Raw genomic sequence first — 121,896 nt, 5'->3', positions numbered from 1 at the left:
CTGAATGTTCGCATTACAGCACTAAATGAGTGCGCGCCACTTTTTTTTTTTTTCCTTCTCTTCTAATGCAAATGTGTGTGTGAGAGTGTGTGTGTCCCCGCTACGACTTATATACACAGATTACACACAGGGAGACATTCAACTACAGACTGCTGCGGGCATTTGCATACAGGCCCGTTGAAAGCCCGGCATTATTCCCCGGGTGAGAAACGGTGTGGAGAATCACAAATACAGCGGCCATGAATGCGATAACAATGATTTTGAGTGCGTTCCTGGCTGACATGATGAGGGTGCCTTTGACCTGTTAAATCTGCCCCGCAGACCCACGGTATAGCCCGTTTAATTAATGGCGTCTGATGAAAGTGAAGACGAGGCCTTGAGAGCCCCAAATGGCAGGCCGTATGATCCATTTGCTGTCTAGTGCAAACAGAAACAAATGTTATTGTATGGACGTCTTCGCCTCCACGGATGTCTTGGGCGTGCATCAACAGGCATAATTGATGCGCTATTCTATGTTATTGTGCTTGTAACGCGTTCACTTCTCCCCCCCCCCTAACCACACATCCATAATTACTGGCATGTTATGGGTTGCCAATGGGGAAAGCAACGCCCCAAAATTGTGGCCACCCGAAATGAAATTGAATAGTGCAATCTTGAGGAGAACAGTGAGACTGTTATCTCAAGTGTTTGCATTTCTTTCCTTTTGGGGGAGAGCAAAGGTGGCAAAGTAATAATCCGACTATATGGTAATCATCAGTTGCTTCCGAGTGAGTTGAAGTGTAAACTGGGTCTCGCACTACATTAAAAAAGATTACAATATGTTTTAGGGTAACAATGCACCCAATCTATGAGCGTCTATTATAATTAGCGTGAAAATGAGTGAGGAGGAGGGGTTTGGGGGGGGGGGGGTTGCCTTGAAACTGGCCCCCACCTCTAAAGAAAAAGAGGTGGGGGGGGAAGCCCACTGCTTGTTTTGATCACTCAGTCTTGAAGGGAGAGGGGACCTTGAAACGGCTCAACCTCCTTGCTCCATAATTGGTTTTATACTGCTGGCGAGTGGCCAGCGTGTGTTTTTTTTTGTACACTGGGTTTTGATCGACATTTGCACAGCCAATCAGGCAAGACGCTTTGCAGAACGTACTGGGCTGGTCCGGGGTTGGGTGGTAGCGAGGGAGATGGGCGGGGCGTGCAAAAACAATGCTGTGTTTCATTGCTGAGGAGTTTACGGACGCGTCAGGGGCTCGCGCTCCCCCCCAAGTTATCCCCCAGTTTACCTTCGGACGAGCCTGTAATGGACTACTCCAGTTCTCCCAGCAACCTGGACTGATTTTGAGAACGGTTTTATTTTTCATTTTTTAGCTCCTCTCCCCGGATTTTCCACATTCAAGTAAGCGTTCGGCGGTCTCCTTTTTCTCTAGTTTGGTTTTGTTCCTCCCTCCAGCTGAAGTGTCCCGAGTTCTCGGCGTTTTAAAACACAGTTTGGACCGTAAATGTGAGCGAAAAGGGCGCGGAGGTTGTTGTTTTTTTTGCATACGACATTTTTTCTATTTGTTCCCCCTTCGGGGCGGTCGTCAGTGTGAAAGCTTTCGAGACGTTTCCGCAGAGAAAGTTTTGCGTGTCGTTCAAGGGAACCGTGGAAAGTTTGAAACGTGGCTGTAAATGCCGTGCGGCTCCGCCAACGTGCCGCATGGATGACAACGGCGGAGGACGACTCTTCCCCCCCCCCCCCAGTGTGTGTTTCAGGGGGCTTAGAGGCAACGTTTGTGTCCGTCTGCTCACGATAAAAAGAAGAAGCTTTATTGTGACCTGTGAACGAGCCGTTCTTCAGATCCCGCCCGCCTGGATAGCACGAGTCGCTGCTGTGATGTGTTTGCTTGTCTTTAAAGGTTAACCCGACCTCCGCATTTAAAAAAAAAATTACTTAAAATGCATACAAGTTGCATAGTTTGACTGGTCTTTTTAACATTTTTTTTTAATTTTTTTTAACATTTCTTTAAAAAAAGGGTTCCTCGAGAGCCCTCGTTTTCCTCCCCTCGTTGCCTTCGGATGAAGTAGCAAAGGCTGCTTGTTGGTCTCCTTAACTCCGTAACTTTTATTCTTTTTGTGCAGAATTTTTTTTAAACAAATAATTATCACCCATATAGACGTCTTCGGAGATTGTCCTTCATAAGTCTGTTTTTCCCAAAAATTATTAAAATCGCCCCGTGTTTAAAAAAACGCATATTGCTCGAGTCGGTGCTGATTAAAAGGAATAACCGCGGATTTATCACGTGAATAGCATTATTGCACCCTAAGACCAGCAGCTCAAACTGAGCTCCAGAAGGTAGACCGTCGACGAGGTTGACATGCAACGAGGATTTTTTTTTTAACGGCGGACCGAAAGTGTTTACGGGTTTGGTTTTGATTTTCTTTCCCGTGTCCAAACGCGAAGCAGCCCGTGACTCAACATCGCATACGCGGGGGGCAACAAAACACCACTCACCCCGCTGATTAACGATGCAGGCGTTTTGAGACCTTATTTATTTTTAACCCGTTTGAAATTTATATTTGATGCGCCTCCAGTATTTATGGTGTTTTGGTTTACAGACTCTGCGACCACAGCTATTGCTGGTTTATGGTTCTAGAGAACAGCTGGGTAATCGGGTGGAAAAAGGTAAAATAGGGTCTGTTAAAAAATAAAAACCGTGTGTGTGTGCGCGGTTTCCATCGCGTGGTCGCTGGGTGTTTGCAGAGCAGCTGGCAGCCTCCTCTCCCGGTAGAAGCGGAGCCCCGGAGCGGCTGTGCCTGCTCCGTGTGCAGCAGGGAGGTGGTGGGAAGGGAGCACTGCTCGTCCTTTACATTAGATCATAATGTTGTGGATTTAAGTTAAAGATGCGTTCAGAGACCCGCAGTTAGGATTACATCCGTATTTCTGTGTCGAGCAGCGCATTCGGCGTTTAGTTTTTTAAGTGGTTTTCCAAACTGCGTCATTGCACGTATTGACCAGCCTGCTCGCTGGAAAGAGGAGACATCCTCAAACTACCAGTTCTCAACAGTTTGATTCGTGTGCATTTTTCTTAGATTGTGTGTCAACGCGAGTGTTTTTTTGTTGTGTTTTATAGGTCAGCAGGATGGCTGAAAGGGAGCCCGAATCGCCTGGAAAACTAAAGACATTATTATAGCCAGCAGTGGCTTTTTTTCCTTCTTCAGATCCGAACGGATTATTTCTTTTAACAACTTTTCCCACTGTGGATAATGGATGGCAGAGATTTTGGACCTCCCCGATCCGTCCACGTACCACCCCCGATGTTGGCGGGGCTCGCAATGGAGTCTCACCGACTCGGAGCAGCGGCGGCAGCCGGGAGGATCCCTCCCTCGCCCGGTCACTTGGGCGCGAGTCATCCGCCGCCTCTCCACTCCGGAAAATTTCTGCCATCGGCCATTAACCTACACCAACACCACAGTAAGTGTACGACGTTAGACTGCTCGAAGTCTGCAACGTGACTGCTCTCCCCATACCCCCTAAACCCAACCAAAAAAAGAAGCACGACCCCTCAAATGATCAAATATTAACTTGAAATAACGCTGCGCAAAAAATTGCGCACCGTTTGCTGCCCGTGGCATCATTTGCGGTCATCTCTTGGATGCCGCTACGGTCTTCTGTAGGGGGGAATGTACCAAGACGTGGGTTTCATAAGGAGGTGTGGCTGTTATAGAGATGTGACAAGTTTCAGATGTGAAAGTGTTCTCTGCCTCTGCGATGGACAAGGCATCAGCGGGGAGACGACTTGTGTGCGTCAACACAGCGGTGGATTTCAAGGCGCACACAGGGGCCCGACTGCGGTGGGTGTTGTTGCAGTAGTATGCAGGTCAGGGTGCAATGGTCTTGGAGTGTGTGTGTGTGTGTGTGTGTGTGTGTGTGTGTGTGTGTGTGTGTGTGTGTGTGTGTGTGTGTGTGTGTGTGTGTGTGTGTGTGTGTGTGTGTGTGTGTGTGTCAAAGTTGCGACCTCAGAGGGATGACAGACCACCTCTATCTACCCTGTTGGAGGGACATCTCTGTAGTGTTAGTGAGAGGTAAACAATTAATTAATGACCGGTTCAGTCTTCCGTATTTGGAGTAAAAGCCACTCTTGGAACATTTGGCAAATGGCTGTTGCTGCTTTTACCTGCATGCATACCATTTGTGTTGGAGATCCTTTGCTGCTGCTTTAAGTACACCGAGAAGTCTGTGAGGGGAGAGGGATTGTGTGTGTGTGTGCTCTTAGATAAGCAGATGTTGGTTCAAACTGGACGGTTTTGACAAAAATCCATGTGTTTGTTTACATTACGTATATGTGTGTGTGTGTCTTTAGTCGGTAGTTCATGTTATTCCCTCCTGAGCTGGTGATTTCCTCTATACTTTCACTGCCCGCACAGCGACGTCTGCTCTGCTATGAGTAATGGAGGCTTGAAATAACATTGTGCAAAGGAGAAGAAAAAAAGATAACGCTGCATGTTTGCATACGTTTTTTGTGGTCCGTTAAAGGGAAAGTGGGTGTGAGAAAGATGGGTCTGCTGTGTCTTTTTTGGAAAATGGAAAGTCTGACAAATGCGCTCATCGAGTTACTTCCATCCCCCTGAACTCATCATGAAGCTGCCGATGGATACAATTACAGTTTCTCTGGTTTCTTTTCAGAGGCAAACCCCAGAGATAATAATATTCCAGTCCTACTTGTGCGCGTGTCCCATTCCTCGTTGTTTGTGAGCGTGGGTTCAATGGATGCATTCCTTGTCACTCGGAGTGTGTGAGGTACCGGAGGTCTAGTAAAGTGAGGCGGTGCTCCCAGGGCAGGGCTCTGATGAAACCTTAATTTGACACACCGTCAGAGCCACCACACACTAACACACACACACACACACACACACACACACACACACTCACCTCACACACACACACACGCATGAAAAAGGCTGTCGGAGATGAAATCAACTCGCAGCGGGGAGCGTCGGGATGATGGATGGGTGCACCGTGGCAGAGCGACGGGCCGGGGCGCACCTCATTGCAGCTAGTAGAACTGATGCCGCTTCAGAATAACACAGAAATATTTGCAGGTTAAAATGATCATGAAGTGTGTGTGTGTGTGTGTGTGTTTGTTTGCTGCAAATCATGCAACTACATTACTGGGTAAAGTGTGTCTTTGTAGTGACATAGTGTGTTTCAGTTAGGATGATGTTCTTAGGATGATGAGTTGAAAATTGCTTGTGTGTTTGTGTGTGTGTGTGGGGGGGGGGGGGGGGGTTGTGAAGTGGAATTGACCCGACTGCCTTCCATCCCAGATTGGCAGTTTAAACACTCCCGGATACATTTTATTCTACCCACACACTGACCTTCTCACCCTCTCTCTCTCTCTCCTGACTCTCATATCACGTACAGACACTCACAGCCTCCGCCCACTGAAACACGCCGCTGTAGGACGCAGGTCATTTAGCTTTATGGTGCTCCTCAATATCAAAAGTCCCCACACAATCCATTAACCAAACCCAATTGAGATCTCGGTCCCATGCTTTTCATAACACCGCACGGCCCCCACGGTTACGCGATAATTACCCAGTCGTCTCGAATGTTCATAATGTCCTTGTTTAATTGCAATAAACAGCTTGACTCTGGGGCTCAAGGAACTGGCTGCGCAACCCTGAGGAGCCAAGGTCACCTGCTACTGTCTTTGTTTACATGCGTTTCGTGGGATTCAGTGCGTTTGTTTTGCGCCGATGTCTTTGGCTGACCTCTCGATAGCAGGGTTGACTGTTTATTGCTGCTAACGTGCCCTTATTTCCCAGGAGCCTCCCCTTATTGTCTGTTTCAGTTCAGTTTTAAGAGGATTTCCACCTGACTTACCGGAGTAGAGTGTCTCCTCTTTTCCACAACTCAAGGTTGAGGGGAGGGGGGGGGTTGAGGCAGCTCAACAGCTCAACATTTGTTTTTAAATGCATTTTGAAGACTTTGATGACACATTTGGGCTTGTAGCCTCTCTGTAAGCGCTCTTTTCCTTCAGCAAATACCTGCAGCGGTGTTCCTCTTCATTCACACAGGTTTTTATCTAAACACGATGGGGTCTGAGTCACTGTTTATAGATGTGAAATGGCTGTAAATGGTCCTCTGTCTAGAGTAGGTCTGCCAGAGCCCCCCCCACCCCCTCCACCAGATTGAGGCCATCTGGCCCCTTCCCTCTCTCTGGCAGCAGAGGTAGGACCTGCTGAAATGTGACTGCACCCAGACGCCGCTGGGGAGCCGCTACTATCACTGTGAAAGGTTGCAGATTATTTTATTCTGAATCCAGATTACGCACCTGGTTGTGTCTACGTCTAATCACATCGCAAACAAATCCTCATGTAAATTGATCAAGCCCTCCCAGAAGCATTGCGCCTAAGAAATTGGACACGTTTTGAAGTTGCAGGTGATAATAATTCAGTACATATTTATTTGTTACATTTTGTTTAGAAAAGCTAATGTTTAAGTTCAGTTTGATGTCGCCAAAGCCCAGGTATCGGGACTGGAAAAGTAGCGCGTTGAGCAGGCATGCACGGTGTAGGTTTAATCTCGGTGTTATATAAACTGCCCGCTGATGTGGACGATTACTTAAACTGTACGGAATGACCTTACACGTTCGGGAGTGCGGCAGAACAAATGTGTGTTTAATGAGGCAAAAATGTCATTCAGGGTGCCGTCAGTCATCGGCCAAACTTAGGCAATAACTTGCCTGAACCAGCAACTTTTCGCCTCATCTCTCTCTCTCACACACACAAACACACACACACACACACACACACACACACACACACACACACACACACACACACACACACACACACACACACACACACAGTGTTCACCAGGGAGAAGTAGAAGATAGGAGGGTGACGCAGAAGCAAATAAAGGTGTTGTAGCGAGTGCAGAGAAGGGAAGTCAATAGATGAAGATGAAAACAGCTGAAGACAAATGGGAGAAGGAGAACTAAGTGGGCACTGTCCCTAAGGTGGAAAGCAGAGTTTTGCTTTCAAGGGATAAGAGCTAAGGTTGTTGCGTGTGTGAGAGTGAGTGAGAGGGGGGCGTAACGGTGTAGATGAGAGGATTGAGGTCTTGATGGGAATGGGAGCATGTGATTGTGCTTAGTGCAGTTAGAGCTGGGGTTTCCCCCTGGGACTCTCTGCAGAGAGAAAGGAAGAGATTTATCGTGACCACAACACATTCGTACACGATTAGATGAATGTGGTAGCCCTTCAGATGTTCTCTCTTTCAGTCTCACGCACACACACGTGTGCCGGTGTAAGCATAATTCATGCAGCTTGCGGGCCAGAGCCAATACCAATTTGTCTTCCACGCCACTTGCTTAGTGTGTCGGTTTACGTTCAAATTAATGCGGTGAGTGTGCGTTTATATGTATTCAAGACGCAGACCTGTGTGCATGTGCGTGAGATGTGGCTCAGACACGTCCCCTGTCGGATCAATTGAATCCTTCAGGAGAGAAAACAGGCCCCTTAAGAGAAAGCACAAGGCTCTGTTGCCCTGTCACAATAAACCTGTCGGAGGCAGACAAACGAGACACACACACACACTCGCGCGCACACATATGACGCACACACGCAGCTGTCAAACATAAGAATGATAGGTGTGTGTGTGTAAACGAGCGTGCCGCGGCATGTCGACATACCCGAAGCATTAGCGAAGTCATTCACTCTGCCAGAACCCTCCCGTTAACTCAAACAACAGCCTTCGAACGCACACACAAAGGTCACACTCTGTCCGTCTGCGCGTTGAGTCTCCACTCGTTCCATTACATACGGCTTATTATATTCCTCCCGGCAGACGTGGTTAAGATTCAAACTGTGCAGCGACACGTTAAGAGGCGCGCGGAGCAGGTTTGGCATTCGAGTGTATTAACCGACGTGGTATGTGCTCGAGCAGGTTCCGCCTCAAAGACGACCTGCTCATTCAACCGTTTTAACGCCTGCTCCTTTTTCTGATTTTAAATTTCGCTGAGATTCGTTGACAGTTGGTTAAGACTGTAAAAAAATTCATGAATGGCACCCCCGCTTTTTTTACTTGCTGCATCGACATCACAGGAACACAGTCTGGATTGATCCTAATCTCATCCATCGGAGAGAAATGTCCCGATAACATTCATGGTGTATTTCTTAGAAAAGAATCAGATGATTTCCTGTCAGTCAGCCCCTCTGCGGGATTGTCCCTGTGGCACTTTAGTTCACTATGAATGTGAAGCCAAAAGTCGACCAAACCCTGCGCTACAAGAGAGGAGTGTGGATGGAGCCAGCATTTGCTCTTGCCTGTGCATTTTATTGCAACTGTGCATGCCATTCTGCCTGTGTGTGTGTGTGTGTGTGTGTGTGTGCACACGTTTCCATTTGCTGTGTGTCAAAATAACACCTGCTGTCTTCACAGGAAATTTCTGAGTGCAACAGCACGGCACAGCAAGACTCGAACACACACACACACACACAGTGTTTTTCCATTCAACTGTCAGAACAACTTTTGCAAGAAAAAGACAAACAACAACTCCAAAGTGTGTCTGTTCTGTCGTTTGGTTGCGGTGAACACGGTCGCCTCTGCGCTGCTCTCGTTTTTGCAGGGTTTGAATCGGGAGTGCTTCATTTGGGTTCCCGTGTTGTGCATGTCGGCTCACGTTGTGTCTCACTGGGACGTAGAATGGAGCCTTTGTTGTTGTTGGTGACACCTGTGCTGTAACCACCATGAAAGGCGTATCATAATTTGCGGTTCAGACGTTTTCTTTAAGGGATTATTAGTGTAGCGGCCGTTTTTTAACCACGGACCGGTTTCCAAGGCGGTTGGATTTAGGCTTTTCTTCACCGTGACTCGTGTTGCAGTTGACGATAGACAGGTTTCCTTTTGAGTTTACCAAATACAGCTGTCTGGTCGACTGTCTTTCACCAAGTAGAAACGGGGAATGGTAGTTTTGGTTATTAACCAGATACGTTTCAGCAGGTAAACGCACACGTTTGTACCAAGGCTTTTTCTTTTCTTTTGCAAATGTGTCTCCTTTGCAAATGCCTCTTGTCATTCCTTCGTCAACAAACAAGAACACAAAGTAAAACCACATTGCCTACTGACACTAAGTGGTTTGTCGAGCTCAAGGGTCGTAACTCGAATGGAGACATTTTTAAGTGAGGCGGAGAAACTGTTTGTGTTCAGCTTGACCTCACAAACAAAAATATCCACACACCCCCAATCCCGCCAGAAAGCAGAAAAACCAGCTGTGGACATTTTGAAAGCATTAACCAACACACACATACACTCATGAAACCACATGCTTGCGGCCTGCGTGGAAAACACGCACACACGCACACACACCCACACACCCACACACCCACACACCCACACACCCACACATGAAGACTGATATGTGATACTAGACATGTGTGCAACTCCTGCAAACTCTGCTTCCCTGTCAAGGTTCATGTTACCAGTGTCAGTTTGCCAGTTAGCTGTGGCAGAGACGGACAGCACACTTTTACAGTTTGAATGTTGTTCTTGCAGGGAATAAAAAACAGAGGTACATAATAGAGATCTCTCTCCCTCAGCTAACCCTGCGGACCACTGATGGATAACAGATGGGTTCACAAAATGTGTGTCTACGTGTGTGTTTCTCATCTTTTTAGGGCTTTTGTACACGATCCAGTATAGTCGTTTTTTGGGGTGATTCTGTTGTGTTTCAGTGCATCGATTTGCGATCAAGGATTTTGATTCCTCTTGATTTATTTCCACCGCGTGGGCGGCTGTGTGTTTTGAGCGCGTCCAGATCTGCCGCTCCGTCAGAACTGATCACCTGCAGGCCTCCTCCTCTCCGATAAGGAGATGCGCTCCGTACGATCTGAAAAATGGAGGGTGGATTTCTTGGCAACCTGCGTGTGCGTGTGTGTGGGGAAAGGAGAGGGAGAGAGAAAGGAAGGAAAGGGCTGAGGTAATGAAAGAGTAATTCCCAAACATTTAAAGACGCATTTCCCCCCTCAGCTACTCTTTGGATGTTGTTTCTGGAATGAGGGAAGCAAACATTTTCCCTCGTTCTACCCCCCACTCTTCTTCTTCCCTTGAACTGTTCAGAAAGGGGAAAAAGGGAATTTGGGATTGTGTGTTTTCTTTTCTTCTTTTTCCCTGATCACTGGCACAAAGCGTAACTCTGGACTGTCTGTGTATCGTTCACTGTACTAACACATGGACAAAGGGCCTGTAGGCGGCTGTGAAGCTGAGATTGATCTGTGTGTGTGTGTGAGTGTGGTGTGAGAGAGATAGTATTAATAGCTGACACAGGCTGATCGTAAGGTGTATCCTTTTGGAGGTAAAACCTCATTCAGTGTGTGTGTGTTTCCAGAAGTGTTAATGTACTGAGACCAAAGGCTCTTTACTTTGTGTCTGAGTGGGGTCAAGTCTTGCGTGTCTCTATATTCCAAGTTATTGTGTGGATTGTTATGTGCACGCCTGTGGTGTTTTTGCCCATTTTCACACGTGCGCGTCTGAAGCTCCTGCAGGGTCTCTGACTCAAAGGGCAGTCACTGTGAAAGTGTTTGCACATGTCACCTCACATGAAACTGCTCCCAACAGGGTCTGTGGGTTGTCTTGATGAACCGGGTCGTGGATTCTGGGAAGAGGCATCGCTGTTGAGTCTTTCGAATGTTTTTTGCTTTTAGTGCCACACGCCGAGTGCCACATAGTCCCATTATATTCTAGAGAAGGCCGACACCTCTACGGCCGATATCACCACGACTAGACAACTGATACCACGATAATCTAGGTTTATGAACCAAGCTACAGGTAAAAGAAAGAATGTCTATTTTTGATTTTTGGGGCAAACTATCCCTTTTTTAAGCTTCGCACACAGACGTAAACATGGTGTCTTATAAAGCTGTGTGTGGAAGGATCCACCTTCACTGCATTTTTCAGAGGCACAGTGCGTGCGTGTGTGTGTGTGTGCCTCCTTTTGTGATTAATTGGAAAGCTGCTTTTGCTATTGATTTTAAAAAAACTGTGTGCAGGCGCTGACGGACTGCGGTTTTAATGTACTGATTTAGATGCAGGGGAAACTCAGTGAGCACAGTATGTCTCTACCAGATTCCCATGGGACTAATACAGAAACACACACAGAGTCCCTTCCCCCTCGCCCATATACAGACAGCATCCTTTCCCCTACACACGGTTAGTTTTATCAGGGTAATGGCAGTGTGTGTGTGTGGGGGGGGGGGGGGTTGTGGTGGTCGTGGTGGTCGTTCTGAGACCTTTACTAAACATGAAACCCTCTCCAGCTCTAAGGAGGTTGTGATTGGAGGAGGCAGCGATGGTTCAAAGGTTCAAAGTTCCCCATTGGTCACACACGCTGGGGGTGGAGTCTAACAAAAACAATCGATAACCGTATCGTGCAGATACGAGAGGGTTTGGAACTGGTTTTGATGGTGAAGTGTGACGTCACCGTGTCAACATGCGTGACAACATATCTGTACACCCATCACTGTGTGCAGAAGGAGTAAATCTAAAATTAATTTAATAAAGAAAAGATGATATCCATGATAAAGTTAAGTCCTCACTGGCTGTAGCAGTTTGTGGAAATATTTTTAATTAAATGTTTTTTTGGTCAATCTGTGGTTCACCAGAAAAACAACCACATTTAAACAGACTTGCTGCTAAACAGTAAAAAGTTTTCCTTTCTCCCTGAAGGTTGACAAAGGGAACACTATGTGACTAAATCAGGCAGCAACAATTAGAGCTGGAACAACAACTCAGTCAGTCGACCAAAACATAATCTGAAGCCACCTGTAAAATCGATTTAATAGTTTTAAATTTTTCAAGCAGAAACAGTTTTGTTGGAGAAATGCTCAACATTTTGCTGGTCTGAATTCTCTCTAGTGGGAGGGTTTGCTGCTTCTCTTTGTCATACATCATCGCAAAATGAATATCTTCAGACAACTCCAGAAAATTGAGGGCGTCCACTCGGGCTCTGGGATGTCGTGATTGGCGTTTTGCGCTAGTTCTTTTGACACGTCGTGGACCGACCCATTAATCAAGGAAATCATGAGCAGAGTGCCGCGCTCTCAAAATGTGTCTCTACTCTAGTTCTGAGAATTCAGAATCGAAGAGATGAGTTTTTATTGTCTCACTTCTGCTGTGACCGCTGTGGTGTTCAGCTGTTGGTTACATTGACTGTCCTGTGGAAGCAGAGTGCATGTTGGCTCAGTAGTAATGTGATTACAATGGACTGCTTCGGCACAGAAGCATCGACCGTGCATCGACCGTGCATCGACCGTGCGCGGTATGAATCGGTGTGACCCGGTGTGACCCGGTTGCGATTTTATTAGTTTGGTTGTTGTGGTTTCCAGGGTGACTGACGGTCTTCATTCTTCTTTCCAGGCGACGCCTTCCCGGCAAGCTCCAGTCCCTTCCTGTCGGGTTACCCCGGCCACTCCCCCATGACCTCTGACCCTGCGTACAGATCGGCCAATCCCAGTGGTCTGCAGATGGCCCAGCTCTGGGCGTCGCACGCTCATGAAGGTAAATCGCCCCAGCAAACGTTTTCCACGTTCTCTTTTCTGTACGTCTGTCGGCTTCAAAAAGAGGCACACTGGTATTTTCACGACATTTCTCGCAGTGTGCTCCTGTCCAAAGCCCAGGGGGCTCCTTCTTCTGTTTCTCATTGCTCACACCAACTCCTGCTCCATTTCTGTCTCTGTGCTGCTGGCGGTGCTCCCGGCTCTGTCCTATATGCGTCCCGCTTTCCTCCCGTCCTCCACCTGTCTCTTACTTTTGGCCGTCGTATGTTCCTGTAATCTATCTTCCTCTCGTTTTTTTTTTTTTTGCTTTATTTATTTTTGTATTCCTGTCGCTCTCCTGTCCCACTTTCCTCCAGCATGTCCCTCCTGACCTAGCTTCTGAACACAGCTTTAGACACACAAGGGTATTTATACGTCTGTGTGCCTTGTCCTCCCCGTGGACCCCTCTTGTCTCTGTGCTCTTCTTAAGGCCTGTTTCAGTAGGTGATTGAATCTCGGTTCCCTCCTGTCCTTCTGTGTCTCCTTATCAAATCTCGCTGGAGATGAAGGTCAGATGGGAGGGAACGTATCCCGCAGTGCATTTTTGTCAAAGGGCGATGACCGAATTAATTCTATTTCGGGTTAATTTTAAAACCGATCGCCACCCGTGTGACACGGATCGTGTCCAGTGCTTCCCAAACACAGCACATCAGATTGTGTGTGTGATTAGTTATTTAAGCCGAGGTCTCTATCTTACTGTCTTTGATTCAGGGCCAGTTTAAAGGGTTGCCTTGTGATTACAGGCATTGCCTTCTTGAACTCTTAACCGGCTCTTTGGCAACTGCTCAGAGTCCAGAGTAGTCCGCCACATAACTCGCCCTTTTTTAAATGGGAAATTTGTGTTGATTCAGCTTCTGTGCTGATTAAACAATCAGGATATAATGTGTGAAGCAGTGAGCTCAAGAGGTGCTGATAGGTGCATTCTGTTTCCTTCACACAGATCCAGGCTAGCTGTAGTCTCGTCTTTATGCTAAGCTAAGCTAAACGGCTACTGGCTTAACTATTCCTTTGAGGCTCGATAACATGCATACCACGTTTGCTATGACTTCAAACTGAATCAAGCGGGAGAATGGCGGACCCCGCCACCAACAATGTCAATACCTCAACTGAGAGGTATTTAAAGAATGTACAGTACATGCATTGAATGATTTGTTCTGGAAAAAAATGCAGACTATATAACATAAAAAATTTAAATTACTACACCTTTTTGAAATGATGCTTTTGAACACAAAAAATGTCAGCCCCCTGCCAAGACACGCCCTGGTAGACTTTATATTCAGCCAAAAGACGGAGGGATAAAGAATGGTTGGACCTTTGATGCTCGCCATAAAGTTTAGCCTGAATTGAGGCTGAAGTTTCAGACACTAAATAAGCTATAAACCTTCTGCTGGCTGAAGAAGCCTTAGAACCGACTTGCACTGATAAGAGCGAAGTCTTTCACGGCCTACGCGAGAGTCTTAATACCTCGTGGCTGGCTTTCACAGCAGCTAAAGTTACTAAAAGCCGGAGACAATTCCTGGCAGCAGCTCAGAGGCAGACTTTGGATGCACTGGAGCTGCACAGGAACCCTCAACCCTGAATCAAAGCTGTTAAGAGATCAAGGTTAGCTGTTGGGGGAAAGGAAGCTTTGCAAGAAACTTGTCCCGCACGCCTTTAGTCTCGTCACATCATCCTTCTTATATTTCCGCCTCCCAGTGCCTTCCCTTTAACCACTGACACCCTCGCCACACACCTCCTCCAGCGTCTCCATTTCTGCCTCTCAGAACGGAGAGCAGGCCGTTTATACTTCTGCTGCCCCGCCGCTTCATGCTGGAAACGGCAGCGGCGTCATTGATATTTCTTGGAGTGGCCGGAGTGTGGGAACAGAGAATGTCTCGCCCTCTCTGGTTGGCAGTCTTCTTCTTTTTTTTCTTTCTTTCACATGGTGACACCAGCCAGTATCGGAGTGGCAGCCAGCTCCGTCCTCACACAGAAATCCAGAGCATTGCAGCAGGCGACTGGCTTTGTCTATATTAAGACCTGGTCTCTGAGAGCAGCAGCTGGCTGTCGAGCTGAACTCGCCAGCAAAACAAATTGTTGCAGGTGACTGTGACCCTCTCATTAAAAACAGGAGTCCAGGCACACGGTGGAACATGATTTAAAAGTCCTCATCTCTGGTGAATTCGAGCTGTGGAACGGCCAGCTTTCAAAATGACAAAACACCTCTCTAAAACAGTTCCAACAAAAACTGCAATGTTTTTAAATCAGTGTCAACCAGTGTGAATACTCATGTTAAAGTCATTTCAGGTGGCTAGTATGGCTGCAATAAAAGATCATTATTAATGAACCTTTCCAATTAATTTCCAATCATTTGGTTTAACAAATATGTAGGACAAAAAAAGCCATCTTGTTGACATCTTTAGGGTTTGTTTTTGTCCGACCAACAGTTTACAAGCAAAAGATATTGAATTCACATTCATATCAAAAAGACAAAAACAGCATTTGTTTTGGTATTTCTGCATCTCTCAACTTAGCTTCCGGTAAACTTTGTGCACGTCGCTAATGTTCGGTTTGTTGCGTAACAGCAGGAGAGGCTTTTAAAACCCGGTGCATCACTTCTCCAGGGGCTTTCCAGTAGCTCCTAATGGTCCTCGTAAGAATTTCAAGGCATAAGTTGTTGTATTGTCTTGAGTTTTTCTTTAAACCACATTGTAATGATGTGCTCTGTGTGTTTGTGTCTTCAGGCTACCCTCCGCTGCCAAGCAGCCTGTACTCCAGCCCCTACCTGTCCCTGGGGCACCTGGACCCTCCCTCGCTCTCCCAGCACCCTCTCTACGACTCGCATAAAGGTCAGTCGCTGTCAACGGAGAATTTAGTGCACAGATTCTCTCACGTCCTGACGACGCACGAGTAATGTCAAGCTTTTCCATTTGGTGAGAAGACTTGGATGTGGATCTGATCTGAAAAGGGCAACATTTGAGCTGCTTTGATTTCTATTTTATTTTTAAACTAACATGTAGAGCAGTGGTCACCAACCTTTTTAAGCCCAAGATCCCTGACCTCTGCCTTGGTGACAGGCAATATCTACCTATTGAGAGAAAAACACTGTCCAGACTGGACTTACAATTTGAGGCTTTTTATTTAGCCTAATTGTAATTGAATGAAATCACACTTTGGTCCAGCTTTCAAATTGATGTGACCAAGAACACACTAAATGACTTAATTTCAGTGCAACATAAAAAGTTAATTGTTTGTTAACCGCACACAATATGAAGAAGAAAAAACACATTTGCCATGAGCAGGCTGGATGAACTCCAAATATTAACTGTTGTATTTATCAACTGAAGTTACAACACTGACAACATGCTCAGTCAGTGCAACTAATGTAAGTTCAGTTCATATCTGTGTCCATCACAATGCCATCAGAAGTCATGTGACTCACATTAGTGTGATGTCTGTGACTGAACATTGTCTGTGAGTGACTTGTAGTTGGGCTCATAAGCACAGACAGTCTGAACCCTTATAACAGTGGTTCTCAAACTTTTTCTGTCACGCCCCACTTCGGAGTAAGAAAAATGTTCATGCCCCACCGCCCGAACAAAAATAATTTTATTTAAATCACTATTTGTGACTCCTGCATCTGTGATTTTTCAAATAATAGAATAAATAAAATTGCAATCACTTTCAAGTAAACCAGTTTGCTCCATCAGACAAACTAACATTTTTGTTAGAACAATGCAAACTATCTGTGCAAAAAATAACTAATGTTGGGCAAAAAATAGCATATTGTGGCTGCAATTAACCTGTTTTGCACTGAATATCCTTTCAAGAGAATAACAAAGTGCAACCTGTGAAAAACTAAACTAAACAAGTTCAAATATTTGACAATAAAGAGTTTTACTGAGTTTTACACTGAATCTAAAAACAACAATATCGTGCAACCTGTGCAAAACTAAATTAGTACAGATATCTTTGAGCCATCATGTTTCATCAGCATTTTTCCACTACAAATCTTTTTAAAACGGGGTTTGAGGCTTGATACGGCCACTCAATTCATGCTCAATGTTGAGCTTTTGTTTTGAAGGGAGGTAGGACCTGGCGAGTCGCCAAGAATCTTGGCCGTCGCACATGCGCAGGCATAACCGGTTGACGGCATAACGTAAACATTTACGTGAAGGTACAGGCATTTCAACATGTATTTATTAATGTTTGTACTTTTGCAATATGTGAAGTTCTCAATAAAGGAATTTCTGCATGTCCCCCTGCGCCCCGCCTGTAGCACCACGGCGGACTACGTTCCCCTCATTGGGGAGCGCAGCTGAGAACACTTCGTCTGTGTAAGAACCCATTTTCAGGCGATCAGAGATATTTTCTGACGTAAGAAAACATTTCAGAAGACACTTCAGAAAATGTTCGAGTGAGAAACAATGTGTTTCTGACTTTATTTTATTTTGGAGAGCGACAGGGAACGTCTCCTGCTGACCTTTCGCTCTCAATCGTCATCTGTTTTTACCCGTTTGTGGTCATGTAGTTAGTGTGTGTGTGTCTGTGTGTGTTTTCTAGACTCACGTTTCTTACGTTTTGTGTGTTTTTTAGAGGGCTTTTACCTGCCAGCCTCCTTGAGCCAGTTGCCCCTCCACCCTCCGCCTGCCCCTCCGGCCGCCCCGTCCAGCTCCACGCCACCCCAGAGAATGTCCCGGGACTTAGGGGTTAGGGACCGCCCTTATCGGGGGGAGCGGGAGCGGTCAAGAGAGGAGCAGAGGCCGCACAGCGTGGTGGACCTGACGCAGGACGGGAGGAGAGAGGAGGACCGCCGGGCGAGGAGCGGCGACCGGGACCGAGAGAAAGAAAGGGACCGGGACACGGAGAGAGACCGGGAGAGCTGGCCGTTCCATCCCCACGAGCAGAAGCCACACCCCAGCCTTCCGCTGTGCTGCCCCGATCCAGGCCGTCACCTCCACGGCATCCTTTCCCTTCAGGCGGGGGTGGGAGGTTTCACGGACCAGAAACAGACAGAGGGGGTCGGGAGGAAGAAGGGGGCTTGCGACCCCACCACAACCATAACTCTAACGCAAACTCAAATAACTCAAACTCTCACTCAGAGAGGCAACGGAGGAATGACTCCGTGGCCACGTCGGCTGGGACCCTCCACATCTCCTACGCCCTTCCTCCAGCTCTTCAGCCCTCCGCCGCTGGCCTGCCTCACCCCTCCACGCCTAGGGAGTCTATGAGAGAGCAGCGAGTCAGTGCGCCGACATATGTGCCTTCTGTGGAGGTTTACGACGAGCGGGTTGGGCCCATCCAGATCGCCTCGCAGGCCCGCGACAACAAACACAGGGAGAGGGAGATGGAACGAGAACGAGAACGAGAGGGCGACAGGGAGCGTGAACGGGAGAGAAACAGGGAGAGGGAGAGGAGCCTGATGGAGCATCCTCGACTCTCCCAGTCCAGCGATTCAAGCAATCAAAGAGAGGAAGGTTCTGTCATTTGTTCCAATGGTTCCATTGGTAAACGAGGCCAGGATGCGTCCTACCCCTCGAGTCAATCGAGGTTCAGTCCGGAAACTAGGGACAGCTCTAAACACTCGATCCGATTGGGCATAGAGCGGGCAGGGGCGGAGCCTAAGTGGAACACCATCAGCCCGTTAGCCAACTATGCCACAAGTCACATGGCTGCCCTGGCAGCCCAACATGCATACACGCACTCCTCCCCTCACGGCCAGCCCAAACGCACACAAATGTCTCATTCCCCTCACACAACCCACCGGCCCGCGAACAACACACACTCCTCCGCCCACAGCCATTCCCCCCAGACACACCCCTCCCAACACGGACATGGGCGTGCCGGTGAGGAGGTGAGTCAGAGACGCTACCTGGACCCATCGGCGCTCTACCGACCCGGGGGGTCGCTGGCAGGAGAGCGAGGTGGGGGAGCAGGGTCGGACCCCACAGAGGTTTCAGCTATGCAGAGTCTTATTAAATACAGCGGAAACTTTGCTGCGGAAGGTCCTGGGTCCGCGAGGCACGCCGCGGACGGCCGAGGGCCCTTCGGTGGTCTTGCCAACGTCGGGATGGAAGCCGAACGGGAGAGGGATAAAGAAAGAGAGCGGGAGAGGGAGAGGGAAAAGGAGAGAGAGCGGGAGCGGGAAAGAGAGCGAGACAGGGGGGAAAGAGAGCGAGAGAGAGACAGGGAAAGGGTGTCGGGTGGTTTGGGGTCGTTAAGGATGCCCCCCCCAACTGAAGCGAGAGCAGGAGGCGGCCGGGACAGCGCCCGCTCATTTGGGCCGGGAGGGGGAGGGGAGGTGCGCCACCCTCCGGTTGGCATCGCTGTGGCTGTGGCCCGGCAGAGAGACAGTGGGAGCGCCAGCAAACAGACCAGTGGACCCTCGGACACGCAAAGAAGCCTGCTGCAAACCGCTATTAAAGGTAAGAATGACTCATGTAATTATATATGAAATGCCAACAAAGTCACCTCTTCATTTGTCTACTGCTAAAAACTTTCTTGCATGTAAAGATAGCGGTACAAAAGGAAGTGAAACATAAATGACTTCAGCATTTTCACTGGCTCGAAGTTTGAAATGCTTGCAGGAGTCCTGTGGTAACGTTCACTCAGTCACACGAGGCATTTAGTGTTTGATAGTTTCTGGCAAGTTGAATCAAGTATTCTTAATTATTTATTTTTTTAAAATATATATTCTAATGTATTTCCTTCTGCTTTCAACTCTCTCCCAGAATTAGCACTACAGGGGACATATATCCCCCTTAGTTAAATGAACCAGGAGCAAATGATTCCTCATTTTGGTTCCCATGAATAATGGAGGATTCATTTTCTTTTGGATCAGAGTCATGTTTCCTCAGCCCCCTTGTTTGACTTTGAGGTCTTCATGCACGATTGGAATCGTAGAAAAACGACCCCCCCTCGCTCAACCCAAATGACTAATTATGTCATGGGTTGTATTTAGTTTGAAAGGCTCCCTGTTTGGCGAGTCTGTGGTTTTTTTTCTGCATAGAAATTCCTGCCATACAGCTCTGTACGCCAAGGTCATTCAGCTACAGTGCTCCCTCTCCATCTCACTGTCTTTCTCCTGGTTTCTGTTTCTCTCTCGGCTCCATGTTCTTTCCGTGCTCTCCGTCTCCTGCTCTTTTCATTGAGTTTGAATGCCTCTCTCCTCCCCGCCCTTCCTTCCTCTCTGAGAAGGCCTTTTGTGCGTCACCCTCTCCTTTGTCCCACCTCAGGCCCCCTGCTCTTTCTGCACTCTTTTCTTCAGCGCTCCCCTCTCCCACCACCCCCTCTGCATTAAACATGTCATTACAGAGTGCTGCTAAAAGCTACAAACAAGCCTTGAATTACAATAAGACCATGGGTGCGTTGCTAAGCAATGGATCACTCTTGAGAGTGTGTGTGTGTGTGTGTGTGTCTGTCTGTCAGAGTATATGAGGAACTGCGTATGCCTGTTGTGTTGTGGGCGTTTATTCATTTTCTTGCTTGAGCAGAGCGATTGGTCTAATAGCATCACTCCCTCACTCTGAGAAGAGCTCTAAATAAACAGTGGAGGATTTACGCAGAAACCACAATTAGATGGATGAGTGAATGTATGTAAGAATGCAGGAAGGAGAAGGGGGGGGGGGGGAATAATGATAAGAAATGAAGAGATGGATGTAAATCAATAGGTTGATACACGGGAAGAGAGAGAGAGAGAGAGAGAGAGGCGCATGTCAGGTAGTAAAGAAGTGAAAAGAGTGAGATATGGAGGGAGGACCAGAGAGAGGCGGGGAGGTGCAGCGCTAATCGCTGGCTTACTGATGCAGAGAGGATAGCATGTGGGACAGGCTCCGCGTAACCTTGGTAACAGTCTTGAAACCTTTCCCGCGCAGCATGTCAGGGATGTTAAAGTCCCTTGTCCCTTTACAGGCTACACACACACACGTATAAAACCCTTTCTGCTGCTCGGGGACCGTCAGTCAGTGTCGACGAGATGGAAGAGGGTTAACGGCAAAGAGGGCGAGGAGCAGAACCTCATGTTTATTCTGGACTGCTTGGTTAAGCGCGGCTGCTCTCCTTAATTTTTTATTTTTATTCTCCAGCTCTGTGTGTATGTTGACACGTCTCCTGTGGCACTAGGTTATGAACTGATAAGGGCTGACACTCAGAGTGAGAGCTGTCACTCGGAGTGTGTGTGCTCTTTGTACAGTCTGTATGCACACACTGGCCCAACATTGTATTTTTAGCTTCCACTCTTGTTTTGACACGCTGTGTCATGTCACCATTATATAGCCAGCGTCTCTCCTCTCCTCTCCTCTCCTCTCTCTCTCTCTCTCTCCCCCCCCCCCCCCCCCCCCCACCCCCCCCCCCCCCCCCCCCCCCCCCCCCCCCCCCCCCCCCCCCCCCCCCCACCCCCCCACACCCCCACACACACACACACACACACACACACACACACACACACCACACACACACACACACACACACACACACATCCTCTGCTGTCACCCTCTCTCTCTTTGCGTTCTCGCCACCTTATTGCCTCTGCTTACCTCGGCCCTCCTGTCTATCTTCTTTCACAGTCTGTATTTTCTTTGATGCATATTGCATGTGGGATCAGGGTTTAAAAGCTCAAGGAGCCTCAGCGATGCAGCCACTAAACATCTTTATCTGTCCCCGAACCCATTATAGATGAGGAGCGAGGGGAGGAGCGCGGCCGTCACCACGATGACAGACTGCTGGCCAGCCGGCTGGAACGCGAGCAGGAGAAAGTGCTCAGGTAATAAGACGTCGACCATGGCCCAACAAAACAAACGTGCACTCAGTTTTCAATGACATGTCTTTTTGTTCATTGATATCTAAATGTTTACACAAAGTATCCAATACACGGTGTCTTGTTTTCCCTCCAGAGAGTCCAAGGAGCTGTCTGAGTTTACTCAGATGCACCCTGCCCCTATGTCCAGCGGCCCTGACACCCAGTATGATGACACCCAGCCTCATGACCTCCAACCTCATGGTCACAGGAGGGGCTGCCCTGGCAGGGGCAGGACGATGGCCTCCCGACCCCTCAACTCTGACCTCTCACCCCTGGATGCCCCGACCTGGAGCCCCCCCAGTCTGGCTCTCCAGCTCACCATACAGTATGTGGACGTACATGTTCAACACCAGAGCGTGGCATGCTTTTAAAATTCTACATGCGCCCTGTGTAGCCTTTTGTGATTGGTGTAGCAGGAGAGGGAAGCTCCGTCTCTCTGTCTGTCCATCCAGCAGCTCGTCCAGCAGCGACCTACAGGGGTCAAGGCCCACAGATATTCTTGAACTTTGCAGGACATTCCTGCTCGTCCAACACTCCAGAAATAACAGCATTGAGACACACACACACACACACACACACACACACACACACACACACACACACACTTGCATACTTGTGTGCGTTTAAATGCAACCGTACGCACTTCATCTGAAAATAAGGAAACACAAACAGAAATGCGGAGCTCTCCAAGGGGGCTCTGTCTAGACATGCAAAAAAACAGCAAATCACTCAAAAAGCCGCTAAATGCGTTATGCACTCTCTGATTTACATCTACTAAGGCTTCAACGTGGGGAAATACTGGGCGAGGAATGATGCTGAGTTGATGTTAGTCTTGGCTTAGCCCCCATTCTCAGACTCTTAACTTCTTTCACTCTTGTTCTTCTCATTCAGGCCTAGGTCCTTCCTCGATCCACCAGAGCCTCCCCCCAGGCTACCCACCCTCTCTGCAAGGCTCCATACCCCCTCACTACCAGTTTGCCAGGGACCCACAGTCTGGACAGCTAATAGTCATCCCCACTGAACACCTGTCACACTATGGTAAGAAAGTGCTCTCTCTCTCATTGCTATTAATTTCATTTTTTAGCAAAAAGACGTGATTGCCATGTTCATTTTGAAACAGATGTTAGTGCTGGTAATTCCTGAAAACAAATGAGACCATATCCAACGAGATTGACAGCCTCCATATGTTATTGTGGACAGTGTGCCAGTAGTTTCTGCTTTCTGCTGCTTTTACAGTACAAACGAGAGACCAATTTGACGTACTTGAAACATGATTATCCTCTTCTGCAAAGAGAAAATAAACTAATAGGAAGCCTAAACCGAGACCAGGGACTGTTGTACAATCAGTCTCGATATGTGGATGTATTTGTTCATCCAATATCTTAGTTAAAGATATTGTATACATTGTTGAAATAGTTAGCGAAGGCTAATGGACAAGCCGGTCCAACACTGGCTCATTTCTTTTAATGTGACTAATGTGATGCCAAAGAAAATTCCACTCTAACAGCCTACTTCCCCATGCCCTGCTCCATTGCCCCACAGGAGGTGATGTCCTGGAGCGTGGAGCCCCAGTGTGGTCGGGGGTGTACGGTACAGGCAGCTCGCTGCAGCATGCAGCCCAGCTCCAGCTCCTCTCCCAGCAGCAGATGCTCCGGCAACAGGAGCTGCTCATGATCCAGCAGCACACGGCGCAGGTCCTGGAGCTGCAGAGGAATGCACAGCTCGTCGTAAGTGGACTTCCTGTTGTTGTTGTTGTTTTTAAATGCACACGTATTAAAAACTACACATTATTCAAACTCCATATTCCAATATATTTACATACCTGTGCACGTATATGGTATATATCCACCTACGTACCCAGACACGGACATAAAACACTGCGTTCCTGCAGCTGCAGGAGACTTTTATGAGCATAACATTACAAACACACATCACATCAACAATATACACATATATATCCTGGCTATGGAGAGCTATAAGTGAGACAAATGATATTGCTCATGCACACAAACCCATCCTACGACCTGGTGAAGAGTTGCAGCAATACTATAATAAATAAAGTATAAGGCGGATATTCTGTATTCTACTTATTGTCAAATAATCCCACAATACTCTCTGACTTCCATACATTTACTGTCAGTTGTCCTCGAACCCACTGCTCCATACTGAAGATTTCAATCTTTAAAAAACAGGTCACAAATATGTTTTGTTATTGTGGAAAAAAAGAAAGAAGATGATATACACCCGTCACACATTTTATAGTCATCGTAAAGTTGTATAACACATTCAATAAACAGCCACTCACACAGCATCTCCTGCAGCTGCAGGAGAAGTCGGGCCAGGAAGTCTAAACAATGCAACCACTCGCTCATATTTATACCCTGAAGCAAAGGTGTGTCGCATCATGCAGGCATGCGATTGAAAGCCGCCTCCTCCCCTGTGTTTCAGGAGCGCTTAAAGGCCAGCGAGCAGCGGCCGGAAATGGAAGACAAGGCGGATAAGCGGAACGCCGACCCCAAACCTCGGCCCTCCTCGATATCGTCCCCGTCTCCCTCGCCCATCCCGCACCACCGCAAGCCCCCTCTTCTCTCACGCTCGCCGACTCCGTCTGCCTCCTCCCTCGCCCCTCTGCCTCCGCTGCCTTCGCCAGTGACCGCCCTCAAGTCGGAGGAAGGCGGGCAGAGGGCGTTGTCCCACCCGCCGACGCCCGTGACTCACCCGCCTTCCCCCCGCTCAGCTTCGCCACCCCCGTCCTCGCCGCGGCGGCTGAAACTGGAGGTGGGGCGGCGGGAGCAGAGAGACGGACAGAAGGCGGCCTCTGCTCCATTTCAAGGCATCTACTCTGGTGAGTGGAGGAATCGAACGACTGAACATTGAATCACGAGTGAGATAGACTTGTTATCTTTCCAGGTTGTTTTTCGGCTCAATTGTTGCCCTGTGCACTGAAAGGCTCATTGGGCTTCAGACCACCTGTTTGATAGTTTAAACTATTGAGGAATGTTTGAGTAATGGATCCATCAGGCCGTTGCATGATATTGGATTCATCTATTCGTGACTTCTAACTTCCTTTTTATTTCTGCTTTACTCTTGTGACAGATCTCCCTCACGGTTACCCGTACCAGTCCATCACTGCCCCATACGGCTCCCCTTTCTCCCCCTATCACATCCCGGCTCCCACGGCGGCAAATACAGAAGTAGTCCCACCCCACCGCTCCCGCTCTCCGGCCTCAGCTTCCCCTTTGCCCTCAGCCCACCTCCATTCAAGGCTGCTCGACGCAGACATCAAGCCGCAGAAACTAGACTCGTCAAAAACGGGATCTGTCCTCAAGCAGGAACCCGATATGGAGCGGCCTCCACTCAACATGATGCCAGACCACCGGGGTCCTCTTCGCCGGAGCTGCAGCCCTGTGCTAGCCAGCCTGGACCCAGAGGATGACGTGGAGGCCCTGAAGCCCCAATCTCAACCGCTACCTCTGCTTGTCCACAGCCCTCCGCGGCTTCTAGGCGAGAGACCGGAGGAAGTCAGGCAGGAGGAAAAGGAAGGAGGGCAAATCAAAATGGAGGAGTCGTCTTACTCCTGTCAGGCAGCTTATCCCCCGCCTCCTCCACTCACGAAGGCTGAGCCTAAACCAGATGTCATCCGAGATCCAGAACAATATTCGCCGCGCGTCGCAGCAAATTCAGACAGCTGGGGGTCGTCTCAGATTTGTCCGCCGCTGGAACAAATCACCAGCGCAGTGTGTGAGCAAGAGCAGCCAGACACTCAAATCCGCTCGCACACTCCCAGCCCAAAAGAACATGTCAAAGAAACTCCTGCTTATCCTCCTCCAACCTCCAACTCGCCGCTCCCTCTGGTCATCGGACCCGAGGATCCCATGGCTGGGATGTTTGCTCTGCTGGCGGCCAGTGAAATGGCCCAGGCCCACCCCCAACACCCTACCCACCCTGACACTCATACCGCGGATAGGAAACTCTTCAATCGGTGCAGACTGCAGCAGCACTGGTGCTCTGGAGATGGTGGCACTGGAGGGGATGGCCCTGCTGAGCCAAATGGCCCAACGAGAGATGGAGCACATTCGCCTGGAGCAAGGTGCGTAGAGAGTTGGGAAAGAGTGAAAAAGGGATGGAAATAAAGAAGAGGAGTTGATATTATATTTCTCTAATTTTGTTCATATCCCATTCAGATATGACATTAGAGGGTCTGGACTGTCTCCTGAAAGCAAGCAGGCAGATTTTGTTGGAGGCCATTGAGAAACAGTCCCACATTGATCTGCCCAGAACGCTGGACCCCAACAAGAAGTACAGCTGGAGGCAGAGGAAGGAAGAGCCGGTAACGTGAAGATGAATCCCACGGGTCACCCAGAGATGGTAAACAGTCGGTCTGTGATATGTCGTGACACCTTTTGTTTCCTCCCCTTTTCCTTTGCAGCTGTACGGTAAAATGTCTGTGGACGTGCTGGACGCGGTGGAAGTGGAATACCGCATCCGCCTGGCCGAGCTGCAGAAGACGTACAAGGAGAAGCAGAGAGATCTGAGCAAGCTGCAGCGCCGCAGAGACAAGCGGTGAGCTCCCATACTTACTGCAATTAGCGCATTGCTCACACTATTCGCTGTTATTGCACGCACAAAAACATGTTCCCACGACGCCACGCACATCCATAACTCTTTTATGCATGTGTCAGTGAGCGGCAGCAGCAGCAGCAGGAGGATGAGAGGCGGAGTCTGACGAGGCGGGGCAGAGGACGACCCAGGAAGAGGAAACACTTGGCTACACCTCCCAAACTGGACAGCAGGCCTGTAAAGTGAGTGAGATCCTCACCTTAATCCAGCCATCTTTCTGTCTTCTTTTTTTAATTTTATTTTCCAGTGGTACATGTTTTCGTTGGTTTGCTTGTTTAGTTTTTGGTTGTGCAAAAACAGTGCAAATATCCCAATTTGTCAGGGTGGGTAGGACACTGCAATATTCTGAGGACTCTGAAGCTGGGGACGGACAGAAAAAGAAGTTCCGGGTGTCTCGAGAAGAGGAGGAGATGGAGGCAGGAAGTGGAGGAGTGAAGACGAAAAAGAAGAAGAAGAAGAGCTGGAATGATCCGGAGCCATCCACCAGTCACGGTCTGGAGGTAGGCCTCTTGCAAGTGCATGTTTTTGATTTTGAGGCTTGCGGTGTGACGCCGGTGTTCTGGGTGCTTAACAAAGTGGTCCTTGTGGTGTTGTCAGGTGTTGAAGGTGAAGCGCGGACTCGTGTGTGAGCAGGAGCAGCTGGCGTCGGACCTCGACAGAGCGCTCTCGCTCTCGCAGCTCAGCTCGCTCGGCGCACCTCGCAAACTCGCCTTCAGCTCCAAGTCTGACAAGCCGAAGGGCAAGTCTGCGGAGGGTCGTATGACGGAGCGCAGCATCCACCCGTCCGCCAAAGCAGGGAAACACAAGATGGACGCCAAGGCCTCCGCTTTGGAAACGCCCGGAAAGTGAAAGGTCAGAAGAACACCGCTTTGTTCTCGCCAATGAGATCAGAGCTCAGCAGCTGCTCCAATAGTGAGTACCTGAACATAAGTGCTTCATACGACTCGTGCTGCTAGAGAGGAACTGATTTGTCCCAAGAAATGTTTCAACGTTTTATGTCTGTTCAATAACGCCACACTCGTCCGTTCAAATCAGATTCATAGGTTAGTTCAATGGTTAAAGTATTCTACCTGATGCATCTTGTTGTATGGAGAATATTCCTGACATTAAGAAGTAGACTCATCCTCTTGGGAGATTGTGGCATTATACAACTATTTCATAAGTTTTTTTTTAAATGGTAGAACATTAGGTCATCTAGTTAGTTTGACCGTAGCCGAGTCCAGGATTTTAAATATTGTAATACAGATCCAGGTTTAGATTGAAGATGGCCGAGTCCCGGTGATGCTGGGAAGTGGCCTTGGTGTCCGACTCTTTCACGTCATGAATCATTAACCGTACTCTCTCTGCACCAGACTCAGATTCAGAGGAGCACAATTCTGCTCGAGGGGGCTGGCCCCCCCTCTCAGGGACGCGCTCTCACGGCAACCTGGCCAGGAAGAGGCGATCGGCGGCGTCGCCGACCTCCCTGCTGTCCGGCCAGAAGGCTCAAAAGAAGAAACACAAGCACTTATCGCTGCTGCTGGAGGAAGCGGGCCTCAGCTCCTCTGACGACTCCTTCGACCAAGGTTACTGACCAAATCTTACAGCTCCTCACGCCTCGCTGTAGAGTCCGACAGAAATGTGTCTTTGAGCCTCGTCACAGCTTGTGTCTTTGTTTGCGTTTCGCTACGGCAGCTGTTGTCAGTCTGCTTTAGCTCGACGATCCCTACCTCTCTTGCTGCTGGCTTCTCTACGAAGTGGCCTTTTTAACAAAAGAAATTCTATTTCTATGGTGTTTTTTATTATTTTTTATTATTGCCTGGATTGCAAACCGTTTTTTGTAGCATTTGTACATTGAAAAATTGTGTTGAATTGTGAGATTTTTTCATAAAGTTGTATTGCAGTTTGGTACCTATAAGCTTTATTAAAGGTGTTGATTTGATTGGCACAGAAAGCGAAGCGCTGTGGTCCTTGTGTCTGCTTCATCTGTCTGTCCGTCTGTCTGTCTGTCCAGCTGCACCTCACACATCCTTTAGACTGCTCTGTTCCTCAAATATCCCTTTTGGTCCTTCTGTCAAAGGTTAGAAAAACACATTTGGGGAAACTTCTAACGTGTGTGTGTGTGTGTGTATGTATGTATGTATGTATGTATACACGCACACACACACACACACACACGTAGGAGATTAGTTCAGAGCATACAGAGCCGGTTCTGGTAGGACGGATAAGACGTTTGTTTCCTGGTCAGTTTAAATGGTCATAAAACCATAAAAAGGGAAATAGTTGGATCTTTGGAAATGTACTGATGATGTGGTCTAGTGTTGTGGTGATGTGGGGGAAATAAATGCATCACGTCATCTTGACGGCACCAATCATTAAAATGCTGGGGATATTTGGACAATAGAGCCCGTCCTCTCTGTCTACTAAACCTTCAAATAACCCTTTTCCCTTTTTACGTTACTCTCTCAGACATCTTGCTTTGTCCTCTCACCTTTTCCCCCCCCCTCGCCCTTTGCACCTCCCCCCCTCCTTGTCCTCCCTACCCATGATGCATTGAGTGTCTCTCAGCTTGTTCCATGTGCTTGTGCTGCTGCTGCTGCTGCATTACAGAAGCTTGGCAAGGACTAGCGCAGCCTTGCTTAAGCTTGACTGTGCTCAAGCCACGCTACGGCTAGGCTGGCTCTCGCTGCTGCGCTGCCCCGCCCTGCCCCGCCCCGCCCCGCCCTCCCTGAGGCCACACCCCTGTCACCTGCTCTGTAAGTAGGAAGTGCCCCTTCCTCTATTCTTTATTAACCGCTAACATGGACTGTGTTTAAATTGAACCACATACACAGAATATAAACTTTTTTTCTTCTTTACTTTAAATTTACTTAAACTTTTTTTTTATTGTTCTCAAAAAATAAAACTCTTTAATGAGAGCCGTGGTTGCCTCCACTTCCCCAACTTCACGTTTCCTGATGGCTTGTAAAAGTTCACAGGAAGACTTTTGGGGCTCTGCTGGGAAAGAGGATGTAGCCACAGTTACTCGAAGCTCATACCAACATTATATCGAAGGGGCCTCACAGGGCTGTCCTCTCAGTGCCTGCTTGTTGTATCGTCTGCCTGCTTCAGTTAACACAGTGGATTCACAGAACAACGTGTACTCACGATTTGGCTCCTAAAACAAGTTCTTGTTTAGTAAATATGTATTTCAGTTTTCTGGAGCCACAGTGAAAGTAAATGGATTCATAAAAATAAAAAGCCTTATAAATCAAATCAAGCTTTATTGTTTTGGCTAAAGAGTGACTTTACCTTCAACTAAAGATTGTTTAGTTTACGCTCGCCTCCATTGGTTTAACTTGTCGACTTGCTTCAGTGATGTACAGGTCGACTCTGGTCCCCATTACCGTCACTGCTCTGTATGGTCTCTGGTGGAATGATTGCTAATTTTATGGTCTCCGCTTTACACTTTGATGTCATTAAGACAACACAAAAAAGACCGTATGTTGTGCTGTGAATCCACCCACAATGTTAACGCTCTAACCCGTGAGGAGATGCTTCTCTGTTGCCGCGGACCTAACTGCTAACAACTTGCCAAACGCAGCTAACCAGCAGTGTGCTACAGTGTGCGCGCCTTTGTGTGTGCTGTGCTGGCCTGTCAGACTTGGAGGTAGAAGGAAGCTGTTTTTCCACTTCTCCCTGCGTCACATTCCCCTGAGGTTTTCGTTTTTATAAATAATAAATGATAATGGAGTCAGAGTTTCGGCTCACATGGTCTCAGCAGCTGTGTGTGTGTGTGTGTGTGTGTGTGTGTGTTGAGCCTGGCTTACATGCATGTATGTGGTAAATCCCATATTTCCCTGCTGTATCTAGCTTACACAGCATTACAGTGTGAGAGCACGCTGTAATGGTTTGGACAGTCGACAGTATCTCGATCATATTTCTTTTCTTTTAATTCATCTTCTCAGAAGTGCAGTCTTTGTGTCCACAGTGAGTAGGAAGTGATTTGACCTTTGGCCCGGAAAGATGCTGCAGCCACAGTCATCTCTGAGCTGATAGTCTTTTCTCTGAAACAGAAACGTCCGAGGATGAAGACGACTACGACAACGAGAATGAGTCCGACTCGGACGATGAAGGCGGCTGCGAGGAGAGCGGGCTCGGTCTGCTGGCAAGGTTCGCAGCGAGCGCGCTCCCCGTCAGTTCCACTCCATTGAGTATGTTCCATGACGGCAAACAACGCAGCAGGCAAAGCACTCTGGGTAAAAAAAAAAAACGGTTACAACTGAGTTGCATGTGACGCAGCGTTGTGTCTGTGCCAATAACCACAATGAATATGGATTACATGTAATGAGAAAGGTCTGTGATGTGGCTTTCCTGGTATTAAAACCAGATGCAGAGCAGCTTGTTCTTTGAACAAACACTCCTGCTTTTACTAATTTCACAGATTCCCCGACACCTTTTCAGTCTATAATTGGGATATTTATTTTTTTTGTGGTTGAGCAGTTTCACCACTTGAGTGATTGAGGATTATTTTATTGATTGTTGCTTGAATATTCATTTATTTCTAATTGTCACATCAGGCTGCATGTAATGATTCAGTCTTCAATTATGTATTAGTTTTAAATTGATCAATAGTCCTATTCACAGAGTTATTGATTTCAGAAAATCTTAACACCTGAGTTTATTACTGTCTGCATGATTTATTTCCTGTACTGTGTTTGTGTGAGTTTCTACACCATGTGACCCTGCCTGCTCCTCCGTCAGGGTCATCAGAGTGTGAGTGGTCCGACTCGGGGTCGGACCTGCGCCTGAGGAAGTTCCCCTCTCTGCTGCACGGCAAACGCTCAGCCCCAGAGCTCCCCCTGTTGCCCCCGGCAACCCGCCGCATCGACCAGACCAGCCCCTCCAAGCGGGATGACGTGCTGCCAGCCAAACGCAAGCCTCTGCCCAAACCGACGCTGCGCTCGCCGCGGCAATTTAGCTTCGACCTCCTCTCCGGCCCCGGTTTCGGAGGCTTCAGCGAGGACGAGGGCTGGACCCGGCGACGCAGCGAGAGGATCTTCCTCCACGAGGCCACCACCTCAGCCAATCAGATGCCTGCGTCGGTGTCCGCTTCCACCAGTCAGAGCTCCTCCTCCAGCTTAGCCTCGCCTCTCACCCCGAAGCCGGCCTCCAGGCCCAAACCCTCTCCGCCCAGCAGGGAGGGGAAAGATGTGGTGAAAGTACGTCAATAATTCATCGGGTTGTTAATCACCAACCGAGAAGAGCCTGAAAAACAAAGATACTCTTGTCCTTTCTTCCCACCTCTCATTGCTCCCCTTCCTTTTCTTGTGTGTTACTGTCTCACTCCTCTCCTCCCTCAAACTCTGGTTCCCTCACATCCTTTTGTCTCCCTCGACTGTGTGTGTGTGTGTGTGTGTGTGTGTGTCAGTGTCAGAGTGCCAGCAGGGCTTCCTAGTACTTCAGAGTCACTGCAGCACTCCCCTGCTGTCTGTGTTGTGTTGCTGACAAGAAAGGACAACTGCAGGCAGCCTGGCAGCACACACACCCTCTGAGTGTGTGTGTGTGTGTGTGTGCGTGTGTCTGTAAAGATGTAAATCTGTCCACTACATCCTCAGTGCAGTCAGTAGTATGCATGTTTTTAACTCTGTGTGTTGTGACTTTTGAACACCAGAAAAAGAGGCCGTCCACTGTGTGCAGTCCAATCACAGACGTCCCTGCGCCTCTGAGCCTGAGCCCGGCACGCAAGAGCCAACCGAAAGCTAAGACAAAGGCCAGAGAGGTCAGTCGGATGATGGATCGGCTGTCTTTATGGATGTGAACTTAATTATCCTGGCAAGGACAAAACAATAACGTTTAAATTGACAGACCTAAGTGTGGCCACTTTCATTTCCTTTAACACGTGCACACACGGTAATGTGGACTGATAGCTTGTGTTGGTGAGAAGTAGAAGGGAAACCAAAGTAAACCTCTTGCAATGTGTGATTTCTTCCAAAGTGTTGCATTACTCTCCATCTGCCACCAGCCACAACTAGAGTTTGTTTTGGAAACAACAAAAGGCCGCTGAAGCTCTTTGTGGTGGTGGAACAGCAGAGAAAAGAGTGTGTATTCAACAGCATAAGTGTTGTAATATGTTACTGCTTCACTTTGATGCGTCAGCCTGCTGGTTCAGGGGGGGCACAAATTAATCTGCAGGAGCACCTTACACAGTCAGATGTTTAATTCAATTTTATTTCCTAGAGCCCAAAATCACAAATTTGCCTTTACGATCTGAAAACGGACGACATCCTCTGACCCTCGCATCGGCACAGGATAAACTCCCCAAAACGGATCTTCCTTATTGACTTGGCGTGTGTTTTTGCAGCCTCCCAGAGGAGCAGTCAGCCGGCTGATGGAGAGCATGGCGGCGGACGAAGACTTCGAGCCCAACCAGGACAGCAGCTTCAGTGAGGACGAACTAGTCCTACCGAGCAGCAGCAGTGTATCGGAGAAGTCCTCTGCGCCTGGTGGGTACACACAAAAACACCACCCACCACTGCAATCCAGTCACAACAGCACAACAGTTAACAGAGGTGTGCCGCTGTTGTGTTCAGCTCCAGTGCAGTGTGTGTTGGATAAGGATTCCCTGGTGGACGGACTCCGAGTTTTGATCCCGATGGACGACCAACTCCTGTACGCAGGACATGTGAACACTGTCCACTCCCCTGACATGTGAGTACGCCTTTAAAAAGACTGCAGCCCAGTGATGGATCTGCAGCCTTTTAATAGTGGAAACGCACACATCTGTTTGCACTATTACGAGCGGCAAATCAATCAGGGTGCTCCAATTTTTGTCCCCGCGGACGTTCGCTGTCCTTGATTTCGAGAAGTACCTGATTCAGCAGCACATTGCTGGAGGAGGACGTGTGGAGAACCCCCAGACATTTAAACTAAAGGAGAGAATATTGTTAGGAAGCGTCTGCAGGTGCAAACCACGCCGACTAAGCTTATTCACAAGTCCTTAGAAAGCTAAAGCCTGCTGCCCGTCGCTCAGTTTAGCATAAACACTGGAAGTAGAGCCCAACTCAAATGTGGTTTTCACGTTTAGGTTTTAGTACTGATTAAACAAACTAGTCCTCTAAATATATCGAAGTTGCACGCACATAAACATAAAAACATTAGGTCTCATTTTGGTCTTTTAGCTGGTGCAGAGTGGCTTAATTAAAAGAAAACAAACAGACTAAATCCCTGTTCAGACGGGATTAATTATTCCAGGGGACTGTGGGTATTAGTCCCACTCGGCTCCAAACAGTGTTTGGCGGAGCCACAGCACTATACTGGCAGTTGGTAAAAGACAACACATTCCCCCCGGCCTACAGTCCGAATCCAGTTCAAAGTTGAGACCAGAGACAGCTGATCTTCCTCTTGAGACTGTTCCTAAAAGCTCCAGCTCCTTTCCTCACTGACCCCAAACTGACCCGATTCCCCCCCCCCCGTTTCCTCCCTGCAGTTACAGTGTGGTGGTGGAGGGGGAGAGAGGAAACCGACCGCACATCTACTGCTTGGAACAACTGCTGCAGGAGGCAGTGAGTAAACAACCCTCTCTATTTGTGGTCGAGCTCAAAACTCCACCGATTTGAGACACTTTGAGGAGTTGGAGAAAGTGGACGCGTCACGTGCACGTGCAAAGTCCCTGATGGTTCTCTGTGTGCAGATCATCGACGTGAAGCCCCCGTCCGTGCGCTACGTCCCAGAGGGCACCCGCATCGCCGCCTACTGGAGCCAGCAGTACCGCTGCCTTTATCCTGGCAGCGTTGTGAACGGTACTGCACCAGCGCAGACGCACGCCCGTCACTCACACAGTGAGATCATAATCTATTCACATTGGCAATTTAATTGCAGCTGTCAGCACAAACAAATAAAAAAAGATCTTTACAGAGTATGACTCGGCACAGTTTATTACTTTAAATAGCTGGATGGTAATGGGAACATAATTAGTCCGGGTACTTTCTATTCAGTGCGCTTTACTATACGACTCAAAATACATGCGTTAAAACAGGTTTTTCTGTCTCCCGAAATCAAACGGCCTCAGCTTACTCTTGACTGTTTTTTCGTCCCGTAAACAGGAAGTTCCGATATTGACGAGAATGATGATCTTATCACGGTGGAGTTTGACGACGGCGACACAGGCCGCATCCCCCTCTCCCACATTAGACTGCTGCCACCGGACTACAAGATCCACTGTGAGGACACACACACACACACACACACACACACACTCAGTGATGACACAAAACGTCAAATTCTAGTTGCTCTTCTGTTGTTTTGTGTATATCAGAAGCTGCCGTAAATATTTCCCTTTTTGCAAGCAAGGTGCTTCTAATATGTTGATGTTTTATGAGGGAGTGAACACAGTGCACGCACACTCAAAACGTAAAAATTGAGAGGTGACCGACAACAGCGTGCCTCTATTCAGACTTATGTTTAGCTACTTTTATAGCATCAATGTACAGCAGTCATGATGAAAAGCATGAAGAGCACGCAGTTTAAAATATTTCCGACACAACATAAAGCCCGGTGTCTCTCTGCTTCTGTGCAGGCGCCGAGCCGTCCCCTGCGCTGCTCGTGGCGAGCTGCTCCAGGAGGCGCGTTCGCAAATGCAGCAAAGAGGGCAAAGAAGCAGGAACAAAGCTGGAGGAGAGCGCTCCGAAGATCAAAGGGAAACCTGGCCGCAAACCCAAAGCCAAACCAGGTGAGCTCATCAAAGTGCTTCCTCTGGAACTGATGGATGGATTGAGTAAGAAACGTTATATTTTCTTTCGTCGGCTTATGAGTCTTTATGCTTGACTTTTAGTGTCTTTATACCACTATTTGTTCATACCAATCCACCGACCCGCTGCTTATCCTATATGGATAATATCCTGTGAGTCTAATTGTACTTGACTCTAATGCATCAACGACTGTGCAGGTAGAAACAATGAGTTTCACAGAAATTATGGGCCAAACGTGTCAAATCTGTAATAACTATTGATGAAATAAGAGGTTGTGTTTCCTATGGGAGGTACAAATAATGGAGGTGGCGCTTAAGATAAAACTAGTGAGTTGTACATTAAGTACATTTGCTTTCTTCTTCGAGTAATTCCAAGGGACCATTAAAAGACATCTCCTCACGTAGGAGCCAAACGTGTCGGCATAACGTAATAAAAATAAGAGATGACTTTCACATTATTTGCCTCAGTGCTTATCGTGGAAGAGTTTCTCTTCTGGGTTTAAAAAACGCCCTAAAGTATGACAAACTTTTTGTCACATTTGCTCAAACTGTCACTTGACGGAATCCAGATTATGTACCTGTATTGCCTATTTCTCGCCTCAAATGTTTTCAGACATAAATGTTAGTGTTATTGTTTAGCTGTAATTTGCTTTTGGCGGTGCTCGGTTTGACAGCCTTGAATCTTGCACTAAAAGGACGCAGAGGAAACCGGTTTGTTCTCACTCATCTACTGTGACAGTTTGAGCGAATATGAGAAAAAGTTACGTGGATAATTAGGAATAATAATAGAAGTGAGTTACATGCAGTTTGTCGCTGTCCTTATTTTGCACATATTTATCATAGAGACCATTAAAAGGGACCAAACAGGTCCAACAAAAATATCACAGAGATATTTGATCAAACATCTCATATATGACCACGGCTGACATCTCAGTTTTTAATGAATTTGCTCAAACAGCTTGGTTGTTGTTCTGTAAAGCTCGGGGTCGATTACACTTGCATGTTGCATGTCTGATGTGCTGACGCTGGCCTCCTTTCTACTGGGTAAGCAGTTCTTAAATGCAGTGTTTTCAAGTCAGAGTTGTTGCTCATTTGTCATCTAGTCTCAGCATGTGAGGCCGCAAAGTCCACAAACATCTTGAAGCCACACAACGAATATGTCAGCATATCCGATGTAAACCCGTTTACATTTGGCCCAAACAAACCTTGAAAATGTTTTTGTGGTGTTTCTTTTCTTATTTTTCAGAGACCTCTTTGAACTCAGATGGCCGAGAAAAAGCGGATCCTCCATCTTCCTCCACCCAGCCCGCAGAGAGACCCCAGGCTCCAGCTAAGCCTTCCCAGGACAGGACCTCCTCCGCCCAGAAGGCAGCTCAGGAGAAGCCCCGACCTGCCTCCCGGCCATCAATGGGAACCCAGGCAAAACCAGACCGTAAAAGCTCCACCACATCTCCAGCAAGTAGCCCCTCCCTTCCCAACCCGGTGCCCAGGAAGGCCGGCTCAGCCCAGCCTTCTGCTCCTAAACTAGCCCGTGATCTCCCTCCCTCCCTCTACCCCTCCACCTATGGAAAAGTCCTGACTGTGGATCTGTACAGCGAACCCAACCTCAGCTCATACAACAGCCAGCGCAGAGAAAGAGAGAGCAGTAGCAGTGTCAGTCCCACCGCCAACAGGCCAATGTCCAGACCCACTATGGCACCGTCATCTACTGCCCCCAAGCCAAGCGCTTTGACCACATCCAGACCCACTTCTGCTTCACCCAAAACCAAACCCTCCTCGGACCATCACAGCGGCTCCAGACCCAGCCACAGCTCTGGACTTATACCTGGTCCCATCTCCAGGCTGTCAACAGGCAAACCTGGCTCATCACTGACTCCCAGACCTTCATCTTCATTATCTTCATTGTCATCATCATCTGCCCCAAGACCCAAAATAAAGATGCCGTCCGACCAGCTGTCCTCCAGACCCAGCTCCGTCTCCAGGCCCAAGCCCAACTCGGGGCAAAGTGACGTGGGCTCAGTGGTGAGACGCAAGTCCCTGTCTGCAGAGCCCCTCGTGAAGCTCGACCATGAAGGTGTCACCTCTCCCAAGACCAAGAAGACCAAGGCTCTGATGTTGCTAGAGGGTCGAGGCGTCAGAGGAGACCACCTCCCCAACGCCACAGCCAATCAGAAACTGTTAAAGGCTAGGCCAAAAGCCCCAGAAAGAGAGTCTTGCCTGCAAGAGAAAGACTCCACCTACAAAGCGCCGATGCTGGCCAAGGAGAAGGCAGAGAGTCGGGGAAGTGCTGGCAGAGAAAAGGAGATGGACACAAGGGAGGAGAAAGGTAAAAAAGAGGAGAAGAAGGAGTTGGAGAAAAGAGAGAAGAGAAAGATTAAAGATGAATCTCAGAGTAGCAGCAGCTCAGAGTCGGAGGAAGAAGGCGAGAAGAGCAAGTTAAAGAAGAAGAAGAAGAAATGCACCTCAAGTTGCTCATCATCCTCGTCATCCTGCTCTGGTTCCTCCTCATCTTCTTCATCATCATCCTCTTCGTCGTCCTCTTCTTCCACCGATGACTCTTCCTGCAGCTCAGATGAAGAGAGGACCCCTACGCCTCCACCAGGCCCTATCACCCCACCTCCAGTACAGGACAAACCGAAAGAAGAGACTAAGGAAGAAGAAGAGGAGGAGGAAGAGGAGGAAGAAGAAGATGAAGAGCTGAAGAAGGAAGTGGAGGTAAAGGTGCAGGGAGAAGAGCTGTCTCCTCCATCACAATCTTCCTCCCCTCCAACCTCTCCAACTCCTGCTCCTGCGCCCGCCAAACCTGCTAAACCGGCTACAGGGAAGGGCTCGGGGCAAAGGGGTCGCCCTCCCAAGCCGAAGCCCAGTGGTGAAGAGGGGAAGGTGGGGAGACCCAAGCGGAGAGAGGGCGTCCACCTCCCCACCACCAAGGAGCTGGCTAAACGCCAGAGGCTTCCCAGTGTGGAGAACAGGCCCAAAATTTCTGCTTTTCTTCCAGCCAGACAGCTCTGGAAGTGGTTTGGAAAACCCACTCAGGTGAGAAGAAAAATCCGTAGAATATAGAAAAGTCTGAAGAGAAACACCAACTGTGTGCGTCCAAATATCCCCCTTTGTGACCAATCTGTCCTCTTCTGACCCCCCCAGAGACGCGGTATGAAGGGCAAGGCGAAGAAGCTCTTCTACAAGGCCATCGTGCGCGGGCGGGAGATGATCCGCATCGGTGACTGCGCTGTGTTCCTGTCCGCCGGCCGGCCCAACTTGCCCTTCATCGGCCGCATCCAGAGCATGTGGGAGTCTTGGGGCAGCAACATGGTGGTCAGGGTCAACTGGTTCTATCATCCAGAGGAAACAAACCCCGGCAAGAAACTCATCGACAAGAAGGTAGGGGCCCGCAGAGAACTTTTAACTTTCTACTGATGAGGGAAACTCACTTGTGTCTCTCTACCAGGATTTGAAAATGTCATAATTATAAGAATATAGAATGTCATCACTCGGAGCGACTCTTTGATCTAGGAAGCTTTGTGAATAAGGCCCCTGGTGTTTTGAAACCAGTTCTAGAAATTACTGACTGATTCAACTGGATCCGCCCCCTGGAGCATCAACATCGTCGTCATTGTCACACAACTCGATTATCCCTATCTGAGAATTGTGATTCGTCATTCGCTAAAAGATCATTTAGTTTCGTATGTGTATTTGTTCTTAATAACAGAAGAGCTTTTTTGACAATTACATTTCAGGACATGCAAGTCATGAAAATCAATCTCATGACTAATGGTACCCTCCTCCTTGATTTTTCGCTCGTATTTCCTCATTGCAGTGTATCATGCTACAATATCATTAATAAACCGCGAGATCATCACAATGAGGTCGATCATGACTTTTTGAGTATGTAATCTATGACTCAGTCATTGCCGTTGAGAAAAAGAAACGAATGTCAGCCTGAAGTTAGTTTGAAGCGTTTTGCTGAAACGTGTCTGTCCTCTCCAGAACTGGGATCAGATGTGTGGTCAGTCTTTACCGGCGGCTCTGCACTCGTCCATCCAGAGGAAAGACTTCATGGAGGTGAGAGAGAACGAGGTGTCACTGAACTATTGTAGCGAGGGATTGTGGGTCAAGTGAAAGAGATAGAAAAGTAAAAACGTAAAGCTTTAACGCTTTGTACTCTATCGTGGGGTTTGACGGGCTGTAGGCGGCTGCGGTTAGCGGTCTGGTTAGAGAGGGTTGAGAATAAACAGCTGTGTCTCCGTCGCAGCGCGCCCTCTACCAGTCCTCTCACAGCGACGAGAACGACGTGCAGACGGTCAGCCACAAGTGCCTGGTGGTGAGCGTGGAGGAGTACGAGCAGATGACCCACACGCGGCGCTACGCCGACAGCGAGGACCTCTACTATCTGGCCGGCACCTACGAACCCACCACCGGTATGATCTTCAACACCGACGGAGTCCCGGTCATCTGCTGAGCAGACGCAGAACGAGGTTGACACTGGACCTCACGAGGAGTGACACCTGACCCCTGGTCGTCCCCTCCCCCCCAAGTCTAATCACTGATCTTCACTCATGATGAATCTTCTCCGAACACTCCGCCGCCATGGTACACTTCAAACAGACTGTCGTGAACAGCTCCAACCACAGAGGCTGGAGACACTATAGACAGTATTACAAGGAAGGAGTCTCCAGAAACCTTTGCACACACGGACTCCATCAGCGCTGTTCTGCTTGATGTGTTCATCGGAACGCTTGAGGATATACACAAGCACTTCAGTCTCCTTTCACATGTAAATATACTCATAAACACACACACACACACACACACACAATCGCACACGCACAGAAGCATGTAAATACTAACCTTCACGTAATACACACAGTTATATAGAGGAAAATATGAGTGTTTTATTTTCATGTAATAGATTTATGTCAGAGTACTTTTTTCTAAAGAGGTTAACAGTCGAGAAGCTTTAATGAACTGTGAATGATGGTGATGATGATGAGGAAGAGGAGGTCCGTGTCCGGACCGACGAACGAACGCAGACGGCGGTGAGGTGACGTTGTGCTTATGATGTTGCCGTGGTGATGTTGCAGTCATGTTACCGTCATATTAATGTATCTACAGAACAGCAGGAGCGACGGACAGCGAGACGCACAGAGAGATAGAAGTAGAGACTCCTTCCATTGCTGTCCAACAGAAAGCACTTAACGTCTATCCTCCTTTTAATTTAACCCCTTCAATTCCCCTTGACAATCCTAACTCGGGCAGGCAAACTGTCCGTGTGCTACGAACACCTCCCACTCCCTCAGAGACTCAGGCCTAAAGAGAGAGGACGGAATCTTGTACTATTAAAAGCACTTCCCATTTTCATCTTTATTTTTCCTATGCTTAAAGGAAGAATCCTCCTTGAGAACATTTAAACACTACGAAACCAGCTGCTGTTGATGTTTCTTGTATTTTGCCCATTTGTTTTGGCACCGAGGCTGAACAACAATACAGGGAGACCTCGACCCGAGAGTAGCTAGAGACACCACCTGACAGAAGCCTCAAAGAGACGCAGCGTAGCTCCACGATTCTGTGTTTGGAAAGTAAACTATAACCCTTGATCACAAAGGGACTCTGAACCAGACAAGCTGGTGTATTGACAGTGTAGCAGTAGTCCCACAGGGTGGATTTGTCCTTTTCTTTTTTTAAAGGTGTTTTCAGGGTTGTAAACATTGCAGTCGGTCCAAGATGCAGCAAGGTCATGGCGCTGATGGCCCGTATGAAGCTGCCAGCACTGATTACATCATGAGCATAATTCAATTTTAACACTCATCTGCCACAGTTTGGCTTCATCCATTCGTTTTGGCTGCAGTGTTTTCAACCTCTAAATGTCCTGTGTTGCATTGTATTTTTTTTCCGTTTGCTTCTGCTGTTTTATGGACGTCGAGCTTTCCATTTCCCCGTTGCATCACGTTGCTTCCCTCCGAGCCGATCACCTTTGACATGAGTGCACTTTGAATGAGCTCCACTGCAGAGGGGACTTTGTGACTGGGAGTGTTGTGTGTCTCCCTAGAGTATTTACCTTGTCCTCTTCTCCCGTACACAGACGCAGGTAAACAAACACGCACTTTTCTTTTTGGCTCTCCGAGCTGCTTCTCTGATTGTTTCTACGTGCCTAGTTTAACCGTCTTTAGGGTGAGACTGTTGAACGTCGTGCTCGCGATTGTGAGCGTTTGGGCGGCCTTACGATGATGATTCGCCAAATCTCGCTTAGGTCCCACCCCCTACTCCCATCATCAAAGTAATCGGATTGGTGTTGCCCCCCAAAATTGCCTTTCGTCTGTGGGATTTATAATTGAAATCCGTTCCTGAGCTTTATCCTACTTTGTTACACTATTGTGTATAGAGTTTGTATCAGATCTATATGCAGTATATAGAATACTGTGCGTATATATGTATGTGTGTGTGTGTATGTATGTATGTGTATATATATATATATATATATATATATATATATGTGTGTGTGTGTATATGTATATGTGTATGTATATATATATATGTATATATATATATATATATATATACATACACATATATATATATATATATATATATGTGTATATATATACACATATATATATATATATATATACATACACATATATATATATATATATATGCGTATATATATATGTGTGTGTATATATATGTGTATATATACACATATATATATATATATACACATATATATATATACACACATATATATATACACACATATATATATATATACACACATATATATATATATACACATATATATATGTGTATATATATATATGTATATATACACATATATATATATATACACACACATATATATATACACATACATACATATCTGTGATTATCATGTTGATTTTCTTGTGTTTCTTACCACGTTGCCCTCTCTCTGCTTCGCTGCAGAGATTGAAGATTGTCTTGTTGATATTCAATAGGTTTAATATTTTCTACTCTTTTGAGATCTTGTGTCTGATTTTATTATAGTCTAAATCATATATTAACTCGCTCTGAGAAGGCTGCGTAATGTCTGGAGGACAGCCCAAGATGCTGATGTTGTTGTTTATGTGACGTGTTTCCGATAAATAACAAAAGACGTCTGCCAGTAATAGTATAATCTCAGTAGGAGGTAAAGGAAACGATGGAGTGCTGCTAGTATTGAAAGTGGTTTAATAAGGTACCGCGCGACTAAGTGTTGTTTTTCTGAAATTACCTGATTGACTGATTGCCAGAACATTGTATCTGCTAAAGCCCCACCTGCTCCTCAAGCATGCCCTTCAGGCTGAGACTCACATTTCTACAGACAAGAGTTCAAAAGTTTTGAGTGACAGTCGACCAAAATTGATCTCCGGCTGGTATCTCAGCTGTAGGAGCGTAATTGGTAAACGGGTCGCACCGATGTTTGCAGAGCGAAGGTTCACGTGCCTGTTATGAATGTTTGTTTACCCCTGGAGCTGCTGAAGCACTTTTTTTCCTGTGTGTGTGTGTCTGTGTGTGTGAGGGAACGAGCGTGATAACACATCACACTCTTATCCTCTGGTATTACCACACACATACACACCTTTGTAACCCTTTTAGGTGTGTGTTATTGCCCTCCAATCTCTATTTGCCCCCCCTATGTCTATCCAAAGCCCAGCCTTAGGCCTTCAAACAGGGTCCAACTCTCTCACACACACACACACTTATTGCCCACTTTGCCTTCATTTTTATTTGCTGTCATACATTTTAGAGCCCGATTTAGCACCAAAAAAAAAGTATCAACGCCTGTTTTGCTTTGGCTTGACTTTGAAATGTTTGTTTTTGCTGTGATATATTTTGTCAACTTTTTTTTTTTTTTTTTGCATGTTTCCGTCATTTGTTTTCCCCTTCTCTGAACAATCGTCCACGCCTCTCAAGCAATACTGCTGACAGGCACTGGGAGCTAGCTGCTAGAGAGAGAGAGAGAGAGAGATAAGAATGGGAGAGAGAGCAAAAGAGAGAATGAGAGAGAGAGAGAGAGAGAGGGGTGGACTGGAGGCTGGTTCTTCATCTGCTGTTCCTTCAGTATAGTTATTGTCCTGTTACAGAAAGAAAAAAAAAAGATTATTTTGAAAATAAATAGATTAATGATCTAAGTTTTGTAAATGATCCTTCACAGTCGAGTGGAGAAAAAGCTACCAGAATATACTTTGTACACATGTCTAATCTTGTAAAAATGCAAAAATAACATTTTAGAGAAAAAACTGAAACCAGATATATTGTGTCACTCTATACTGTATGTGTATGTTCTTTTTTTTCCTTTTTTTTTTTTTTTTTACAGAGAGCAACCACGTTTATCAGTGTTTCTTTTGAATTGTTTTAGTAACTCGATATTTTATAGTTAATCAATAAACAGATGGAACTGTACCTTTTGGTGTTCTGTGAGTCTCTGTTATGAAAACAAAGCTCTTTCATTACTTCAGGCTTTTCTCTTCGATGTCTCTTTTGATATCACATTTGTGTTCCTTTTAAACTTCTAAAATACTGCACGTTTGTCTTTCGTCCCTCTTTGACTGGTTTTGTGACTTGACTCGCACACCTGCAGGAACACAATTTTAGTTCTATTCTCACAAAGATACATTGAAGGGAAGGTTTGCCATTTTGGGAAACATCTTTGACTGCTTATAGCTGAAGGTAAAATGAGAAGTTTGATACCATCTATATTATTAAATACAACTAACTGGTTAGCGTAGCATGACGACTGGACTACAAACTGAAACCTCCTCCCCTTCTACAGGAGAAAACAGCTCACTCACCTTTATGAGCTGCTCTTATTTTCATTCTTCTTTTTCATTGCTTTTGTGCCTGGGATCAGTTTGTGTGGACTGCCCCTTTAATCAACAGTGTACTCCACCAGGCTCCATTTTGGCAGTAATGAAGCTGCTGGTTGTGATAAAATGGAGGAAAGTTCAGCTTCCTCTGCAGAGCTGACCACGGGACACTGATTTTCCACCGCTGACCGTTCATGAGTCTGCCCTCAAAGAGCTGGCAAGGGTGCGTGTGTGTCTCTCTTTTGAATTCCTGTGTGTCCATGTGTAACCAAATCTTTGCTGACATGAACTGAGTGTGTGTTCCTGTTTCACTGGGAGAGCAGCAGTCAGGGGTTCAGTCGCTTCTCTGTTTCCCTCAAAGGACCAACATCAGCATAACATCAGAACCTGCAGGGAGCTTCTTCTGACACACACACACACACAGTACACCAGAAAAGAGGGGTAGCCGCCCGCACATTCTAACACACACTGGCTCACGTACACTTTACACTCTACCTCAGCAGTGCCCTACACACCCACTTGTGGGTGTGTCAGCTAGCTGGGTTCTGATTGGCTGCCATCACATGAACAGAGGCTTTTTATTGGCTCGGGTTTCAATGCAGCTTAAACACAGGGAGCTGAGATGCAAGTGTGTGTACATGTATGCTTGCTCCTGTGTGAGTGGTAGTGTTGAATCTGCCCCCCCCCTCTCCTCCTGTCTTTACTCCACAACTCTTCCATGCAGACTGTGTGTGTGTGTGTGTGTGTGTGTGGGGGGGGGGGGGGGGGGGGGTTTGCTCGTACACACCGGTTTCCCAGGAGACAGGTATCTAAGTGAGGGGGCGTTTCAAACGCACAAACAGTTTTGAAAGGCTCGTTATTCAGACTTTCAGAACATGCCTTGTTTGGTCAAGAAGAGGGCAAGAAGAAAATTCTGTTTTTGCTTCCATACCAACTCTCCTTTTGTCTGAGTCTGTTGTCCCTCAATGGCGTATGCAGGCTAATATATAGTGTCTAAATAATAGGAATCTTTTGTTATTTTTCCCTCTTTGTTTGTACGCGATCTATACGCTTGTCTGTTCATTGCGGAGAGTTAGCCGATAAGATTGATACCTGCAATATGTTCATTACAAACAATGGATCAAACTAAAGGAGGCAATTTCTGTAGAAGATTGCGGTGTGAATTCAACATTATAAATGTAAAATGTTTATAAATGGACTCTAATTTAGCAGATCACCAGGAGTCGCCCCCCTGCTGGCCATATGAAAGAATTGCAAGTTTAAAGGCACTTCCTCATTGACTTTCACATTTTAGACCCAGAGGCTGCCCCCTGGCTTAACTGCAGAGTGCTACAGGGGCACGCATTCGCGTAGGCGGGATGACGTTTAGTCGGCTCATTTAGCTTCTTGTTTTGTTGTGTTGGTTTTTTAGAACTCACATTCTTAGCAAACACAGGCCCATGCTCAGCCAGGCTAGCCGTTCCCCTGCTTATAGTAATCATGCTACAGCTTATCACTTCCTGGTTCCACATTTGGCACACATACTTAACAGCGGTATCAATCTTCTCATCTAACCTCCATAATCGTGAAGCTGTGTCTGTTGCCGCTACAGTTAGATGTTTGACTGCCTTGATGTATGTATCGTCTGTGAAAGACGAGGATCAAACTGTACATATGTGTATTCTACGTCTTAAGTAGTCTTAAGAAGGGTACACATGTGTTACTGTATCAGTTTGTCGGTACTTTCCTGTTGCATCCCATGAGGTCCAGGGCCCCAGGTTAGGAACCACTGAAATAGGACATCTTCTCATATTATCTCTCTCTCTCTCTCTCTCTAAAATGACAAGGAGCCTTACAAATATTAGTTCAGAGTGCTATCCCACATGGAAGTGTGTGTATGTGCGCAATGTACCGCATATCAATTAGCTATCTATTATTCATACTGACAACGTAATGAATGAAACATCACAGTCTTTGTATTTCAGGCATGATTTCTCTCTCTCTCTCTCTTACATACACACACACGCTCACACACATGCTCAAATGCGGTTGTGGGTATTCAGACAGCAGGTACAGTGTGAATGAAATCCAGTTAGTGGTGATGCCCACTGGCCTCCCTCTGGTGACTGGTGACGGTGATTGGTGACTGGTGACTGGTGGAGGCTGCTTGGACCATAACAAGGCTGTTGACTGAAGGCTGGGACACAGTCTTGAGCTCTGGATGACACATGCACAGTGTAACTGGAGGTTGGAGGGTTGCAGCAGACAGCACTAGAAATAAAGGGATGGTTCCCCTCAGCTACTCTTTGGGTAAATACATATTGCAACCCTGTCTTCCACAAAAAGATGTTCCTATTTAACTTAACTGCATTCTCAATTATGTTTTGAGTGAAACATATTTCCTTCTGGATAGAAGTCACAGTTTTAAACACGTGGTTGACAAAGAAAATAGAAAGTAAATAAAATATAATTCAAAATGACTTTGGGTTTAGGCAACAAAACTACTTGGTTAGGTTAAATTTTAAAAACATCATGGTTTGGCTTAAAATCACAACGAAATTAAAACAAAGCAACAGTACTTATGTTAGGTTGAAGCAATAAAACGACTACTTGTGTTCTGGCAACGTACCCAGATCCAGACCTACAAGGACTTCCTCGGACTCATTTGAAACTCATCTGTGATATGTCAAAAGTAAAAGTTATCCTATGCTGTTTGATTTGCACGCGTGGGACCTCGACACGCGCACTTTGATCTCATTTGTGCTCGCGGATTATTACATTGATTTGCTTTCATGTTATGCACTGAAGAATATATTTCCCCAAAACTTAATTCCCAATGCAGTTTTGTTGTATGGAAATCTAGCTTTACGGAGACAGGGCAGACTTTTAAATAAAGCGACATCTCAGTGTTTGTACAATATAAAGGAGAGAATAGCTAATTCCAGTCATGGAGAACCAAATCCTACTCAACTAACTAGTTTAGCAGAGTAGCAGTAGCTGCCAGCTCAGCTTTTGACTTGTAGAATTTTAAAGTTTGGTGTAGTTATTTTGAATAAATTACTTATTTAAATCTAGTATATTGTATTCTTAATTAAAAATAGAATAGTTTATTACATTCTCCTAATTTCTTGACGTTTTTGCCAAGGTTTTAAATCTTTTACTTTTTTGTGGTGCATTAAAATGCATAAAAAACAAAGCTTCACATGCTCTATCTATTACAGATTATCCAGTCAGACTGAACTATAAACCCCTTTGTCTCAACTCCAGCATTGTTTGTATACTTGTTACTGCTTCCTGCAGTTGTAGGGCAGTATAATATGTCTACGTTGCAGAGTGTAGTAATTCACTAAATGTTTGTTATATTAGTTTTTTTTAATGTATTTTATTTTACAGTATTACACTTAACATAGCTATTTAGGCCTGCATTATAAAACTCAAATAACCTGTTTTTAGGAGTGCTCAACCTAGGAAATATTTTGAGCAGACCTCAGGGGGCAGAAGAGTCTTCTCCAGCTCTAGGATGCCACCTGTAGGGGAGGGCCGGCGCTCACCACGCAGGAAGTTTCTGTCATATTCGATTTTTTTTATCTTGTTACATGGGACAGATTGGTTTTTATTGTCCTCTATCCATCCTACTTATGAGATTGTGTCACTGGATACATACATCTGTTCTTCTGGCCTATCAACTGTTCTTTTATTTCTTCTTTCCTCCATTCTCATTCATTACCTCTTCCCTTTTCTCTTGAGATCCCTCCACACTGCCAGTGGTTTAGCCTTTTGTATTTTGATATAAAGAGTCCTCTCTCATGCTCTCTTCTGCCTCTTTCACCGTGGTTATGAATCTTGCTTTTTTTGTTTCCTAAATCTTCTTCTCTTCTGATGCCCTCTGTCTCACCTGTATTTGTTATTCAATCCATCTCAATTCTATATTTATGTTGAATAAAGTCATAGTATAGCATGTCAAACTAATTAATAATATAGTATCTTAAAAACTGTCATGTAAAAAAACAAACATAAATCAGTAATTTATTATGACAGAAAAGTCTGTAAAAAGTCACAGTAAATTATGTCAAAGCAACTGCCATGCAGACAAAGAGAAGGGCGCAGCAAATTAATGCAAGGATTTGCTTATGATCTTGAGTCCAACAGAACCCTCTTTTTCTAACCCCAGAACACTCTTCTCTGTCTTTTCCAACCCCCTTGGCCCCCCTAGGACCCCTCCTCCTTCCACCCTTCTACCAAGCTACTTTGTCGACTACTTGACAAACAAGATATGACATACGCTCCTCATTTACTAATCCATCTTCTATAATGACACCTCCATTAACTTCATCATCTTCCCCTTTGCTTTCCTCTTTTACCCCCCTGTCTCCTAATCAAGTTCTTACCTTGGTAACCTCCGCCCACCCAACCACCTGCCCCCTTGACCCATCTCACATTCTCCAAGCTGTTGCTCCTGACCTTCTTACATTTCTCACCCATCTTATTAACACCTCCCTCTCAACTGGCTGTTTCCCTAACTCTCTGAAGGAGGCGAGAGTTAACCCTCTCTTGAAGAAACCCACTCTCAACCTGTCTGAAGTCAACAACTACTGTCTCTCTTCTTCCTTTTCTTTCCAAAACTCTCGAGCGAGCTTTCTTTAACCAAGTCTCCTCCATAACAACCTTCTTGACCCTCAGCTGTCTCGATTCAAGGCAGGTTACTCAACAGAGACCGCCCTCCTTGTCTCTGAACAACCCATTATTAGAGCAGCCTCTCTGTCCTTGTCCTTCTAGACCTTTCTGCTGCATTTGAAACCACCAGATCCTTATTTCCTCCCTCCAGGACCTGGGTATCTCAAGCTTTGCTCTCCCTCTTCTCATCCTTCCTCAACGACCGTACTTACCAGGTAACTTGGAGAGGATCTGTGTCTGAACCTTGCCCTCTCACTACTGGGGTCTCTCAAGGCTCCGTCCTGGGTCCACTCCTCTTCTCTCTGTACACTAATTATCTTGGCTCTGTCATTCGCTCACATGGATTTTCCTACCATAGCTATGCTAATGACACCCAACTGATCCTCTTGTTACTCCGTTACTACGACCTAAACACTCAACAGAATCAAGACTGTTTGCTGTCCTGGCTCCTCAGTGGTGGAATGAGCTCCCCATTGACATCAGGACAGCAGAAAGTCTCTACATCTTCCGCCGCAAACTAAAAACACATCCTTTCCGACTATACCTTGAATAAAAACAGATTAGCACTTCAGTGGCACTTGAATGGCATTTACTTATATCATGTTGTAGTTTGGCTTTCTTGAAGAAATGTTACTTTCTTGATTTTTATTGTTCTGAGTTTGTACTCATGGTTGAAGTCGCTTTGGATAAAAGCGTCAGCCAAATGATATGTGATGTAAAGTAATGTAGGTAACAGCAGGCAAGAACACAGGAAAAGAAGTACAGATATCCAAAAATAAATGAAGACAAACTGAAAACCAACTGACTAAAGATAGGTCTATAAATACACAAGAAACTAAACAGGCAACTAGACAAAGGTTTGCAGATGTCAGGGCGAGTCTGATGAGACTAATACATCACAGATAAAATGAGGGAACACCACAACGACAGGAAGCACAAACAGGGCACAAGAAGCAGGGAACTTCATAATAAAGTAGGAAACCGACTAAGCAAAAGTCCAAGATTATGACAGTGATAGGTCGGCGAAGGAGGCCGAGACTTTTGCTGGAACCAAAAGACTCGTCTCCAGCAGACTGCTACACCAGGTTGCAGGAGCTCTGTACCGGACTCTGGCAACTGGAATTCAGCCAGGGCATCAACAAGAGCGGCTGACTTGCAAAACCACATGGGGACCCCACTGGATCACTGCCAAGGGGACTTGGGACCAGGTGGGGCAACTGTTGACCACGCTGTAGTAAGGACCAGTCGAGGGCTGAGCAGGAGCCGGAGCAAGCTGCAGCCGGATGGGAACAGGAGCATACTATGAAAATGCATAGTACAATACAGCAAAAGAAGTATGTCATAAAAAGTCATAACAGAGCCATAGAATAGTTGGTCAAAAACTAATAATACAGTATGACGAAAAAGACAAGTATATCATGTAAAATAGTACATCCTAAAAAGTCCTAGAAAAGCTATAGTAAAGTTCATCATACAAAGGCATGAACAAGTCATCATATAGAACAGCAAAATAAATTCATAGAAAAGTAATAGTTTAGTAAGTCAGAAAAAAGCCACAAAATAGTATCTCATTAAAAGTCGTAAAAGAAATGATAGTGTAAGTTGAATTTAAAATGTGTATGCTTTCAATATTCAACACAGCTGGCAATGAGAAGAACACAATATCATATGTTGTCTCAGTTAGTTTGTATAACATTTCTTTTCTCCAGCATATCTAAAGAAGGCAGAATAAAACCACTAGAAGTGTGAGGCGGCCCGTATTTCCCTTTTTCTTTTTGGACAAAGCTGAAGCATCATCAGTGTATAGTACCAGTGCCCTGCAACCGTCTATACAATGAAAACCAACCTTGGGATATGGAAGGAAATAAAATTGTTGCAGTTTGCACTTATGAATATGTTTTTTAAATTTCATTTCATTTTGTTATTACTTAATAAAGTCATCATTTTAATAAAATTAAGTTTGTATGACAATGTGTTTTTAAGAAACACTAAGTTACCTATTTCTGTGACAATGGGATTGGGCATCTGCTCTGCATGAATTTGATTGAAGAAATTTAATTTGCTGTTAATTGCACAAATTGTCCATTTATCCCAAGTTTCTTGCAAAAATTACATGTCACAGGCAGACAGAGAAGTCTGGTATTCTTAGTGAAAGGAAGCTGTGAGTGCATGAGCCATAAAAAAGAGCACCAACAATAGTGCAGGTGTTAGTTTTATCATCATTTGTTTCTCATACTGAGATGTTACAAATAGCATATATTGACCTTTAAAACATAGCACCATTAAATCTAATACGCAGTCAGAGCGGAGAGCAGACTACCAGACCTCCGTTACCCTTCAACTCCCTTCCTCTAACTCCTCCATCTTTCTCCTCGTCTTCCTCTCTTACTCTCTACAGTATGTGGAGCAGAATGAGTAATGATCAGTTGCTCTGTCACACACAAGAGACTTTCTTTCCCTGCAGCTACATCCAAAATTAGCACACACTCACACTCACAAATCCACGCGCACAGGCGCAAATGCACACAGACCAACACCCAGATAGGTTGATGCATGCACACACTGAGACACACTTTGAACTCTATAACACCAAGAACAAAATATAGAATATGTCGTCCTTCTATGGCTGTGTGTCCGAGAGACACTGTGCTGCAACAGGAAGGTCAAAGGTACAAAACAAAGAGAGAATTTCCTTCTACGAGAACTTCTTTCTTTTATTTCATTGGGCTCTGAGACACAGATACAAACACACAAACCTCTGATCTGTGTTACAAATGTTCTAGAGTGTTCATTTATACCCAAAGTCCTCGACTTGCACTCCTTGATGATGTTCTCTGAGTTGCAGCTCTCTCTGCTGGAAAGAAGCAGTTAGTACAACTTTAATTTCCCTCACTGACCCCCGCAGGATGAACTCTTATTTATCTTGCCCCCTTCACAGCACAAAGCCATTCAAGCACTGAACAAGTGATCAAACCTACCGCTCGTTTCATGCTTAACACAAAGCCAGATCACTCTTAAGTCATACGACTATCAAACGTTTATGATATTGTCTGTATTTGCAAAAGAGAAAGAGAGAGAAAAAGAGGTGCAGATCTGTTCTGCTCACAGCTGTTTAAACAGGAACAATCTGACTGACTAAATGTGGCGTCTTCCTGTTTTGAGAGACCTCTGATCTCCTTCCATGTAAACAAAACATAACAGCATAAATCGTAAACAACTTTATTAAGCTCTGACAATGGCACCAAGCTGCATGGGCACACACCGACTGTTGTGAAACATATGACATTAAAAAGAAAAGGTACTGGATGATAATAGTCACATTTTGATTAAGCAATGAATATAACTTGTTTAGGATAAATAGTGTCAGGAATCAAACATCAAGAGCTGAAAGGCCACAATTTGCTCCAATCTCGGTTAACCTTTAGAACTTCAACTGATATATATCGAGCCAAAGATAATTGTCCTACTCCTGAAACAAGGCAGCAGTTTGTGAATCATTGTTACGTAAACATATTTAGCAAAAATCTAAATTAGTACCCAAAAAAGATAGAATTGTAATAGTCATCTGCAAAATATCTTATGTTACAGTATATATATATATATATTCAGTGTGCAGTCACTTGGGTGTTAAGTCTAAAACAAGCATGACTGGTTTCTGAATATAGTATTTGCTATCAGATGGGAGGAATTCATATGGCAGTTGACATATATTAGACCTTGAGGATGAGGTCAAATGCAGGATTAAAAGTTTTTTCATCAGTTTTAAAGAAAGTGGTTATTGTGTTTGTCTGCAGAGATTGAACAGTGAAGTGACCTTCATCCCATTATGAGTATCTTTACTCATCTTATCTTTCTGCTATAGTTTAATATAATTGCTATCCAATTATTCCTTCCTGCCACTTCTTTTATGTCATAGCGCTACCTGTGGTTGGCTAAACTTTACTCTACTGTTAAACTCATCTCAAGTCACTCTGGACAAGAGTGTCAGCTAATGTCAAAAATATGTTAGAACCTAATTACAATCATCACATACATACATCTACATACCTGACATTTGACCTCTGCATTTACCCCCTCCTAAGTATTTGACTCGGGATTCAGTGTCTCGCTCAAGAAGAAAACTGAGTGAGTGAGCATACTGTCTTTCTTACATAGGTAATTAATAAGATTCTGAAGTGTCAGATCAAAAAGGGACTCATGTCATGTTCTGATTTAGTTTCCAGTGCAGCTTAACCTGTTAATTTATCTGGCAGATACTATGTTGCTGATTAAAAAAAGTTAACTTGTTTCATGATAAGGTCATTTATTTAGAATATCTTACTTGTTTACTAATTTTACATTTACAAATAATGTCACTAAGGAAACGGCCAATAGAATAATCGGCCAAAAAATTACAGTTTGTCCTTTTGGGACACATAAACTTATTCCATTTCTCCCAGAGAGTGATAACGCTCGCATATTGGTACAGTAAATAAAGCTGGAGCCAGTAGTTGGTTAGCTTAGCTTAGCATATAGACTAAACAGCCAGCCTGGCTCTGTCCAAAGGAAACAGCCTACCTACTTAATTATCTAACTAGTAGGCACTAATCACTAATCAGAGTAAAAACAACAATTTGGCGTTTTACTTTTTCAATGTCCTGTTTTGTGTGCTGAATCCAACAAGAGTAAAATGTAGAATTGTCATTGTTTAAATTTTTTTTTTTCACAGATTAAAAAGATTAGATCCGTTATGTTAAAATAAGAGCAGCTGGAAGGTATATTTTGTTACCTTTGGACGGTGCCAGTAATTTTTTTCTGCTGCACAAGCTGCTGGTTGTAATACAATAGAGAGTGGTATCAATTTAACTCTCCTCAAGAAAGTGTATTTCCCAAAATGTCGAACCTTTCCTTTAAATTTGCTCAAAGGGTTGAAAGAAATACAGGTTTAAGGTGCAACCCTTTGAAAGATGGGCTCTTCCTTCTCTTAAATGTCCCTAAGGTTTCTACCAGAGAGACAGAGAAGGAAAGAGACTTTTCATGTCCTTTAACGACACATCTGACCAAGAATAACTAAAAAAACACCTCGAAACCCAACAGCTCTGGGAGGAGAAATGCCTCCGGCAATGTGACACCGTCAGCACAGTGGGACATACATACAGTAATGAGGTGAGCTCCCAAATGGCTGCCGACCATTCCTCAAAACAGCTGTGACATAGGCTCCCTTCAAGCTGTCTCCTACATAATGTAGTGTGCTACACTGAGGCCTGTTTTCTTCAGAATGTATAAAGTCTGAACTCTGCAGAGATCCACTCATCATGGAAAAATGTATCAAATCCAACAGGAAATGTTGGGGAAGAAGCTGGGGGGCTGAAAAACAAAGGAAACAGGTGTTCTCCAGATTGGCTCTACTAAATAAAGCTACAAAAAATATGAATGTGATCTTTTCTAGTGGCTTTTGAATGAATAAAATAAGAGCTCTTAAACGCCTTGAGTGCTTTTCATTCTATATATTTACAACTTTCATCCTGATCAATTGTTCACAGAGTTACACTCTCTCTTTTCTCAGGTACTAACACTGATCAGAAACAGGCAGACATTTTGGCACGTATATGTTTTTCCCAGAATATCCCACATCATTACATGAATGTTACACACAGACACCGTTCAGAGGGACACAGAGTGGACACAAACCATTTTTCAAAACCACAACTGCAAGACACAGCTATCTTCATGCTACCTCATCTGGTACATTTATACCAACATATGTTCTCTTTCCATCCATCATATGCTACAAGAAGAGATGTGGAACCCAAATGAAACAGACAGAAAGTCATTCATTTTCTTCTTCTCTTGGCATTATTGTAAGTAAAACGAACAGAGAAGCTGCTAATGCACATAATCATAATGACTCTATATAGGTTTAACATTATTCTTTTTTATTGTATTTATTTATTTATATATACTTATACGGCTGATGAGAATAATGTTCTTCATTATTGAAAGTAAATACAACTGACGCTTTTCCAGTTGATGCATCAAAAAGGATGGATTTAATTTAAATATCTTAACAACTCAGAGAAAATCAAGTTGTGACAGTATCTTGTCTGTCATTAATTAGAAAACTGTAATTCCTTATAAGGAGAAGTAAAATAAAAATAAAAACAGATTTTCCTAGTTCTATTTCTGTGTTACAATGTCAACAGTTCTCACTCCTGTGAAAAAAATTATTTGGGAGAATTTTATATCTAATCGTTGCTCTTCCTGTAAATGATTAGAATATCTCTGATGACTCTTGAACTTGTACTTAAACATATCCAATCAGATGGGATTTGGGGCGACTGGATTTCCGTCTCATAATTCCACATATTCCATTATACTCGCAAATAGGTCACACGGCAGGAGCTTCTGTTTCACTGTGAATTAAATTGAGCCTTTGAGTGGCTCTTATTGTGGTGTTTAAATAGTGCGGTCAGAGGTTGTCAGAGATTATAATTAGGAAACAGCTGAAACAACGGGTCCGGGAATATCACTCTGAATATCAACAATGTGAAATGTATCCAATGTGACCTGTGACACACAGTCTCCTCCAAAACTGTGAACTTTTTCGTTCCCTGCAGCGAAGAACCACTTGACTTTACACTGAACAAATGTCAGCCAGTCGGTTCGCACACACATGCAGACAATAATTTCATGTGAGACACTTTAAGGGATTCTGTTGACAAATGTCCAGCTCCTGTTCTTCACCTCCAGGGAAAAGTTCATCACAGCAGAGCTGTAGCATTTGAAGGTCAGTGAGCCACCAGGCTGGAGAACGACAAAGTGGAGAAATGTGCTACGTTTTTACTGTTTAACATAATTTCCTCCATTCTTTTTGTATCTTATTCCACTTTCTTTATCCAGTGAGCCACATGGAAGCATGGACTGGACAAAGGAGAATACATCTCTCCGAGTATGAACATGAACCTTTAAAGAGTTCTTTGCCGATGTCTTTTCGTCCTCCGCAGCTGGATTTGAGTCCACCAGTCTACGCTGCTTCCCCTGGCCAGGATATTGTGTTTGTAAATGGCATGTACGTGTATGTGTGTTTACATCCGTGATTGTGTTTCATTGTGTTTAGATATTCAGTACCCAGTAGCGTTGACGTGTGTGTGCATGTTGAGTGTGGTGTTGTGTGTTCCTGGTCCTGGAGCCGCGAAGCTGTAAGCTGCGTACGCCACGGCGGAGCCCACCATCAGGCCGGTCATGTAGGAGACCGTCATGGTGTTCCCTGGAGGGACACAAAGAGCAGAGAGTTTATAGTCGCGCCGTAGCACGGGCCTCTGCAGATGGTGCACGAGCTATGAGCATGCACAAGGGTGTTCATGCTGAACTTAGTGTTCCCGGCGAAATGCCATAAACCAAACTCCACAACACTGAGGAGGAATTGTACACTTATGTCTCATATTCATGGCCTAATGTATTTTTTTATACAAGCCCTGTAAAGAAAGAGGACAAGTAATAATCACATTATAAAGAGCTGATTCATAGCTGATACCCCTGGCACAGTGATTGGCATTTAAGATAATAAGAATCAAGACTAAAAAGACTACAGCTACATTAGCAGTGCTGCTTTTTTTAGCTAAATGCTAATGTCAGCTTGCTAATGTGCTTATAACAACAACAACAACAACAACAACAACAGCAACATGCTGATGTTTAGCAGGTATAATGTTCACTTTCTTAGATTAGCGCGCTAGCATGCTACTTCAGTACTAACTGCAGCACATTTTGCAATTCGTTAAAATACGGTAAAGTAGTTTAAGCTAGCCTATAACGTGATCTGGGTTCATGGTAGTTATTTTTAAACTTGACATTTAGCAAAATATGTAAATGTACTTTCTATTTGAGGGTTATATGAGAAGATTGATATCATTCACATGTGTGTATGCTAAATATGAAGCTACACCTAGCAGCCAATTAGCTTAGCTTAGCATAAAGACTGGAAACAGGAATAAACAGGTGGCTCCGGAAAAACGGTAACAATGTACCTTCTAGCACAGTTCACTAATTAATACAGAGGTTCTGGTAGGCTTTCCTTGTGTCTGTATTTGAGCTATTCTTATTTATTTATTTATTATTTTTTAGCTTTTAGGATGTTTTAATTATGTGAAGTGTCTTTGAGTATTATGAAAAGCGCTATATAAATTAAATGCATTATTATTATTATTATTATTACTGACAGTTGTCAGACACATCACACATAGCTTTGTTTGTCCACCCAAAACACAAAGATACTCAGCCTGCAACTCAGTTTGCAGAAGGAAGCAGCAAAGCATCTGAAAAGCTGGAACCTCTTTTGCTTGATAAATAACTTGAATGATTACTTAAATAATTTCCTGTCAATCAACTAATCCATTTAGAGTTTGATGTTTTATTGTTGTAGCCGTTTCGCTCTGAAATTAGCCTGAAAGAAGAATGAAAATCAACATAACTATGCCAACCTTTACAAACTATGTATCTTGACATACAGTTATTGACCCATTCCGGAGTTTTACTCACCGGCCAACTCCCGTTGTTCGGGCGGCACTTTGCCCGCAGCCTGGATCATCGGCACAGACCCGAAGTAGCCGTTGGTGACTCCCATGAGGAGGGAGAAGAGACAGGGCCAGGCGGGATGGGACAGGGTGGGCGCGCTGGCCGGGTACACGCACATGACAAACAGAGGGATGAAGACCACCCTCAGGCAGGAGAAGAAGAGCAGGCGGCCTCCGGACCAGTCGTACGGCAGCGCTGCAAGGATCTGAGGAGAGAGCAGGGAAGTGTTTCAATGATGCTGCGGGTTAGGGTCTGCTTTCTCACCAGACTAATGTCCTTGAAATTACAGTTTAAAATGATAGATAATTAGTCCCTGTTCTGAAGTAGCTCTCTTATATATGTATTAACTAGCTGCTTATGCCACTTTCAAGAGAGCACAATAGGTAACTCAATTTGTTCCACTTTCTTTTTCTTATCAGGATTTTCTTTTCTTTTTACCTTTTTAAATTTTCCTCTCCCACTTTCGATATAAGTTATCTTCTCCCGCCTTATCTTTTTCTCCCCACTTTCAACAAAATGCTAAGACAAAGTCAAAGTGTGCAATCAGAACAACTTTCACTTTTCTGAATTTTAGTATAAAGCCTTTGAGCTAAGTGCAATTATCCCAAAATAAACCAGTTTTTTTTCCATTCCTACTTTTAGGTTTAATAAATGGAGCGACTCCTTTAACAATTTCACAAGGTCAGTTCCAGTGTTACAGTGTGCCTTTGTCTCTTTCCTGCTACTGTTGTGCAGCCGGATGGAGGCCTACAATTCAATCCCAGAATCTCAAGAGGTGTGACATCATAGGGATTGCCAAGAGCTATGTGAATTTTAGAACATAAATTATGAATGCTGGTATCCTAGTCGATCAAATGTATTTTAGGGCAAGGGCATATTTTCCATGGGGATTTTTCATATTTGATATTTTACAGTGTCAGTTTAATTCCTTAACTACAAAGACCACTGTGTCGTCTTACTGGATTTACTGAAGTCTCCTCTTTGCTAATTAAACTGTGAAGCTGCTGCGATTGGAATTATCGAAGGCTCATTGAACTATTGTCATCAATATTTCATCATTATAAATCTATTAAATCTAGTATGGTTTCTTTATATTGATTATTTTGATTTGACTGTTTCTTTGTGATACATTGTTATTGTGAAAATATTGATTGTAGTTGCTTTAACATCGTCTTTAAAAAATAAATGAAGTTCATAATAAAACTGAGCTCTGTTAAGCCCAGCACAGGATGTTCTACAGGTATTAGCTGTCAAATACAAATCTCTCTCTTTGCCTTTCTTTTACAGAGGACTTGTCAGACACTTTAGCCCAGAAAACACAGATCTATAAAAATATGTTCTAAACTGTCATTAAAAATAGCTTTTTTCCATATTGAAATAAATGATGGAGCTAATTAAAAAGAGATTGGAATGAAACAGTAACACACTATGTCTTAACATAGTGTGACATACTGTGAAAGAATTCTTGACATAGTGTGTGGTACGTGTGACATAATATTGACATGTTACTGAATACAATTTAAAAAAGTGTACCCCACCTTGCCAACAAAGTCCGACATGTTGAAGGTGGCCATGATGAGGATAGGGAACCACTCTCCTAAGGTGTGGTTTCGTATTTCTGACTCCAGCCCGGGAAACAGACACAAGGTGATGCTGTAAGTCACTGCTATAGACAGCATGTAGGTCCATATCACACGGGACACCACGTAACGATGCAAGATCATGTCTGGTTAGAGGAGACACACACACACACACACACACACACACACACACACACACACACACACACACACACACACATATTTAAAATATCTCACTTGAACAGCTTAATCTCTAAGAATATTCCCCTCTTCCCATGAATCACCAGGCGATGCACTAAAATGTAAAGTCCATCTATTGGAGTCAGAGGGTAATTGAGCAGTGAGTACACAGGATTTAAAGAGAGAAGTACCGCGGACACCAGGCCAGCTCCTCCTTATCTTGGCTTTCGGGGCATCAAATCGCACGTACGTCCCACCCTCAAAGTCCTCAACGACTTCCTCTGTCAGGGTCGGTGCTGTCCCACCATTTCCCTGAAGAGACACACACACAGACTGTTTCCTCAGTGCTTTAATAAAACAAACACATGACGGGCAGAAAAACATTTGAGGCCAGTCATCGGCATTACATCAACAATTTAATTACAAACTGAAATAGAAAACATATGACCCCTTTCATGATCAATTATCGAATTATTGGGTTCACATCGTCACTTTGTTTCTCATTTCCCCAAAGAAATGTCAAGGCGTTTTGAAGGACATCAACAGTTCATTAAGAAAAACACAAGAGGTAGCCATGACACTGTAAATAAACATATTATCTTGCAGTGGTTTAGTTGACTTAATATTTTCAGGGCTTCTTTCATTCAGACTGGTCTCCTGGCTGCATGACATCAGCTTTTTATGGCAGCGAGTATTAGAGATGATCACTGTGAGTGGTTGCAGGTTGACGTAATGATAATGGAGAGACTACAGATTGGACTGCAAATAAGCCATAGACACAAACACACACACGCACACACACACACACACAGTCTACATACACACAACAAAGACACACACAGTCTACAAACACACATTTCCTCTTCATCCAGTACATCCTTCTTATCATGCTTCACACATCTACTTATATGCACATCACACAGACAGACACGCACACACACACACACACACACACACACACACACACACACGCACACACAGACACACACATTAGTTGATTGGAGGTACTTGCTGGCCAGAAGGCACCACTCTTCTTGATTATCCCTTAGCATAGAGCGCTTAGTATCCCCCGGCAACCAGAACAAAGAGCTGCCTGATGATCAGCCCCCATATGCAGAAAACAACACACACAGCACACACACACAGCACACACACACACACACACACACAGGGGGGCGTCCTTCACACACTTGTATTACGCGGACGTAACAAGCACACATGAAAAGATGACAGCCTGAGGTGATGTGTCTTCCTTTGAAGGCTCTGAACACACACGCATACACACATGGGTATATCAGCTCCACGTCTTCAGGCGCCAAAGTGCTGCTTCAAGCATGATACAAAGTGGATTTACCACTTCTTCCATTTTTCACTAATTTCTTTCTTTTCCTCAGTTGTGTTTTCCCGCTGTGTCTCATCTCTTTGCCTCAACAGTTTTATTCTACAACCTTTTTCCTCACAGTGTCGTGACTCTCATTTTCTTTCTGTTCGCAAGAGGCCTCCACCTTTCCCTTTCTCTCTAAAATGGCATCTTTCCTCCACATCACCACTTTCATTCCTCCATCCATCCATCCATTTTCAATACCGCTTATCCTCATTAGGGTCGCGGGGGCGCTGGAGCCTATCCCAGCTGACATAGGGCGAAGGCAGGGGACACCCTGGACAGGCCGCCAGTCCATCGAGGGCACATGTAGGGACATACAACCATTCACTCTCACATTCACACCTATGGGCAATTTAGAGATCAATTAACCTGCAGCATGTCTTTGGACTGTGGGAGGAAGCCGGAGAGCCCGGAGAGAACCCACGCTGCCACGGGGAGAACATGCAAACTCCACACAGAAGGACCGCTCCGACCGGGAATTGAACCCGCGGCCCTCTTGCTGTGAGGCGACAGTGCTAGCCACTACACCACCGTGCAGCCTTTCATTCCTAATAAACCCAAATCCCTTTCTCTTTCTCTCTCAATATTTCTCTTTCTGAGTGGCAGCCAAAAAGCAGCTTAAATAAATGATACTGCATTTTTTCAAACCACACAGCCCTCCATCCCTGCATGCTCCCACTGAAGAAGCGGACACACACACACACACACACACACACACACACACACACACACACACACACACACACACAACCTCGCAGAAATCAACAAGGAAATGGGAGTTGCATGACACCACAGTTTAGAGGCCTAATATTTCCTCCCTGTCTTGCTGTTGCAACATTTATGAAAGATTAAATGAATGAAACATGTTGATTAAACTTTAATGAGAAAATCTCATCTAATGTGAAGAGGTTTCAGTAAAAAACACAAATGTGAGCCTCATGGTGGTGCTAGAGGAAAAGTCAGGGAAAAGTCACCAAAGTCAGGAGGAGTGGCGAATGTCTCAATCCATCTATTAGATGAGATATTATCTGACAGACCAAATAAATTCACAGTACACATACACACAGTAGAGCAGATAAACTGTCCACAAACTTACAAATCGCACTTCCTCCGCAGTGACATCATGGTGAACTCGGTATCCAGTCCCGTTGTCGTGCAGGTCGTGACCTTTGACCGGCCCTTTGCCTTGGGCGCTGTTGGTGTAGTAGCGGACAAATTGAGAGCGGCGGACGAGCAGGTGAAGTAGGAAGCAGAGCATCTCCATGCTGATGGAGACCAGAAAGAAGATGAGCGTGTTCTTCTTCTCGTCGGGAATCAGCAGCTTGGTGAAGATGCGCGACAGGGAGATGATCACACCTGCTGTGCCTGGGAGGAGCAGCAGGAGAAGAGACAAAAAAGGGGGGGGGGGGTGATTACAGGGACAGGGATGTGCAAGCGCAGAGCTTTGTCGATGTGAGTTTTACTTACTCTCTCCAGTCATCACCCCCTGCGTGTACCTCTTGGGCAGCATCCCCATGTAACCATAGAAACTAGACTGCTGCACTGGGGAGGGATGAGGAAGTGTTTATCAGTGCAAACAGTCAACATTGTAACAATATAATTCATTGAGGGGTACAACTTCCCGAACAGCACTGGAGAGAAGCCACTCTGACCTCCGCTAATTAAAGCCCTGTGATCACACTCACAGTTGCAAGAAGGAGACCGGCTCAGTTTATGACATTACCATGTCATTAGCAGTAGCTGAGAACTCAAACGTCTGCTGCCGCTTGTTCATTTGACAGCTCTGACTGAGCACCGCCGTTTTGCATCACTCTCCACATGATATACAGGAGGTGGACTGCAGAATACACTTTATCTGCCAACATTGACTTATTAACACCGTATTTCTGTTTTTTTCTCAATTGCTTTAGCTATTTATTTTATAAAAACAGTTTTAACATTCTCTAAACTGTAAGCGCAACTCTCACAACGGTTTCATGGGACAACATACCTCCATTGTTTGTCTGCAAAAGGTAGTAACTCATCCAAAAGGTTTAATTCTTCAAAACCTAGTTATTGTTTCAGTAAATTGGTCAATGCCTCCAAACTGAAAAGTTATTGTCTTTGTTGACGCTGACTGCTTCCTGTACTAAGCAAGACATTTTGTTGAGCTGAATGTTGTAGAACACATAACTACTTTGATCTTTTATGTAAATTCATATACAGTGAACAGTAAATGTGCCACAACATGATATCTTCCCCAAGTGAAAACGATGACAAAACATGCGGTAGTTCAGTGAAGAACAACCAACTGTGTCTCCTCACAGTATGTATCACTATGTCATAAGTATTTATGGAATATACATGACTAACAGAATCTTCTCATCCGATTTGATCAGCAAGTGGTTATTGTGCAAAATTGTAGACAATTGTACTTACTCTTTTGCACAAAAGTGCCAAAACACATGCAATTTGCTTGGAGGAATAAGAGATCCAAATCTGTTGTGAAGAACCGGCCACCTGACAAATATTCACTCTGCTTTTACCTCTGGGTTGGTCTCAACCAACTCCTGGGGAAAATATATGGATCTTTAGCTGCTAAATGCTCCTCTATGTTCACCAGCTGATCGCTAACTTCGTCTGTCAGCTGTCTGTTGGGTGCTGGGCCGGTAGAGGACAGCGGTGTTTTTACAGCGTTTCAGCTGAGAATCAGTTGCCGGTGGCCGAAAACAAGAAAGCAGCGAGAGTCGACTAAAGCAGGAAAGCTGCATCCTGGAAAACCAAAATATTGAGCTGAGAGTCGCTAAAATGTGGTCTTTGAGGAACAGCAGAGTCGGCATATATATCCTATATCTATCGTATGGAGAGATGGATGGACAGACAGACAGACAGACAGACAGATACCTGTACATCCGAAGGCCACCACTCCCACTGACACGAGGTTGATGATATAAGCCTGCCTGGTGGTGAACTTGGCCAGCCACACATCAAACACACTGACAAAGACCAGCGGCCCCAGAGCTAATATGTAGCCTGCAAAGGAAGAGAAAGACAGACAGATAGACAAGTGAACGGACGCCATCAACCAGGTCGCGTTGCGATGGCATGACTGAACACATGCTTGACAGGGCCGTCGTGAGAGCAGGATCCACCTGAAGTCCGATCCTGAGTTTGTTAACTACAGAAACAAGCTCTCCAGCAGACATCACACTTCAAAAGACATTTCCCTAAAGAGGAAAGCGGAGCTATTTTAAGCTGGTGAAACCTTGCTCTTACATATGTGAAAAATATTACGTATGTGTAATTTTTCAAAATTCTCAGAGGGTTGACATCAATTTTTAAAGAACTGGTTTTTGTTCCTATTGTGTATAGGCTGAATCGCTTTAATATTTGCAAAGATGTGAACTAGCATTAAAACAACTAGCATTTTCGAATGAATAATTTGGAGCCAAAGTTAAATCTCTCCAGTATCAGTCTTCCACATACCTGATGCAAATTATGCTTCAATGTGCATGCTTGTACCTGAAGGGTCTACTTAAATAGCACAGTGAGTTCTCTTTAAAAATGTTTTGAAAGCTGAAAGCAAAACTGAAGATGATGCAAGATTAAAAATAATAATACCAACACTTGAAAGACTGTGAGTTCTTTCAAGTTAGCTTGAAACATTTTAGCAATAAAACCCACGGGGTAATTGTGCCAGTTTATTTTTCTTCTTCTTTAAACTTTCTTCTCCATTGTTGCTCTATGTATTCTGCTCTGATAAGCCTTGAGGTTCCCAGAGGGTCAATAATAAAAGAGTCACAGCAAAGATTCCCATAATGAGAATTTCTTTTACAATTAAAACTCTGTCTGCGAGCGGGTTCCTGGTTGACTACCCACAGTGATTCTGGTGTGCAGGCTGAGTCTCTCCACCAGCACGTTGTTGAGGATGACGGCCAGCAGAGCCACCAGGATGTACGTCAGACTCATGTCGAACACTATTGGCGTCCCTGAGACACACACAAACACATTGGGTTCACTCTCCGTGTGTGTGTTTGTCTGTAGAACTCACGCATTCTCTAAAGGTGCAGTTCCCGGCTTTATTCATGCTTTTTATACCTTTAAACTTGTGGTGCAAGTAGTCCACGTCAGTGATGAAACTGTTGTAGGGAAGCAGGAAACCCACGCCAGCCAATAGCATTGCGAAATAGATGCCATGGTAACGGTCGTCAGGGATCGGCTCCTCAAAGTCTGAGAGGGAAGGAAAGGGTTAAAGAATTAAAAGAGTATGAAAACACACTGAAACAGTGGGGATCATAATGACTTGATCTGAATTCGGTCTGGAGCCAACACACTCCATCAGGATGAAGGAGCTGAAGCACTAGCAGGACGGAGGCCCTCGTTGCACCGGTGAGAGATTGATGCCAGAGTAGTTATAGATAAAAAATTGGCTTTTGCTGCTGATTCTGTTTCATGGTTAAAGTGTGACGTACAGGTTCTTTATATCATTTTCTTTCTTAATCCCTAAACTTTCCTAATCATGTGAGCTGACTACTAACTGCTCCATTTTTGAGCATTTCTATTTTTCCACCAACTAAAGGAAAGAATAAATTAATTTCACTTCTTAATGTTTAATATAATTTAATAATATGATACCTGGGAGTGATACATTATTTTCCTATTCATCTGGCGATGCCTTGATTCCTCAATAATAAACTTTATTTTCTTATGAATAAATGCCTACTTAAATAACCGTATGTGCAGTGGCAATAAATATATAACATACAGTTCCGAAAAGATTCTCCATGTCTGCTATTCTGATGGGTTTGATTAAAAAAGCCCTGGCATTAATGGTATAGTTAGCAGTTAGCTGGTTGTGAGCAGTGAACATCACCAAGGCTGGACAGACAGAAGAAAGATCACAGCCTGCAGAAACTCATTAGCAGAAGATCCAATAAAGACCCTCCATCACCGCCCTCACTGTGTAACGGACATCTCAGTGCAGAAATGGACTGAAAATATTTTATGGCAGATTTTTCTCTTTTTGACATATATTTAGGGACTGTGTGATGATGACTTAGGTGGTGACAGAGGTGGACGAGAGATGACAATCTCTGTGGTTATTAATGTTTTATTTGAACCCTCCGTCATCGGCATAAGGCAAAGTGCATCTTTATGAAACATAGCGCATGTGAAAGTGGTCTTTTTGTAACTATTTATGTACCTATGAACTATAATGCAAAGGACTGGTGGAATATAATGGCAATGGAAATCACCTGCTCAAAAATGCCAGACAGCTCCAACCTTAGCCCAAATAAGCCCTCTAATCCTCTTTACTTTTCCTAAAGTCCTTTAGTAGAACTACAGATTGCCGAGTAGGTGATGAAGTTTAATGACTTAAATGATTCATTCAGGCTTTGAGTCTGCCTTTTCAAAAAAAAAAATATTTTAGGGAAGCGACAGACTGCATACTTCTATTGTGTTAGCTACACTGAGATATTGAGACTGACAGCCACAGACCGACAAAGGCAAAGGAGGAAGAGACTAAAAGAAAAGAGAGGGAGCCGTCTGAAAATCTATGGGCCCTCGCTGTGGGCCCTGTCCTTGGTCACTTGTGATCTGATTAGCGTGCCCTTTGTGCAACCTGAGTAACCATGGCAACACAGCAATGTTCTCTGTACAGGCCTGCATCCTGTACAGCACACACACACACACACACACACACACACACACACACGCACACACACACAAACACAAACAATGTCTGGTTATCAGTGCAGTTTGTTTGCGTCAGGAATGATTTTAAAGCATAACTGAAATTTAAATACATCTCACTTTAAGGAAACACAAACTGTGATGATACTTAACGTAATTCAACAGAGGATAAAAACCTTTCCAGGAAACAGTGGCTTCAAGCCTGTGGGTGTTTCCGGTGGAAGCGGGGGATTGACATGTAGCATGGGAGTTGCCAGATGACGCACTGCAAGATGTTCTTCTTTTATCAGCAAGTTATCTGTCCCTGGTCACTCAGAATAGCTGAAGCTAACTATGCTGACTAGCTTCCACCTGGTACAATCACAGCTAGTTAGCACTGTTGCTTGAATGTTAATTGTCGTTCATGGAACTTGAAATCGAACTTAGAGTCGTAAGACAATTTTCTCCAAATTAATATCAACAACACAAAGGATATATAGACTAAACGTATGACTCATCATTCATTGTTTTCATTTTAGTTTGACTTTAATAGACTATAGAATAGAATAAAAGAAAGAAAACGCAATGGGATAAGATTGATAAATTAAGACGATGGCACTAGTGTAAAAATCTATCCATCTACTTTCACTAATAAATCTCTTCCCATCCTTCCTCTTTTGTTACTCAGGAAATCTAATTGATACATTTTTTACAAATAGGCAACGCCGGGTTTACTTTAAAAAAGGACGGTGTGCAAAAAATTGTGTTATTTGCTTCTAAAATCACCATCTTTTCACCCAATTCCCTAGAGTTGTTAAGGGACCCTGGCACTAAATGTGGATAGTATTACCGTATCCATGATATTCTGTCCACCACCAGTATATACACAACATGCTGGTGGTGCTCCACTCAGCATGTTGTGAGACAGAGAAGTTTGTCGGGCTAAACAAATAAAAAAATGTCCTGGTATTTTGGAGTAGAAGACGGATATTCCTTGTTGCTTGTCTATTTATAAGACCAGGACACACACACACAAACACACACACACACAAACACACACACACACAGAAATAGATGGAATGTTAACTCCCTCACCGGGCTCGGATAGCGCCAGCACTCCTCGCTCCGGGGCGTCTTTACTGATCTCCTCCTCCTCCAGCTGGTACGAGTCGAAGCTGTAGCTTTGCACCACGCCGCTTTCTCGGCCATCCCTCCAGCCCTCCCTTCCTCCTTCCCTCCATCCAGCTCGTCCGCCCTCCCTCCACACATCCCTCTCTTCGGGCAGCTGGACCGGTGTGGGCCTGCGGCGCTCCGCTCCTACCGAGCCCATCTTTGTGCTTCAAGTAGCCTCGACACACACTCACACACACACACACACACACTAAACTTTCCTCTCGATACTACAAGCTACACTCTCTTGGGAGCGTACATGTCAAACACAATCCCCAAGACACGCTGGAGGAGAGGCAGGAGAGCATAAAAGTAGAATAGCAGGAGACCTTCAGACGATGGAGGATCTGCAGCTGGAGACAGATGTGGAAACAGAATTAATATGTAAAAGAAGTATGAAAATAAAAATAAAAATACTGTCAGTGCCTTGCTGAAAGTGACAAGATGCAAGGTTATACACTGTGTGTGTGTGTGTGTGTGGCATATTAAATGAGAGAAACTGTGACAAAGGATGCATGACGGGATGACAGACAAGGTGGGCGAAATTGCAGCTCTGCTTTCAACATCATAACAATGTCGAGGAGAGATGAGAATGACACCAAATGAACCACATCAACCACAATTTTGATGACCAATTAAAGAAAAGAACCAAACCTCTACTGGCCCAAGCTTCTCAAATGTGAGGATTTGCTATTCTTCTTTTTTTGCTTTAATATTTTGAGGGGTTTTGACTGTAATTCAGACAGAACAAACAACGCCAAGACATCAGTAAATTGTGACGGGCCAAGTTATCTGTTTGACTAAAAGTTGCATATTTTAAAAGAATAACAAGCCATAACATAAACAACAAAGTAGTTTTAAATAAATCAGCTTACACAAAGCTTCTCATTTAGCAAAGTAAAGTAAGCAATTAAAATCCAAAATAAGTGTAGAAGACTGTAGATGTTTATTACATTCATCAGCATGCAATACGGCTGCAGCTGATTACTGTCATTATCAATCAACCTGGAGAATAGTTGCTTTATTAATTGATCAATTGTTTGATCTATAAAACATACGAAAATCCTGCCAGATGCTTGAGTTGACATCTCTACATTGCTTGTTTTGTCAATCAACATCCCAAAACCCCCAAATATTCTATTTACGGTAATCAAATATCAAGATGGTGTCTGAATAAAACTTTCTGAGGATCAATTAATCGTTTAAGTGACCGAACATAAAGCAACATCTTCATCCAGTATTAAACATGACTGAAGGAGTATAGAAGCAACAAAAGCAACAGTAACCTGCTTCCACTCACTCGGGTCCGCAGGGAACAGTTATTGTTACAATCTGCCTCAATATAAATGGGTATTGACATTGTTCCACACACAAACACACACACAAAAAGCACACAAGCCCATCTATGTGCACACCTGTGTGGTTACACAAACGCTTGAGGACATCCGCACAATTCAGCTCTGTCGCCACACATCAACCCTGCTCACCTCTGACGCCCTGCGACAACAAAAAGGAAGCAGCTCGGTTCACGGGCCTGCTTTGCTTTTAGGGCGAGATCCCATGTTTAAAGCCCAGCTGCAGGACCAGATGGTGTAAGAAGGCTATCAGATGTAATTTGGGTTCATCCTGTCCACCAGTAGGGATGCAAAAGAATTATAGGAGACGTAAACAGAGACTGCATCTCCTGGACCAAAACACTGGGAGCTTATTGTGGAAAAACGTGCGTGTTTTAAAAAAATGTTTATCTCATAGTGATGCTAATTCACTTGCGTCTACAGAGCCCTCTGCAGTTCCCTTTCCAGACTTGGGGCGGCGCTCTCAGCCTACCTCCTTTGAATTTAAAGGCTCCAGCCTGCGACCATAATTGAATTGCATGTGTAATATGCAGTTTGTATTATTTACATAAATAATATAAGAATGAGCATCAAGAGTGAGCAACATCACTTGACTTGACACCTAAATCAGACAATAGACAACCTACCACATATTAGTGTTGAATGCATTAACTCCAAATCAATTAAGCTCACGTGTTTTGCTTGTCAGCTACTCTACGGGCGCGTGAGAGAAATTGAAATCGGGAGCTAATTGAGCGAGAGCAAAAACACGACGGCAGGGAGGCTCTCTCAGTTATTCCGCTTCTTCTTTTCCAAATCATCATTAAAACGATCACAATCAAGTCCAACCAGGTTTAAATGTGGCTTTAATATCCATCCGTGGTTTTTGACTGCGACCGCGTGGATTTCTGCCCCAAATGGAAAAAACAAAAACATACAAACAACAGGTTATTAAATGGCCCCTTTACCTCCGGTGCCTCCTCTCTCGCTCCCCGGTTTCGTGCCCGCTCCTCCCCCCTCAGCAAGAGATCCTCAAGGTGGTCTCCACCGGACGGACCTGGCCCCTCCTCACTCAGCCCGTCTCCATCAGACAGAAGGGAAGACCCCGGTGCCGTCCTGCCTGCGAGCGCTCCGAACGCAGCGGAGGAAAAGGAAGCGTGGATGGATGAGGAGAGCGAGGGGGCGAGAGGGGAGGGGGCGAGGGAGGGAGGGAGGGAGGCAGGGAGGGAGGAGGAGGAGGGGGCGAGAGGGGAGGGGGCGAGGGAGGCAGGGAGGCAAGGAGGGAGGCAGGCAGGGAGGAAGGAGGAGGAGGGGGATGTTGCCTCTGGTTGTTCATCTTTTGCAATAAGTCTCTTCAAACGATCTGTTAAGAGTAAAAGATGAAACCATCGAAAAGCATGTTTATTAACCTTTGAATGCCGTTTTAGGCACCAAGAGTGTTTCCATAAAGTAGAACTGGGATTAAAGAATACATTTCCATGGAGGAAATTTACCAAACGCATTGACTTTTTTTAATTATAATACAGGCTATTACAACTTCAGAAGCTACAGTATAATTTACCTAACATAAATCCTCTCTTCACAATATCTAAGGGCATAAGTCAAGTGTGAATAATATATGACAAAGAACAATGAAAATACAACAAAGAAATATGATAAGATCGCTTTAAATACACTGCATTTTCCAGTGAGCGAATACAGTAAATCCCAAGAGATCCTTCAGGAACAATATGAAGATTTTTGTCTTTGTCTGTTTTTTGTCTTTTATTCATTTTTATTTGGCTTTATTGGGACGGAATTTACGTGTGTTGCCAAAGCACATAAGAAAAACTGTGAATATTAAAGAAAAGAGTGAAGTCATATTCACATTCACGTACACACACCCACACACACACTCTCTCACACACACACACACAATTCTGGCACTGGAGCCTCTGTGTGATTGACAGTTTTATCCGTTCAGTTCAATATGCTAATATTATATGCCCACACTGGAGGAACAGAGCCAGATGGGAATTAGCTAAATGATATCTTTGTCTTTTTAGGTGTGCAGTACAACAGACCCAGGATCTGTTGCTTGTGGTTTTGAATACCGTTCTTAGAGTCAAGACACAGTTTGATGTTTTGACTCTGCTAATGCCAAAATTCATTATACAACTAACTTTTGGATCAACATCAGAGTGCATCGAAGATCAACTGCTCAACGGATGCAGCGCTTCATGTAAAAGGTTCATCCCAAACCAAATATTTTATGGTGAATTATAGCATTTGCTGATCTTCAGGAGATTATGTACAAAAAGCATTCACTTTAATATCCTCGGGTTTCTATTTCTGATTTCATCAGAATCCTGCACACTGCTGGCACTATATTGCACAAGGCTAAATTACATCAGTGATATCTGTCCCGATGGGAGAAGACCCACAGAGTTAATATAAACTGCATTGGCCCAAAACACATGCTGCACACACAAATTATAAGAATACAAAAGTATAATACAGTGAAGCAAAAGACAAAGTTGTATTCCTAACAAGTATACCCTTCTTTTTTTTAAAGCCATCACAGCAGATTTAGAACCAAAATAATTACAGCTGCTATACTTTGGGAGGTTTACGTCATAAACGTATGCTTTACTGTAGAAGCCATACATATGTGACCTGTGCTCTCTGCCTGTTGTTAGATGTGAAACTATTGGATTGATCTATGTCCCCCTCAGAATGAATGAACTTTGGTGATCCCCTGACTCGTCATCCATCAGGTAACCTGCCAGATTGTCACTGTGAGCATGTTGGCATGACGACATTATAATTTAACTCAACGAGTCACTATGTTTGCATGGCAGTAGATTTTGTTTATAATGTTGTTTATTTTAGGGGTTTTGCAATAGTTAACTTTTTTATTTCAATGCGTAGTTTTGCAAGTTGTGCTGGTTGAATTAGAGAGAGAAATTAATTAAATCATATTTGAATGTTAACTCACCGACTGTGTTTTCTGTAAAAGAATTAATAAATAAAATGTATGATTTAAATCTGCCATGAAGAACGTTTACATTTAATGTATCTTTGAGCTCTTAACAAATGGGTCGAATGCATTTCCTTCTTCGAAAACATTTGCAAAGCCTGCTTTTAAATTATTGTTTCCATTTTATTGTTTAATCTCGCGGTCGTCTTCTTATTAAGCATATTGTTGTATCACCGGCGAAAGGTGAAAACTCCACAAGGAACCTTTAAATAAAGTGCTGCTGTGCGAACTGTGTAAACGATTTGAAAAACTGGAATTGGAATTAAAATAGCAATACTCATTCATTGGGCCAAAATAAGGCCTAATTAAAAATTAACACATACATTACACTTTACTTCTCAGTTCATTTCAGTTCCACATTGCTATCCAAGGAAATACAATCACAATTTACAGTTACAGTGACAAAAAAGATACAAAACTGCTGCAATGAAGGCCAAAGAAACACTTAGAAATGCTGACTCCATTTGAAACCGCTCAGTCCTGACAATGAAACAATACTAATCTGTGTTTTATCAGGCAAACTGTCCTTTATGAGACACGCAAACATATCGTGTGGCACGGCGGGCGTTTTGACGCTGGTCCAGAAACCACAGAATTTAATCTGCGTAAAAAATCCTCTGGATCAAGAGGGTGTTGTTTTCTGGTTGTCTGCCTGTTTATCTCTCTGTCTGTGTTATAATTGGGTTGCCAAAGTCTGTCTGTCTGTCTGTCCTGCCTGTCTAGCTCTCCATTTGGCTGCCTGCCTGCCTCTCTCTCTCTCTCTCTCTCTGTCTCTCTCTCTCTTGCAGCTCTGGAATTATGCTAATGATGATTGTTTGTTGTGTTGTTTTAGCCCACAGCAATCTGTACAGAAAGAAGTTACTCAGTTACTCAACTTTTTTTGTGTTTGTGTGTCGATCTATAAATCTGCGTGCGTGTTTCAACTATGTTATCAATGTAAATGTCCACATGTGTGTGTGTGTTGGACTTCGTGTGTGTGTATGCATTATTTTTATACTGATTTATACATCATGTCCACTATTCACTCTCTAACGCTATCTCACAGTTGTCTCTGTGTGTGTGTGTGTGTGTGTGTGTGTGTGTGTGTGTGTGTGTGTGTGTGTGTGTGTGCGCGCATCCCTCCATCTGCTCATCCATCCCTCCATCCAGCCTGGTAAAGATGCTGAGCCTCCAGTGTCTAAATTTAGCTGCCGGTTCAATCAATGACGGCAGAACCACAGCGCCATGACTCTGCATACTGATAGTACTACCGCCTGCCGCCACCTCCCCTCACCTCTAGAGAAGGAGATGAAGAAAGGAGGAGAGAGGCGGGGACGTAGGCAAATTAGAGAAATGATGACAAGAAAATGAGAGCAAAGACCCCCAAAAAATTAAAATCAAAGAGAGAGACAGATGGGGCCTTAATCCTATCTCACGGTGAGAGGAAGACAAGAGGGAAACAGGCAGAAGAGGAGGAGGGAATGATGTGCAAGGTGAAGAAGAAGAGGGATGAAAGGAAAGAGACATGTGTCAAAGCACAGGGATTGAGGGATTGAGGGATGTAGACGGCTGAAGGGGAGATGAAGATACAGGGATAATATGGATGGAGACAGAGACAGAAAGAAGAACAGCTGCAGTGTCTGAGGAAAGAGAAGCAGAGAGAAATTAGCTCCTTAGAGATGGGGAGACCGAGGGGAGAGAGGGAGAGAGAAAGAGATGCCAGGGGAGGGACAAGAAAAAGAGAGTTCAGAGAAGACTGCAGGGTTTTCTACTCGGTCGGTGTGCGATTGATTTGGAGGGAAATGATAGCCGAGAGGCAGGAACAAGGTCCACCGAAAGGAGAGAGCGTCCAAGGAAAAGAGAGAGTCTATCGACACTATTGAGTCTCTACTGAGATGTGACAAAGAGAAACTGAGCGGAAAGAAAAATAGATATAAATCATTTGACATGCAGTGAAGCACTGGAGGCTGGAGGGAGCGCTCAGAATTGAGTCACTGCTTGCCGGTGTTACACTAAATCCTGTGACCCGTCAGAATATGTGACCTGATTAGGAACTTGGCCTTATTATTCCCTTATAGTATATAAGGAATATTAAAAAAATAAATTGTGTAAAAGCTGAGAGTGAGACAAGAAGTTAAAGCCAGTTAGCTTGTAGCTTAGCACGAAGACTGATAACAATGGGACACAGCTCGCTTGGCACACAATACACCTTGCCAGCACATCTTGAATAATGTCATAGTAATTAGTGAGCTTTAAAGATGTGCTCAGACACACACACACATGCCCAGTTGTGTTCTGGCTATTTTTTGCAGGCGGCACAGATGTACACACTCACACAGGCACATAATCTCTCACTGCTCTCAAAGCATCTCTGTATCTTTTTCTCTCGCAGGACTGGCATACAAATGCAAACACACTCAAACAGAGTAGACGCACACACTCTTGCACGCATGAACGCACGCACGCACAGACACACGCACAGACACACACACACGGACACACACACTCTAAGTTTCCAGGAAATCTGAAAAGCGCCTTGAGCGCTTGGAAAGCACTTGCTGTAAATCCTCACTACAGTCATGTTTGGCTGTGATCTGTTCTGTGCTGGAATTACATGAAGGCACAGGCTCAGCACACACAAACAGATACAGGCAACACACACAGCTCCGTATCTTATTAGGGGCCATCTATTGATCATCATTCTGTACTTTATTACTCATCTATTCTTCACATCAAGCTCTAAACCCAATTCTAAACCCAATTCCTCACCATAAACATTTATTAAAGCAATACCTTGACATTTTGGAAAATGCACTCAGATAGATTAACATCACTCTAACCTATGTTAAATGTGAAGCTACAGCCAGCACCTGGTTACCTTAGCTTAGCATAATTAGGATTTGTACCATACAATTATGATGTTGGTATCAATATATAACCTATTGTGTCTCTGTGTGTGCTTTTGTCTGCATGTGTGTGTTTTCTCTCTCAGTCGGTTTAAGCTTTTAGAGCTCTGTTAAACATGCTGAGCACTCTCACACTCACGTCCCTATGCTCTCTCTCTCTCTCTCTCTCTCTCTCTCTCTCTCTCTCATCGTCTCCATCTTACACCAGTTGTTTATTAAAGGTTGCTATGTAACAACCAGCTGTGCATATTTGTATTCTCCGTGTGTGTGTTTGTGTGTGTGTTTTAGTGTGTGTGTATGTTTTAGTGTGGGTGTGTGTGCGTGTGTGTGTTTGTGTGTGTGCTGTAATTGTATTTTTCTCTGTCCTCAGCGGTAGTATTTTCCCAGTAAAGCAATCGGACCAATCTGTCTAATCTGCTGCAGAGTCTTTCACCTTCCACTGCCACGCAGACAACACTGTCACCAGTTCATTCGGTCGTGCAGTGGAATCAGAAACACTGCTTGACAACAGAAAACAATACAGAGTTTTATAGGAATTGAAATTAAACCAGAAGAGTTTACTGCTCTGTGAGGCTGTACTTAATAAGCACAACGGTGCTTTGAGCTAAAAGCTGGTTTGACAACATGTTAACGTGCTGATGTTTAGACAGTGTAATATTAACAATGTCTTGGTGCTAATGTTCAATATCTTGGTGCTAATGAGCAGTAATCACAAAGTGCAGAGGAGGCTGATGGGAATTATTAGGGAGTGATTAGTTTTGCAGGTCAAATTTTAATGTTGACCGTATGATGGCGCTAGAGGAGAGTTAATTAGCAAAGTCAACTACAACTGAAGGTAGAATTATAATGCAATCAAGGAGTTGCAAGCTTTGTTAAGATTAGGAAATGACATCTTGGAAATATTTTGCATTTGAAAGAAAAAAGATTCATACAAAAGCTTGCTGCTCCTGGCTTTATATAAAAACCTCCTCCGTCCCGCTCTTTATCTACAATTCTATGTTATGGAGACGTATAACTCTCAGTGCAATAACAACGAAAATTCATGTTTGATTCGATGTGAGGTCCTGGGACAGGGATGTCGTATGTGTACAGATTGTAAAGCCCTCTGAGGCAAATTTGTAATTTGTGATATTGGGCTATACAAAATAAACTGAATTGAAATTGAATTGAATGTTACATTGATAATTAGGAGGCTAAGAGGGTCAGATCGACTGAGGGCTTTCACCATGGAAGAGAATATGAAGCGTTGTGGAGCTGCTGTCATCAATGCATTTGAGGAGAGTTAGAATAGTGGATATCTGTTTTTCTCTTCAACCCCAAGAGAAAAGGACACTATACTGTGATAACAGGTTTATTTATGCACATGTTTAAAACAAGACGAAAAATTGGCTAATTAATGGAATAGAAAATAATAATAATAAAAATAATAATTGATAGATATTAATATGGCTCTATTAGCCACTTTTGGGCTTGGTTAAATTGTGAATCTTGATATTTCCTCCAATGTTCAACAAATGCAGTCTGCAGTGACAGAAGCGCCAGCTCCACTGAGATGCCCTTGAGCAAGGCAGAGTATTTGTACAGTAGCTGTATGTCCGACAGCGATGAAGTCTGTTCGTTACACAAACATTAGCAACACGCTGGTGAACATAGTGCAGCATTTAGCTGATAAACAGACAGATAATTCCCCCAGGAGGTGGTGGAAACCAAAAGCAAATGTAAATAGGCAACTGTTGGCTAACAAATTCATCATAGCAACCTAAAACAGGTTATGATATGTTAGCGTTGCACTCACAGCTTATTGGACAGAGCTATGCTAGCTGTTTCCTCCTTCTTCCACTCTGTATGCTAAGCTAAGATAAGCTAAGCACCTCCTGGCTCATGACATAGCAGTCCACTCATCGCAGTCTCGGAAAGAAAGTAAATAAGAAATACACGTCAAAGTATTTCTTTAAAAGTAGAGAGAAGGTCAACGTCGAGAGTCATAGCTCATTCTCAGCAAGCGGTGGGAAGGTTTATGAACACTCAAGATTCACAATTTGTCAAGGTGAAGTGACAATAAGTACCACCTTTATCTTTCTACAAATGCTTGACAAATAACTTTGCCACTTCATGCACTACCAGATTTAGGCAAACTTTAAAGTGTACTGTCTGCCGGTCTGTTTCGTATTCAGCAGAAGTGCAGCTCTGATTAGTCAGCGGGACATTAGCGGCCATTACATTTAAGTGTGTGAGTGAATGTGGATGGGAAAGTTTGATTTAGTGTCTGAATGAAACGGCCCCTGTGGAGTCTTTCTACACATGTAGTATCCTCTTTCCCTCTCTCTTTATTCATCTATGTCTCTCTCGCTCTCTCAAACACACATAGGTTCCTCTGGGACCCTCATCAGGCTAGCAAGCTCCTTTTAGCAGCTCCCCCGGTGATCTCCATATCTCTAATGAGATTATTGTAATCGGAGGGCTGATGAATCTATTTCCCACAACCCACTCCTCCTGCCTGTCTATCAGTTTCTCTCATTTTTGCCTGTCTTTCCACCTGTGAGCTCTCAACCGGGAGAGAGGGAGGAGAAAAGAAACACACAGTTCAGTGAGAGGAGGAAGAGATGGCATCCATGACAAGGAGCGGGTGAAGAGAAAAAGAAGAGAGACACCGAAGGGCGAAAGAGCAGGAAGAGGAGAGAAATCGATGTGATGGAGAGAGACGAGGGGAGGCAGGAGGGGGTGAGACATGTTACAGATGGGGAGAAGCGAAATCGCCTGGAGACAGCAGAGAAGAGTCGATTTGAGAGAAAACACAATGGGAAGTCTGAAATGGAATGAAAGAGGATGTGGAGCATGAAGGATGCATGAACAAGGAGTGACTGGGAGAATGGCTGTTTAAAGGTCATGTGTTTTAGAGAGCCGTGTGCAGAGAGAGAGAGACATGGACTCAGTCCCCTCCTCTCTTCTTTCCTTCATCCCCTCCATCATTCCTTTCCTGCTGCCAGTTCAGCCTTTTTGTACTTACAGTCTTCATCTTTTTTTCTGACCTCATCCTCTTTCATCCCCGTATCCTCTCTCTCTCTCTCTCTCTCTCTCTCTCTCTCGGTCTGTCTATTCTTCACCCTCCCTCCCTCTATCTCTTATTATATCTCCCTCTATCTCTCTCCATCAGCTTCAAAGAGCTGTCTCTGTGGCAGACCTCGAGGGCACCTGCCCCTTGAGGTGGAATAAAATCATCCGTTCCCTAGTGCTTTGTGTGTGTGTGTGTGTGTGTGTGTGTGTGTGTGTGTGTGTGTGTGTGTGTGTGTGTGTGCGTGTGTGTGTGTGTGTAGCTCGTACACACTCCTCTGAAGTGCAGTGATGCCCTAGGCAGTGCTATAACAAACAAACTAAACCAATGAACATGCAGGTGAGCCTGGACCAGCAGGGTCATTTCTGGACTCTAAATGAGTTTATGTTACAGTGTTGTAGTAACCTTTACAGTCCAAATGAAAATGTGTGTGCTTGTGTCTATCTCTGGACTGTGTGTGTGTGTATGTGTATATTGAATGCATTTGGGAATCTGCCACCTCTGGGGGCGAGTGCTGGCTTCCTAAGTTTGGATTAGAGGTTCTGTGTGTAATATAGACAGAAGCTGTTGGTTAAAACAAGACTGAGTGTGTCCTTCATGACGAGAAGAGCCGACTGGGATGTTTTTTGCCCAACTGGGCACCTTTTAATTTGATCGGGCCTCTGATGAATAGTAACGCACAGCTTTTACAGGGCCATTTTTTTAGTTTTCATTAGCTACATTCAAATTAGTGGAGAGAATAACTGCACTAATACTTTTATATTAGCACAAAAACACAGTGGAGGTTGGACATCGATATGAGTCAGTCTTGGATGAAGGCCAAAACCACAGGAAAGAGAGAGAGATTAGAGGAGTGTAAAGAGGGCTGTATTGATCGGTGGGCGTGTTGAGAAGGGACCTGAACTACCACATCACCATCTCTGACACACACAAACACTAGCCTCAATAAGATGTTCACTATATCTTCAGGTACATTGTGTGCATCAGTGCTACTGGCTGTTGTGCTGCTCATTGATTCCTCTCTCTTGAAAAAACAAATTCCCTTGATAGATTGTCAAGAGACGAATGTAAACCCTTCAGGTCACTATTTCGATCTAACATACTTTTTTAAAGGAGAGAGAGGTTTAACATGGGGTTGTACAGAAAACTGAGAATAGAGATACCTATAGGTAGCTGGGTCAAAGTATTCTTGATATTGTTACTTTGAACATATTTTAATGTCTAAATGCAAAACTTACTTTGATTTTAAGGGTAACTCCAGTATTTTCAAACCTGGATTCACTAAATCCTTACCGTACCTGTCGCTTGATCTCTTTACAGCCTTCTTCCTCTGTCGGCCTCATAGGGTCACAGCACCCACAGGAACACCATCAGGCTCCTGGGCGCCACAACCTTGTAGCAGCTGGTTCCCCCTTCTCTGCCTTTAAGCAGGTGCACCTGAATAACTCCCCTTTAACTTCTTTAAATAAATGTCTTGCAACATGTCTGAATGGATCTTTAAACACACTTACCGGTAGTTTGTTGTAATTTGTGATTGTGCCTTTTGTTCCTGAATGCATTGTTTCAGTTTGAGACTTCTGCTTATGTTTGTTCTGCTGCCCTCTAGTGGATAAAAGTAAAAACTAGATAATCTCCCATAATGCACTTCGCTCATTGTATACCCATCATTCCTGGCGGCCAGCTCTTCGCACCAGTCAAGATGGCGGACAGACCAGGTAACATAGCGTGTCCTCTGCCAAAAAACACACAATTTGTCTGTCTTGTGTGTTTTGTTGTTGGTATATTGTACGTTTCCCAGACGCTGTGTGTTGAGTCGACCGACGGACCGTTGACTAATCGTCTTTACGGCTTTCGTCTGACTGAAGGCCGCACTGAATCCTTTAAGTCCCTTCAAGGACTTTGCGTGTCATTGCGGGTTTTTGCCGTTAGATTGAAGCTGTCAGTCGCTTTTGGACATTTAAACGTCGTGCCTGTTGATCGAAAGCTTTTAGATGTAACTTTCAGTTCGTCCGGATCCGTCATGATTACGTTGTCTTTGCCTGTTTTAAGTTGTCAGTCTCCGTTGGCTAGCTTGTACGGTAGCCTGCAAACCGCTGCACGTTAAGTTTACCCCAATCTCTGATAATGTCCTAAAATCCCTAAAACAAGTTAATAAATGAAACACTAAAGGCAGTGCTTTGATTTACATTGGAGTTTTGAACGCTGGGTTCAAACTAAACGATATAGCTCAACATGAAGTGTCAAAAGTTGGTGTTACAACAGCAGAGCCGCAGCATGTTTTGTTCATCGTGTGATCAAACTGTCTCCTCCTGTGACCAGTTCCCGTGATTGAGAAGCGGCTGATGGACGTGAAGCTGGGTGAGCTGGGGTCCTGGCTTGGAGGTCGAGACTTCACTCCCAACGGTCTCATCTCAGCCGTCCGCAGGGGTGAGACTAAAACTCTGTTGACCCTGAAGCATTTTATCAAGGGAGGAACTATCTGAAAAAAAGTGGTGCGGCAATCAATATAGTTGACTTGTGAAATGCATAAAAGAAAAGCAGCAGGAGGAAGCCAGTATTAAAGTAACTATCACGGTCTAAAAGATATTGACTGAAATCAGTATTTTATTTGCAAAACATGATTTCTTCACTGGGGTCAAGTTCCCTCAGTAAAAGGCTTTTGAGAGAAAACCGTTAAAATTGTATTTGTAGTAACATTTGAGGGTTTCTAGACAAAGGACTTACAAATCGAGATGTCTTCAGCTGTGGTTTGAGTTTGTTTTTCTCTTCCAGGCCACGACAGATATTACAACAAGTACATTAATGTGAAGAAGGGAGGCATTGGCGGTGTCGCTATGTTGCTGGTTGGCTACGTGGCCATGAGCTACATGTGGGAATACGACCACATCAGTAAGAAATGCTCACGCTACCTTTTTTACATTAGTTGTTTTTCTGAGTAAATGTCACTTGTCCTATATTTAGATTTCTTTTCACTTCACACTAAACTTGCATTTGATTTAATGTCCTTTTCCCCCTCATCTTTTCTAGAACATGATCGCTGGAGGAAGTACCACTAAGATCCTTCAGCAGCAGAGCTTTAACCTTTGTTCTTTCTACTCTCAGCTCTGTTGAATGTGATTGTTGTGGCCAATAAACAATAAGATTTATTGATGGATATCATGTTTGGGTGTGAGTTTGTTAATGTCAGCTATCAGGAGTGGAGTTAACTCACTGTTAGGTGAACATAAATATAACAGATCTGTAACAAAGACATTTATTTGAAACACTGTACAGATTATGGAACTATGTTCAGACTTCCAATACAACTTTGCAATTCGTTTTGAGATACTTAGCGAAGGGCCCCTGGTTAAAAAAAATATCCTAGGATTTAAAATGTAAAACCTCTGCATTGAGGATTTGGGGTCTGATTAATTGCAGTAGTTTGAGTAGAAACGGCATGAATTTACATTCCCACTGGCACTTCACATCCATTTTTTTTTTTTTTTTCTTTATTTCATTTACACAGATTAACTAAAAGTAGCAGAATATAAAGTCCGGTCTGGTGTCACTGATGCAGTCACATGACCCAAGGAAACACGTATATCCTGTAAAGACGTTGCAACATGTTACAGCACTACACCCATGCTGGACTCTGGGTGTGATGTCCATTTAAATATTCAGTGTGCTTTACAGTACAAATGTAGAAAACTACGAAGACTTACGCACAAGTCATTCGACCACAGCCAGACGATTGTGACCTTTTTTGTTCTTTCCCGTATCCACAAAAAATAGAAGTAGCTATGTTTGTTTTTCCTTCTGCCTGTGTCTGTATAAACTCACACGTGGCAGTCAACGTCTTTCAGTTCAACCTGTGGAGCAAAGTGGCTCCTCATCTCACATCAGGGGGACTCAGCATTGTGGGACCTCAAGGCTGAAGGTTATTGTCCACTCAGGAAGGCAAGATGGCCTTTAGTGCATTTGTTGGCATAGTGGCCCTTCTCACCACACTACAGACACAGGGAAGACAAAACGATAATGATGGTTCCTTAATAAAAGCAGAAAAATCCTGGCAGTCGCAACAGATTCTTTTTTCCTGATGATGGGGAAGAGGAAATACTATTTGCTTTGTTTTCAGAAATGAGAAGGTGCATGCACAGTGAATATTTAGCTGCAGCCGCTTAGCACAAAGGCTAGAAACGGTGCAAAGGTAACAAGAACCTCTCAAGATCACAATCAGCATTATCAAATTTTGTGAAAAATAACCTAATTTGCTTTTTACATCGGGTTAGGGTCTCTACTTTTTCTTTGGCTTAAAGTATTATGATCTTTTTTATTTAATTTTCTTTTTGCTCTGACTATCGAAGTTGGAAACCGTAACGCTCCATGTGTGAAAATATATTTGTAAGAGTAAAGTATTAAAAACGGCCGCTGGTCGTAGCTTCATATTTACTGAGACGACCCAGTCGTGGTATTGATCCTCTAATCAAACTCTCGGCAAAAAAGCGAAGAACATACGACCCGAATGTCAAACTTGCTTTAAAAAAGGCATTACGACTAGTGATAGACGGGTGCCTTGTGGTGATATTAAACACAAATGTTCATAAGACTCACCTTGTAGCATGTGACCTGGTCCAGTGGCCGAGGCCCTCTGTTGCCAGGCATGTTATTCTGCTGAGGAGGAGCCATCGGCATGTGGTTCTGCGGCCGCATGCCTGGACTGGAGTTGGTCAGCTGGATAAGAGAGAGCGACGAGCGACCGATCATCGGAACAGGCTGCATCAGGAAAAATGAGAAATATTTTCAAATTAGCAGGTAAATAACATGGAGCAGAGCACCGAGTCAGAGGCTTCAGCCGGTGTGTGTATTTCGGTGGTTGTGTACGTTTCCTCTCACCTTTGTCTGGTTCTGGATTTGCTGTTGTAGAGGAGGCTGTTCAGAAGCTCCCATGGGCAATTCAAAACGAGGGCTGTGGAGGAACATCTCACTGTTAATCTACATAACTGTCAGGGGAGGTCTCCAATAATTTAAATTGTATTGCTCACTTAGCATAATTCATCCAAAAAAATAAGCAAATGTTAAAGCAAGTCACAAGTGGTGCATTTTATTGTACCTGCAAATCAAAACACATTTCTATTATGTAGGAATCAAATAAAAAAGGAAAACGTACTGCATAAATTTACAGGATTTTCCTTCTGGACAGAAGCCCACCAGGTAATTCATACAGATCACCCTTCTTGTGTGTCTGTGTCTGCAGTCAGGACCTGTGAAAGGAAGATGGATACAAATCCCAGCAGAAATTAAAGAGGCTGTTTTGCTGCCGATTAATAAATTCAAACCTGCGTCGGAAAACTATGTGTATAAACAGTGCTTTAATATCAATACTGCTGGAATGTTTATGTGAGCAGGACGTACCGTGTTTGCAGAAGCCTCGGTCATACCAGGGACAGTCTTTAATCTTGGACTCTGGATCAATGTGCAGGAACGGACATTCCTTGTTGCTGCACTCACCTGCAGGATTTTAACACAAATAAAAACAGGGCCAAAGCCACTCTAGGCAACAACCGGGGTGCTCAACAATCACAATGCAAACAGTCACAATGCAAACAGTCACTGGGCTCATCTTGTGTGATTTTATGAAACATTGAGTCCACCAACCAAACTTGGAGTAGAAGTAGCATTCAGGCATCTTGGTCATGTCGTATTCATGGAGGAACTCGCACTGGTCTCCCTTCTTACACAGACCTCTGAGCCAGTGCTTACACACCACTGTCTTCTCTCCACTGATGTGACGGAACGGACACATCCCACCTGGAAGCAGAAACAAATAAAGATACAACACAAACGGTGGTACAACTTTCCTAATTCACAACACTCAAACCTGTAATGTCAGTCTACCAACAGGCTCTTAAGAATGCCAAATACCCATCACCCATAATTTACTGAGCGGGGACAATTTGAGCAAAATTTTGTTCCAAAAGATTGTGCATTAGAATACACCCTCTCCATGGATCTTAGAGCAGCAAGTATTTAATGTCTACTACAGTAATCCAACCGTGCCATCTTACATTTGTATCTTATTTTCACTACTCTGGGCTCTATTGCTATCATCATCAGCATATTTTCTTTATAAACAAAACAATATGATCATATACCACAATGTGATTCCACTGAAAGTCAAATCACTACTCAACCCTACATTGATGGACAATGTTTCCCTGATGTTGAATTATTAATGTCAAAATGTCAGCCATATTGCCCAGAAAATTGTTTTGCATCAGTTTGCACTCCTCCTGATGTAAATTTTAAAAAAGGAAAAGGAATTTACTAATGTTTTTGTTTTGTTGTTCGTCATGCATTTCGTAAATGATAATAAATTAGCCGTTAATATTTGCGAACGGTGGATGTCATCTTAAAATGTGAACACCAGCAGTACTTCTAGTTATCTAAAATTGTCTAACTGCATTAAGGGAAATGTAGGATCCGGTGTTTTTGAAACTTAACCGGTACTAAAATACTAAAATACTAAAAAAGTCAGCATAACTCCGCTGTCCGCTGTCTGGAGCACTATGTTTATAATGCATCTCGTTATTGAATTGAAATACTAACGTGTGCTTTTAACTCACCTTTTTGACATGCTGCTCTCATGAAGAACTCGCACACAGCAGACCCGGACTCTGCAGGGACACACAGCATTACGACATTAACACATTGAGGGGACACAACGCTGACACGAGTGTCCACCGCCGGCCAGGTGTCAGCGGTCACCACCGGCCAGGTGTCAGCGGTCACCCGCCGTTAGCTCCTCTCCGTTGTAACGTTAACTCGGAAAGTTTACCCACTGCGGCTAAGTACCAGCTAGCATCCGAGCACTTACTGTCCATGCCGGGGAAGGGCAGCGGCTGCGCCCCGAGCTGCTGCTGCATCGCCAGCTCCAAGTCAAACTTGAGGTGATCCACGTTCGCCAGCATGTCCTGCATGTCTGCGTTAGTCGGTCGCGCTCCGGTCGAAGAGATCTAGCTAGATCTAGCTAGCTTGAGTCTGAGCTAGCTCGGTAGCTAGCTAGTACTTTCTTCCACAGCCAGCTAAAGTGGCTAGCTCGGCTAACCAATAAGAGAACAACAAGCGGTGAGCTTCCTCGTGAGAAACCGCAAAAAGCTGCTGCTCTTCGTCGCGTCGTATGGCTGTTTTTAATGGGAAACACTCTAACATTAACGTTAGTCGGTCTCTGACTTTGTATTCGTCCAAAACTGCTCTTCGTTCTCAACGGTGGATGGATGGAAAGCGCGCAGACTGACCTCTGACCTAATGGATTAAGGCCAGACTAAACGATCACCGAGTGCTTTGGTAAACTCACAGCACACTGTGGTGGTCTTTATTATCAATAATACTTAAGGGAGAAATGAACATTGAAAAAAAGATAATAAGTTTAAAAAATAATAAATAGGTTACATTTACACCCTTTAACGTGATTCCTCTCAGAGCAAATGGACTAAAACCAAAATAAATCTACATTCGTTATTAATTATTTAGATTAATTGTTTCATGTTCCTTAAATATGTATTTTGTTATATTTGAAAGTCCAATACTTAATTAACTGTTAACTGTAAACCTTTTGCACGCTGATGAAAGAAATGTATGGTGACATGGTTATAAGGTGACAGGGAGAGGAACAAATGTTGTATATGTACACTCTATATATCTGCTATATGCTTGGATTTAATACAGTTTTATTTTGACATTGGGATGAGATTTTTGTTTGTGTTGTATTGTAAAATTAGAATAAAGTTACATTCACAAATTAACCAATAATACTTACCAATCATTATTATTAGTTTATATTGTGGTTGCAATAATACATTATTTATTTGATCCACTCATCTCTAGGATTTATGAGATATGGCAAATAACAGGTGGTTTTGTCATGATACATTAACTTCAGAAGAGAACAAAATGTAGTTTTTAGCAGATCCAGAAGAACCCTTCTGCACCATTAATGCTGCAACTTTGCAGAGGAAAACATTTCATATAGCGGCCCTGCTGATATTATTAATTTCACCAAATAATATGAGGTATTCCAGTTATTTGGATTAAATAGACATAGTCATTCTCAAATATTAATGTATCTTTTTTTTATTTAAAAAAATTGTGTATCAAATGACTGAACCAATGACTGTAGAGAATGAGGGACTTTACTGAGCAACAGTTCAAAGGCTTTTACGTACACAGTAATATAGCAAGCTAACTGCACATCTTTTAGGAGGCATGGTCAGAAATGTAAGGCTCTAAGGTCTCAGTTGGAGCTTCTTTGCATCCTTGCAACTTCCATTAATCTGGTTGGGTAAAACTGGTGTGGTGGAACTGAGACTGGGGGTTTGGGAGAGCAGCAGGAGTTGATGGTGAATGTGCAGGATGTAGAGGAGGAATAAGCATCTCTGGTACACAGCCTGTGAAGTCCAGCAGAGTCTTGACAAAACCACAAAGAATGTTTGTATTAAAACATTTCTGGTCGATGAAGTTCATCATCACAGTCAGTCAACGCATGGAAATACCTGTGAGAAGAAAGAGATTGTATACACATAATGTAAACATAACGGCAGCTTTAATTTATGATCCCAGTAATGCTATTGTTACACTGCTAATGTTTTTGCATGTCATCTGACAGGTCTGTCAGGTCATATATACAAGTCCATCTCTGGCCCCTGCTGTTGGAGGCCGAGGTGCAGGTCGCTGGAAGAGGCTGAGATGTCGAGCTGCAGCTGTCTGTAAAAGAAGGAGTGTAACGGGACAGCTGTTTGCAGGTGGAGCTTGCTGGATTAAGATGTAGGTGGAGGCTCAGGGGGAAAACTGTCTTGCAGAATCTGTCGGCGTAGGTCGTTGGAAATGGTTGTAGATTACTGGAGGAGGCTGTTGGTGGAGGTTCGAACTGCAGCTGTCTGCCAGAATCTGCAGATGTAGGCGGCAGCTGCAGGTTGCTGGAAGAGACGGTAGGTGAGGTTCAAGCTGCAGCTGTCTGCCAGAATCTGCCGATGTAGGCGGCCAATGTAAATTGCTGGCAGAGGCTGTAGGTGGAGGCAGAGTTTAAATCTCACAGCGGCTGAGAGAAAATATTGCTGGAGGATGGGGCAGGACACCGCAGTGGCTGTAGGTAGCAGTACTAGCTACTGGTGGAGGCAGCGGAGTGACAGAAGCAAAGCGCCGTCATTGTGAGCCGATGTTAACATTTAGCTCAAAGTACAAGCTTTGTACAGTTAGTGCATTATTCTGCACCAGTTTTCAGTTCAATCTAAAGACAATACATAATATCTGTCGTTTCATTTATTATGGATCCTTTAATTAAATGCAACAATTGTTTTTTTATGTTTCAAATTGTATTGTATTGTATACATACAGTATAAGACTCATGTGTGAAAGAAATTTCCATGTGTTGTGCTTCAATCTGCAGTTCAATGGAAAAAAACTTTGGAATTGTACATTTTATACAATAAATTAGTTTTGAGATTAAAGCTTGAATGTGATCATAACATTTGGAGGCCAAAGCAACAGTGGAGAACTAAAAACGAGCACTGGATAATTTGAGAACAATACAGTCTGCCAATCTATCTTTCTATTAAGAAAAATCGGTTCCAAGCTAAAACCGAACTGCAGTGAAGTAATGAGGGAGTATCTTGATTTGAGCGGTGACGGATTAACAATCAAAACAAATATACAGAAAAATGAACACACCAGCAAAATTTGGCATTATGTTTTTTTCTAATCATCATCAGTCCAGCCCTCTACAGCTCAGGTAGGCCCGGCATGGGGAACTGGCCGGCGAAAGCATCGACCTCGGCCCGGATTTCTGACACCTGCTGCTGGAACTTCTCTCCCTTGGCGAGCGCCTGAACAAACTCCTTCAGAGTGGCCTTGGGATCCAGGCTTCCCTGCACCTCCAAGGTCAGCTCAATACCTGCAGGAGAAAGGAGAGCGGCGAGGGCTTTCAGATTGGAATTTCATTCATGGGAAATCCCGTTTTTTTTAGTGGATAGTTCTACATCAGCCTCAGTTGAATGAGCTACAGAGAAGGAGCTAATCGGAGCGCTGAACCGGAAAACAAATTCACATCTCTTCAATGTTTCACGTGAGAACAAAGCGCTGCCAAAATGTCTTGGTGAACCGATTTCTCTTTTAAAATCAAGTTTTACTTGACTTCTCCCTTTTTGTTTTTATGTTAACAAATAACTTTGAAATTTGCCATTTTACGATTGGATAGTTAAAAAGCTTTTTAAGCTATCCAGATCTGACTTTAACAGTTTTACGGGAAAGAAGGAAAGAGGCAGAGGTAAAAGAGAGAGAGAGAGAGAGAGAGAGAGGACCACCTACACAATCTCTGATCACGGCAATTTAAGCTTTTTTAAATGTATTCTTTTATAAATATTGGGCAATTAAAAGATTACCTCTGTGAATGAACTCGGCCACCTTCTTGAAATCGTCCTCAATCATGCCTCTGGAGGTCAGAGCTGGAGAGCCAAACCTCAGACCGCTGGGGCGCAGAGCACTCTTATCCCCTATGAAAGCACATGTATGCGGAAACATTAACGTAAATAAAGCGACATTTACAGAAACAAAGGCAGGACTTTTTTTCTTCAAGAGTACACTCACACGAGGGCCAACCAAAAGCTGCATGTATAATTATGAGTTCAAAAATACACACACACAATACCTGGACAGGTGTTCTTATTACAAGCAATGGCACAGGCTTCCAAAACCTTCTCCGCTCGTCCTCCATCGGTCCCTTTGCTGCGAAGGTCAAGCAAGATCAGATGGTTGTCAGAGCCGCCTACACAGGAAGAGAAGAAGATTAACTATGAAGTTATCAACTGCTATAAAAAAATCAGTTACAGCGCCCTTTTCATAGACCAGTAAAATAAAACAGAGACATTAAGTATGGTAGGTCATCATCATATCAAATGAAACTACATGAAAAAAGAATCAACAGGGATATATGAATGTTCAAGTTAATGTGAAGAAGTGTACGGCACTAATTATATTTTCACATTAGCATCTTGTAATTAGAAGAAAAACAATCTAAGAGCATGATCTTGTAATTATGAAAAAAAGAAAAGATGGGGGGATTATCAGTGCGAACACAATCAGTCGGTCCTTGAAGACCGCTTGAGAAACTTCAAATGCATCCGAGGGCTTTAAGAGACAGGCGCTAAAAAAGAGGGTTTTAAAGATTCAAGTGTTCAACATTAATCCATGTAAACATGTTCTAGAAGAAACACAAAATACAAGTATAAACCTGAAAATTAGCATAATATATATCTCCTTTAAATGAAAGGGGAATAAAAGCTTTTTTTCCTCTGATACTGTAGATATGTTTCAACTCCAATTGTGCTCTGTGGCACTTACCAGTGACAATCTTGTAGCCGCGGTCGATGAGCGCGTTGGACAGAGATTTGCAGTTAGCAAGGACCTGCATCTGGTAGGCCTTGAACTCTGACGTCATGGCTTGCTTGAGAGCTACAGCAACACCTGCCAGGGAAAAACATGACCCAAAATGAGCCGGATGCTGAAATGATTGAATGACAGTCGAGAGGAGACTGAAGAGGAGAAACATCAAAAGGGAAAAAGATGATGAGGTGAACCTGCAATAGCGTGGTTGTGTGGTCCTCCCTGCAGCCCTGGAAACACAGCCTGATTGATCAAGGCCTCCAAGTTGTATAGAGTCTCCTTCCCCTTGGCATCGACCCTCCGCACGCCTGGAGGTGGGAAATAGAAAGCGGAGGGAAGAAAAATGAAAAGCTAGACTCTAAAGAAAAAAAGAAAGTACATAAACATAGAGAAAAATCTAAAAAGACAAGTGGTTTGTTTTGGCAGAAGCGTCGTAATCCTTTTCTACCTTTCCTGCAGAAGATGAGTCCAGCGCGGCAGCCACGCAGCGTCTTGTGTGTTGTCGTGGTTACAATGTCACAGTACTCAAAGGGTGAGGGCACCACTCCAGCAGCCACCAATCCGCTGATGTGAGCCATGTCCCCCATCAAGTATGCACCATTCTCATCAGCGATCTGCTTCAGGCGGCCGTAGTCAAGGTTGCGGGAATAGCAGCTCGTACCTGGCGAAGAAAGAGATGTAGAGGTGAATGTGATGTTTTTCAGGGATTTTAAGAATACACTCCTCATTTCATTCATTTCCTTTAGTGTGTGAAAGTAAGACTAACAGCAGAAGTACCTGCAATGATGAGTCTGGGGTGGAACAGCCGGGCGTTTTCTTGCAGTCTGTCATACTCAATGTAGCCAGTTTCTGGATTCACCTAAAACAGACCATGTCTCATTAAAGACAACAAAACATCTGATAAACCGAACATAAATATTTTTTAAAAAGGCCTGTACTTTTTAGGTTTCAGATTTTGGCCACTTTTAAATCATACATTTTCTCTATTTAGTTTTTAAACAATGTGCTTTGAAGCACACAATGATCAATAATCAGTAATGTTTTAACTGGACATATTTTCAATCTATGCCATTATTACTTCCTCCACAATAAGAGCATTGTGCCTCAGTTCTCATTCATCCCACTATGGCTGGGTGTGTGTCGAGTACTACATGATGTTTTTCTACCTTATACGGCATGGACTCAAAGAAGATGGACGTGGCGGAGATTTTCTTCTTCTCTGTCATGAAGCCGTGTGTCAGGTGACCTCCGTCAGGAAGGTCCAGCCCCATGATCCTGCCATGTGGCTCTACGACGGCCGTGTAGACGGCAAAGTTAGCAGGTGAACCTGACAGGGAAGCACAAACAGAAGCTCAACAAATGAAAAAAGAAAGTACGAGAGTGGGGGGGAGAAGTTTAAAGGTATAAATACTTTTCATATTGATCAGGCTCTACATCGAATATTAAAGAGAGCTTCTTACGTTGAATCACTATTTAATACCTGAGTATGGCTGCACGTTGACGGCCCATTTCTCTGAGTCCAGACCATAGGTCTCTAGTGCCCTCTTCTGACAGAGCCTCTCCAGCTCATCCACATGCTCCGTACCACCGTAGTACCTGAAGGCATGGATCACACGGATTGTTACTGCAATACTTATCCACTGTTAAATTGGGAGGAGAAAGCAGAATGCACCACTTCCAGGACGTAATCAAAGATTAGGGATTCATAGATAACTGGATTCAGTTACCTCTGACCAGGATACCCCTCAGAGTATTTGTTGTTCATGCAGGAACCCAGCGCCTCTAGCACAGCTCTGCTTGCAAAGTTTTCTGACGCTATCAGCTCCAGACCGTACGTCTGCCTGTGCTTCTCTTTTTTTATGATGGAGAACACCTAAAAAACACACATATTGTACCGCTCAGGGGACAATAACAATGCGAAGGATCACCAGACTGTCCTGTAACTTGATCCAACTGAATCATCACTATTGTCAGAATACACCGAACACGAACCTCAGAGTCGCCGATGGAGAGCGGCTCCAGCAGCATCTTGTTGTGCGAATCCCACATTTCTTTGCTCAGGGCGACATTGTGCCTATTTGTTAAAGACATGGTTTCTCCGTTTCTCTGGTCACACAAAGTGGATATCTAAAGAGGAAGATAGTTCTTTGTTTAGAGACCAGCTATGAGTCAGAAAAGAGATGAAACGATGTTCAAGTGAGACAAAAAAAAAAGTTGTATTGAAAAGATGAATAAAATACGGTTGATGTCTTATGAAAGAGTAAACAGCCGACACACACATTCATTATAACTGCCCCGAGCCTCAGACAGAGCAGGACAGAGGCAGCAGGTTAATCTTTGAACCATGACACAGATCGATAAGCAAATCAACTGCAGAAGCTTCCATAACAAGTTATTACTTAACTCAAGACAACACAACCTCTGTGAGCGTTTACAGCTGCGCTCTCAGGGGCCAACTGTTATCTGATGCTGGCGGTCTACAAATCACTGCAGGTCACTCATGGGTCTGTGGGAGATATATATATATATATATATATATATATATATATATATATATATATATATATATGTGTGTGTGTGTGTGTGTGTGTGTGTGTGTGTGTTATATCACTGCAGGTCACTCATGACTCTCGTTCACTTTATTATCTGATCAACCTTCCCAGAAGCTGAGCAGCGATGAGGAAAGGTTCTCCAGCGTTAATACAAAATAAGATAATAATTATAAATATACAAGCAAACAGTTGGCCTTTAGACAGGGTTCGGGTTAGCTGGCCAGCCGCTGACTCGGTGGCGCTGCGCCGACCAAACGAGCCGTTGAAACGGGGCCCGGCCGGACATTTAAAATGCTAAAGGCGGTTCTTCGTGGAATGCATAATTAACATGAATAACACAAACGACTCCGTTTAGCCGACAGTGACGTTCGCTCACCAGTGGAGTGGAGGCTCTCTCCGCGGTCACGTGCGACACTGGACCGTCTGTGCTCTCGAGACCGGACGCAACAACTTGTCTCCGCGAGGATAAAGTCCGCCAAACTTTCCACCAATCCGCTCATCTGTTCTTGTTCTTTTAGATATTATTCAGCATATGAGGCGCATTACCGCCACCCTCCGCTCTGATCGGGCCACAGATTACGATGCGTCAGAACACCGGTATGAATCATGATTATTAGCCAAATAAAAAGCAGGCTCTTGATTAAAAAAGAGCAGGATTCGCGGACACTATGCATTGCATCCAATGTGTGCATGCCTCTTTCTTTGAAATCTTTGAAAGATATACATATAAATATTATAAGTGATAATAATCTTTTGAGGTTTAATGTTTGTATGTGAAATAATATATATATATATTTATTTATTTTTGTCATTTGTTTTATTCTTTATTATTGTCAAACTCACCTGAATTATTGTCTTTCACAGCAAAGCTGATGTGATACATATTGCACATTTCCAAATTTAGATCCTTTAGATGTAGTATGCGTGAACTTTAGGGAAAAACCAAATAGCGTGAAAATGAGCTTGTATTAATTTTGAATCCTGTTGGATAGGGAGTGTGACACACACACACACACACACACACACACACACACACACACACACACCACACACACACATACTTATCTTTCATCAAACAAGAGCAACATTAAGTTGCGTGTTGATTCACTTAAGATCAAAGCTTTACTCTGAGACTTTACACCGGCCCAGAGAATAAATCCTGAACCTTTATTCCTGCCTGCCATTTAATAAATTCATCATCGTCTTCATATAAACTCCAGTACTCCTATTTTTGTTAGTACTTCCCTATCATATCTACTCTGTCTGGGCCAGATTGACCCACGACAGGGTCATCATCCTTGTTATCTTATATATATATATTTAACTGTTCAGCTATGCTGCAAAGTGGACGCAAACGTGGACTCCTGCACCTGAGGCCGGTAAAGCCTGCTCTAAATCAGTTGGGACCGTTTTCTCACGGGGGAAATAACGCAAATAACGAAATGTACACATTTTACTGGTTCCATCATAATAATCTGAAATATTTCTCTGAGTCAGGTATATACAATGTAAGATCCCCCCCAAAACATGGTTGCAAAGCAAATTTACCGTTACTAATATATTGTACAAGATCATAGGTTAGAAAGGGGTTGATTCAAAGTGCACGTGAAGACCGATGTATTATCAATTGTAGCTTTACTTCCTGGAGGGATCAAAAAGGTCATAATATACACAACCCCTCTCCCTTGGTGAGGCCATTTGTAACAGAAATGTCAAGGCAATAGTTCTTCCTTTAAAAATATTGATATATATATATATATATATATATATATATATATATATATATATATATATTGCGCCAGTCCGTAAACATGTAAAAAAAAGCCTCGAATTAATTCTCTGCATCATTTCCTAGACGGGGGAGTTCCTCTTGCCGCCAACGCTGCTGCATCTTTTGCTGTAAAATAAAAAACAGACACAATCAGCTTGACAAACTGAGGCGTTTTCAGATGATTCAATATGGCAATTTATCGTCCTTCAATGGAATCGTATTGTTATTCAATCATATATCGAGATATCGTGACACACGATCACGTCGTCCACATTGATGATGAAACGCACGTAGTAACTTGAATTTCTCAGAAACTCTGATGTGAAATATTTCGAGAGAATGTAATTTGTGTAGGAGATAATCAATAAAGAAACAGCACCTTTCTTGTTTTGTATTCTAGAGTTAGTTAGTCCTGGAGTTATACGTATGAAAGGAAAGAATTTAAGATGAGAATTTCATTCTAACATACAGTGACCTTGTAACACTGCTTAGCTTACATGGACGAGCAAGACAGAGGTTAGATTTATGCTTTATTGTTCATATTTTCAAACACAGAGCCACAAATATATATATACGCTGCTCTACTTTGCAGAACTCCAACTGGCTGAAAAGACTCATCGGATACAAAACCAGATTCCAGTCGTTAAAAGGATATTTATCTAGATAAATGCTTTGCTTACCTTTTTTCTCTTGTTCTTTCTTTCTTGCCGCATCTTCTCTCTGTTTCTTGATGATGGCGAGACGAGCGAGGTCAGCTCTGGCCTGGTCTGTTTTCCCTGCCAAGTGCATCTTCATGTAGCGCTCCTTCGCTTTCTGCTTCTCTATCTCCTCCCTGTGCCAGAGTGTGTGCATGTGCGCGTGCGTGCGCATGTCAAGGTGGGGAGAAGAAGACATCAAATAAAGTTATGATCAAACATGGGGGAGTGGGAATTTACAGACAGAAAATGAAAACGGAACCAACCCATTAGCCTGTTTAGTGTTAATGTCCTAAACAGTTTCATAATATGCTAGTAATATGTGTTTTTACATTAAAAACACATATTAACACATAATGCACAAGAAAAAGAGCTGGGTATCAGTGCATCATATGGCTCCATACTTCTCCAAATGTTATGCATGCAGCTTCTACTGTTAGGATGTTTTTACTAAATACTGTATGTTAAAAATGAAGTTCCAATGTAGCACCGACACAATGTCACACCAAGCACACACCTCTCTTTCCTCGATAACTGCTTGTGCTCGTCCAGCTCAATCTGCGTCACCTTCTTGGACTTCTGAGCCACTCTGTTGGGGTTTTCGATTTCTATCAAGCCCTGCACACCCGCTCTCCTCCTCTGTAAACACATCACAACAGCTCGTACAATAGGAAGTTAATGCTTTGAATACAGCAAACAGTGAACAAATGACAAAAACTGCCATGCGGGGTGAAAAAACCTTACAAGGGGATTCAAAGGTGCACATCAATTATTAATAACGACTTATAATACTATTTTAATGTGCTTGGTTACAGAGCATGGCAATGACAGAAACAGTGTGGCGGTACATCTGAGTTTTCATCGTCGCTGTCTTCTGAGCCTGATGCCGGGAGCTTCTCCTCTGCAATGTCATTCTGAGCTGCACCTCCCGCCACTTCTGCTTCCTGCTCTTGCTAGAACACATAAAGGAGAAGAGACTGCAGGTTAAACACGCGCAGTGACAACAGGGAATACAACCAACGTATGCAGTTTGTTTTTCTTCTCTTTACTCCATTCAAACGCCACATCGGCTCCTTTCACATCAATCCCTCTCTTTTGGCTGGTTAGAGGGCACTCCAGCAATGTCAGACACGAAGATTAGTTTACACAATGTACTCTTTCCAATGGAAAGATGTTATTGAGTTGCATTTTAGGAAGTGTAGGATCCACCCTCCTTTGTTTTTTTTTAGCTTGAACAAAACTTTAGAGAAAAGCTAAATACACTTGTCTCTGATTGATTCAAACATGAACATGGTTCAAACAGTATTTAAATGTGTTGTGACCCACCAACCTTTTTCCTCTCTTTCTCTGCCTTCATCTGGGCATCTATCTCTTCGGGGCTGGTGTACGTCCTCACACGACCCTTGTTGCTACCTTTCCTCCCTGTTTAAAGAACCATGATGACAAATGACATCACACACAGAAATGCATACATAGTGTTCAGCATGGGTGAAGATCAGCGACTAGACAAGGGTCTAAATAAGTAGGGCGGTTAGTAGACATGCTGTCAGTGCTTGTTTATGACCACATATGTAAGTTAGAGAGGCACATCTCTTGGACTGCTGCCTATTGTTGGGTGGCTTACAGCAGGTTAACAAATGTGCAAAACTGATGTCAAGCGGGGTTTAAATCATTCTTACCTTTGGGCATTTTGACAAACAAATCCTCTATTTAAAAACTCCTTAACTCATAAATACTGACAGAAAACACAAATGTAAAAACAGCACTACGAACTGACAGCTGGCTAAACTCTCATTGGGGGTTGAGTATAGAAATACTCTTAGTCGTTCAAGTATTTGCCTTTTAACAAATATTCAATATAGTTTTTTTCTCCAACGATATAGTGAAGATATGTGCTGCTATGAACTAAATGATGCACATATTTCCATATCATTTGCATTCATTTGACTAAATGACTAAATTATGAAATACAATAACATAAAACATGTTGGGTTTTTTTAGGCAATTTGGTAGCCTGCTAAAGTGATGCAATATGCCAGGAACGACGGAAAGACGCGTACATTGCTTTAATCTGTAAACCGACCCAAATAAATGTTAACATTAATGTAAATAGTGTGTTAGTGTGATAAAAGATTGAAGGAGTGATCGAACACAGTTAAAATGGAAAATGTTTATTTGGTACGGTGACGTCATTCAAGCGACAAGAAGGTCAAATGGACCACGAGCGACGTCCAATTGTAGCGCCGTGAACGGGTCCGCAAAATCAAAACGAAAACACGGAGAGCTTTTGTTCTCTATTCGTATCAAACAGAGAAAAATGCCAAAAGTAAAGAGAAGTCGGAAGCCACCCCCAGACGGCTGGGAGCTCATCGAGCCCACTTTGGACGAGCTGGATCAGAAAATGAGAGAAGGTGAGCCGGTAGAAGAAGAAGATTATCCCGATGCCCCTCGCATCACTTTGCCGTCGGGCTACAACCACGGCACGCAGTCTGTGCGGATGAAATGGTCCTCGTCTTCACTTCGCATTGTCTTTCTATGTTGATATATTTAAACACTATAGACCCGTTCAGTTTTATTGTTCAGCCGGTTAATCCTTGGCTGGTGTCTGTAAACGGGTTTTTGGCTGACATCTTGGAAACGGATAACCAACGCGATCGTCTGCTGACCGCTAACGCCAGTTGGTTAACGCGACTGGAGGAAACTTAATCAACTAATCACACGACCAATGCTAGCTACTGGTGACGTGGTTGCAACTCAGTCGGATACAATTGTTTATCATTTCTGTAATTGAACTTTTTCTCTTTAGTGTTAAACTATGTGACCCAAAGATGTCCACATACCGTTTACTTTGGCTCTACTACTTGGCTCCAATAAAGGGAACATTAATGTTACTGTATACAGTTGTATTTAAGACAAAAGTCGGCTTTTATTGGCCGGGGAAAATGCCCCCCAAGCCTGGTAAATACAGATAGAAAGCTGCAGAGAGCGCTGACCTCAACCCCACATGTAGGAAAGTAGTCTAATAGTAGTGGAGGCTGTACTTGTAGCAGCTTTATTATTTATATAGTATGTAATGCTTCATATATTTGGCACTTCACACCTAGCCCAGAGGTGCATTTGATCTACCCAAGCAGGTGCACCATTTAGTTTTGAACTCTCAAAGCTAACTATCCTAATTATTCCTCTTGTTTCCCAGCTGAAACGGAGCCTCATGAGGGAAAGCGAAAGGTGGAGTCCCTTTGGCCAATTTTCAGACTGCATCATCAGCGGAGTCGATACATCTACGACCTCTTCTACAAAAGGAAAGCCATCAGCAGAGGTAGACTGAGTTTCCCCTCTACTTGTTGAACTATTCCACATCTGTTTCCCATTTCAACTTAATTTTTTCTTCTTCCTTTGTTTTTTTCGTCTTCCTATTCAGTCTACTTCACCATTTGATATAATTCTTCAAATTCAGCATGACGTATTGATAATCTGTTGCGTGTTTGATTAACATTTTATCTGTTTATATTCTGTAATGACCTGCCAAGTATACTTTTTTTGGTGTGTTTAAATTGTTTGTATTAGCACATGACCAAACATTTGAAACCCAATCAGTTATACGCTGTGTACTAGATTCCTAACCAGTGTTGTCTTTCTGTGTGTCTCCTGACAGAGCTGTATGATTACTGTATAAAGGAAGGCTATGCAGATAAGAACCTGATTGCCAAGTGGAAGAAGCAGGGCTACGAGAACCTGTGCTGCCTGCGTTGTATCCAAACCCGAGACACCAATTTTGGAACCAACTGCATCTGCAGAGTCCCCAAGAGCAAGCTGGAAGTTGTAAGTCTGACATCATTTGGGTGATTCTCACTGCAGTCGTATGCTTTAATCATTTGGAAAAACAATCCAAGTGAGAAACTTCACATGATGCCGTATGTGATGGTGTGTTCATTTCCTGTGTGGTCTAAATCTGGCTTCTTTTTTTTCCTCCTCGCTGCAGGGAAGGATCATTGAATGCACCCACTGTGGATGCAGAGGATGTTCTGGCTGAGTGCTAACATGCCGCCTCTATCCGTTGGGCATCGGGCTCACCCAGCCACCATCTGTGCACTCAAAACCCCCAAAACAACATTGTCTTTATTTCAGTCAAACAAATCACGGATATCTTCGCCATCATCCTCAGTTGCCCTGAAAGGGGGTCAGTTTTGAACATGGGCGCAAAGGAGAATACACAGAGGGGCCATATTCTATTACTTTTTGTTTTTCTACTTAACTAAGCCCTCAACTCCAAAAGCTCAAAGTAGAAAGTTGAGGTCAGCTATTTCTGGATAAGGCCTGTCATTCCAGCTAGTCATACCCACTGTGATCATTTTGTTTTTCATTTAACTTGAGGGCTGGGAGGGAGGAGTTTAGTTTTGAAATGTCAGTTTTAATCCTCAACATGTTGTCTTCATCATTGTTCTTGTAGTGTAATTTTAAATAAAACAAATCTGATTTACCTGAGCTTACTTTTTGTATTTTGATGTAGATCCAATTTGACTCACGTTTCATTGTTCTTGATCAACGCCTAATTCATCTCATGAAATAAAATAAAAAACATTGACTGTAGTGTTGGGTTGTTATATACAATTCTTGAAGTAGCATGAATCAATAAAAGGTTGCAGAGTATATTCTAACCATGCATGAAAGTAAGCGTCTTTAATATATTTTGTGAGATCTTTCAGCTAAATTGCTTGTAATCTGAGGTGACTTCTGCACATGCTCGGGTCCTGTATAAAAGGTGAGATTTAGGCATTTGAGGAAAATGCAAAAGATATTTGCCTGTCTTCGCCACGATTATAAAAAGGCACAATTATTTTAAATTTCAGAAAAGTAAATCCCAAATTCCATCAGTCTCTTCTTAAATAACATTTACTACTTAAGATGAAACAATCTTAATGACTTTCCATGTATTTTGACAAGGCAGATTCTTACTCTGTATATTTGTAATTAAAGTTGCCATGACCACAGTAGCTACTCAAGACACTCAAGGTTGTCAGTGACAAGTTTTCCAACATGTGAGTCTAAGGCATCAGGTTTACATTTGTCATTAAAGGCTTAAGTGGGAAAAGCCCACTTGTTGCATTGAGTGACACACAGTTGCCTGCCGACTCACCCTTTCCCTGCATGACCATACTATTGTAATATTGCTGGATTTTAATTAATTTACTGCTACTTTCTCCTTCAGTCCACCACATGCCTTCTGTTGCTCCTGCGGGGCTATTAGTGGTTTTCACAGATGAGCATTAATTATTCATGACACCAAACGCTCGCACATCCGTCATCGCTAAAGCAAGTCACACAGATGGAGGGTTTGGCGTTAAATGATCTAGTATCCCAAAGCCATATTCGCCATGATCACCTTAACTCCCGTGTTACGCAATCAATCCACGTGAAATTGAAATGGATTCAAATAATTTAATGGAATAAATGAATTTCATCAACATTTACATAAAAGCATCAAGACATTCACAACGTGCTTCTTTAAAATCACTGGCAACAGCGACGTCTCACAGGGCCGAAGTGAGCGAAACACTCAATGGATTAGGTGGGCATGATATGGCAACATAAGGACACTGAGTGACGACGTGTTAAGCACACTGTGGTATGGCTTATTCAGATTACATTCAACTTTTTGCATTAGAGGGACAACATATTTAAAAAAATTAATTAAAAAAAGTAACTTAGCAGTAAAATGTGTTATTCAAAAGAAAGAAAAGACGTAACCTGTGGCATAAAATAAATAAAATAATACATTAGCTATAATACAAAATGTGACGTTGCTGTTAGTTAAAAGCATATGCCATTTAAGAAAAAAAAAAAAAGTGTCTTGTTCCATGGTCGACATTGTTTGACCTTTCACATTAAAACTCTGACCATGCAGTCACAAGTACAGTTACCATTCTAAGTACAGGATTACAGCTCCATCACTGACATCACAGAATTTGGAACAGTAATATCTAAAATACGCTTGTTCAGTGTCGTTTCACTGGCCCAACTTCTTCTTTTTTTTTTTTACCCAACTGGGAAATTCTCCAACATCCTCCAAAGAGGAAATCGGGGCATTCTCAGCATGATGGTCAACTTGTCCTAAATAAATAAATAAATACAGTTGAGTTTTGTTCAGTTCAAATAACACTTCCAGCAAGGGTTGTTCAGAAGAAAAGAAAATAATAATATTACTTTTGATGGCACAAGAAATTATCCCCCCCAAAGTAACATCTTCACAAACACAACATCACTGTCTCAGCAACTTCTCCTCAAAATGTTCAGCATCTTCTCCGAGTCAGTTCACTCAAATACACAACAAAACAGAAATAGTATCACTAAGGCGATTCACCCCGGCACAAGACAGTCTCATGCTGACACCACAACACCCTCACACAACTTTAAGACAACAGTGAATTCAATACATTTAGGTTAAGTAGCTTTTAAAATGTTCTAGACCGTGTGAGTAAAATCCATGAAAAATGTTTGCCAGCACATTATAGTGACAGGTTTTGCCTGCCGCTGGCCCAACATGGGTGAGTATGTATCGCGATGACGTTATTTCGGGACATGCAAATATCACGCGGGGCCGACCGGAACTATAATTCATACAGCAAATACACTTCCTCATGCATCGCGACCTGAAAGCTGGGAATGTTTACTCCATGCTATCAAAAGTCAAATCTTCTGAGCTACAATCCAACAACGTGACAGATTACTGTGGGAATGTGGGTTAAAATTTGATTCACAAAAGAAATATTAAAAGAAAAAGGATTTGGCCTTTGGAAGTTAAGTGGTAGTTCTCAAAGAGAGAGAGAGAGGCATGTCACAAAACCAGCTGTAACAAGCCTGCGCAGTGCTAAGAAGGTTTCACGGACAGATTCAGAGAGGTGTCTGTTCTCCACAGGCAGAACATGTCAGCATATGCAAGCGGGTTGAAAAACATGTTTATACATAACCAAGATTATATCATAGCGTAAAAACAACAGACTCAGTGATTAGTAGGTGTTATCACAGAGCTATGATTTGACCCGTTAGCGAGCTGGCTGAGGTCAGACCAGCACGTACAGCACAGACAGCCATGTTGGATTGAGAGAGTGTGAGTGTGTGAGAGTGTGTGTGTGAGTGTGAGTGTGTGAGTGTGAGTGTGAGTGTGAGTGGTGAGGAGAGGGATGGAGACTGACCTTAAACAAGCCAGTGCAAACGGCGCACACAAATGACTCATCGGACAATAAGTAGAAGCGACCTTCGTCTGCTGCGTTTTGTGTTTTTGTGAGTGTCAACGTGCTCTGGACTAAATTCAGGCAAAGTGAACCGCTCAGTGACATTCACAACTCACTCGGACTCCTTTTTCCTGCACGCTGAGGAAAGAGAAAGACCAGAGAAGAAGACAGCAAGGCGGAGAGAGATTACACAGATAAAACAATAACCAGTGCAGAAGTTTGTCCTGAAACTAAAATGTTCGTGGACCTTTTAGGATCGCCTTTGGTCCATTAAAAACCATGAGTCAAAGATGACTTTTGCTAAAACGTGTGTGGGGAATCCTCGCCCCAATACGATATCAGATTTTGTATAAAACGCTGGTGGTGTAGTTAAAACTAAAACAAGTTGCCGATGCTCTGCCCCCGGTGGCCGGCTGGAGGTACTGCTGAGTGATGAGCTGGCTGAGGTAGAGCAGTATCTGGCTGTCCTCTTCTCCCAGCCCCAGCTGCTCCTGCAGGAAGCAGAGGCGTCTGCCCTCTACAACCTTGGGCCCTTCTGTGGAGCTGACCGGCAGGTGGAGGTGGTGGGTGAAGGTAAACAGGAAGGCCTTGGCCGCTAGGTGACAGAGCGTGCTCTGCAAGTGAAGGAAGAAGGTGGAGCCGCGGCGGATGTAGGTGCGGTGGTCGGCTATTTTGGCAAGGAGTTGGCCCCGATACGACGGACAGCGCAAGGTCTTCTGGTCGGCATCCAGGATGGAGATGTAGCGACTGTATCGAGAGAGAGAGTACAGCATGCTGGAGCCCACAGGGGACGCCACTCTGTGAGGGACAGACAGGCACAGACCGGCATTTGTTGCTTTGTAAAGGCAGCTTATACAGATACATTTAAAATCATTCAATTTGTATGTTACCCTCCACGTTTGAATTGAAATGAATATGTCTTCAATGAAGATTTACATGCTCAGCACAATGCGGTTTACATATTTGAAGTCACCCATATTTGCATGCCAGCTGGCTCTGAATGAACAGCAATTGGTTGGCGTCTAGAATATTCTGCAAGGCAATTAAAATTCAAATGCTTGGCTTTGACTGATGGTGTAGTAATTGTACAGCAACTAAATATACAATATAAATACACAGATGTGTCTGCATATATACCTTAAATTAATAGGATGAGTGTAAAGATGAATAAAATCCAGTTTGATATGTCACAACTCACATCAGTACATTCAAAATAAAGCTAGACTCCAGCCTCCTGACCCTCAGCGCCTCCAACCGTCTCAGCAAAGACATTTCATTCATGAAGCTAAAAATATTGCAATTCCCAATCCTGTCATAGGATGTGAGGCTGGAGGTCTATTAGTTGAGTAGTTGGTTGTGTGAGTCAGACCAGATGAGTAGCAGTATAATAAGGTGTGATACAAACTACAAGCAGGAATAAACCGTCATCTTCAAACTTCACATTGATGGAGACTTAAATGAATGATGGGAACACCATCTGTCATCCTTATATCTATCAAGTGAAATGCTTGAAAATTGTAAATACCGTTGCAATCCAATGAGTTTCCACCTCTGCAGGTCAGTAAGGGTGAAGGGGCAGGACAGCCAGGCTTGAACCTTCTCTCCACACTTCCCAGGACCAGGCACGAAGAGGGCCAGAGCAGCAACCAGACGGCGGACCATCCCCTCATCTGCCCCGAGCACCACCAGTGTTCTGCCGCTCAGAAGACACCACAGCGCTTGCATGGCAAAGGGGTACTGTCGGACAAACCTCAAGGCTCCCTGTCCAGCCTTCTTCCTCTGACGCAGGGTCACCACGCCCCCATAGCCCAGAGGTGAAGCAGCCCGATCAGACCCTGTAGACGCACTCATGGTACAGTCAAACCCATCTCCCACTGAGGTTCGGGAATCTGCATCTCCAAGGAGCTCCACAGGCAGCTCCAGCCCAGCCGCAGGGCTTTGCGAGGATGGCGAGCCCACCGTGTAGTCGTCCTGGAGATGAAGCAGTGCCTGGGGCTCCTGGTTGACCACCGGGGTTTGACAGGGCTGTAGGTGGGAGCTTTGGCCAGGACGAGGCACCGCCTCTGGGGCAGAGGCCTCATAAAGAAAACCCTCTTGGGCCATACAGCACGCTGTGTCCAAAGGAACCAGCAAGTCAGACTGCATCTCACAAGCCCCATTAGTTAGCCCATCACACTCATCCTCTCTGCTGGCCTCCAGCTCAGACACCACTTCCAGCAAGGACACAGGTGTCCCGTCTCCCTCATCCTCCCCAGCGGTGGTCTCAATCTCTTCACTGCTGCTCTCCCTCTCCAGGTCAATGTTGTGGTCTGGGTCAGGGGTCAAGTCAGAATCAGGATCAGGATCAGGAGCATCTGACTTCATACAAGCCACATTCTGTTGCCTCACTGCTAGACCCGTCCCGCTCTTATCGCTGCTAAAGCTTCCTTTGGTTTCCTCCGAGCTCCCCTGGGTCTCCAGAGTTTGGTCTGAGGGGGAGGACTCCAGGTGGCTCTCCACAAGCCCAAGCTCACTCTCTTGAGTGTGGCTGGTCCCAGAGGCTGGGTCTAGAGGATCTGGAGGCTCCAGAGCATCAAGCTCTAGAGGTTCTGGTCCTAGCACAATAGGAGGGGGACTTAATAGCGTAAAGTTATCTACAGCATGGTTGACAGCACAGAATGGTCTTAGTGTTCCCCCTTCATCCTCGTCATCATCTCCGAGGTCCTCCTCAAACAGGAAGTTGGTCATTCTCTGCTTCCTGCGCAGTGCCTTGTCCAGGCGGCGGGTGTGCAGGTAACACAGGTCGCCCCGGAAACTCCTCTCAGTCTCCTTCAGGAGCTCCACGGTGGCCTCGTAAAAAGTATTGTCACACAGCTCCGCCAGGGTCTTCAGGCGCTTGTCGAAGCACTTTGGTGACTTGGCTTTGATCAGCTGTGGCGTGTAGGACGGCCTGCGCTTCCCGCCCTCGTCTTCCCCCTCATCCACTTCTTCTCCACCTCCTTCGTCTTCAACCTGCCCGTCCTCCCTCTTGCCCCGTTTGCTGGTGTAACTGAAGGGGTTGGCGAGCTTGGCGTATTTGTCGAACAGCTGCTCGCACTCACTCAAGCACTCGGTGATACACTTCTGGCAGGTGACGGCGTGAGGATCTCTGCGTGGGCGGTGATGGTAGGAGCAGATCTGCCTCAGCAGGTCTCTATGTTCATAGATGCTCTTTTCCACGTTTGCAAGCTCGTTGGCCTTCTCCACAGCATGAGCGGAGTACATGCACTGAGGCCCCGCCTCTCTCTGCAGGCCCTCCTCCCGCTGCAGCACGGAGTGAGTGTACCTGAGGGGAAGAAAACACAGGTTTAGGGTCCCGATCACATTTGTGGTTTTGAGTGAAATGTCTTCTGTTAATTCTAACATCTTTCTCCGTCAACAGATTAAAGTAATCCATACTTTGGTTTGGTTTATGAACACAAACCCACAATACTAATGACATTCCCACCAGCCTCAGCTGTACTTAGTGTTTTGCGCCCATTAGTGAATGTTGGCACGCAACTAGGAGGGCGAACATGGAACATCATTATCAGCATGTTATCATTGCCATCATGAACAACACAGAAAGCTCCCAGATGGCACCATTACTTGACAATTTTGGAACCCTGACCCGTAGAAGTACACCTTGTCAACATCTTATTTTGAAGCTTTTTTATTTTAGGGGCATCACATCAGAATTCATCCTTTTCGGATTTCATTTGAACATGTTCTCCCCAAGTGTTAAAGCGTGATTTAATTGACCAGTTTATATTGTTTTTCAAATTAAGGTTTAAGAACAAAAAAAAAAAAACACCCCATTTGTATAATTATTCATTCTAGACCCAAAAGTATTAAAATTGTGGATAATCTTGTTTGTAAGCCGGACAATAATAGAAAATGAAAAAACTTGTATGCAATGCCCGACTAGTTATAGTGTGCTCACATGGTGCATAAAAAGCTGATTAAGCTGCGTTTAATCAAATTACCACAAACTAACTGACACAGACCTGGCAGTTTCATTCCAGTCTCGGAGCCCTGGTTGGTCTCCGGGTGTCTGAGCACAGAATTAAACTGCCATGTACGATCTTCTGTGAGGACTCTTATTGATGGGAACTTGGAGGCAACGAGGTAAATGGACAATAAACAGAGGGCAGTAGGTGAGGGGTCTATGAGGGCCCAACAGCAAATATTTGTTCCAGGGGAGGGACCCCAAACTAATTTCTCAAGCCCTTAGATTACAATCTCTCAAAGATTATTGTGTTCGCCCTTTAGCTAAACAACTGAATAATAGATGTGAGAGGATATCAGATGTGTTTTAGCAGTTAAAAAGTGCTTACTCCAGGTCTCGGAGCTTCCTCTGGAGTTCCTTGGCAAACGCTCTCCTGTTCCCAGCCTTCAGACACTCAGAGGCCTGCGAGAAGCGGAGCGACAGCTCCCGAAACTGCAGCATGATTTTCCTCTCGTCTGCCGACACGTACGCCATGCAGAAGGGTCGCACAAAGCCCCTCGCCTCCAGGTCGTAAAGGGTAAGGTGATGGACGTAGGCGAACGCCCCCTCCTTGGAGTCGCCTAGCACTACTCTCGAGTCCTCCACAAAACTGAGCCTAGGGTAGCCACTGCCAGGTGGATGTCCCACAAAAGAGGCCTGGTAGTCCACTGACATGATGCGCAGGGAGAAGTAGTTGAGATCGAAGGTGCCGCAGACTTTGGGCTCATCAGGAATGGTGAGGAGAGGCTGAGGGCCCACCTGCTCAGAGAACTCAGAGATGAGGATGAAGTCTTTGGTGAACTTGGCATAGGAGGTCTTGGCCCAGGGGTTTGAGTCAACCAGAGGATGGAGAGGGACAGAGAACTCCTCAGGGAGAGCCCAGGGGTCCGGAGTCGTCTGCCCATACTCGTCCTCTTTAGTGAACGCCACCACGTCAGGTGAGCCTATCATAGTGGTGTTGTTGAGCAAATCATGAGAAACACAACACACTGTCGACTAACAATCATAAACCAGCTGTCGGAGCGCAGTGGTGGAGGGCAACCATATGAAGTGCAGTCAGATTGACCATCCTGCCGCACATTTGTTTGTGAGGTTAAAAAAAGATGGAGATGCTTGGGGTCCAGAGATGGAGAGGGTCCACACACACAAACATCCAGCTGATTGTCATTTTTTTTTTTTTAAAGGAGAAAAAAAGGGGGAGGGGGGGTCCCAGAGCAGAGTGGGCCCAAATGTCAGCTCCAACCCTTCAGAACAGAGTCCCTCGAACAAGAGCTTTGATATTTGTATTCTTATTTTTCTAAAAGTAGACACCTCGACCGAAACACAAATCAGTGTCTCTGTTAACAAAAGCAAATATCTTGCGCCGATCAGGAGGTGCGTGCAGGCATCAGACCATTCATGCTGGATGCTGAGAGAGCGATACAAGCAGCATCAGTGAGGCGCCGCTGTCCTTCTCCCCTTCGTGTCTTCTCGCGTCGTCTCCGGCGCGTTACTGTGTTCAGGACGTTGGTGCGACAGACTGCTAACAGACAGAAGCGCTACATGTAATTTCCACAGCCGGAGACAGACGCCATGTTTACCCAGCTGGTTGGAGTCTTGTCAGGTGACTAATCCCCCGCCCCGCCTGGGGAAGTTCCACCCTAAAATTGAACTGTAACATATATTTTTATCTTTGACGATCGCAAGCACTTGATATGAAGATCGAAATGAAAGACCAACAAGCCTTTAATGAGGATAAGCGGTATTGAAAATGGATGGATGGATAGTTTGGGAGCACATTATTACATGTTTTAGGAAAAGGCACAGCGAGGATTTTAGGACCACTTAGGATATTAGTAAGTCCAAACATCTACAAAATTTTTGGTTATTTTGATTTTGGTAGCTGTTTAATTGTGTTTTCTGTAAGTTCTACTTAAATGGAGTATTTGCATGTGTCCTGGATTTCCTTTAGAAATTAAAACAAGTTTATATACTCAACAATAACTATCTCAACATTTATTTTAGTAAGTACTTCCTGCTAAATTATTCAGAAAAGATGGACCTGTAAAATGAAACATGATTACATGTTTAATTTCATAACACAAGGGCAATTTCTGAACTATGTCCATGCTGCCAGGAATAATATTTTAATATATTTAATATTAATACTGAATTGTTTACTTATTTATTTTACAATAAATTAGTCAAATTTAAATGTGGGCCTATTTGATCTATTTACAATGTCTAACATTGTAAACAAAAATGTGTAACGCACACGGATCATTTGTTTTAGGACATGCTATTAAAATGGAAAAATGCAAGTTCTGATTTAGGGTGTATTTTAATTTTCTGTTTAATATTGATATAACGTAGCCCTAATATTTACACAATAATTGTTATTATGAACGATGTATTTTTTATAAATATACGTCATGCATGGAATTTAAATGCAAGTATTGTGCTATTATTAATCTTCTATTCAAACGTTTCGGTGGTTCTACGATTTTACGACAGTATTACGGCCTTGATTTACGGCAGTATTTGACAGGCGACTCGAGCGCGGAATTTGTAAACAGAACCAAAGGTCTGCGTTTCTCCTCATGTTTTTTAATGAGATTTTTTTTTTATTTGACTTCGAGAAAATTGTTTTTATACTTTTTTTCTTTATCAAAGTGAAGGGAGTGCCGTTTTTCAACCAGGGACTACTTTTGTGTTCTTTAAAGTTTTGGGACACCATGGCTTTAGCTAGCTGCGTTAGCTAACATGCTAGCAGGCTGTCTGGAGGACCGCCGGCTTCTTCATGTGAGAGCTGCCAGGTATGCTCGTTTACCTTCTTGGGAGATCTTTGCTTCGATCCGGATTACAGCGGCCCGGGGTCCAGTCGAGGTGTTTCTGTGCGGCGCAGAGTGACCGGTATCCGGGCACATCGCAACCGGCAGACATGAACCGGAGCCGGGCTCAGATCAAGCGGGTCCTCTGCGTAGCCGAGAAGAACGACGCTGCCAAAAGCATCGCAGCGATCATGTCCAGCGGCACGTCCAGGAGGGTCAGTCATGTCAACAGATCATGTTATTATTAGTCAGCATAGTGCTGAACAAAGTCGTTCATGGACTGACAATATAAATTCACTTTATATGGTATTATTGATTCAAACTCTTCTAGGTATATTTTTCAATTTGTCGTTGGTTTTTCCTGTTCTGATTGTCTTCTTTCCCATTTTAGAGAGAGGGGATGTCAAAGTTTAATAAAATCTATGAGTTCGAATATCATCTCTTTGGTCAGGTGAGTGAATACAGTGAAATAATTAGATATGCTCACATGCACATGTATGTCTGTTCTGTTTGGGGTTTTACATATTTCTGATTTCTTTATCTCTCCGTCCTGCTCCAGAATGTGACGGTAACAATGACTTCAGTGTCGGGACATTTGCTGGGTCTGGAGTTTAAAGCACAGTTCCAGAAATGGTAAGTTGAAACTGGATTGTTGATGTTTGTTGTGGTATATTCAGAATCACACAGTATCATAACAACTGATTATCTTTATACCTTTTCTCTCCACAGGCACAGTTGCAATCCTGTGCTGTTGTTTGATGCTGAGGTAGAGAAGTACTGTCCAGAAAATATGAAACAAATCAAGGTATGTCATCCAAGGAGTCACAACAATATACATAAAACAATTATTTACTTTGTATTTAAATGAACATATGGGATCACTCTGTAGCCACATTATGTTATTGTGATGTTGATTAGTCATGATAATTTTGATAGTTTAAGTTTTGGGACCAGGATTTGTTCACAATATATAATCTTTTTCTTTTTGCATCGATAATCTTTTACTCTACATTTATAAAACCAGGATGTACCTTTTTGATGAGCCAGTCGGCAGCAGACAATGTACTTTCATTTCCTTTTCCTCTCTGCAGTAGCAGGCTACCATTTTCATTGAGAGGAAATAATGATGAATATGGATACTTGAAATAGATAAATATTCCTCTTTCCTTTCTCTTTTGTCCATTCTTTTCTCTGTCTCTCCAGCGGACACTGGAGAAAGAGGCGAGGCAGTGCCAGGCCATAGTCATCTGGACTGATTGTGACAGAGAGGGAGAAAACATTGGCTTTGAAATCATAGATGTCTGCAAAGCAGGTATGATAGTAACATGTGCGTTTTGTTTTTGTTTTTGTTGTTGTGTTGTGGCCGCAACTCACCGTGCATCTCTAAAAGTAATAATTCAACATTTGGGAAATACGCTTAATGCTGAGTTAGATTAAAAGATGTATTCTTTATTGTTTATTATACTCTATGTTTGTATGGTAGATGTAAAGCTGGTGCCAGAATACGGTTAGCTTAGCTTAGGATAAAGACCAAAAGCAGGGGAAAACACGCTGCCCAAAAACAACAAACTCTAAACACGTCGTAATTCACTGTCCAAAAACCAGAAAGTTGTGTTTTGTGTGTGTTTTTATGTTTCTTTTATAGTGAAGCCCAATTTACAAGTATTTCGGGCCAAGTTTTCTGAGATCACCCCCAACTCCATTCAGAGAGCTTGTGAGACCCTAATGGAGCCAGATGCTAACATCAGCGATGCTGTCGATGTCCGTCAGGAGCTGGACCTGCGAATAGGTACACCTAACTTTTAGTAATACATAGTGACACACTAATGCAGGTGAAATAGATCATTTTTTGTTATGAATTCTTTCATCATCATTCATCCTTCTACGCTGCCCTTTCATATTAATATGATCCCATCCTCTCTCCTCTGCTCAACTTCTCCAGGGGCATCCTTCACTCGATTCCAGACGCTCCGCCTGCAGAAGATCTTTCCAGAGTCTCTGGCCAATCAGCTGATCTCATACGGCAGCTGTCAGTTTCCCACTCTGGGATTTGTTGTGGAGCGTTTTAAAGCCATCCAGGCTTTCATACCTGAGACTTTCTACAAGATTAAAGGTACAAACACAGACACACACATATTGGTAGCATTCATGTCTTTAACTGATACTAACTCGCTCCTGTTTTTGTGAATGTCATCCCCTCTGTTATTTATGTGTGTCTTTGTCTCAGTGCTGCACAAGGTGGAGGAGGACACTGTCGAGTTCAGTTGGAAAAGAAACCGTCTCTTCAACCACACAGCTTGTCTGGTGCTCTACCAGATTTGCATGGAGGCAAGTTTGCATTCGTATGTTTTATGTCATGGTAGATATTTTGTTATGTTATGTACTTTGCTACTAGTTTGTTTTTGTGAATGGACGGTTGAAGGTCCTTTTATATTGGTCTAATTTCCTTTCTGGTGTCTGAAAATGCTAATTGATGAGATGATTTGAATGGCCATGAGGCTTGAACTAACTTACTGCCAGCTGCCGTTTCGAAACCACAACACAGACAAACTGTGTCTGCACAACACCAAATGGAAACTACCACTCTACATCTGTACTAATCTCATCAAACACAACATTATTAAAGATGTAAAGTCAAAAGAAGTAAGAGAACTGTTAGATTTGTACCACAGAAGTGTATTATGCCACTTTCAGTGACAACATATTTGATGCATAATGGTTTGCACATGTTGCTCTAAAACATTAAAAAAATGTTCTTAGAATAAAATGTGTAACCCTAAATAAAATGTCTTGCCACATCAGGTCGGAACATTATTTACTCTTTTCTCAATATCATCAGATCGTTTTTTACGCAATACCAGCTATTATGATGGTAGTGGAATGACAGTATCATTAATTGCTATTTTACTGTGATGAAGTCTGATAACTCAGCCACACTCATTATCACCCACACACAGCCAACGATATGTGTGTCTACTCTTTGGTGTAAATTCATCACCACATGTGTACCTCCTACTGCAGCTGGAGGACGCAGTAGTACATTTAAATGTGTGTTGTCAATCAGCCTAAATGAAATGGGCTAAAAGCCACATGTCGGAAGGTACACACCAGAATATCCTTTCCCTCATTTCCAGGATCCCATAGCAACAGTTACCTCAGTAACCAGCAAACCCAAGAGCAAGTGGAGACCGCTGCCTTTGGACACGGTGGTAAGAATATATAGCCTAGCAGTCAAACACACGCACTGTACACACACACACTGCATCTCAAAGCAAACCTGTTTATGGTATAATGTGTATGCAGTTAGTTTTTTTCAGTATTTTGTTCCAGCCTGAACAATCCTCTACATTTTGCGACCCTCAGGAAATGGAGAAACTTGCATCTCGGAAACTAAGAATAAGCGCCAAAGAGACCATGAAAATTGCAGAGAAACTGTATACCCAGGGGTGAGTGCATGTTAGGTAATCAGACTGCAAAGTATTGCTTTGGTCTGACCATATGCTCAACGTTATCAGTTTATCATCTCACAGTAGTTTCGATATTTCCTTTGAACTTGTTTCTGTCAGCTGGCTTGACGCCACCTTAACAGACTCTTTGTGGTGTCAGTGAAACAGTCAAATGCCTTTTTTGTTTACCTGGTTGTTTACCTCAAAGTTGTGACTATTTTTGTACATGGAAAGACACCAGTTCCCTTTTGAGTTTGGCTGTTTGAAGATGAATTGTGACGATATGTTTTTTCTTCTCAGGTATATCAGCTACCCCCGTACAGAGACAAACATTTTCCCCACAAACTTGACTCTCGGCCCCCTGGTGGAGCAGCAGACTCAAAACCCAGTCTGGGGAACGTTCGCCCAGCGCGTGATTGACCAGCCTGGGGGTCCCAACCCACGACAGGGCAAGAAATCTGACCAAGCCCATCCCCCCATACACCCCACCAAGCACTCCAGCACACTGCAGGTACGTCAGCAAAAACAGGAGCTCCGTTCGTGCAAATGTAGCTAAAGTGTCCTTGTTTACATTTTTGATCATAGTAAACAATCGTACCAAAATACACCCTCTGTTGGTAAATAGTGGCAAGTCGTTCTGCGTCCAAACAGTCCTTTTTAAAAATGTGTACAACAATACAATGGAAACAATATTTTAAAAGGTTTCACGGATCTCTTCTGTTTCTTCTGCGTCCAGGGCAATGAAGGACGTTTGTATGAGTTCATTGTCCGGCACTTCCTGGCCTGTGTATCCCAGGATGCTTTGGGGCATGAGACAGTGGTTGACATTGACATCGCCCAGGAGAGCTTCTCCACCTCGGGACTCATGATCATTGCAAGGAACTACTTGGACGTGTACCCGTATGACAGGTGGAGCGCTAAGGTAGTGTGTGTGTGTGTGTGTGTGTGTGTGTGTGTGTGTGTGTGTGTGTGTGTGTGTGTGTGTGTGTGTGTGTGAGAGTGTGTGTGTGAGAGTGTGTGTGTGAGTGATCTCGATCTCAGACTATGAACTTAATTCTCAAATACTTAACTAACTGGCGGCTTATTCTAAAGGCTTTCTAACTACTAAACTAAAAGGTTGTGTGTGGTTACAGTTGCCTGCTGCTAGCATGTGATACATCTGGTAAACCTGCTTTGTGTTTGCCAGGTGATTCCAGTGTATGAGCAAGGCTCTCAGTTCCAGCCCTCTGCAGTGGAGATGGTGGACGGACAGACGAGTCCTCCGCAGCTGCTCTCTGAAGCCGACCTCATATCCCTGATGGAGAAGCATGGCATCGGTACGCTGTGAACACACACAGACATGAGACAGATTGTTTTTTAACGTATGTGTTTTCAACCACTCACAGGTAATTGATGGTTTCCACAAAAGGTCTTTTCAATAAACTCCCATACCCATTAGTCAGATGTACGTGAAGCTAGGTACCAAATCATGTCACAGTCAACATCGTTTTTGAAATATAGTAAATGTTACTAAAACTTCTCAATTAAATATTCTGGGAAATGTAACTGAACATTTCTATATATAAATGATATACTGTTTTTGGCTCATTTCATTAATTTAATACCTGACAAATCAATATATTTGATCACACTAATGCACAAAGTAGAATAAAGCCCCTGCTCATAGATTTGCAACATTGTCTGCTACAGTCTAGTGCAACCAGAAGTATTAAAGAAAAAATACGGCCCTTTTCAGTTCAAGCTAACCTGGCAACAACTTAGGGACTCTTATGTCAAGTCAACTTTGACTTGTTCTTTGTCTCGTCTTAAAATGTCTATGAACTGTGTGTATATTACAGGCACCGATGCAACCCATGCAGATCACATCGAGACCATCAAGAGTCGCATGTATGTTGGCTTAACAGCTGATCAAAGGTTCTTGCCCGGAGAGCTCGGCATGGGACTGGTGGAGGGTATGTACACACACACACACACACACACACACTTCATATCGCGATACACAATGTGCCTCAATACATACATAGCATCCCTTACGTCTTTTCCCATCACTTAAGTGTGTGCGTGTGCGTGTGCGTGTGTGTGTGTGTGTGTGTGTGTGTGTGTGTGTGTGTGTGTGTGTGTGTTTTAGGTTACAACTCCATGGGATATGAGATGTCCAAACCAAACCTGCGTGCTGAATTGGAGGCTGACCTCAAGCTGGTATCAGAGGGGAGGAAGGACAAACGGAGCGTACTGCAGCACCACATCCAGAAATACAAGATCGTCTTCATCGAGTCCGTCAGGAAGGCGAAAAAGTGAGTCACAATTTAGTGTGGCGTAGATTTGTGTCTTTCTAAACCCAAATGGGCAGAACCGTGTCATGTTTTAAAATGACGGATCAGTTACACTCGTCCTAGAGTCACTGCGGGATGTTGGTTGTTGTGACCCAGGTAAATGGTCCTTTTCTGTTGTTGCCACAGGTTAGACGAAGCCCTGTCGCTATATCTGGGTGCAGCTCAGGAGATCCCTGAAGCAGAGCAGCAGGACATGGAGATGCCGCTGCCGGTAAGGAAGTGCCCTCACTGCGCGCGGGACATGGTGCTGAAGAAGAAGAGAGAAGGAAACAGGTGAGGTTACATTGTTGAGCGTTGATTGTCAGAATACTTTTTTTTTTTAAAGTGTGCCTGAAAAGGCAGGAGAGCAATCTAACGACAGCAAAGTATGCTTTGGAAAAATGGGCGGTAAATGGGTGAGAACAAGATTAAAATAGGCTCTCTAACACCGTCTGTCCTCCTGCAGTACGTACCTGTCCTGCACGGGCTACCCAGCCTGCAAGACGGCAGTGTGGTTCCCTGACACGGTGCTGGAGGTGAGCAGAGACGACAGCATCTGTCCCACCTGTCAGCCGCACCCAGTTCACATGTAAGTATTAATTTACTCGACCAATGTTAACATCAAACACAGGAAACCATTTAATCTGTCCAGTGAGTAAGTACAGTTTATTTTATGTAGCACCTTTCATAGATCATAAAGTGCACTACAAGAATTAAAATTAAAATGAGACCATAAAAACTGTAAAAGAAAGTAACCGGTTTCCTTGTTTACCTTGAACACACACCTTTCATTTCTTAGATTAATGACAAGTGTGTGTAGGTGCCGCTTCCTGTGCAAACACAACAACAAACAGCAGATTAGGCTCTCAGTGGCTTCAGCAGTGCAAGAAACGTGTCAAAATTCTCATTTACACAAGTGGGCGTTAACCCCTTGAGCACGTGCCTCTGCTCAACACAAATATAGGACACGAGCATCGAGCCAAAGAGCTCCACACCAGCATCTGTTTCCATAGCAACCAATCTGGTACAGAGCTCAAAGTTGAACTACAGCCTTTTACTCTAAGAAAATAAAACAGTTTTAAAAAAAAAAATCAGATTTCACCCAGCAGTTTCAGCATGTTGTATAACTGTTAACAGCAGATGTGTCCAATAATAAACTCTTTCCTGCCTCGGCCTTGTCACTGGTCGCTACAGCAACGCGCTGCATTATTCAAACTTTTGTTGAACGCGCACACATTTTGAAAGGCAGGCTCCTTCAACCGCTTTTTGTGTGTGCGCGCGCATGTGTGTGTGAGAAATATAACTTTTGCAATTAATTAAATATTCACTTAGAAACTTTGTGTCAATACTGGGGTTCTTTAACATTTTGTTTCCTGTGTGTCCGACACTCTACAGGTTAAAGTTAAAGTTCCGCAGGGGAAGCCTCCCTCCCATGATGCCTTTGGAATTTATTGGCTGCATTGGTGGATGTGACGAGACGCTCAGAGAGGTGCTGGACCTGAAGTACCTTCGGGCAGGGGGAGGAGGTGGGATGGGTGGAGGAGGCGGAGGAGGTGGGATGGGAGGAGGAGGCGGAGGAGGTGGGATGGGTGGAGGAGGAGGAGGAGGAAGAGGAGGCGATCCTCGTCCACCAACTCCAAGGCCCCCCAGACCGCCAAGATCAAATCCTCTTCCTTCCCTTCCCCCGGTCCCCTCCTGGACCCCGCAGCCACCACCTCCAGCAGGGGGCGGTGGTGTCAGTGCAGACGGCAACGGTGATGCCATTGTGTGTAACTGTGGTCAGGATGCACTCCTCCTAACCGTGCGCAAAGACGGACCCAACCAAGGTCGGCAGTTTTACAAGTGCAACGCTGGCAGCTGCAACTTCTTTCTGTGGGCGGATCAGCCAAGTCAGCAGGGGGAGCCGCGGAGTCAAGGTCCCCCGCTGCAAGCCCCACCGAGGATCTCTGTGGGGTTCCGAAACCCCCCCGGAGGAGGCAGAGAGCAGGAAGGGGGTGCAGGAGGACATGCGGGACAGACGATGTGTAACTGTAATGAGGCAGCGGTGACACGCACGGTGCAGAAGGACGGTCCCAACAAGGGCCGGATGTTCCACACTTGCGGGAAACCAAGAGACCAGCAGTGTGGCTTCTTCCAGTGGGCTGATGAGAATGAACCTCCACCAGGCAAGGCTCACACACACACACACACACACACACACACACACACACACACACACACACACACACACACACACACTAATCAACTGCAACACTCCTTTTCACATTTTCAGAGGCCTGAAATGAACATTCTTTGATTGGGACATTTTTAACTATGCTAGCAGGGGAACTTAAGATTGTCAGTGACAGTTCACCCTTTTGGTCCAGACTGAAACATCTTTATTAGAAAGTGAGCTACTGCCATGAAGTCTGTTAGACATTCATTCGCCCCTCAGGATGAATTGAAATGGATTGCTATTGGACGATATTTAGTACTAAAAATAGATAACTGAATCACTTTCGTTGCATTAAGGAATATAGTCGCCTGTCGCAGCATAAAACTGTCAGAGAGTTTCAGCTCTGTTACTATCAGCTGTGCGGCTTAAAAAGGGACTTTTAAAAAATCCATCTTCAAATGTTTCTTCGATTTCGCTTTGTGTTGCTCATCAGATCATTAAATTTTCTCTTTCCCTTGCGTCACAAGCAAACTCCAAGTCAAATTAAAGGGAAGGATACTCATTCATACGATGTTAAATCTTTTACTGCATTAATCTGTCTGTCAGATAATTGACACCATGAGCCTAGACTCATCTAATGCTTTCTGTGTGCATGTTGTGTGTGTGCGTCAACACGGTTTATTCAGAACCTCTCAATGCGAGCAACTAGCGGAAAAGATGTACAGAGATTAAAAAAAAAACGGAGAGAGAGAGATCCTCCTCACCTACATCTTTATTTAATGATAAGAAGAGCTGTCACGATTCACAAACACTTCCACAGAGACCTCAAGGCGTCTACTTACCCAGTTGACTCGGTGCCGCGAGTCCCAATGTGCACAAAATCATACTCTACCCACCTAATGTTGTGTTTGGTCTCTCTTCCCCGTGTCAGGTGTGTATGGTGGTGGATTTAATAATGGTGGAGACGCAGGGAAGAAGGGAAGGAAGGTCATGGGCGATGCCACCGCGAACAAACCAGCTGCAAGGAAACCGCGTACCTGCGGCATCTGCCACATGCCGGGACACACCCGAGTCACCTGTCCCCAGCGGTGACCGCCGCCTTAAGACACTGTGTGGGTTTGCTGAGTCAGGTTTCATTTTTCAAATATGCTCAACTTGGATTGTAAGAACTTCTTAACGGGGTGGACCTCTTTTTCTGGAATATGAGAATATAAACAAGACCCTGTATGCTGCCTGCAAAGTTACATGTTGATGACCAAGAAGACTAAAACAGCTTTGAGCACAATGACTAAAGTCATACAATGACCCCGGCTCAAACTTACTCAGAAATTGTTTTACCCATTCACATTTGTTCAGCACAATGACAACTCTGTTGTATATTAAAAAAAAGGGGCGGGGGGGGGTCTGAGACATTTTGTGTCTTAAGTCCTTTTCTTTCTGTTTTTAACTAGCTCTAATTTCTCAGTTCTCCTCAGATCTGCAGTGTGCTTGTTCAAGAATAATGGCTCTTTTCTCCCTGGGAGGAAAGTTAGAGGTCATGTTGGGGTCCAGTTATTTTTTGTAGTAATAACATTTTAGGAAATGCTCATATTTGCTCTCTTGCCAAGAGTGAGATAAGAAGATTGATACCACTCCTGAGTCTGTAAAGTAAATATGATCTAACAGCCAGCAGTTAGCTTAGCTTAGCATTAAGATTGAAAGACTAAAGAGTCACAGGAGGAGGGTTTATTATATATTTATTATTATTATTATTATTATTAATAATTATAATATTATATAACATAGAGGCTATATATATAAATGTTTCCCAAAATATTGAACTTAATAGTGCAGTATTTGTGAGCACTACATTGAGGATAGAACTAGTTTAACACTGGTCGGTGTACGTGACCTGGTTGTGGTCCTGAATCTAATGAATCATTGTGTTTATCTGTATTTACAAACCTTGACTGAAATTGGTTTAAAAGGGTTATTCTGCCACAGGAGCACTGCGGGCTGTAATGATTAAATGTTTATTTTAAAGAAAACATATTTGCACACAGTTTCTTAATAATTGCTAGCTGTGACAGCGTGTGTGTGTGTGTGTGTGTGTGTGTCGTCATGGCAAAATGTGACAGAATGAGACACCGACTGCAGCAGGAACTTCCACAGAAGAGGATTAGAGTACTTAGTTGTTTGTATTTCTGTTCGTCTGTCTTTGTTTCTTGCACGGTGGAGAAAGACGGTCACAAAACTTTCCAGGAGTTTGAGAGGTTCGAAGATGGGTGTGGTCCAAGCAAAGAAGTAGTAGGGTGCTACTTTACACCTGGTGGAATTTGGCATCACAGCTGGTGTGATTCCAACCATTGACTGAATGATATATGAACGTAGTCTCCGTGACGTCTGCCGTGGGTTTCTGAAGAGTTCAAAGCGTGCTCACGTTTGGGTTTCATCATTGTAACCGTCACTAAGGGTCTTAAACAGTAGTCCGGGCTTTTACAGTTCATTTTTTACACAGTGCTCTTTGGAAGAAACATTGTGAAAATAAAGGGTGCACAAAAAGATTGTCAGTACCAAGGATTTCTATTTCATTATTGACAAATTCAAATAAACATAAATGTACAGTAACCTGGTTATTTATATCTTTACAGTCATGACTGAGGTTAATTTTGGTTTCAGGTTTTGGTATTTTTCTCTTGGTTCCACTGGTTTTGGTTTCATCTTGAGTCTTCAAACCTTCATCCAGCTAAACTCAAAACGTCTTTCTTGTTGCTTTACATAGTAAATGTAAATAGTTATATGAAGAAAATCCTATGTACCTAATGTCATTTGCTAAACCCAATTAGCTCAAATAACTTACTGTAGTTTCATCTGTTCAAATAGAGCAAAAGGGGGCTTATACGATCATCATATTTCACCTTTTACTTAAGTAGCCATACCACATTGCAGAAATACTGTATTGCAAATATATGTTCAGCTTTCAAAATATTACTACAATCCTTCCTTCTGACTAGTGGACTATTCCTACAATCCTGCCCTCTGACTAGTGTAATATTACTACAATCCTTCCCTCTGACTGTAGTGGACTATTAATTCCTACAATCCTTCCCTCTGACTAGTGTAATATTACTACAATCCTTCCCTCTGACTGTAGTGTAATATTACTACAATACTTCCCCCTGACTATAGTGTAATATTACTACAATCCTTCCCTCTGACTTTAGTGGAATATTCCTACAGTCCTTCTCTCTGACTGTATTGGACTATTCCTACAATCCTTCTCTCTGACTATAGTGTAATATTCCTACAATCCTTCCCTCTGGCTGTAGTGTAATATTCCTACAATCCTTCCCTCTGACTGAATTGGACTATTCCTACAATCCTTCCCTCTGACTGTAGTGGAAGATCCAAACTCTCCCCCAGTGACTGATCCTGCTGACATGCACACAATATGGCTCAAACTGACAACCCAATGGTGAATGGTAACTGCTGCATTAAATATTTCCCTAAACACATCATCCACGTTCCCGAAAGCCTGCCAGATAAAGTTTGTGCTTCGTGTTTTACTGCAGGATTTGGAAGGTTTTTATTTTCCCAGAAGTGCTGCCTAATGACGATCCAGATGTGCCAGATGAAGTACAAGCCCCCCCCCCCCCTTCCCCCCCTTCCAGGACAAAAGGGAAGTAAATCAGAAACGCATGGATTCCCGGTATGAGCCTGTAAGTTACCCTGCTGCCCCCCCCCCCCCCCCCCCTCACTCTCTGTTATTATTCCAGAGAAGTGGCGGTGATCTTCTTACCGTCACGTTTGGTGAGTCATGCGTGAGTCATAACATGTGGGTGGGAGTGAGCGCTGCCGTGTTGTTTTCTTTTTTTTCTTGCCTCTCCATCCTCAGATCCCGACTCCGCTACTGTAGTATCCGGGCAGATAACAAGTCATGTGATTTGGCGTGTTTCTTTTCTGAATTGCTGCGAAAAACCTCCTATTTACGGGAAAAAGATGCTGTTGTCATCCCGTATTACTTTCTTTTTAAAGTGGCACCGCCGGTCCCAGTTGGAGCCGGCTGCACACGACAAAGCGCAATAAGTACGTCTCCATATCCTTTATCCCGAAGATGCAGGATCATGGTGCAACATCACCACAGTAACCCGTTAGTCCTACACCTCTTGTAAGAATGTTGAAGGAGTAATATAGCATCAACTAAAAGGGGACGCTAGTATTTATTAGAATGTTTTAACTCCACTTTACTACTCAGCCTGTGAAAAATGTAAATCATTTGTAGTACGTCATCTGTGTCTCTGAAGGGAGCTTGACTAAAGTTTGACAAAATAACCTTGGGCTTGAGGCTAGAAGTTCTACTAGAAACTGCATTTCAAACTGGAGGTGTGAAGTTTGAAAAGATGTATGTGGGTGTTTACCTATTTATATTTGATCTGTCTCTGTCCAACTACTTTCTGAATGTGACAGACAGAATCACTGAAGTATGCAAACACCAGTGAGGTAAAGAAGCTGCTATGTGTCCTATCGCATGCAAAGGCTTTTAATTTAAGAATAAAAGCCTTATGAGGGATGAAGCGTGATGATTTAAACAACTGTTTATGAGGCTGCAACTGTTTGTGTGTAATTTTTTTAAGATTGATTGGAACTTTCCCCCCCATGTTAATATTTATTAATATGTCTGGCTGTCTGTAATAAGAGCTTACTTAACTGATTATTTGGGGTTTTTGGATAATTGATAATGAAAATAATCCTTAGTCACAGCCATATACACCTAAAGATAGATATTTTTTCTTTTAAAGCCTATAATTAGTATAAAATTATTTTACTCCACAAACTATAAAACCACAAATTCTATATATCACTATTAAAATATTGTTGGAATATTGTAGGACGTTTCTGGTTTAGTTGTTTACATAATCTCAGGACTAGTAGGTCAAAGGTCACAGTTGGGTCAGTGGAGGTGGATTTAGCCCTGAGCTGTCCGTCAACTCTTCCTGTTGTCATATCATCATCATCATCATTCATCATCATCATCCAGCTTTTCTGCCGTCGCCTTAGAAACTGTTGCCATGACACCCAATGTCCGTAAGTGATGCAAGTGTTCCAGGTGCAGAGAGACAGTGGACCGTGTGTGTGTGTGTGTGTGTGTTGGTTTGGAGTTACAGCAAGTTTTACTGTAAACTGATCCACACCACCCTCCATGAAAGATAATAAGAAACTGGCTCCGGGCCTTTATTTTCCACATCAGTCCCTTTACCTTTGTGAGCTGTCCCCACCTGGGGGGATGGACGAGTACACGTTCAGGTATGCAGTTAGATGAGTGTGTGTCATAAGTGCCTGTGACCAAACCACCAAACTTGGATTTTAAGAATCAGTCCTATCTAATAAACGTTGGCTGCAACAAATAAGCGGTCATTATCGTCACTGAGATCTTCATCTGGTGTTGTGCTGCCTTATTTCGAGCTGCTTAGCATACAGGATGTAAAATGTAGATTTCCAGTCCGTGTTTAGCTGTTTAGTTCCATATTTGGATCAAACACGGCTGGAGAGCTGACCGTCTCCACCACAGTGAAGCAACTCTTTCATTTCCATTGTAGATTCTGATCTTTTCCTGCCTTCACGGTTGTTACATAAAAATACACAAGCTCTTACTCCGTTGCATGCTCAGCGCTGGAGTTCAGTGGTTTAACTGAACAGACTCATTTGACTGTGTTTCACTTCTGAAAGAGCAGAGTGCCTTTCTATCGAACATATTCGCCCTTGAAGCTGTGGTTGGGTTTGATATGGTCTTCTGTTTGTTCATATCGTAAAGGAATAGTTTGACATTTTGGGAAATAGGCATATTTTCTTTCTGGTGTAAATGTAAGGTTTTGTTTAGCATGAACACTGGAAACAGGGGAACAAAACAATACCATTTCCTCATGCTAAGCTAAGCTAACCAGCTGACCGGCTCCATCTGACTCTGCATATACCCCAATAAGCATATTTCCCAACATATTTATTTAAAGAAATATGTAACGCTTTGACAATGACTGTAATAAAACAGTCATATCACATTTGATCTTCCTGAAAAATGAGGCTTTAAAAACAAGTTTATCCCTGAAATAAAACCTGAGTGGATTGATTTGAAGTGTCCTCGCCTCTGAACTGGACAAATAGCGATATATATTTTTTTTAATTCTCTACTCCCGCCCCTAACTTAACATAATAACCTTGACCCGCCCCCCTTCCTTTTTCCTCTGTCCCCTTTCTGCACTCTGCTCCAATTTGCCCACGAGGCCGCGCACGCACACTGGGGGCCCGGCACTACGCAATGGAAAGGCGGCGCGCCCGACTTAAAGGAGCGGGTTGTCCTGAGCCGTGTTGATGTGTCGCAGATTTTAAAACGTGAGGCAGGCAGCTAGAGTTTGGAGGGAGGGAAGCGCGGAGCAGCAGCCTTTCAACGCAAGTGTTCACAGCTGGGGCAAACGGACGCGCTTGGACTTCGAGGCTTTTAAAAACAACATTTCCCTCCCGTCCTCTAAGCCGAGGCTATTTTTATTTTTTATTTCATCACTTCGGCGACAGCAGCAGAGACACAGTTTGAGTCTTGT

General features: G+C 44.0%; 10 protein-coding genes across 17 annotated transcripts in view; 5 read left to right on the top strand and 5 right to left on the bottom strand.

Annotated features, from left to right (window-relative positions):
- The first annotated feature begins 1,198 nt into the window (after positions 1–1,198).
- tnrc18 (trinucleotide repeat containing 18) lies at positions 1,199–41,159 on the top strand. The gene is given in 34 exon segments (XM_034538601.1): positions 1,199–1,387; positions 3,102–3,442; positions 12,389–12,529; positions 15,291–15,395; positions 17,143–17,460; positions 17,463–18,971; positions 21,220–21,307; positions 21,438–21,492; positions 21,494–21,668; positions 22,235–22,381; positions 22,886–23,070; positions 23,792–24,188; positions 24,440–25,281; positions 25,283–25,433; positions 25,528–25,673; positions 25,773–25,906; positions 26,026–26,145; positions 26,286–26,463; positions 26,561–26,789; positions 26,792–26,875; positions 27,316–27,528; positions 29,998–30,180; positions 30,686–31,143; positions 31,596–31,703; positions 32,286–32,427; positions 32,515–32,632; positions 33,411–33,486; positions 33,615–33,723; positions 34,027–34,143; positions 34,500–34,652; positions 35,917–37,706; positions 37,815–38,051; positions 38,658–38,732; positions 38,923–41,159. Coding segments are annotated over 33 exon segments (9,198 nt in total). The 5' UTR covers positions 1,199–1,387; positions 3,102–3,234; the 3' UTR covers positions 39,130–41,159.
- A 12,457-nt stretch (positions 41,160–53,616) lies between these two features.
- On the bottom strand, positions 53,617–69,185 carry slc29a4 (solute carrier family 29 member 4). The gene is made up of 11 exons (XM_034539969.1): positions 68,967–69,185; positions 66,590–67,017; positions 63,920–64,051; positions 63,697–63,810; positions 62,726–62,854; positions 61,310–61,384; positions 60,939–61,207; positions 58,650–58,770; positions 58,237–58,424; positions 56,663–56,903; positions 53,617–55,391 (listed from the first exon to the last, which is right to left on the bottom strand). Exons 2-11 carry the CDS (start codon positions 66,822–66,824, stop codon positions 55,246–55,248), a joined length of 1,650 nt encoding a protein of 549 aa, XP_034395860.1. The 5' UTR covers positions 66,825–67,017; positions 68,967–69,185; the 3' UTR covers positions 53,617–55,245.
- A 9,407-nt stretch (positions 69,186–78,592) lies between these two features.
- Positions 78,593–80,108, top strand: atp5mf (ATP synthase membrane subunit f). The gene is made up of 4 exons (XM_034539857.1): positions 78,593–78,669; positions 79,274–79,381; positions 79,727–79,843; positions 79,982–80,108. The coding sequence occupies exons 1-4, from the start codon at positions 78,594–78,596 to the stop codon at positions 80,008–80,010; spliced, it is 330 nt and encodes a 109-aa protein (XP_034395748.1). The 5' UTR covers position 78,593; the 3' UTR covers positions 80,011–80,108.
- Positions 80,109–80,193: 85 nt separating this feature from the next.
- On the bottom strand, positions 80,194–84,245 carry cpsf4 (cleavage and polyadenylation specific factor 4). Its single transcript, XM_034539856.1, has 8 exons — positions 83,808–84,245; positions 83,557–83,607; positions 82,589–82,741; positions 82,346–82,441; positions 82,101–82,194; positions 81,827–81,899; positions 81,545–81,706; positions 80,194–80,940 (listed from the first exon to the last, which is right to left on the bottom strand). The coding sequence occupies exons 1-8, from the start codon at positions 83,908–83,910 to the stop codon at positions 80,872–80,874; spliced, it is 801 nt and encodes a 266-aa protein (XP_034395747.1). The 5' UTR covers positions 83,911–84,245; the 3' UTR covers positions 80,194–80,871.
- Positions 84,246–85,098: 853 nt separating this feature from the next.
- On the bottom strand, positions 85,099–91,480 carry shmt1 (serine hydroxymethyltransferase 1 (soluble)). Of its 3 annotated transcripts, none has more exons than XR_004609901.1 (13): positions 91,295–91,480; positions 90,359–90,493; positions 90,094–90,239; positions 89,847–89,962; positions 89,533–89,693; positions 89,144–89,225; positions 88,815–89,027; positions 88,561–88,674; positions 88,325–88,447; positions 87,633–87,749; positions 87,367–87,477; positions 86,657–86,879; positions 85,099–85,396 (listed from the first exon to the last, which is right to left on the bottom strand). XR_004609901.1 is itself a non-coding variant. In XM_034540246.1 (12 exons), exons 2-12 carry the CDS (start codon positions 90,455–90,457, stop codon positions 86,707–86,709), a joined length of 1,455 nt encoding a protein of 484 aa, XP_034396137.1. In that variant the 5' UTR covers positions 90,458–90,493; positions 91,295–91,479; the 3' UTR covers positions 85,516–86,706. The 3 variants fall into 3 exon arrangements, 1 of the variants encoding a protein (XP_034396137.1); XR_004609902.1 differs by lacking the exon at positions 85,099–85,396 and adding an exon at positions 85,516–85,905; XM_034540246.1 differs by lacking the exon at positions 85,099–85,396 and having other exon boundaries at positions 85,516–86,879; positions 91,295–91,479.
- Positions 91,481–92,358: 878 nt separating this feature from the next.
- pdap1b (pdgfa associated protein 1b) lies at positions 92,359–95,194 on the bottom strand. Its single transcript, XM_034540502.1, has 6 exons — positions 95,064–95,194; positions 94,715–94,806; positions 94,233–94,337; positions 93,902–94,023; positions 93,370–93,521; positions 92,359–92,815 (listed from the first exon to the last, which is right to left on the bottom strand). The coding sequence occupies exons 1-6, from the start codon at positions 95,071–95,073 to the stop codon at positions 92,763–92,765; spliced, it is 534 nt and encodes a 177-aa protein (XP_034396393.1). The 5' UTR covers positions 95,074–95,194; the 3' UTR covers positions 92,359–92,762.
- Positions 95,195–95,403: 209 nt separating this feature from the next.
- On the top strand, positions 95,404–97,974 carry bud31 (BUD31 homolog). Its single transcript, XM_034540478.1, has 4 exons — positions 95,404–95,795; positions 96,581–96,703; positions 97,040–97,206; positions 97,367–97,974. Exons 1-4 carry the CDS (start codon positions 95,552–95,554, stop codon positions 97,415–97,417), a joined length of 585 nt encoding a protein of 194 aa, XP_034396369.1. The 5' UTR covers positions 95,404–95,551; the 3' UTR covers positions 97,418–97,974.
- Positions 97,975–98,810: 836 nt separating this feature from the next.
- Positions 98,811–106,210, bottom strand: smcr8a (Smith-Magenis syndrome chromosome region, candidate 8a). Of its 2 annotated transcripts, XR_004609892.1 has the most exons (4): positions 104,951–106,189; positions 102,142–103,920; positions 100,578–101,414; positions 98,875–99,495 (listed from the first exon to the last, which is right to left on the bottom strand). XR_004609892.1 is itself a non-coding variant. In XM_034540182.1 (3 exons), the coding sequence occupies exons 1-3, from the start codon at positions 105,550–105,552 to the stop codon at positions 100,955–100,957; spliced, it is 2,841 nt and encodes a 946-aa protein (XP_034396073.1). In that variant the 5' UTR covers positions 105,553–106,210; the 3' UTR covers positions 98,811–100,954. The 2 variants fall into 2 exon arrangements, 1 of the variants encoding a protein (XP_034396073.1); XM_034540182.1 differs by having other exon boundaries at positions 98,811–101,414; positions 104,951–106,210.
- An 800-nt stretch (positions 106,211–107,010) lies between these two features.
- On the top strand, positions 107,011–117,867 carry top3a (DNA topoisomerase III alpha). The gene is made up of 20 exons (XM_034539799.1): positions 107,011–107,626; positions 107,803–107,862; positions 107,971–108,044; positions 108,141–108,216; positions 108,615–108,723; positions 109,057–109,200; positions 109,354–109,524; positions 109,639–109,739; positions 110,546–110,620; positions 110,775–110,857; positions 111,158–111,368; positions 111,594–111,779; positions 112,044–112,173; positions 112,696–112,809; positions 112,986–113,151; positions 113,317–113,463; positions 113,636–113,758; positions 114,565–114,695; positions 114,738–115,334; positions 116,256–117,867. The coding sequence occupies exons 1-20, from the start codon at positions 107,399–107,401 to the stop codon at positions 116,414–116,416; spliced, it is 3,087 nt and encodes a 1,028-aa protein (XP_034395690.1). The 5' UTR covers positions 107,011–107,398; the 3' UTR covers positions 116,417–117,867.
- Positions 117,868–121,546: 3,679 nt separating this feature from the next.
- cbx7a (chromobox homolog 7a) overlaps positions 121,547–121,896 on the top strand; it is a 4,194-nt gene continuing 3,844 nt past the window's right edge. For all 5 annotated transcript variants that reach the window (XM_034539435.1, XM_034539432.1, XM_034539430.1 and 2 more), the window contains exon 1: positions 121,547–121,896. This exon is cut by the window's right edge and continues 97 nt beyond it. The gene's annotated coding sequence lies outside the window, so the exon portion shown is untranslated.

The sequence above is a fragment of the Cyclopterus lumpus genome, chromosome 8, assembly GCF_009769545.1.
Source record: "Cyclopterus lumpus isolate fCycLum1 chromosome 8, fCycLum1.pri, whole genome shotgun sequence".
Taxonomy (NCBI): domain Eukaryota; kingdom Metazoa; phylum Chordata; class Actinopteri; order Perciformes; family Cyclopteridae; genus Cyclopterus; species Cyclopterus lumpus.
Note: the sequence above shows the minus strand (reverse complement) of the source record. Positions and strands in the feature narration are given on the sequence as shown.

Excerpts from the sequence above, each read along its gene's own strand:
- slc29a4 (XM_034539969.1), bottom strand. The coding sequence starts at position 66,824 with ATGGGCTCGGTAGGAGCGGAGCGCCGCAGGCCCACACCGGTCCAGCTG. Across the intron at positions 63,811-63,919 it reads CTTGCACCACAAGTTTAAAG|GGACGCCAATAGTGTTCGAC; the intron begins GTATAAAAAGCA and ends TGTGTGTCTCAG. Across the intron at positions 56,904-58,236 it reads TGTCGGACTTTGTTGGCAAG|ATCCTTGCAGCGCTGCCGTA; the intron begins GTGGGGTACACT and ends CTCTCTCCTCAG.
- atp5mf (XM_034539857.1), top strand. The coding sequence starts at position 78,594 with ATGCACTTCGCTCATTGTATACCCATCATTCCTGGCGGCCAGCTCTTC. Across the intron at positions 78,670-79,273 it reads CAAGATGGCGGACAGACCAG|TTCCCGTGATTGAGAAGCGG; the intron begins GTAACATAGCGT and ends TCCTGTGACCAG. Across the intron at positions 79,844-79,981 it reads GTGGGAATACGACCACATCA|AACATGATCGCTGGAGGAAG; the intron begins GTAAGAAATGCT and ends CATCTTTTCTAG.
- cpsf4 (XM_034539856.1), bottom strand. The coding sequence starts at position 83,910 with ATGCAGGACATGCTGGCGAACGTGGATCACCTCAAGTTTGACTTGGAG. Across the intron at positions 82,442-82,588 it reads CTACTTCTACTCCAAGTTTG|GTGAGTGCAGCAACAAGGAA; the intron begins GTTGGTGGACTC and ends AAAATCCTGCAG. Across the intron at positions 81,707-81,826 it reads AAATCCAGAACCAGACAAAG|CCTGTTCCGATGATCGGTCG; the intron begins GTGAGAGGAAAC and ends TTCCTGATGCAG.
- shmt1 (XM_034540246.1), bottom strand. The coding sequence starts at position 90,457 with ATGTCTTTAACAAATAGGCACAATGTCGCCCTGAGCAAAGAAATGTGG. Across the intron at positions 89,694-89,846 it reads CAACGTGCAGCCATACTCAG|GTTCACCTGCTAACTTTGCC; the intron begins GTATTAAATAGT and ends CTTCCCTGTCAG. Across the intron at positions 88,675-88,814 it reads ACTCATCTTCTGCAGGAAAG|GCGTGCGGAGGGTCGATGCC; the intron begins GTAGAAAAGGAT and ends TCCCACCTCCAG.
- pdap1b (XM_034540502.1), bottom strand. Across the intron at positions 93,522-93,901 it reads CAGTTATCGAGGAAAGAGAG|GGAGGAGATAGAGAAGCAGA; the intron begins GTGTGTGCTTGG and ends ACTCTGGCACAG. Across the intron at positions 92,816-93,369 it reads GAAAGAACAAGAGAAAAAAG|CAAAAGATGCAGCAGCGTTG; the intron begins GTAAGCAAAGCA and ends TTTATTTTACAG.
- bud31 (XM_034540478.1), top strand. The coding sequence starts at position 95,552 with ATGTTTATTTGGTACGGTGACGTCATTCAAGCGACAAGAAGGTCAAAT. Across the intron at positions 95,796-96,580 it reads GGATCAGAAAATGAGAGAAG|CTGAAACGGAGCCTCATGAG; the intron begins GTGAGCCGGTAG and ends CTTGTTTCCCAG. Across the intron at positions 97,207-97,366 it reads CCAAGAGCAAGCTGGAAGTT|GGAAGGATCATTGAATGCAC; the intron begins GTAAGTCTGACA and ends TCCTCGCTGCAG.
- smcr8a (XM_034540182.1), bottom strand. The coding sequence starts at position 105,552 with ATGATAGGCTCACCTGACGTGGTGGCGTTCACTAAAGAGGACGAGTAT. Across the intron at positions 103,921-104,950 it reads AGGAAGCTCCGAGACCTGGA|GTACACTCACTCCGTGCTGC; the intron begins GTAAGCACTTTT and ends TCTTCCCCTCAG. Across the intron at positions 101,415-102,141 it reads AAACTCATTGGATTGCAACG|AGTGGCGTCCCCTGTGGGCT; the intron begins GTATTTACAATT and ends TGTCCCTCACAG.
- top3a (XM_034539799.1), top strand. The coding sequence starts at position 107,399 with ATGCTCGTTTACCTTCTTGGGAGATCTTTGCTTCGATCCGGATTACAG. Across the intron at positions 110,621-110,774 it reads CGCTGCCTTTGGACACGGTG|GAAATGGAGAAACTTGCATC; the intron begins GTAAGAATATAT and ends TGCGACCCTCAG. Across the intron at positions 111,780-112,043 it reads ATGACAGGTGGAGCGCTAAG|GTGATTCCAGTGTATGAGCA; the intron begins GTAGTGTGTGTG and ends TGTGTTTGCCAG.